Below are 144,179 nucleotides of genomic sequence, written 5' to 3'. Positions count from 1 at the left end.
GAATGAGAGGAGGATAATGATCCTAAGATAAATATCTTTGGATCAAGAGGAGGGAGATGTTGGCCAGAATCTGATCAAGGATTGGATTTGATGAATCAAGGACAGGGGAAGTAGACAAACCTATTGTCTTTGTTTCCCCCCATTTTGTGGACTCTGAACACTTTCTTGATCTGGGATAGTCTAGTCAGAGCATCTGAATGTGGACACAAGGAGCTTCAGGAGCTTCTCCTGCTAAATCTGAGACCATTCTCAGACCGGTAGCTACGTAAAGGGTGTGGACTCTACACTGATTCTTGCTCTGGGACAATATAATCAGAGCAATCACAAACTGCCGGATCTCTGCAAGAGAGACGGGCTGCAAATCGGTGCTGGATTCCAGAAAATTGGCCACTTTGGCCTCAAAAGAGTCTCCCTCTTCCCCCTCACGGGGTGAAATGCACTCATCCCCCTCCAGGCAGTTATCACCTACACCCGATGAGACTACCTCACCCTCACCCTCACTCTAGACCCGACTACGGGCTCTACCCCATCTCTGGGGCCAGTGACAGAGGAAGTCCCCCCACCCCCACACCTCTGGATCCAGAGAACCTGCTACATTCCAGGAACAAGCTTGTTGGGACAAACCCAGCTCTACGCCCTCACCACCTACCCTCCTACCCTGCAAACACTCGGAGAGTCCCCTTCCTCCTGGGCCCTTGGGATGGCGATTCTGGGCTACATCGGCTCCCCTCAAGGTCTGCCTGCTCCTTGGCTGGGCACGGCCTCAATTGAGGCAACAATTTAGGTGACCAATCCCCCTGGTGACCCGGTACCCACGGGCGACCCCTGTCCCACTGGGCTTTGCCCCTCACTAAATGAGATTGTTACAAATCATGTTCCTCATAAACTTAGTAAGGGCCGTATGCGTTCTCCTTGGTTTCAAGCAAAATTAAAACATCTCTGTAGTAAGAAAGAGAAATTTTATATGCATGCCAAAAAGAAATGGTACAAGACTGGACTGGGACAAATTCACCAGCATGCGAAAGCAAGTCGACCATACCATTAGGAGAGCTCATAAGCAATGTGGTTCTTCAATTCTTGAGGGGGGAGAGCATCCTAAGGATTTCTGGAGATATGTGAAATCCAGACGGACAGACAACACTGGTGTCCAGACGCTAAAGGTGAGCAACTGTCTGATCACTGAGGACCAAAAGAAAGCAGAAGCCCTTGCAAACCAATTTCAAAACGTCTTTACTCGGGTAGATATGGAATCTTCATCTTTTCCTGATCTTCCGCCCAGCCGGTATACTGATATGCCTCCTATCGAAATTGAGGTTGAAGGTGTCAAAAAGTTACTGCTCAACATCAATACGACAAAAGCTATTGTGCCAGACCAGATTCAGAATCAAGCCCTTAAGATCGCAGCTGAAGAACTAGATCCTGTCCTGCAATTTATCTTCCAGCAGTCGCTCGGCTCCAGTGATCTTCTCCTGGACTGGAGAAAGGCAAACATCACTCCTCACTTTAAGAAGGGTCCAACCACCAACCCAGCAAAGTACCGTCCTATTTCTTCAACATGTGCTTGCTGTAAACTCTTGGGGCATATAATTGACAGCAATCTGATGAGCTACCTTAGCAGACACAATATTCTTGCTGACAAGCAGTATACTTTTAGGAAGCATAGATTATGCGAGTCTCAGCCTATCCTGACAATAAATGACCTGGCCAAGAATTTTGATAACAATGTCATCAATGATTTAGTAGTGCTCGACTTCTCCAAAGCGTTTGATGTTATTCCCCACCAAAGATTCCTTAGGAAGCTCGATTTCTACGGTGTTCACTCCAATACTAAAAGATGGTATTCCAGTTTCTTGACAAGAGGTTTTCAGCATGTGTGCGTGAATGGAAAAAGTTCTAAATGGCGTCCAGTGTTAAGTGGTACACCCCAGGGTACAGTCCTGGGCCCTCATTTGTTTTTACTTTACATTAATGACATCCATGAAAAAGTCACAAGCACCACCAGACTTTTTGCTGATGATTGTTTGATATATCAGCCAATTAAGTCAGCTGATGATGAAGATGCTCTCCAAAAAGATCTTGATAGTATGGTTGAGTGGTCTCAACAACGGGGCATGCAGTTCAATCCTCCCAAATGTGAAACCATGCGTGTCGCCAGGAAGAGAAAACCAGGTAAAACATCATATGACATCCTGGGTATCACCCTTGAAGAAACCAAACAGATCAAGCATCTTGGTATCAAAATCCAAAATGATCTGCACTGGAAGAGTCAGACGCATCACGCAACAGGAGTCCTAAATTTTTTGAGACGCAATTTCATCATTGTTCAGCTTCAGTTAAGGAGAAGTTGTACCTCACCATTGTTAGGCCACATTTGGAATATTCAGTTGCTGCCTGGGACCCATACACAAACAAAAACACGACTTCCATCGAGTGAATCCAAAGACAGGCAGCCCGATTTGTCACAAATACCTATCAGAGAGAAGCGAGTGTTACTGAACTTTTAAATTCATTAAAGTGGAACTCTCTCCAAGTTAGACGTGAAACACACCGCCCGACCTGTTTTTACAAAATGTTAACTGGTCAGCTGGACAGAGACTACCAATCCCACGTCAAACCCAAACCTATTAGGAGCAGACGGTGGCACTCAACTCAATTTGAAATACTAACTACCAAGTCAGATGTGTACAGCAATTCATTTTCCCCCGCACAATTAAAGCATGGAATAATCTTCATCCTAACAGTCACACAACCAAACCCAATTAAAATTAAGGCAGCTTTTCTTCTTCAAAAATCTCCTTCCTAAGTCCACCCTCCGCCACCTCCAGTTTAAATTCCACACGGAATATTTTGGAGGATCGGGAACCAAGAACCAGGGAGTAGGCACTCCGAGTGCACAATTCCAAAGGTTTCCCTCCCAACACGGTTCCCCCCCCCCCCTCACCGGCCCGGAGGCCCCGCGTTCCGGAGATGTCTCCCCAACAGAGGGCCCCTGCACAACAGGGCTATCCTCCAGCTCTGGGGGTGGGGGGAGCTCTGCACCCACGGTCTGAACCAGGGGTACATCCTCCTCCTCCTGATCCCCAATCCCTCTGCTGTTTCAGGCCGCGGATGTGCTGAGGCACACCGACCTCCATCAACGGCATCCTCAGCCTCCGGCACCACCCCCCACCCCAGGTTCTGGCTGGATTTCGGGAGCCACGAGATCTCCGGGCTCGGTTCAACACCGACTACCTGTTCCTTCTCGCCTTCTCCTGGGGAGAAGACTTCAAATGGCTTTTTCTTCCCTATTCGCCTTCGTGCCCGCCGCCCTGAACCCACCCTTCCCGTCACCTGCCCGTGTCCAACCACGACTTCCAAACACGGGGGTGGGGGTAACAGGGGGAGAAGGGACAGTCGGGGGGGGGGGTCACCGGAGGAAGGCCCAGCGGTATCACCCTGCGCCTCCGAGGCAGAGTTGGCCGCCGGACATTACCGGCAATTCTTCCGAATATGCCCGAACTCCTTAAGGCATGAAACCTCGGGCGGCCCACATCCCACGGGACGGTATTGCCCCTCAAAATAACCCTGAAGCCACCCTCAGCATCCCCACCCCGCTCCAGCTGCTCCAGGGGGCACTGAAATGAGAATAGATGCTCATAACCCTGAGGATGTGCCCTGCACCGTAGCGGGATTATTTCTGAACGCACCGCGCCGACGGAGCCCAGGTAGGGGAAAAGGGGCTTGTCAGGGGGTGGACTGGATATGGGTGCGGATGTCAGAGAGGATTACCACCTGTCCAGGTAGGGGAAAAGGGGTTTGTCAGGGGGTGGACTGGACATGGATCTGGATGTCAGAGAGGATTATCACCTGTCCGGTGCTGCACAAACGCTCCTCGCCTTTAACCCCTGACTCAGGGCCAAACACACACCCCTCGCTGACTTCAAATGGAAAAGTGTTTCCCGTTCAAAACCGCTTCCGCAACGACGCGCTCACGGCCCCCAGCAGTCTCCGCCATGGTCTTTACGGCGGCATTCCTGCCGACTGAAGCAGGCTGTACAGCGTTCTCTAAAGTCAGTCATTTGAACGGGGGGTGGGGGGTTCCTCTTCGTGAACCAGCAGCTTTGCGCAAAGGACTTGTCCGCGCGCTGCCATGACGCCGTTCCATTTCAAAAGTTCCAACGCGGGTCCTGGGAGGGGGCAGAGTCTACACCCAGCGGAACACCAGGAAACGGTCAAAAATACAGTCCAGAGACAAACTGGAGGGAGCAGGGACGGGAGGGCAGGGAACTCTGTGCCGTGTTAAATGAAATTTCAGCGCCGTCGGCGCAGCGATCGCGAAGAGACGAAAACGTTTCCCCGCCCGTTCCGCTGCTCCAAAGTGCAAAGTCCTTTTCACCTCACTGCCCTGGGCTAGATACTCCGAACGAGAGGCATTTTCTGCTGTTACAAACGGAAAACATCCGTCCCCGCTCCCGGCAAAGTCAGACCCTGGCAATCCGCCAGCCGCTTTCACTGCTCAGCACCGAGAGACACGGCCCGGAAAACTTACTGAAACACATCCTTCCAGGCAGTGAGTGCGGTGGCTATCGTCAAAGAGGCGGTGTTTGGACCCGGTAACTCAGCTGGATCAATGGACTACACCCCAGGGTTCTGAAAGGGGCAGCTGAAGAGACTGGCGAGGCGAGGCGAGACGTTCGTTGTGATCTTTCAAGAATACCGGAGCCCCGGAGGGTAAATCACAAATATGAGGAGGGGAGGCTTGACCTCAGTTAGCCTGACTTCAGTTCAAACATCTGCGTCCAGTGTTGAGGACAATCAGTCTCGTTACGGGGAGAGATTGCCTGTTAGAATTCTTTCAGACAAAGGAGATGCAGTGGAGGCCTTCCCACTCATAAGTCCGTGGTCCTGGGGCTGGAGGCGGTTAAAGAAGCGGGGAAGGGTGAAGGTCAGGTTTGGGGCCCGGTACAGGGAGCGGGGCTACACCTCCCCGGATTTGCGCAGAGTGTGTCTCTGCAACGCTAGTCTCAGAACGGCGACGGCGAAGTCCACATCCTCCTGGCAGATGCACATCGGGGGTTTGAGACGGAACGTCTGTGGGAGAGAGCAGACCCCGGTCAGACAGACGGGGGAAAAAGCCCAGAGGATGGGCAAGGTGTATAGTCAGAGGGACAGAGGGAGAAATAGGAGAGAGAGAGAAAGAATGTGTATAAAAATAAGTAACAGATGGGGTACGAGGGGGAGGTGGGGCCTTAGCGGAAGTTAGAGAAGTCGATGTTCATGCCATCAGGTTGGAGGCTACCCAGACGGAATATAAGGTGTTGTTCCTCCAACCTGAGTGTGGCTTCATCTTTACGGTAGAGGAGGCCGAGGATAGACATGTCAGAATGGGAATGGGATGTAGAATTAAAATGTGTGGCCACTGGGAGATCCTGCTTTCTCTGGCGGACGGAGCGTAGGTGTTCAGCAAAGCGGTCTCCCAGTCTGCGTCGGGTCTCGCCAATATATAAAAGGCCACATCGGGAGCACCGGACGCAGTATATCACCCCAGCCGACTCACAGGTGAAGTGTCGCCTCACCTGGAAGGACTGTCTGGGGCCCTGAATGGTGGTAAGGGAGGAAGTGTAAGGGCATGTGTAGCACTTGTTCCGCTTACACGGATAAGTGCCAGGAGTAAGATCAATGGGGAGGAATGGGGGGCACGAATGGACAAAAGAGTTGCGTAGGGAGCGATTCCTGCGGAATGCAGAGAGAGGGGGGGGAGGGAAAGATGTGCTTAGTGGTGGGATCCCGTTGGAGGTGGCGGAAGTTACGGAGAATAATATGTTGGACCCGGAGGTTGGTGGAGTGGTATGTGAGGACAAGGGGAACCCTATTCCTCGTGGGGTGGCGGGAGGATGGAGTGAGAGCAGATGTGCGTGATATGGGGGAGATGCATTTGAGAGCAGAGTTGATGGTGGAGGAAGGGAAGCCCGTTTCTTTAAAAAAGGAGGACATCTCCCTCGCCCTGGAATGAAAAGCCTCTTCCTGAGAGCAGATGCGGCGAAGACAGAGAAATTGCGAGAAGGGGATGGCATTTTTGCAAGAGACAGGGTGAGAAGAGGAATAGTCCAGGTAGCTGTGAGGGTCAGTAGGTTTATAGTACACATCAGTGGATAAGCTGTCTCCAGAGACAGAGACAGAAAGATCAAGAAAGGGGAGGGAGGTGTCAGAAATGGACCAGGTAAACTTGAGGGCAGGGTGAAAGTTGGAGGCAAAGTTAATGAAGTCAACGAGTTCAGCATGCGTGCAGGAAGCAGCGCCAATGCAGTCGTCGATGTAGCGAAGGAAAAGTGGGGGACGGATACCAGAATAGGCACGGAACATAGATTGTTCCACAAAGCCAACAAAAAGGCAGGCATAGCTAGGACCCATACGGGTGCCCATAGCTACACCTTTAGTTTGGAGGAAGTGGGAGGAGCCAAAGGAGAAATTATTAAGAGTAAGGACTAATTCCGCTAGACGGAGCAGAGTGGTGGTAGAGGGGAACTGATTAGGTCTGGAATCCAAAAAGAAGCGGAGAGCTTTGAGACCTTCCTGATGGGGGATGGAAGTATATAGGGACTGGACATCCATGGTGAAAATAAAGCGGTGGGGGCCATGGAACTTAAAATCATCGAAAAGTTTAAGAGCGTGAGAAGTGTCACGAACATAGGTCGGAAGGGATTGAACAAGGGGTGATAAAACAGTGTCGAGGTTTGCAGAAATGAGTTCGGTGGGGCAGGAGCAAGCTGAGACAATAGGTCTGCCAGGACAGGCAGGTTTGTGGATCTTGGGTAGGAGGTAGAAACGGGAAGTGCGAGGTGTGGGAACTATAACGTTGGTAGCAGTGGAATGGGAGATCCTCTGAGCGGATAAAGTCGGTGAAGGTGTGGGAGACAATGGCCTGGTGCTCCTTAGTGAGGTCACGATCGAGGGGTAAATAAGAGGAGGTATCCGCGAGTTGTCGCTGTGCCTCGGCAAGGTAGAGGTCAGTACGCCAGACTACAACAGCACCCCCGTTATCGGCGGGTTTAATAATAAGGTTAGGATTAGTGCGGAGGGAGTGGAGAGCAGAGCGTTCGGAAGGAGTGAGATTGGAATGGGGACAAGGTGCGGTGAAGTCGAGACTGTTGATGTCCCGTCGGCAGTTAGCGATAAAGAGATCCAGAGCAGGCAGAAGACCAGAGCGGGGTGTCCATGAAGAAGAGGAGGGTTGAAGACGGGAGAAGGGGTCATCGGTGGGGGTGGAAGAGTCCTTGCCGAAGAAGTAGGCTCGGAGACGGAGACGGCGGAAGAAGAGTTCCGCATCATGGCGAATACGGAACTCGCTGAGGTGTGGGCGAAGGGGGACAAAGGTGAGGCCCTTACTGAGGACAGAGCGTTCTGCCTCCGACAGTTGAAGGTCGGAGGGGATGGTAAAGACCCGGCACGGATGAGAGCTGGGATCAGAGGGGGGAGGGGAGAGGCTGGGGGTGTCAGTGGAGAGGGGAGGGTTGGGGTGAGAGGAAGATGGAGCCTCTGAGGACCCAGGAGCTGACGATGGGATCTGAAGGAGACGGGATTGCAGAGTATTGGTGGGGGAAGGGGAGACGGGAGTCACAATAGCAGCACATAAAGACCCGGCCTGGAGTTCAAGGCTGGAGTCGCAGTTGGAGGTTGTGCAATCGCTTTGAAGGTGTCCATGGTCGTTGGAGCCGCATTGATGGTGCTGGAGTCCGGGTTTTGAATATGCCCTGGGTTGCTGGAGCCGCCGAGATCAATGACGGGGGCCGCAATCCGAAATTCGTGCCGGCTAGCGTTGGGGCCAGCAGGTTCTGGGGTCCGCAGATGTAAGATCTTGCGATCCTAGCCTAACGTGACAAAGTCAAAGAAACGGCGATTGTAGGCGTGGATCCGTATCTTTTTAAGGAGAGGGATGTTTTCTCTCCCCTGCAATTTACTATGGACTGGCCAGCATCGAATATAAGCAGATACCAGAATAGGTACGGAACATAGATTGTTCCACAAAGCCAACAAAAAGGCAGGCATAGCTAGGACCCATACGGGTGCCCATAGCTACACCTTTAGTTTGGAGGAAGTGGGAGGAGCCAAAGGAGAAATTATTAAGACTAATTCCGCTAGACGGAGCAGAGTGGTGGTAGAGGGGAACTGATTAGGTCTGGAATCCAAAAAGAAGCGGAGAGCTTTGAGACCTTCCTGATGGGGGATGGAAGTATATAGGGACTGGACATCCATGGTGAAAATAAAGCGTTGAGGGCCAGGGAACTTAAAATCATCGAAAAGTTTAAGAGCGTGAGAAGTGTCACGAACATAGGTCGGGAGGGATTGAACAAGGGGTGATAAAACAGTGTCGAGGTATGCAGAAATGAGTTCGGTGGGGCAGGAGCAAGCTGAGACAATAGGTCTGCCAGGACAGACAGGTTTGTGGATCTTGGGTAGGAGGTAGAAACGGGAAGTGCGAGGTGTGGAAACTATAAGGTTGGTAGCAGTGGATGGGAGATCCCCTGAGTGGATAAAGTCGGTGATGGTGTGGGAGACAATGGCCTGGTGCTCCTCAGTGGGGTCACGATCGAGGGGTAAATAAGAGGAGGTATCCGCAGGCTGTCGCTGAGCATTATATCAGTTTGAAAACGTTTGAGAATGAGGTGTTAGATAGGTTTCCAATGAGCAATCTGGAAATGCAGGCACATCTTGAACAAATAAAGTTAAAGCAATTAGAAGCTGATTTGGAAAGAAGTCAGTTAGAAGCTGAAAATAAACAGAAGGAATTCGAGGCTAGAGAGGCCCATAAAATAAGGGAATTTAAAGAAAGAGAAGCTGAAAACCAGAGGAAATTTGAACTAGAGATGGAGAAATTAAGGATGGGAAATCAGTCTTCTGGTGCGTGAGGTTATTTGGGCTCCTCCATTTAATGAAGCTGATGTGGACAAATATTTCCAGCATTTCGAAATTATTGCTCTAAGTTTAGGGTGGCGGAAAGAGGGATGGCCAGTGATGTTACAAGGTGTAATTAAAGGCAAGGCACAACAAGTTTATACAGCTTTAAATACTGAGCAAGCACTAGATTAAGATATTGTTAAGTGGCATCTGTTGAAGGTATATGAGTTGCTTCCGGAAGCGTATAGAGAAAGATTCAGAAATTTGAAGAAATCTGTGGAAAAAACTTATGTGGAATTTGCCTGTGAGAAATCTGTGTGTTTTGATAGATGGGTTTCCTCTAAAAATGTGAATGGGGAGTATAATAAATTAAAAGAGTTGATTTTACTGGAGGAATTTAAAAGGAGCATTCCTGTTGAAGTGAGAACATACTTAAATGAAAGGGACACGGCTACATTGCAGGAGACTGCTCAATTAGCTGATGAGTATGCTTTAATTCATAAGAATAAATTTTCTCCAGGTAGAACTTTTAAAAGGTAAAATAGCACAGAGAGTCAAAGTAAATCAGAAATTAAATCTGAATTTAGTGAGAAAAGTAAGGATGAAGGGAGATGTGAAGGAAAGACATTTTGGTATTATTTGTAATTATTGTTAGAAACCTGGACATGTAATAGCTAACTGTTTTCGATTGAAAAAGAAAGAGAAAGAAGCAGTCCCAAATGCTTGTGTGCAGCATATTGAAAAACCTGTAAAGCCACAGGGTTCAGAAAATACTAATAAAGATTTGTCAGATTCTGACCAAGTTAAGAGGGGTTGGGCACGTGGCCAAGTGGTTACGGCATTCGTCTAGTTATGTCAAGGTCTCTTGTTCGAGCCTCAGCTGTGGCAGCGTGATTGTGTCCTTGAGCAAGGCACTTAATCACACGTTGCTCTAGTCCGTGCGAGGAGTGATGCCCCACATAGACTTCTAATCTGCACCTTGTAAGGCATGAAAATGCCCGACACAGGCCTCTCATGGTCTGAGTTGACGTTCCCTCCCCTCCCCTCCCCTCCCTCCTAAGAGGGGATATGAACATTTTATAACAGAAGGATTTGTATCATTGAAAGAAGGATCCAATTCAGTACCAATGAGAATACTTAGAGATACTGGAGCTTCTCAATCACTAATATTAGACAATGTGCTAAAGTTTAGTGATGAGTCTGACATTGGTGAGGTAAACTATATAAGAGGAGTTGGGAGTGCCCTTATGCCAGTATATTTACATAGAGTAAATTTAAGGTCAGGATTAGTTACAGGGGTTGTTAAAGTAGGACTACAACCCAGTTTACCTGTGAATGATGTTTCTCTTTTGTTAGGGAATGATTTAGCAGGTGGACAAGTTTTTCCTGAAGTGTATTTGACAATAAATCCTAATTCTGATGAACTACAGAGGGATTCTAATACAAATTCTTCCTGTGTTGTAACAAGAACTATGGCTAAAAAGACTGCTGTACAGGATGGGGTTGTTACCCATGACTGTTCAACTCAGGATGCGAATTTTGAGGATGTATCAGAAACTTTCTTACCTTCATTATTTGATCAGGATTTTGGTAGTAAGTCTGACCATGAAGATTTGTCTTTATCTCGGAAGGAGATGATAGCAGAGCAGGGCAGAGATCCTGAGATAGTTAAATTAAAGGAACAAGCTCTTCCAGATAGTGAAATTGAGAAGGTGCCAGTAGGATATTATTTTGAAAAGTGGGTATTAATGAGAAAGTGGAGATCGCCTACAATTCCTGCTAGTGAGGAATGGGGAGTTAATCATCAGGTTGTTGTTCCTAAAATTTACCGAAATGAGATTTTGACTATGGCTCATAGTATTCCTTTGGGTGGCCATTTAGGTGTAAAGAAAACAATGAACAAGGTTTCTAAACATTTTTATTGGCCTAGTGTAAGAAAAGATGTAGCGACATTTTGTAGAACGTGTCATACAAGTCAAATTGTGGGTAAACCTAATCAAGTTACTCTAGTGGCCCCACTGCAACCAACTCCAGCATTTGGTGAGCCGTTCTCAAAAATTATTGTAGATTGTGTAGGTCCTTTGCCAAAAACTAAAACTGGACACCAATATTTATTAACTATTATGTGCACAGCATCTAGGTTTCCAGAGGCAGTACCTCTTAGGAATATAACAGCCAAAACTATGACAAGAGCTCTTAAACAATTTTTTTACTTATTTTGGGTTACCTAAGGAAATACAGTCAGATCAAGGTAGTAATTTTATGTCTGGATTGTTTCAGCAGATAATTTATAAACTGGGAGCAAAAGAGATTATTTCATCAGCCTATCATCCAGAATCACAAGGAGCCTTGGGGAGATTCCATTCTACATTAAAAACTATAATTAGGACATATTGTGTGGAAAGTGAAAAGGACTGGGATGAAGGTGTACATTTACTACTTTTTGCAGTAAGGGCGGCAGTACAGGAATCATTAGTCCAACTTGTGTTTGGGCATAGGGTTCGGGGACCTTTGGCCTTGTTGAAGGAACAGTGGATTAATAAAGAGGTACACACTAATTTGCTAGATTATGTTTTAAAATTTAAAGAAAGATTATATAAAGCTTGTAGCTTGGCAAAGGAAAATTTAAAATTGGCTCAAGAGAAAATGAAGACTTGGTATGATAAAGAAGCTAGAATGACGATATTTAAGCCTGGAGATAAGGTGTTGGTTCTTTTCCCAGTGCAAACGAACCCATTACAATCTAAATTTCATGGTCCTTATAAGATTAAATCTAAGGTAAATGATGTGGATTATGTGATAAAAACCCCAGATCAAAGAAAGCCAACACAGCTGTGTCCTATAAATATGATAAAACCGTATTATGAGAGAGAAGCTGCCACTATGACTGTTGTGGTCAATAATGAGTCTGATATTTCTAAAAACTTAATGGATGATTCATCTGAAACTCATTCTAAATCCAACATTATTTCTGCTAGGTTACCAAATTCAAAAATTCTAGAAAATATTGATGAGAAATTAACTCATTTACAGCCAGAGCAGAGAGAGCAGATGAAACAGTTAATTTTTAAATATAGGGATTTATTTCCAGACGTTCCTTGAAGAACTACTGTAGCTTCACATGTTGTAGATGTTGGAGATGCAAAACCCATAAAACAACATCTGTATCGAATGAACAGGGAAAAATGTGAACTTGCTGAACAAGAAATTAAGTATATGTTACAGAATAATATTATTGGACATTCTAATTTGAATTGGAGTTCACCGTGTGTTATGGTGCCTAAGCCAGACAATAGTATTCAGTTTTGTACAGGTTACAGGAAGGTGAATACTATGACAAAAACTGATGCATATCCAATCCCTAGGGTAGATGATTGTGTGGATAAAGTTGGACAAGCCAAATTCCTTACAAAGATTTGTTTGTTAAAATGTTATTGGTGTGTTCCTTTGACGGATAGAGGTAGAGAGATTTCTGCATTATGGGTTATATGAATATAATGTTCTTCCATTTGGGATGAAGAATGCACCAGGTACTTTTCAGAGTAATGTAATTCATGGATTAAAAGATACAGATGCCTATATTGATGATTTAGTTACAGGAAATAATACGTGGAAAGCACATATTACTGCAGTGGAGAAGCTATTTGAGAGACTTTCAAAAGCTAACTTAAATATTAACAGCTAAAAGTGAATTTGGTAATGCCACAGTGACTTACCTGGGTTATGTTGTGGGTCAGGGGAAATTAGCACCTGTGCAGGGGAAATTAGCACCTGTGCAGGCGAAAGTTCAGGCAATTTTAGAAATACCCACTCCCAATGGTAAGAAAACTCTCAGAAGGTTCTTGGGTATGGTAGGATATTACAGAAAATTTTGTAAGAATTTTGCAAATATTGCTCTTCCATTAACTAATCTCTTGAAGAAAAATGAAAAGTTTATTTGGACAGAGTCTTGTCAGGAAGCATTTGATAAATTGAAAACTATAACATCTAGTCAACCTTACTTAAATCTCCTGAATTTGAAAAACCATTTTCGTTAGCTGTAGATGCTAGTGATGAAGCTGCAGGAGCAGTGTTACTTCAAAGAGATGATGGTGATGAAGTTGATCGTCCATAGTTTATTTTTCTAAGAAATTTAACGCCCACCAAAGAAATTATTCAACAATAGAAAGGGAATTATTATCTCTTGTTTTGGCTTTACAACATTTTGAAGTGTGTGTTAGTACTACTCATAAACCACTCACAGTTTATACCGATCATAATCCATTAGTGTTTTTGAGTAAGATGAAAAACAAAAGTAGAAGATTATTAAATTGGAGTTTAATGTTACAGGAGTACAATATTTTGATCACTCATATTAAGGGTAAAGATAATGTGATCGCTGATTGTCTATCTAGATGTTAAATGTACAATGAAAATTTTTTTCATGGAGTGGTATTTTAACATTTGTAACATTCCTACTGTATATTTGTAAAGTGCTGAAAGATGATACTGTGTATATTGTGTATGTTGTAAATTTTATACCTTTGTATTTTTTTGCGTAAATTGTTAATTGTTAAAATTTTGTTCCTTAAGAGACCAATTTTTTTTTGGAGAGAGGTGTTACATACCTCAAGGAGATCTTGTGACTTTCTTGTGAGAATGATGTAATGGTCTTTTGGAGGTCACCTGATGCAATTTTCCTGCTGATGTGAAGTCACGTGATGAGATGTTTACCACAGGTATAAAAGGGAAGAGCTCTGGTGACGCAGTTAGTTTTCCAGCTAGAGCATTCATCAGTGTCTCCATTCCGTTGCGTATCTGTTATATGACGCAGTTTCATTTTTACAACGGAGTTTTACATTCTATTGTATGGTACAATAGTGCCAGACTGGCAATTTCTGCTAGATTTGTTGATGTACTTTTTCAGTAATATTGGAGAGTGAAGACTTTATCGAAGTACAGGACCTGAAGGATTAAAAGAAGTTGGTATCGTTTGGCAGTTTAACAAAGGATCGACCTTACTGAGTCTTCGTTGGAGAAGTAGCGACCTGCATCGAGATAACTCCTGACAAAAGAGCAAGGTAGTTCATGCAGGATTTGCTCTCTAGAAATTAAGGTCAGTTGGTTTAAGCTGTTTATTTCCTTCATTGTGAATCCTTTGGACAGAACCAGCAGGAAAGTCACGTCTATGAAGAAATCCTTCTCGAGAGAAGTCTCTCCCAATTGAATGTATAAATCTGTTGGACTTTCAAATTTACCATTTTAAGAACTGTATTTGACTTTACTGCTTTAAGAAATGTTCATGCATTTATCGCTTTAAGATCCAGTAGCGAGTGACGATTTGTTGAATGGCCGCATAGCGGTTAACTTCCGGTTAAGATTTTCGTTTGTTTCTTTTATTGTTTATCCGTGTTTAATAAATGTTTGGTTGTTTTTAACCTGTCTCGATTGATATTCATTGTTGTCGGTTACGTAACATCCGCAAACTTAGCCACAAAACCATTTAATCCATAATCAACATCATCGATATACATTGTAAAAAAGAAGCCATTACATTCTCCCCCCACCAAATTTAGTCATGTCCTCATGACGTTGAGATAATTCGCCAACCTTTCCTGCAAAATACAAAGCCCAATCCAGGTGCAAAAGTCAGTGACATAGCTCCCCAGAACAGTGGAGATCACGCCCTGTTCCCCAGGTGCTACATAGGCCAACTTAATTCTCTGAGACCTCCGTACCTCCTCACCTAACTCTTCAGGCTCAGACGCTACTGGGGATACGTTGGGTCGACTTGGCGAATCCTCCCTCGATCTATCACTCATGCCCCCCTGCAACCCGGAGCCTCCTGTACCATGTCCAGGCCCCGGTTCCTCTCCTTCAAGGTCCTGCTGTAACCCAGGCTGCCCACAGATAGCCCTCCCCACTTCACCTGACTCAGTGGGAGAAGGGCCAGGAGTCTCCTCTTCAATCAAAGGGGAGTTAGCGAAAGGCAGCATGTACCACACATCCAGATCATCATCCTCCGAATCAGTATCCCTCTCATGGGTGGGGCCCGGCCCAGACTCTCCCATTGTGGGCCCTGCAGTCGCCCCACAGTTTCGCAGAGTCCTGTTACTAGGTGTAGGCTCCAAGTCAGGCTCTGGGTCTACCTACACCTCTTGTCCCAGGGGCAACAGGTGGTTCTGATGGAGAATCTTGACAGGCCCATTCCCCTCCTCTGGTCTCACCCGGAAAACTGGTAGGTTTGGCATCTGACTCTCCACCACATCGGGTGTGGCCGCCCAGCGGTCAGCCAACTTGTGCTTTCCAGGTAGTCCCAAATTCCTTATGAGGACTCTGTCTCCCGGCAGGAGCTGGGAGCACCTCACCATCTGATCATACCTCCTCTTATTCCCTTGATTCTGCTGGGCAGCCATGACCCCAACTAATTCATAAACCCTTTTCAACTCTCTTCTCATATCAGACACATACTTCAGATAAGTCTTCGGTGGCAAGTCACCCTCGTCAGTCCCAAAACAAAGGTCAATGGGCAACCTCGCCTCGCACCCAAATATCAGATATCAGACCCGGCTTAGCAAACAGAGTGGTGGACACCCCTGCTGAAATCGGAGGAAAACACACAGAGGGGGATCACAAAGCCGAGGAAAGAGGACCGGGTCGAGACAACAGAGACTTTTGGAGAAGAGGAGTTCGGTGGGTAATACTGTTCCGGCTGACCGGAAGTGCACTGAGAGCGGTAAGCGTAAAGGAGTTGGGTGCTTACTGATCTGGTTAACAACAGATGGTGCAATCTGGGGCATATTACGATCGAGGAATGTGTTTGCAGACTGGATATTGAACTTTTTACTGTTGGACTTCGGCCACATTCCACCGAGATACAACACTTGGCGGCACGGGAGGTCGTTCCTGCCTGTGGCCATCGAACGTGCAGCTCCTCCCGTGGAGGGTCAGACACCCTGAGCCAATAGGCTGGTCCTGGACTTATTTTCCATCTGCATAGTTTGCATTTTGCTGTTTGATTGTTTGTGGTTTTTGTATTGCTATATTTACGCTCTATTCTTGGTCGGTGCAGTTGTAACGAAATTTCCCTCGGAATTAATAAAGCATATCTGTCTATCTATCTATCTATCTATCTATCTAACAAGACAAGTACCCAGTAGCTTCATTTCGTGTACTATTATAACTGTGGACCAGATGTCCAATATGTTGACTCCACCTGCTCTTCCTGCCGATCTCCAGGGTCCTGAGCATGTCCAGCAAGGTCGGATTAAACCTCTCAGGCTGGGGATCGCCCTGCGGGTGATAGGGCGTGGTCCTCGACTTCTCAACTCCAAGCATGCCCAGTAACTCACGGATGAGTCTGCTCTCAAAATCCTGTCCCTGGTCACTATGTATCCACCTGGGAAAGCCATAATAAATGAAATACTTCTCCCATAACACTTTTGCCACCATAGTCACCCTCTGGTCCTTGGTAGGAAAAGCCTGAGCATATCTGGTGTAGTGGTCCGTGATGACTAAGACATTCGCCGTGTTGCTGGCATCGGGTTCTATGGACAGGAAATCCATACACACGGGGTCCAGGGGCCCTGCACTCTGCAAGTGGGACAAGGGAGCTGCCCACGTAGGCAGCGTATGAGGGGAATGCACAACTTGCAGTGTTCCTCGACCTCTGCCTACATTCGGGACCAGTAAAACCGGTCTCTGAGCAATCCATAGGTCTTTTCCACCCCCAAATGTCCAGGATCATCATGAAGTGATTTCAACGCCATCCTCCGATACTTCTCTGGCAGAACCAGCTGGCAACACTGGGGTCGTTCCGGATGTGATGTGACCTGGTATAAGATCTGGTCCTTCAGCTCCAACCAGGGCCATTCTCTCTATAATAGAGGCACCGCAGCGTGTTTCGTCCTCTCCGCCTGAGCCATGTCTCCCTTTTCAACCGCTGACCAGCTGGTACCGATGCCCAGATCATCTCGCTGAGCAGCTGCCACTTCCCCAGAACTCAATTCCGGCAGCTGATTTGTCTTCAGAGCAGTCAGGTTACAGTAAACTTGGGGAATGGCGTCATCAGAAGCCCCCAATTGATCCACTGCTTGACCCGACCTCTCCTTTCCCTCTGCCTTCACGGTGATGGCAAACTGACCCATGGCCTTCACCCCAGGGGCAGGATCGCTCTCCCACTCCTCGTCCCTATCCAGTTCCCCATGCACCCGTCGGGACAAAGCATCCACATCAACGTTCCGGCTCCCCGGCCGGTACCTCAGGCTGAAATCATAAGCAGACAACGCTGCCAAACACCGATGGCCTGTGGCATCCAGCTTCGCCGAGGTCAGGATATAAGTTAGAGGGTTGTTGTCCATCCTCACCTCAAACTTGGCCCCGTAGAGATCGCCACTCAGTTTATCCACCACTGCCCATTTCAACTCCAGGAATTCCAGCTTGTGCGTGGGATAGTTTCTCTCGGAGGGCAACAAACTCCAGCTGACAAACGCAATGTGTCTCAACCCGGTGCCCTGATCCTGATACAGGACGCCCCCTAAACCCTCTCGGCTGGCATCCGTGCGCAGCACATACGGTAATCGGGGGTCAGCAAAAGCCAGCACCGGTGCCTGGGTCAGCAGCTCCTTCAGCGACTGAGAGGCCTCCTCACATTTTGCATCCCACCTCGGTCCAAAGGGCTCCGACGGGCTAAGACGGGCTAAGATACTCTCCACTCTCCTTTCCTTTATTCCCCTCCCTGTCTTCCCCAAGGGAGGGTAACCACACAGAAACTGAGTCAGTGGGTAACTCACTTTCACAAACCTTTCACAAGGCGTACGATGTATTGGCCTTCATCAATCGTGGGACTGAATTTAGGAGCCGAGAGGTAATGTTGCAACTATATAGGACCCCGGTCAGACCCCACTTGGAGTACTGTGCTCAGTTCTGGTTGCCTCACTACAGGAAGGACATGGAAACCATAGAAAGGGTGCAGAAGGATGTTGTCTGGATTAGGGAGCATGCCTTATGAAAACAGGTTGAGTGAACTCGGCCTTTTCTCCTTGGAGCGACGAAGCCTTTTAGGACCGAGATTAGGAAAAACTTCTTCACACAGAGAGTGGTGAATCTGTGGAATTCTCTGCCACAGGAAACAGTTGAGGCCAGTTCATTGGCTATATTTAAGAGGGAGTTAGATATGGCCCTTGTGGCTACGGGGATCAGGGGGTATGGAGGGAAGGCTGGGGCGGGGTTCTGAGTTGGATGATCAGCCATGATCATAATAAATGGCGGTGCAGGCTCGAAGGGCTGAATGGCCTACTCCTGCACCTATTTTCTATGTTTCTATATAAGATGATGAGAGGCATTGATCGTGTGGATAGTCAGAGGCTTTTTCCCAGGGCTGAAATGGTTGCTACAAGAGGACACAGGTTTAAGGTGCTGGGGAGTTGCTACAGGGGAGATGTCAGGGGTAAGTTTTTTTTACTCAGAGAGTGGTGAGTGCGTGGAATGGGCTGCCGGCAACAGTGGTGGAGGTGGACACGACAGGGTCTTTTAAGAGACTTTTAGATAGGTACATGGAGCTTAGTAAAATAGAGGGCTATAGATAAGTCTAGTAATTTCTAAGGTTGGGACATGTTCGGCACAACTCTGTGAGCTGAGGGGCCTGTATTGTGCTGTAGGTTTTCTATGTTTCTAAACCTCCGATACTAAACACAGAACCCGAGGAACGAGTGCAGAGCGCTCACAGTCTGGGATCTTGGCCAAGTGGTAACTGCCTCGATCGTAGCTGCGTCATTAACTACCCCAAACCGTGAGACTATGTGCCAAACATAGCTAACAGACATTTGTCAGAACTGGCACTTGTCCAGGGAAAATTTTAACCCAATGCTCTATCCATGTATGTAACTTTCCCGTAATTCCATGGGCTCTTATCTTGTTAAGTAGCCTCATGTCTGGCACCTTGTCAAAGGTCTTCTGAAAATCCAAATATACAACATCCACTGCATCTCCTTTGTCTAGCCTACCTGTAATTTCCTCAAAAAATTGCAATAGGTTTGTCAGGCAGGATTTTCCTTTAAGGAAACAATGCTGAGTTCTGCCTATCTTGTCATATGCCTCCAGGTACTCTGTAACCTCATCCTTGACAATTGACTCCAACAACTTCCCAACCACCGATGTCAAGCTAACAGGTCTATAATTTCCTTTTTGCTTCCTTGCCCCCTTCTTAAATAGCGGAGTGACATTTGCAACCTTCCAGTCCTCCAGAACCATGCCAGAATCTATCGACTTTTGAAAGATCATTGCTAATGCCTCCACAATCTCCACAACTACTTCCTTCAGAACACGAGGGTGCATTCCATCTGGTCCGGGAGATTTATCTACCTTTAGACTATTCAGCTTCCTGAGTACTTCCTCTGTCATAATTGCGACTGCGCACACTTATCTTCCCTGCCACCCTTGAGTGTCCGGTATACTGCTGTCTTCCTCAGTGAAGACTGATGCAAAATACTCGTTCAGTTCCTCCGCCATCTCCTTATCTCCCATTATAATTTCTCCAGCATCATTTTCTATCGGTCCTATATCTACTCTCACCTGTCTTTTACTCTTCATACACTTGAAAAAGCTTTTGGTATCCTCTTTGATATTATTTGCTAGCTTCCTTTCATAGTTCATCTTTTCCCTGTTAATGACCGTCTTAGTTTCCTTTGCAAGCTTTTAAAAACTTCCCAATCCTCTGTCTTCCCACTAATTTTTGCTTCCTTGTATGCCCTCTCCTTTGCTTTGACTTCTCTTGTCAGCCATGGTTGCATCCTTTTTCCATTCGAAAATTTCTTCTTTTTTGGAATATACCTGTCTTGCACCTTCCTCACTTCTCGCATAAACTCCAGCCACTGCTGCTCTGCCGTCTTTCCCGCCAGTGTCCATTTCCAGTCAACTTTGGCCAGTTCCTCTCTCATGCCACTATAATTTCCTTTACTCCACTGAAATACCAACACATCGGATTTCAGCTTCTCTTTCTCAAATTTCACAGTGAACTCAATCATGTTATGATCACTGCTTCCTAAGGGTTCCTTCACCTCAATCTCTCTAATCACCTCCGGTTCATTACACAATACCCAATCCAGTACAGCCGATCCCCTAGTGGGCTCAACAACAAGCTGTTCTAAAAAGCCATCTTGCAGACATTCTACAAATTCTCTCTCTTGAGATCCAGTGCTGACCTGATTTTCCCAATCCACTCGCATGTTAAAATTCCCCAGAATTATCATAACACTGCCCTTCTGACAAGCCTTTTCTATTTCCTGTTGTAATTTGTGGTCCACATCACTGCAGCTGTTTGGAGGCCTGTATATAACTGCCATCAGGGTCCTTTTACCCCTGCTATTTCCTAGCTCAACCCATAAAGATTCTGCACCTTCCAATCCTATATCACCTCTTTCTAATGATTTAATATCATTTCTTACCAATAAAGCCAGACCACCCCTTCTGCCTACCTTCCTATCCTTCTGATACACCATGTATCCTTGGACGTTCAGCTCCCAGAGACATGCATCCTTTAGCCACGTCTCAGTGATGGCCACAATATCATACCTACCAGTCTGTAGCTGTACAACAAGATCATCCACCTTATTCCTTATGCTGTGTGCATTTAAGTGAACCACCTTATTCACTGATTTCACTGCAACTCATCCCAATGGCTACAAATTTGCCCCATCACCTGCCTGTCTTTCCTGATATCTTTACTGCTCACTGTCTTAGATTTATTTCTGTTTTCCCCTTCCTCCATTCCATCATTCCGGTTCCCATCCCCCCTGCCAAATTAGTTTAAACCCTCCCTAACAGCTCTATTAAACTTTCCCGCCAGGATATTGGTCCCCTTCGGGTTCAGTTGTAACCTGTCCTTTTTGAACAGGTCATACTTCCCCCAGAAGAGATCCCAATTATCCAAGAATCTGAAGCCCTGCTCCCTACACCAGTCTCTCAGCCACGCATTCATCTGCCTGATCCTACTATTCTTGCCCTCGCTAGCACGTGGCACAGGTAGCAATCCCGAGATTACTACCCTGGAGGTCCTGCTTCTCAGCTTCCTTCCTAACTCCTGGAAATCTCTCTTCAGGACCTTCTCCCTTATCCTATCTATGTCATTGGTACCAACATGCACCAAGACAACTGGCCCTCTCCCTTCAGAATATTCAGGCCCTCTCCCTTCAGAATATTCAGGACCCGATCCGAGACATCCCGTACCCTGGCACCTGGGAGGCAACACACCATGCGGGTATCTCTGTCAGGCTCACAGAACCTCCTGTCCATTCCCCTGACTATGGAATCCCCTATGACTACCGCATTCCTTTTCTCCCTCCTTCTCTCCTGCACAACAGCGCCAGGCTCAGTGCCAGAGACCCGGTCACCGTGGGCATCCCCCGTCAGGTCATCTCCCTCAACAGCATCCAGAACAAGATATTTGTTGCTGAGGGGGACAGCCACAGGGGTGCTCTCCACTATCCAGGCATTTTCCTTCCCTCTCCTGACAGTCACCCAGTTTTCTGACCCCTGCAGCCTGGGGGTGACTACCTCCCTGTAGCTCCTGTCTATCACCTCTTCACTTTCCCTGATAAACAGTAGGTCATCAAGCTGCAGCTCCAGATCCCTAACACGGTCTCTGAGGAGCTGCATCTCGGTGCACCTGGCGCAGATGTGGCCATCAGGGAGGCTGGAGGTCTCCCAGGATTCCCACATCTGACACCCTGAACAAAGCACTAACCCTGCAGGCATGCTATCTAATTCTACAGGAATGAAACAGAAAAAGTAAGTCTACTCACCCATTTATCTCGACAAATTCGGTATCCGGCCCAATGCTGCCACGCACTTCCTCAAAAGCAGCTCGAAACCCCGGGTGCACGGACAATGTTCCCAGAAAGCTCTCTCCAGCCTCCTCCTTCCGGGCCCCCATGAGACTCCTCACCAGAGGGGTGTTGGTCCCCACCAGAATTGAAACGCTGCCCGTCTCAACAGGGTCCGGACAAACGATCACCAATGTATCAAGGACCTCAGACACTCCCACATCGGCCTCCGAGAACACCAACTTCACTGATCCAACCGTCGTACGGATAATCACCAGCACTGATACCCCAAATCTTCAGTGCACTGAATGGTGTCAATGGTAAATGCTGCAGATACTGGTTGTAAAACGAACGGTACCTAATGTGACCGGCAACCCAGAGTCGAGTATGGTTTTAGCATAGATTCCCTTTATCCGTAGCGACACACTGGAGCGTGGTCCCAGTAAGCCTTCCGGAATTGGGTCTTTAGCTTTCGGGAATTCCTTGGTACATTGCTGGGAATGTGTTTCCCCAAAGACACCAGGCCGTTGCCTCACTGGGTCTCCTCTAACTTTCCCGACACCTCTCCCTGCTTAGGTACCCGGGGTCTCGCTCTCCGAGAGGCTTCCTGCCGCTCACATTCCCGCCAGAAGTGTCCGTCTCCCCACAGTTATAGCAGACGTTACCGGCCGCCCCTTTTCTCGCAGAACCCCAGCCACCTGCAGCCCTCTGCGTAGTCCGTCCCATGAGTGGGGAGCCCTCTCTACCAGTCCTATCATATGAAGAGTCCACACCCGCTGTTAAAACCCGGGACATCTCAGTTCTCAGCTCTGCCACCATCTCCTTGACCATTTCCCGGGTTGGGCTGGCCCCGGTCACTTCACCACAAGGGGCTACTACCGAGGGGACTGTACCCTGCTGACGGGAGTCCTCTCGCGGCCCCAATGCGTTCTCCTCCTCCCGCACCTCTCTGATCAGCTGAACAAATGAGAGTGTGGGCGTGTTTTACGGGACTGTCGGAGACTCCAAGCAATCGTTACCTGGGGCAGGGTGCCCATGGCTACCTGGTCCATCCTTACCTTACCAGTGGAAAGCAGCCAGAGCGTGAGTGGGCCAGTGAAGGAGTGGAGCTTTGAGGCTTCGAAGAGAAGAGGCGGAGGACAAGCTAGCTCGCAGTTAGTCTTTACAATGTCTCCTGAGATGGTGATGTGCCTCTCATGTGAGATGTGGCGGTCTTGGGGGAATGCCCCTCTCCCGCAGAGTCACATCTGCCAGAAGTGCATACGGCTGGGCGATCTGGAAGACCGTGTAAGGAATCTGGAGCAGCAGCTGGACGACCTTTGACTCATAAAGGAGAATGAGGCAGTCATAGATGAGAGCTAAAGGAAGTAGTCACACCTAGGCTGCCGGAAGCAGGTCGTTGGGTGACAGTCAGAGGGGGGAAAGTGAAGGTGAGCAGACAGGTAGTGCAGAGCACCCCTGTAGCCATTCCCCTGAATAATAAGTTTACCGTCCTGGATACTGTTGGCAGGGACGACCGATCAGGTGTGAGCCATGGTGGCAGGGCCTCCGGCACTGAGTCTGACCCAGTGGTGCAGAAGGGTGGGACGGAGAAGAGGAGAACTGTCGTCATTGGAGATTCTATAGTCAGGGGAGCAGACAGGAGATTTTGTGGACGTGAGAAGGACACCCGCATGGTTTGTTGCCTCCCGGGTGCCAGGGTCCAGGATGTCTCTGACTGGGTGCACGATATCCTGGTACGAGAGGGAAAGCAACCAGAAGTCGTGATACATGTTGGGACCAACGACATAGGCAGGAAGAGGGATGAGGTCCTGAAGTATGAGTTTCCGGAATTAGGCAGAAGCCTGAAGAAAAGGACCTCAAGGGTGACATTCTCAGGATTGCTGCCAGTGCTACGTGACAGAGATGGTAAGAATTGGAGGAGATGACAGTTGAATGCGTGGCTGAGGAGTTGGTGCAGGGAGCAGGGTTTTAGGTTTTTGGATCATTGGGATCTCTTCTGGGGAAGGTGGGACCTGTACAGATTGGATGGGTTGCACCTGAACTCGAGAGGGAACAATATCTTTGCAGGTAGGTTTGCTAGCATGGTTCGAGAGAGCTTAAACTAATTGAGGGCGATGGGACCCAGAGCGATAGGGCAGTGAAAGAAGTGCATGGAGTAAAGCCAGATCTAACATACAGAGAGGCTTTGAGGAAAGAGAAGCAGAATAAACAGTGTAAAGACAGTAAGGTAGAAGGGCTGAAATGTGTGTACCTCAATGCAAGAAGCATCAGGAACAAAGATGATGAACTGAGAGCTTGGATACATACATGGAATTATGATGTAGTGGCCATTACAGAGACTTGGCTGGCACCAGGGCAGGAATGGATTCTCAATATTCCTGGATTTCAGTGCTTTAAAAGGGATAGAGAGGGTGGAAAAAGGGGAGGAGGGGTGGCATTACTGGTCAGGGATATATCACAGCTACAGAAAGGGTGGGTAATGTAGCAGGATCCTCTTTTGAGTCAGTATGGGTGGAAGTCAGGAACAGGAAGGGAGCAGTTACTCTATTGGGAGTATTCTATAGGCCCCCTGGTAGCAGCAGAGATACAGAGGAGCAGACTGGGAGGCAGATTTTGGAAAGGTGCAAAAATAACAGGGTTGTTATCATGGGTGACTTTAACTTCCCTAATATTGATTGGCACCTGATTAGTTCCAAGGGTTTAGATGGGGCAGAGTTTGTTAAGTGTGTCCAGGATGGATTCCTGTCGCAGTATGTGGACAGGCCGACCAGGGGGAATGCCATACTAGATCTAGTACTAGGTAATGAACCAGGTCAGGTCACAGATCTCTCAGTGGGTAAGCATCTGGGGGACAGTGACCACCGCTCCCTGGCCTTTAGCATTATCATGGAAAAGGATAGAATCAGAGAGGACAGGAAAATTTTTAATTGGGGAAAGGCAGATTATGAGGCTATAAGGCTAGAACTTGCGGGTGTGAATTGGGATGATGTTTTTGCAAGGAAATGTACTATGGACATGTGGTCGATGTTTAGAGATCTCTTGCGGGATGTAAGGGATAAATTGGTCCCGGTGAGGAAGATAAAGAATGGTAGGGTGAAAGAACCATGGGTGACAAGTGAGGTGGAAAATCTAGTCAGGTGGAAGAAGGCAGCATACATGAGGTTGAGGAAGCAAGGATCAGATGGGTCTATTGAGGAATATAGGGGAGCAAGAAAGGAGCTTAAGAAGGGGCTGAGAAGAGCAAGAAGGGGGCATGAGAAGGCCTTGGTGAGTAGGGTAAAGGAAAACCCCAAGGCATTCTTCAATTATGTGAAGAAAAAAAGGATGACAGGAGTGAAGGTAGGACCGATTAGAGATAAAGGTGGGAAGATGTGCCTGGAGGCTGTGGAAGTGAGCGAGGTCCTCAATGAATACTTCTCTTCGGTATTCACCAAAGAGAGGGAACTTGATGATGGTGAGGACAATATGAGTGAGGATGATGTTCTGGAGCATGTTGATATTAAGGGAGAGGAGCTGTTGGAGTTGTTAAAATACATTAGGATGGATAAGTCCCCGGGGCCTGACGGAATATGCCCTGGGCTGCTCCATGAGGTGAGGGAAGAGATTGCTGAGCCTCAGGCTAGGATCTTTATGTCCTCGTTGTCCACGGGAATGGTACCGGAGGATTGGAGGGAGGCGAATGTTGTCCCTTTGTTCAAAAAAGGTAGTAGGGATAGTCCGGGTAATTATAGACCAGTGAGCCTTATGTCTGTGGTGGGAAAGCTGTTGGAAAAGATTCTTAGAGATAGGATCTATAGACATTTAGAGAATCATGGTCTGATCAGGGACAGTCAGCATGGCTTTGTGAAGGGCAGATCGTTTCTAACAAGCCTGATAGAGTTCTTTGAGGAGGTGACCAGGCATATAGATGAGGGTAGTGCAGTGGATGTGATCTATATGGATTTTAGTAGGGCATTTGACAAGGTTCCCCACGGTAGGCTTATTCAGAAAGTTAGAAGGCATGGGATCCAGGGACGTTTTGCCAGGTGGATACAGAATTGTACATGTCCACAGATCCCTGAAAGTTGCCTCACAGGTGGATAGGGTAGTTAAGAAAGCTTATGAGGTGTTAGCTTTCATAAGTCGAGGGAAACAGTTTAAGAGTCACGATGTAATGATGCAGCTCGATAAAACTCTGGTTTGGCCACATTTGGAGTACTGTGTCCAGTTCTGGTCACCTCACTATAGGAAGGATGTGGAAGCATTGGAAAGGGTACAGAGGAGATTTACCAGGATGCTGCCTGGTTTAGAAAGTATGCATTATGATCAGGGATTAAGGGAGCTAGGGCTTTACTCTTTGGAGAGAAGGAGGATGAGAAGAGACATGATAGAGATGTACAAGATAATAAGAGGAATAGATAGAGTGGATAGACAGCGCCTCTTCCCCAGGGCACCACTGCTCAATACAAGAGGACATGGCTTTAAGGTAAGGGGTGGGAAGTTCAAGGGGGATATTAGAGGAAGGTTTTTTACTCAGAGAGTGGTTGGTGCGTGGAATGCACTGCCTGAGTCAGTGGTGGAGGCAGATACACTAGTGAAGTTTAAGAGACTACTAGACAGGTTTATGGAGGAATTTAAGGTGGGGAGTTATATGGGAGACAGGGTTTGAGGGTTGGCACAACATTGTGGGCCGAAGGGCCTGTACTGTGCTGTACTATTCTATGTTCTATGTTAGCCTTTCTTGTCCAGGTTTCTATTAAAAGTTGTTAATGTGGCTGCCTCGACCACTTTCTCTGGCAGCTCGTTCCATATACTGATCATTCTCTGTGTGAAGAACTTGTCTCTCACATTCCTATTAGATTTGTCTCCTCAAACCTTCAGCCATTGCCCCTCATTTTTAATTCCCATCTCTGGGAAAAAGGCTGTGCACATTAATTTATGCCATTCAGACTTATATATCCAAATCCCACCACTCTTTCCCCTCACTCCTCAGCGATGATAGAACCCTGTCTCTGAAATCTCTGCTCCAGCTGCGGGCAACTCAGCTTGTGACCCGTGACCCAGCCTGCTGGTCTCCCTTCTCCTCCTCCCTGACAGTATGGACGGGCCACGGCCCCACCTCACCTGGGGCACCGATAGCCGGGGGGCAGTCCCACCGCCATTACGTCTGACCTAAGACAAGGTCTGAGCTCGCCATTTTATCAAACCTTCACGCTACGATTTCAACCTTGCCAACAGCTTTAACCATACTCAAACAGCGAATTAACAATTCATCCGGGGTATGAATATCCACCCCACTCGACACGCACGCGTTAATTCCCGGCAATTCCACAGAGGCCGACCACTGCTGTAACCCAAGAACATCCACACCAGCAGAGAGTTACAGATTTAAACAGGGCGATCACACAGCATCCAACAGAATCAATCCCGGATGAGCCCCCACAATTGTAACCCTCAGGCTCGCCCAGCTCCTGTTCGTCTAGGGGAATCAGCCTTCGGACCCACCAAACTGAGTAATCACGTTTGTGTGGAGGCTGCGTTATGTACCCCCAGATACAAACCCACAACGCAAAATATCAGACAGTACACCATATGCAATTAAATGATAGACTTTATGAATCTTAATCTGAATATAGGGTTAGTAATGAAAATAAAGAAAACAAAAGAAGGGCCCAAGTCAAAATCAAAGTGCCAGTTGGAGCTCACTCTGTAGCCATTCTTCCACCATCAATCTCCTCCGAGCGTCGCTGACCTTCGGACCCTCAGGTCCCAGTCCAATCCGTCCGGTGGTCTACCAGCTCTCTCCACTCGCATCTTCCCTCTTCATCTCTCCTCGACAACTGATCACGAAAACACAGCTCCCAGACACACCAGAAAGAACAATATTTCCTCATTGGCCACCCCTGCATACAAAACCCCGTTATCTTCAGCCATAACCCAAACATTGCTGCTACAGAGAACCCATTACCTCAGCAGTGAACATTACAGAGAAGCCATTACATTAGCATTAGCAGTAAAACATTACAAAGAAGCTGTTACACGTGAGTGTTGTGTGACTGGACATTGTCCATATGTATCTTGCGACCGGACGTTGTCCGTGTGTCTCGTGTGACCGGACGTTGTCCGTGTGTCTCATGTGACCGGACGCCGTCCGTGTGTCCCGTGTGACCGGTCGCCGTCCATGTGTCCCGTGTGACCAGTCGCTGTTCGTGTGTGTCGTGTGACCGGACACTGTACGTGTGTATCGTGTGACCTGACACTGTCCGTGTATCGTGTGACCGGACGCCGTCCGTGTGTGTCGTGTGACCGGACACAGTCCGTGTGCCTCGAAGTGACCGGACACGGTCCGTGTGTCTTGTGTGACCGGACGCTGTCCGTGTGCATCGTGTGACCAGACACTGTGTGTCTCGTGTGACTGTACAACACAGTTGGTATGTTGTGGGTGATGAACTCCTTTACTGCACCGAGTTCTGTTCAAAGCTCCAACCTGCTGGTTCGTTCAGACTGAGAGAGGAAGCTGGCGATACCAGTTCTTCAGCAAGGACAGTCAGAATGGTGAGGGATCGAGAGTTGTCAGTGCAGGGAGAGGGGCCGGTCTTAGTGGGGAGAGAGTTTGGGAGATGTATCAGTGTAGGAAGAGGTTGTTTGTCAGATAGAGGGGAGTGATAGGGAGAGTGGTAGTATCAGAGAGGAGTGATGGGGAGAGTGGGAGTATCAGAGGGGAGTGATAGGGAGAGTGGGAGTATCAGAGGGGAGTGATAGGGAGAGTGGTGGTATCAGAGGGGAGTGATGGGGAGAGTGGGAGTATCAGAGGGGAGTGATACGGAGAGTGGGAGTATCAGAGGGGAGTGATGGGGAGAGTGGGAGTATCAGAGGGGAGTGGTAGGGAGAGTGGGAGTATCAGAGGGGAGTGATAGGGAGAGTGGTGGTATCAGAGGGGAGTGATAGGGAGAGTGGGAGTATCAGAGGGGAGTGATAGGGAGGGTGGGAGTATCAGAGGGGAGTGATAGGGAGGGTGGGAGTATCAGAGGGGAGTGATAGGGAGAGTGGGAGTATAAGAAGGGAGTTTTAGGGAGAGTGGGAGTATCAGAGGGGAGTGATAAGGAGACTGGGAGTATCAGAGGGGAGTGATAGGGAGAGTGGGAATATCAGAGGGGAGTGATAGGGAGAGTGGGAGTATCAGAGGGGAGTGATAGGGAGAGTGGGAGTATCAGAAGGGAGTGGTAGAGACAGTGGGAGTATCAGAGGGGAGTGATAGGGAGAGTGGTGGTATCAGAGGGGAGTGATAGGGAGAGTGGGAGTATCAGAGGGGAGTGATAGGGAGAGTGGGAGTATCAGAGGGGAATGATAGGGAGAGTGCTGGTATCAGAGGGGAGTGATAGGGAGAGTGGGAGTATCAGAGGGGAGTGATAGGGAGAGTGGGAGTATCAGAGGGGAGTGATAGGGAGAGTGGCAGTATCAGAGGGGAGTGATAGGGAGAGTGGGAGTATCAGAGGGGAGTGATAGGGAGAGTGGTGGTATCAGAGGGGAGTGATAGGGAGAGTGGGAGTATCAGAGGGGAGTGATAGGGAGAGTGGGAGTATCAGAGGGGAGTGGTAGGGAGAGTGGTGGTATCAGAGGGGAGTGATAGGGAGAGTGGGAGTATCAGAGGGGAGTGATAGGGAGAGTGGGAGTATCAGAGGGGAGTGATAGGGAGAGTGGGAGTATCAGAGGGGAGTGATAGGGAGAGTGGGAGTATCAGAGGGGAGTGATAGGGAGAGTGGGAGTATCAGAGGGGAGTGATAGGGAGAGTGGGAGTATCAGAGGGGAGTGATAGGGAGAGTGGTGGTATCAGAGGGGAGTGAAAGGGAGAGTGGGAGTATCAGAGGGGAGTGATAGGGAGAGTGGGAGTATCAGAGGGGAGTGATAGGGAGAGTGGGAGTATCAGAGGGGAGTGATAGGGAGAGTGGGAGTATCAGAGGGGAGTGATAGGGAGAGTGGGAGTATCAGAGGGGAGTGATAGGGAGAGTGGGAGTATCAGAGGGGAGTGATAGGGAGAGAGGTGGTATGAGAGGGGAGTGATAGGGAGAGTGGTGGTATGAGAGGGGAGTGATGGGGAGAGTGGGAGTATCAGAGGGGAGTGGTAGGGAGCGTGGTGGTATCAGAGGGGAGTGATAGGGAGAGTGGGAGTATCAGAGGGGAGTGATATGGAGAGTGGGAGTATCAGAGGGGAGTGATAGGGAGAGAGGTGGTATCAGAGGGGAGTGATAGGGAGAGTGGGAGTATCAGAGGGGAGTGATAGGGAGAGTGGTGGTATCAGAGGGGAGTGATAGGGAGAGAGGTAGTATCAGAGGGGAGTGATAGGGAGAGTGGGAGTATCAGAGGGGAGTGATAGTGAGAGTGGTGGTATCAGAGGGGAGTGAAAGGGAGAGTGGGAGTATCAGAGAGGAGTGATAGGGAGAGTGGTGATATCAGAGGGGAGTGATAGGGAGAGTGGGAGTATCAGAGGGGAGTGTTAGGGAAAGTGGGATTATCAGAGGGGAGTTATAGGGAGAGTGGTGGTATCAGAGGGGAGTGATAGGGAGAGTGGGATTATCAGAGGGGAGTGATAGGGAGAGTGGGATTATCAGAGGGGAGTGATAGGGAGAGTGGGAGTATCAGAGGGGAGTGATAGGGAGAGTGGGAGTATCAGAGGGGAGTGATAGGGAGAGTGGGATTATCAGAGGGGAGTTCTAGGGAGAGTGGGAGTATCAGAGGGGAGTGATAGGGAGAGTGGGAGTATCAGAGGGGAGTGATCGGGAGAGTGGGATTATCAGAGGGGAGTTATAGGGAGAGTGGGAGTATCAGAGGGGAGTGATAGGGAGAGTGGGATTATCAGAGGGGAGTGATAGGGAGAGTGGGAGTATCAGAGGGGAGTGATAGGGAGAGTGGGAGTATCAGAGGGGAGTGATAGGGAGAGTGGGAGTATCAGAGGGGAGTGGTAGGGAGAGTGGTGGTATCAGAGGGGAGTGATAGGGAGAGTGGGAGTATCAGAGGGGAGTGATAGGGAGAGTGGGAGTATCAGAGGGGAGTGATAGGGAGAGTGGGAGTATCAGAGGGGAGTGATAGGGAGAGTGGGAGTATCAGAGGGGAGTGATAGGGAGAGTGGTGGTATCAGAGGGGAGTGACAGGGAGATGCTGTGTGTCAGGGAGTTGTGGAGTTGCGGAGAGGGAGGTGAGGCAGTGGGGTTGGGGAGAGATGAATGAGAATGGATGATGCTGAACTCTCCACAGGCTCAGTCTTCACCTGAGCTCTTCGTAATGTAACGTCGGATCACTTGCCATTTGGGTTTCCTGGCCTTCCGTCTCCTCCTACACAGGAAGGAGAGATGATGGTTAGGTGGAACACTCTACAAGGTTCTGAGTTGAGGATGTCCCTATCCCACAGGCAGTTATCCCTCCAGGAGCTCTCTGGAAAATACACCTGGAAATGGAAGCTGTGGAGTAATCGGATGTTAACCTGGATCGGTGTAAAATCCTCGGTGGGTGACCCAGGTCCTCTGGTTGCTAACACAGTGTCATCCTGGTGTGACCACCCCCTGAGCCCAGTCACTGATTTTGTTTTAACCCCCTAACGCCCCACCCCAAGAGAGCTTCCTTCACCACCTTCAGTCAGAGCTGGTGGTTCCAGGGACCTGTCCCGCCTGTATAGCCTTGGGGAAAGGCCTAGGGGATGCCTACCTGTAGACCAGGAAGACCACCAGGATCAAAAGCAGACTGATGAAGAGGAGAACTGAAAAGGTTATGGTGACCTTTCCCGTTGATACTGTTGGGAACAGAATCCAAAGCAGTAGTTAGATACACGGAGAAAGAACAGTCTGGCTCCCAGTTCAGGGTGTCCCATAGTAGCCCTGTAAACACTCCCTGAACAGTGGGAGCCCATCGACTGGTGATGTGGACCAGCCCGTTCAGCTGCTCGCTTCCTGGCCCTTCCCCAGCGGCTCTGCTAATGGGGCTGTTGCCATTCGGGTAATCATGTTCAGCACACCTCTCAACTGTCCCATTTAAACTGGGAAATTCTAGGCTTGAATGACCCAGTCCCGTCCTCTATTCCTGCACTTGACCATTTCACAGAGTGTGATGGCTTTGTGTGATTGAAATGGGGTCTGGTCTCACTGATGTGTTTGAGAAATGGGTTTTGTGTGGGTGGCTGCAGTGATCTGTTACAACTTCACAAAACACTGGTTCGGCAGAAACTGCAGCTACTGTGATCTGGAACCCCAATTTACAGCTGGAGGATCTCACTGAGTCAGGCAGCATCTGTGGAAGGAAGCGGGCGGGTCAGGGGCCTTCACCCGGATTGGTTAGGCTGCAGGGAGTCTTGTGAGCAGAATTGTAGTTCTGGTCACCGTGCTGTGGGAAAGACGTCCTTACTCTGGAGAGAGTGCAAGAGGAGATCTTCCCAGACTGGAGGACGTCAGATATGGGGGAAGGTTGGATGGGCTGGGATGTTTTCCCTGGGGTGAAGGAGGCTGACAGGTGACCTGTATAAGTACACCAAGTTCTGAGAGGACAGCTTGTCAGAACTTGTTTTCATGGTGTCCAAAGCAGGTGAACGCAGTCTGACAGTGAGAAACGGAGGTTGAAAGGAGATCGGAGGGGGGAAGCTTTGCTTTACACATTTCTGGAATGCACTGCGGGAGGAAGTTGTGGAATCAGACACTATCACTACGTTTCAGACATTCAGACAAACCGGCAGGGCACAGGGGGCTCCAGACCTAATGCAGGCAGGTAGAATGAGTGTAGATGGGCAACAGATGTCAGCATGGACAGGATGGGCCGAAGGGCCTGTTTCTGTGCTGTACGTCGACACGATCCGAGTCAGAATGAGGTCTATTACCACTGGCAGATATCACGAGGTGTGTTGTCTTGCTGCAATATGACTAAATCTGGAGAAAACGCAATGTGCTGTGGGACATCAGGGAGTCAGACAGTATCTGTAGAGATGTTGGGGGAACTCAGGGTGAGACAGTATCTGTAGAGATGTTGGGGGAACTCAGGGTGAGACAGCATCTGTAAAGATGTTGGGGGAAACTCAGGGTCAGAGAATTTGTAGAGATGTTGGTGGAACTCAGGGTGAGACAGTAACTGTAGAGATGTTGGGGGAACTCAGGGTGAGACAGCATCTGTAAAGATGTTGGGGGAAACTCAGGGTCAGAGAATCTGTAGAGATATTGGGGGAACTCAGGGTGAGACAGTATCTGTAGAGATATTGGGGGAACTCAGGGTGAGACAGAATCTGTAGAGATGTTGGGGAATTCAGGGTCAGAGAATCTGTAGAGGTGTTGGGGAAGTCAGGCTCTGACAGCATCTGTAGAGATGTTGGAGGATTTTAGGGTCAGACAGGATCTGTAGAGATGTTTTGGGGACTGAGAGTCAGAGGATCTGTAGAAATGTTTTGGGTATCTCAGAGTCAGAAATATTCCAGACTAAGGACCTCGATTTTCATTTGCACCGACATCTCGTTCAATTGCTAATTCCACCCGCCCCCCCTGGATATTCGCTATAATTGTGTGGAGGAAGATTCCTCTGATGTGTGAATTTATAGAGTCAGGACCATTAAAAACCCTTCCCCCCAGCCCCCACCCACCTCTGTGGTCTTGATTCCACAACTCCCTGGGACATAGGAGCAGAATTAGGCCGTAGCGTCGAGACTGTTTTGCCATTCCATCATTTCTGATTTAATGATAAAACGATAAGGCCCATCGATTCTGCTCCACCATTCAATCCTGGCTGATTTATTACCCCTCTCAACCCCATTCTCCTGCCTTCTCCCCATAACCGTTGTTGCTGTAATCAAGTTTTTCTCTACCTGCACTGTAAATTTATCCAATCACTTGTCCCTCATGGCGTCCGCGGAAATGAATTTCACGGAATCACCACCCTCTAACTAAAGGAATTCCCCATCTCCGTTCGAAATGTGTGTTCCTCTTTTCCTCCGGATCTAGATTCCTAGACATCGCCTACTACTGGAAACATCCTCTCTGTCAAGCATTTCAATATTTGATAGGTTTCAATGAGAACCTCATTCTTCTAAACTCCAGCCAGTACAGCCTCATGCCTGATTGCACACTGTCAGCATCACTGACCTGCTCTCATCCGTGCCAGCTATCCTGGATATAACAGTGCTTTCTGCTCCCTCTCAGGTTTCATATTGTATTAACCACTGGAAACACCTGCTTTAAACAATCCCGTGCTGGGCTGTCTGCTGGGGTCAGTAACAGTGCGACAGCAGTCAGGGTTTGAACTTACCATAGAACGGTTCATAATACGCACACACAAACTTCACTTCCTGCAAAGAGAATTAACAGCCGCTGTTAGTAATCGAAGCTTTTCCATTCAGATGTATTTGCTCAGACAATGAGGTGCATTACTCTGCCATAAGCCCAGAACCCAGGTCAACGAGCAAGAAACAAGTGTTCAAATCCCACCAACAATTTCAACTCAGTGAGTGAGGTGAATCTTGGACAAAGGTCGATCCCGGTGACAGTGTTTGTGAAACTGCTGGGTTGTAGTAAACCCTCAACTGGCCACTATCGTCCTTCAGTGGCGGAACTCTGACCCCCCGGACACACTCTATCCTGTGTGTGAGTCTGTCCCCTCCAAACTGATCTGCAAACCCACTGTGACCATCACCATTACACCCAAAAGCACACAGGTCACCGTGACATAGAGTCACACATGACAGAGCCCCTCCCAGCCCGGTCTACAGCACCTCCTGGGTCTGCGTTTGAACTGCTGTCATGAGGTTTGGTATCAAGGGGTCCTGAAGAGACTCAAACTGAGTAATTTATCAAATGTCACCTGACAGCACCGCGAACAACGGCTTCCACCCGCTCTGACGATGGTTCACACAGTGATTGTACAATGGGTTTGTCCTTCAGTTTGTGAACGGGACAAGACTGGGCAGTTTGCACACTGTTGGGTCGATTCCTGTGTCGGAACTGTCCCGGAACAGATAGTTCTGGAGCACAGCTCGTCAGTACTGATGTGGGAACGCTCTCCATGGGTTCAGCTGGACCCTGAATCAGCTTTATTATCAGTGATTTGTGCAGCAGCACAGTTACAATTACATCACTGTAAATAACAAATAATCTCATCGTACAAGGAAAGGAATAATGAGACAGAGCGAGTCGGGGACCAGAGGACCCGGCCTCAGAACCGAGGGGCGGCCTTTTACAACGGAGATGAGGAGGAATTTTTTCAGCCAGAGAGTGGTGAATCTGTGGAATTCTTTGCCACAGGCAGCTGTGGAGGCCAAGTCTTTATGTATATTTAAGGCAGAGGTTGGTAGATTCTTGATTAGTCAAGGCATGAAGGATATGGGGAGAAGGCAGGAGGTTGGGGCTGAGAGGGAAATAGTCCGGTAATTCGGATCAGCAGTCGGTGTGAAGTTATTACGGATCGGGACATCGGTGTTCAGTACAATTCCGGTAATTCGGTACGTAGAGTCAGTATGGATAGAACTGAGAAATTCTAAGGATAGAAAGACCCTAATGGGACTTACCTACAGGCCCCCAAACAGTAGTCTGGATGTAGGGTGTAAGTTGAATCAAGAGTTAAAATTGGCATGTCGCAAAGGTAATGCTACAGTTGTTATGGGGGATTTCAACATGCAGGTAGACTGGAGGAATCAGGTTGGTACTGGACCCCAAGAAGGGGAGTTTGTGGAGTCCCTCCGAGATGGATTCTTAGAACAGCTTGGACTGGAGCCTACCGGAGAGAACGCAATTCTAGATTTAGTGTTGTGCAATGAACCGGATTTGATCTGGGACCTCGAGGTAAAGGAGCCATTAGGAGGTAGTGACCATAATATGATAAGTTTTAATCTACAATTTGAGAGGGAGAAGGGAAACTCAGAAGTGTCAGTATTACAGTTGAACAAAGGGAACTATGGTGCTATGAAGGAGGAGCTGGCCAAAGTTCAATGGAACAATACCCTAGCAGGGATGACAGTGGAACAGCAATGGCAAGTGTTTCTGGGAATAATGCGGAAGGTGCAGGATCAGTTCATTCCAAAGAGGAAGAAAGATCCTAAGGGGAGTAAGGGGAGGCAGTGGCTGACAAGGGAAGTAATGGACAGTATAAAAATAAAAGAGAAGACGTATAACATAGCAGACGAGTGGGAAGCTGGAGGATTGGGAAAATTTTAAAGAGCAACAAAGGTAACTAAAAAGGCAATACGTGGAGAAAAAATGAGGTACGAAGGTAAACTAGCCAAGAATATAAAGGAGGATAGTAAAAGCTTCTTTAAGTATGTGAAAAGGAAAAAAATAGTTAAGACTAAAATTGGGCCCTTGAAGACAGAAACTGGTGAATTTATTATGGGGAACAAGGAAATGGCAGATGAGTTGAACAGGTACTTTGGATCTGTCTTCACTAGGGAAGACACAAACAACCTCCCAGATGTAATAGTGGCCAAAGGACCTAGGGTAATGGATGAATTGAAGGAAATTTATATTAGGCAGGAAATGGTGTTGGATAGACCGTTGGGTCTGAAGGCTGATAAGTCCCCGGGACCTGATGGTCTGCATCCCAGGATACTTAAGGAGGTGGCTTTAGAAATCATGGATGCATTGGTAATCATTTTCCAATGTTCTATAGATTCAGGATCAGTTCCTGTGGATTGGAGGGTGGCTAGTGTTGTCCCTCTCTTCAAGAAGGGAGGAAGAGAGAAAACAGGGAATTATAGACCGGTTAGCCTGACATTGGTGGTGGGAAAGATGCTGGAGTCAATTGTAAAAGATGAAATTACGACACATCTGGCTAGCAGTAACAGGATTGGTCCGAGTCAGCATGGATTTACAAAGGGGAAATCGTGCTTGACTAATCTACTGGAATTTTTTGAGGATGTGATTATGAAAATGGACAAGGGAGAGCCAGTGGATGTAGTGTACCTGGACTTTCAGGAAAGCCTTGATAAAGTCCCACATAGGAGATTAGTGGGCAAAATTAGGGCACATGGTATTGGGGGCAGAGTACTGACATGGGTTGAAAATTGGCTGGCTGACAGAAAACAAAGAACAGTGATTAACAGGTCCCTTTCAGAATGGCAGGTGGTGACCAGTGGGGTACCGCAGGGTTCAGTGCTGGGACCGCAGCTGTTTACAATATACATTAATGATTTAGCTGAGGGAATTAAAAGTAACATTGGCAAATTCACCGATGACACAAAGCTGGGTGGCAGTGTGAAATGTGAGGAGGATGTTATGAGAATGCAGGGTGACTTGGACAGGCTGGGTGAGTGGGCAGATGCATGGCAGATGCAGTTTAATGTGGATAAATGTGAGGTTATCCACCTTGCTGGTAAGAACTGAAAGGCAGAATATTACGTAAATGGAGTCAAGTTTGGAAAAGGGGAAGTACAATGAGATCTAGGTGTTCTTGTACATCAGTCACTGAAAGGCAGTGAATGGCAGTGTTGGCTCGAAGGGCCGAATGGCCTACTCCTGCACCTATTGTCTATTGTTATTATGGATCGGGACACTGGTGTTCAGTCCAATTCCAACAAATGCTGTAAGTAAGTCTATACATTCTCCCGGTGACTGTGTGGGTTTCGTCCGGAAGATCCAGTTTCCTCCCATGGGCTGAAGACATACCGGTTAGGGTTGGTTGGTCAGTGTAAATTGTCCTGTGATTTGGAGAGGGTTAATTGGTGGGTTGCTGGGCAGCGCGTTTTGAAGGGCTGGAAGGGGCTGTTCAACGTTGCATCTCTAAATATATAAACAATCGAATAAACAAATAAACATAGTGAAAGAGAAATAACGTTCAGAAATGTGATGGCAGACAGGAAGAAGCTGTTCCAGAAACATTGACTGAGCTTCTTCAGGCCCCTGTACCTTCTTCCCCACTGGTTGAGACGTTCAAATATCAAATCTCGAGCTTAGAACGTGGAATACATGGAGCTTAGAAAAGTGTACGACTCTGGGTAACCCTCGGTTATTTCTAAGGTCAGGACATGTTCAGCACAGCTTTGTGGGCCGAAGGGCCTGTATTGTGCTGTCGGTTTTCTATGTTTCTATGTGTAAGGGGTTTCTTCTTTCATGTTACTGCGTAGGCTAATCAAAATGGCTGCTTTGTTATGTTAACTGTTGAGAAAGTTCTCTCGCTAGCAGCTTGTTTGGGTTATAGAGAGAGTTGTATTCAGTTGCTAACCAATTGGGATAGATATTATTCTTTCTTGTGTGTCTGTAAGCTATTGTGATGTGCGGGCTTTGGCGCAGAAGGCGCGATGGGGACAAAGACAGTGGACTCGATGCTGTAAACCAGCCGAATCTCGTGCGGGAGTCCGAGGTCCAGGGTCTTTGGCGAGGAGAGGGGACGAAGACAGACTCGTGTGGAGCGTCTGGTCGACCACTGTGGTTGGTCCCAGGTGGTGGGCCGAGGTGGTCAGAGGGGATCAGATGGTGAAAAGAGGACCATTACTAGATCTCCAACTGTTGTGCACAAAGAGGTTGAACTTTGATAAGTTTGGCGCCTTTTACTTTCCTTTTATATTTTATCTCTATTAATTATATAGTTCCAGTAATATCTATAAATTGTAATCATTTAATCGTATCTGGTGTATTGTCTGTTATTTGCCGGGGTGGGGTACATCACACAGCATCCACACAAACTTGATTACCCAGTTTGGCGGGGCCGAAGGCTGCTTCCCCTCGACGACAGCCAGTTGAGTGAGCCTGAGGCTTACCAGGGGGCTACATATATAAAATGGCCCATATTGTCAGGAATCATAAAGAAGCAGGTGATCTAAACGGTGAGAGATTGTAGATCTCTGAGACGCAGACAGACCTGGAGCCCCTGTGTGTGATTTACAGAAGCCGGAATCAGGTATACAGATAAGTCACCGATGGACTCTGAGCCTTTGGCCCAAAGTGCAGCTGAAGCAGTGACCTTGACATCTTTGAAGCAGAAGTGGTTAAATGAGGGGTGAGGGTTGCTGCCATAGAACAGACAACATTACACCACAGTACAGGCCCTTCGGCCCACAATGTTGTGCTGACCTTTTCAGCTGCTGTAAGATCAATGTAACCTTTTCCTCCTACACAGCCTCCATTTTCCCATCATCCACCGTGGACAGGACTGTGGAGTTGAGGCTACATTCACATCAGCCAAATAGACAGCGTGGTTTGAGAGACTGAGTGTCCCACAGCCACTCCTCACTCCGATTCTGACATTACTACTCCTATTTATAACCCCGCCAAGGACAGTCCCAAGCCTGGCTGTGAAAAGAGGAGGGTTGGGCAACTTCATCCTGTAAAGACCCAGAGCTACAAAGACCTCACCCCTGGGCTTAAACAAACAATCAAATACTCCTGCTTTCTCCTGGATGCTGCTGAGTGCTTTGAGGGTTGTTGGGGCTGCAGTAATCCGGCACGGGGTGGCAGTCTGTGATGCCGTGTCATTTCCTACAGGACACCTGTCTCCAGTATTTATGAGGCAGATTCTTGGACGTTCTGCCCAACTGTGGATGCTGATCTGTGGAGCTGGTAACGCTGTTCGCTGTCCAGGGAAGGTGGTTGGACACGGTCCTGTTGGAGATGGTCTTCAGGGAACACACCTGTCACGGACCTGCTCATGCCTGTGTTGTCGGCAGTCACAGGGACCACCTGCTGAGGGGTTCTGATGGAAGTGGAGACGGTGCCAACATCAGTCACCATCCCAGTACTGGGGGAGGGAAGGTCATTGATGTAGCGGCTGGGGACGGTCGGACACAGGACACTGTCATGTCGGACCCACGTCCACCTTCCTTTCCAAGCTGTGACTCCAGGCACTGATGCCCACTGACCTGATTACCAGGACTCCTGGATACAAGAGCGAACAGCGCACAAGATGGCGGCAGGTGACGCACACTCACCGGACTCCAGTCACTGACGACTCGCAACGTGACTGTGTATTGCTGGTCAGGCTCCAGACGTCTGTTCCAGAAGTTGCCAATGGTCTGATTATCTCCGATGGTCAACGTCATTGTTCCAGAGACGTTGGCAGTGGGAATGCGCAGACTGATGTAGTCCTCGAATGGATGCTTCACTTGGAATGCAAGCAGATGCCTATTCTGACACAAACTTTCCCGTTCTGAACGTGAATAACTTGTCGGCGAAACAATCACCTCGTAAAATCTGCACCGGTGACAACAGAGGCAGAGTGAGGTGGGGGGGGGCGGAGAGAGTGGGGGGAGACGGAGGGAGTGGGGGGGACAGAGGGAGTGGGGAAAGGTTGAGAGTCGAGGGATGTGGAAAGAGTAGGGAGGGGGAGGAGACTCAAGGGTAGATGAGCACGGATGAAGAGAAGGGAAGGTAGGAGGGACTGCAGATGGAAAGGAAGAGGGATTGTGGGGGGAGATGGAGGGACTGTGGGAGAGGGGGAAGGACCGTGGGGGAGGGGGAGGGACTGAGGAGGAATGTGAGGGACCGTGGGGGAGGAGGGGACCATGGGGGGAGGGGCAGGGACTGTGGGGGAGGAGGGAAGGGACTGTGGGGAAGGGGGAGGGACTGTAGGGGGAGGAGGGGGAGGAACTGTAGGGGGAGGAGGGGGAGGAACTGTAGGGGGAGGAGCGGGAAGGGATCGTGGAGGAGGAGGGGGAGGGACCGTGGGGGGAGGAGGGGGAGGGACTGTAGGGGGAGGAGGGGGAAGGGACTGTGGGGAGGAGGGGGAGGGACCGTGGGGGAAGGGGGAGGGACTGAGGAGGAAAAGTGGGAGGGTCCGTGTGGGGGGAGGGGGAGGGACCGTGGGGGGAAGGGGGAGGGGCCGTGGGGGAGGAGGGGGAGGGACTGTGGGGGAGGAGGGGGAGGGACTGTGGGGGAGGGGGAGGGACCGTGGGGGAGGGGGAGGGAATGAGGAGGAAAAGTGGGAGGGTCCATGTGGGGGGAGGGAGAGGGACCGTGGGGAGGGGGAGGGACTGTGGGGGGAGGGGGAGGGACTGTGGGGGAGGAGGAGGGACGGTGGGGGGAAGGGGGAGGGGCCGTGGGGAGGTGCGGAGGGACTGTGGGGAGGGGATGAGGGACTGTAGGGAGAGGAGGGGGAGGGACTGTGGGGGGAGGGGGAGGGACGGTGGGGGAGGGGGAGGGACGGTGGGGGGAAAGGGGAGGGGCCGTGGGGAGGTGGGGAGGGACTGTGGGGAGGTGGTGAGGGACTGTAGGGAGAGGAGGGGGAGGGACGGTGGGGGGAAAGGGGAGGGGCCGTGGGGAGGTGGGGAGGGACTGTGGGGAGGTGGTGAGGGACTGTAGGGAGAGGAGGGGGAGGGACTGTGGGGGAGGGGGAGGGACCGTGGGGAGGGGGAGGGACTGTAGGGGAGGGGGAGGGACTGTAGGGAGAGGAGGGGGAGGGACTGTAGGGAGAGGAGGGGGAGGGACTGTGGGGGGAGGGGGAGGGACTGTGGAGGAGGGGGAGGGACGGTGGGGGGAAGGGTGAGGGACTGTAGGGAGGTGGGGAGGGACTGTGGGGGGAGGGGGAGGGACTGTAGGGAGAGGAGGGGGAGGGTCCGTGGGGGAGGAGGGGGAGGGACTGTGGGGGGAAGGGGGAGGGACTGTGGGGAGAGGAGGGGGAGGGACTGTGGGGGAGGGGGGAGGGACTGTGGGGGAGGGGGAGGGACCGTGGGGAGGGGGAGGGACTGTAGGGAGGTGGGGAGGGACTGTGGGGGGAGGGGGAGGGACTGTAGGGAGAGGAGGGGGAGGGACTGTGGGGAGGTGGGGCGGGACTGTGGGGGAGGGGGAGGGACTGTGGGGGAGGGGGAGGGACCGTGGGGGAGGGGGAGGGAGCGCGGAGGAAAGGCGGAGGGGTGGATGATGAAGGAGAGAAGCAATACTCACGACACTGCAGTGCATTCTCTGTGTGAGTGTGTGAACCGGATACGAGCCGTCGAGCCAGTGATTTCTGAAACACGACTCTGAATTTCGGGAGCAAACGGTTCTGCAGGAAAAGATTGTGGTAAACGTGCCGGGCAGTGAACAAAGACAAACAAACTGCCTGAACCAGCTCGTCACTAACCACCATTTCACATTGCCTGTTGGTTTTCAACACAAGACCTTCTGGTCACTAAAAGGAGGAGACATTAGGCCTCTCACAGGGCGTAAACTGGATAAATCCCCAGGGCCTGACGTGCCCCAGGCTGCCGTGAGTTGAAAAGGGAAGGGTTTGCTCAGACAGAGACACAAGTTTCAAATCGCAGCCGAGGTGCCAGATGATGGCAGAAAAGCAATTGCGGTAGAAATTATGGGGTCACAGAAAAGTACAGCACAGAAACAGGCCCTTTGGCCCATCTAGTCCATGCCAAACCATTTAAACTGCCTACTCCCATCACCATTTAAAACTCTTTAAATGTGAGACAATTTTGCTGAATTACCTTCAGAGGCCCCACAAAAATGCACACCAATGTCAAGGGGACTTGCAACTTTTGCAGCGTTTAGGAAAGAGGATTACAATTATCTAAGAAAAAAAAGCAAAGTGCTTTACTGTCGAAGGATTCCTGTTAAAGTTTGATTTAATGCTTGGTCTTTTCAGAAAGCTGAACAGATATAAATATATAAAATCATATGAAATCTGTGCAAGACGTGTTCTTTAATGCAAAAGAATGTGCTTATTTCCAAAGACAGACACAGGGTGCGAGTTTGGGATTCCCTGACTAGCCGGTACCTTAGCTCAAGATGGATAAACGTGACGGGAACATAACGATCAGCAGAACGCTACGAGATCTCGGCTGTCAGAGGCTGGAGCTCAGTTCCATCTCTATCTGTGACAAAGTTTCTATATTCTTCCTTGTGCACATGATTTTCCTCGATGGGCTCTGGTTTCCTCCCACAGTCCAAAGACCCAACACCATCAGATATAGGAACAGAATTAGGCCATTCGGCCCATTGAATCTCCTCCACCATTTGATCATGGCTGACCCACTTCCCTCTCAACCCCAATCTCCTGCTTTCTTCCCGTAATCTTTCACATCTTGACATGAAGAATCTATTGACCTCTGTCTTAAATGCATCCAGTGACCTGTCCTCCACAGCCACTTGTGGCAGTAAATTACACAGATTCACCACCCTTGGGTTTATGAAATTTTCCTCATCTCTATTCCACTATTCTGATATTGTGCTCTCTGTTCCCAGACTCCTCCGCTACTGGAAACATCCTCTCCTGTTCCACTCAATCCGGTCCTTTCCACATTCGACAGGTTCCAATGAGATCCCCACTCACTCTTTGAAATTCCAGTGAGTACAGGCCCAGATCTGTCAAACATACCTCATGGGATAAGCCTTTCAATCCCAGGATCCATTTTGCTAACCTCCTTTGAACCCTCTCCAATGTCAGCACATAATTTTTTAGCGCAAACAACAGGAATTCTGCAGATGCTGGAAATTCAAGCAACACACATCAAAGTTGCTGGTGAACGCAGCAGGCCAGGCAGCATCTCTAGGAAGAGGTACAGTCAACATTTCAGGCCGAGACCCTTCGTCAGGACTAACTGAAGGAAGAGTGAGTAAGAGATTTGAAAGTGGGAGGTGGAGGGGGAGATCCAAAATGATAGGAGAAGACAGGGGGGGGAGGGATGGAGCCAAGAGCTGGACAGGTGATTGGCAAAAGGGATACGAGAGGATCATGGGACAGGAGGCCCAGGGAGAAAGAAAAGGGGGAGGGACCCAGAGGATGGGCAAGGGGTATAGTCAGAGGGACACACATTTTATACACACATTCTTTCTCTTACTCTCCTTTTACTCCCTCTGTCCCTCTGAATATACCCCTTGCCCATCCTCTGGTTTCCGCCCCACCGTCTTTCTCCCTGGACCTCCTGTCCCATGATCCTCTCGTATCCCTTTTGCCTATCACCTGTCCAGCTCTTGGCTCCATCCCTCCCCCTCCTGTCTTCTCCTATCATTTTGGATCTCCCCCTCCCCCTCCAACTTTCAAATCCCTTACTCACTCTTCCTTCAGTTAGTCCTGACGAAGGGTCTTGGCCTGAAACGTCGACTGTACCTCTTCCTAGAGATGCTGCCTGGCCTGCTGCGTTCACCAGCAACTTTGACGTGTGTTACATAATTTTTCAGATTAGGAGCCCGAAGCAGCTCACAATACTTCAAGTGAGCCTCCCCGATAACTTATAAAGCCTCAGCACCACACCCTTGCTTTTACATTCTCGTCCTCTCGAAATGAATGCCAACATCACTGACTTAACTTGCAAGTTAACCTTTAGGGAATCGTCACAACGACTCCCAAATCCATTTGCACCTTCTCCCTGTTTAGAAAATAGTCTATGCTTTTATTCTCTTTACCAAAGTGCATGACATACACTTCCCAATACAATTCCATTTCCCATTTCCTTGCCCATCCTCCTAATCTGTTTAAATCCTCTGCAGCCTCCCTGTTTCCTCACCACTACCTGCCCCTCCACCTATCTTCATATCATCCGCAAACTTGGCCACAAAGCCATCAATTCCGTCATCCAAATCATTGACATATAATGTAAAAAGAATCGGTCCCAACACAGACCCCTGTGGAACACCACTCGTCACCAGCAGTCAATCAGAAAGGTTCCCTTTATTGCCACTCTTCACCTTCTGCCAATCAGCTACTGCTTTATCTATGCTGGAATCTTTCCTGTAATACCATGGGCTCGTAGATTGTAAAGCAGCCTCATGCGTGACGTCTTGTCAAAGGCCTTCTGAAAATCCAAATATTCTGCATGATTCTGCTTTGTCTATCCTGTTTGTTATTTCCTCAAGGATTTCCAACAGATTTGTCAGCAATATTTTCCCTTGAGAAAACCACACTGACTTTGGCCCATTTCACGTCGTGCTTCCAAGTACCCTGAAACCACGTCCCTAACGATTGATTCCAACATCTTCCCAACCACCTGAGGTCAGAGTAACTGGCCTGTAATTTCCTTTCTTCGACTCTCTCCTTTCTTCAAGAGTGGAGTGACGTTTGCAGTTTTCCAGTCCTCCTGAACCATTCCAGATTCTAGTGATTCATGAAAGATGATTACAAATGCCTCCACAATCTCTTCAAGTACATCTTACAGAATCCTGGGGTGTCTACTATCTGGTCCAGGTGACTTCAGACCTTTCAGTTTCTCTAGAACCTTCTCCCTAGTTATAGTAACCGCACTCGCTTCAGCCCCCTGACACTCTTGAACTTCCACCATACTGCTGGTGTCCTCCATAGTGAAGATTAATGCAAAATACTTACTCAGTTCCCCCACTATTTCCTTGTCCCCCATTTCTACCTCTCCAGCATCATTATCCAGTAGTCTGATATCTACTCTCGCCTCTCCTTTACTGGGATCAGTAATCATGGGCACGTTGAGTGTTCTGGGGTAGGTAACCATGGGACCATGAATGATCTGGGATAGGTAACCACGGGCAACATGAGTTTTCTGGGGTAGGTAACCACGGGCAACATGAGTGTTCTGGGATAGATAACCATGCGCACCATAAATGTCTGGGTGGGTGTTATGTACCCCCGGGGTTCCTTCTTGCTGTGAACTGTAACTTTAAGGCACAAGAAAGAACTGAGACTAACTTTTGGATTCTGCTGAGAGAGAGAGGGGTAGGGTCTGTCTTTCAGCTCATGTTTACACTTTTACAAGGACACTGACTACTGCTGTCAGCTTCTGGGTTGCCATGGAAAGAGAAAGAAAGAGAGAGAGAGAGAGAGAGAGAGAGAGAGAGAGAGAGGGGGGGGAGAGGTGGAGCTATTTGATGGACTATCGATGTTATGGTTTCTCTGCAGCTGTTTTGAACATACAAGGACACACAGACACCTTGTTATTAAGAGAGAGAGAGGTGAAGACTGCTTGGAGATGTTGTACTGGTTTCTCTGCAGCGTGTTTACACTTTGCAAGGACACTGCCAGCTACTGTGCTCCGGCAGAGCGAGAAGGGAGGAGCTACTTGATGGACAGCTGGTGAGATAAATAGAAGGTCAGCTGATAGACTCACAGACACATGGTTTTGGACACTGGATGAGCTTTGTTGTGCCACAGAAAGGTGGATGTTTGGAGGATTGGTCAGGTGAATCGATCAGTGGCTCTCACAGTGTGGAAAAGGTGTGACTGGTGGGGAGTTTTTCATGTGTTCAACCGTCGCCTGGGTTGATAACTCCAGCACAGAAGATGTTCTCCTTTTTGTGGTCACACTCGGTGACCTTAAAGGAAGAGAAGGGGGAGAGGAAGGTTTGAAACAGAAGAAACCTAGTGACAAAAAGGTCACTGTTTGGACTCTCTCTCTCTAAGTAGCCCGTAATGGTGAGTTTGATTCCACTCGAATACAAAGATGTGACTGTCACATAGTTAATCCACAAGAGCGGGTTCTCTGGTGAGGGGAGTACCTTTGTGAATATCACTTATGTGTTACCCTTGTTTGGGTGTGGTAGTTCACTGAAGAAAGGCACCCCTATGGCAAATCACTGTTGGAGTTATTTTGTATGTCGTGGAACTGGATAAGTGGCTATCACGTTGTGTGTTTGGGGTTGGTTCCCTTGAAGAGGGTCCCCTTAGTGATAAGCTACTGTTGGTGGATTCTGTTGGAGTATCCTGTGGCCACCACTTTGGAATGACCCGGAGCTGAATTCGGGTGTGGTACCACTGGTGTTGAAAGGATATTCGTTGAAAATCGCTGTTGGTGATATTTCGTGTGTGGAGTGGAACAACTTCGGAGATAAAAACCTACTACTATTGTTATTTTGTATTGCTGTCATGGAATCTGTGGAATATCGATGTATTTGCCTTTTCTCGACATTTACCCTGGATTACAAATATCTCTCTCTCTCTCCCCATCACTGCTCGACTCGATACCTCGAACTGAACTGAACTTTACCCATCACCGTAAGACTGTATCTATTTACCCCTTGGCTTGAAGAAGCTTGTTTTCTATATTTCCACACTTATAATCTTTGCTAACCTGTTTGATATATCTGAATTCATATTATTGTATTGCGTAGTTACTAATAAATAGTATTAGTTAATTAGCAATACCAGACTCCGAAGTGTTTTCTATTTCTGCTGGTTCATTAATCCGTCATGTGGTACGTGATGGTGGGTAACCATGGGCAACATGAGTGGTCTGGGATAGGTAACCACGGGTAACATGACGGTTTTGGGATCGGTAACCATGGGCACCATGAGTGTCTGGGTGGGTAACTATGGGCACAGTGAGTGTTCTGGGATAGGTAACCATGGGCACATGAGTGTTCTGGGATAGGCAACCATGGGCAACACGAGTATTCTGGGACAGGTAACCATGGGTACCATGTGGGTTCTGGATAAGTAACCATTGGCACCGTGAATGTTCTGGGATAGGTAACCATGGGCACCATGAGTGTTCTGGAATAGGTAACCACAGACACCATGAGTGTTCTGGGATAGGCAACCATGGGCAACACAAGTATTCTGGGACAGGTAACCATAGGTACCATGTGGGTTCTGGGATAGGTAACCATCGACATCATGAGTGTTCTGGGATAGGTAACCATGGGCACTGTGAGTGTTCTGGGATAGGTAACCATGGCAACATGAGTGTTTTGGGATCGGTAACCATGGGCACTGTGAGTATTCTGGGATAGGTAACCTTGGGCACCGTGAGTGTTCTGGGATAGGTAACCATGGCAACATGAGTGTTTTGGGATCGGTAACCATGGGCACTGTGAGTATTCTGGGATAGGTAACCTTGGGCACAGTGAGTGTTCTGGGATAGGTAACCATGGCAACATGAGTGTTTTGGGATCGGTAACCATGGGCACTGTGAGTGTTCTGGGATAGGTAACCATGGGCACCATGAGTGTTCTGGGATAGGTAACCATGGGCACCGTGAGTGTTCTGGGATAGGGAACCATGGGCACCGTGAGTGTTCTGGGATAGGGAACCATGGGCACCGTGAGTGTTCTGGGATAGGGAGCCATGGCAACATTAGTGTTTTGGGATAGGGAACCATGGGCACCGTGAGTGCTCTGGGATAGGGAACCATGAATACAGTCTGACCTTTTGCTGCAGTTGTCCTTATCACTTCTTCTTTATTCCCCAAGCCCACCGAGCTGTCAGCTTGCAGAGTAATGGTGTATTTCGTTGCACATATGAAGGTGTAATTTTTTAGCTGTGTTGTACTGGTATCGAAAGTGAACACATGTTCAGAAGGGAATGAGGCGTCGTGGGCTCTCGATCCAACAATGGTTATCTGCAGGCAGAAAAGGAGAACATGAGGTCTGTTAGCACTCGACTGGACTGAGTGGGGAGAGTAAGCAGGGAGACAACGGGGAGATGGAGACAGAAGGGGTTCGGGAAGGGAGAGAGAGGGGACAAGAGGTTTAGAGGGAGGGTAATGGAGGGACAGGGGTACAGATAGGGTTGATGAGGAGATTAGATTGGGTAAGCTTTACGTGTCACATGTATTTAAAGCAGGCATCATTTGCATCAAATCCAATCAGCAAGGATGTGCTGGGGCAGCCCGCAAGTGGCACCATCTTTCCAGCGCCAACATGGCATGTTCACAGCTGACTAACTCTAACCTCGTGTCTTGGAAAGCGGGAGGAAACGGGAGCACCCTATGGAACCCATGTGGTGACAGGGGAACGTACAAATCCCACACAGGCAGTGGCCGGAATTGAACCCGGATCTCACAGTCGGCACTGTGAAGAATGGTACTGACCGTACCGAGAGAGCAACAGGGCACAGAGGGGCTGAGACCAGGGTGGGTGGGGAGCAGAGAGAGGATGCAGGAACAACATGGGGACATGTGTTGGAGAGACCAGGAGAGTGCTGGAAGCAGACAGAGAGGGAGGGAGGGAGATGGACAAGGAGGGGAGACAGAGGGTCTCAACGTACCTGAGAACCAAGGACTTGAGCACGGCATGAATTCGGTAGATCCCAGCTAATCCTCCCCTCGACCACGTCCACTTCCAGCAACCAGGGTTTGTCAGGCACTGGGATATGAGAGAGTGGGAGAGAATGTGAAAGAGAGTGTGTGTGTGTGTGTGTGTGTGTGTGTGCGTGTGTGAGAGAGAGAGAGAGAGAGAGAGAATATGAATGAATGAGAATGAGAATGAGTGAGTAGGGGGAGAGAGCGATATCAGTGAGGTCGGTTCACACAGCAGACAATGCCGACAGAGGTCTTTTACATATCATAACTGTACTCACTTTCTCTGGCAGCTCATTCTTACACTCACGACCCTCGGCCCTTCTTAAATATGTCCTTTCTCACTTTAAAGCTGTGCCCTCATTTTAGACTCCCTACCCTGGGCAGGCTTTCACCTGTTTTATGCCCCTCATAATTTATCCCTTTCTATAAGCTCACCCCTCAGCCTCTGACACTCCAGGGAAAAGAGTTCGAACCCGCCCAGTCTCTCCTTACAACCCAAACTCAAAATCCCAGTAACCTGCCCATAAATCTTCTCTGCACTCCCGCTAGTTTAATGACACCTTCCTATAGCAGGGTGAGCACAGCCGTGTGCAGTATTAAATGTGGCCATAACACTATCTGTACACTCCATCACTCAGTATTCAGATCCAAAACCACCCAGTCTATCTGTCACCGCTCCATGTTAGCTGTGTCCTACTGCCTTGTCTTCATCACTTTTCTCAGTTACCTCTCAAAAAATTCAATCTGACAGCATCTCCTTGCTCAAAACCGTGTTGACCATCCCAATCAGTCTCTGCCTTTCCAAATGAACATAAATCCTGTCTCTTGGAATAGTTTTCAATTATTTCCCTCTACAAGACAGCCTCGCTCTCTTGTAGTTTCCTGGCTTATTCCTACCGCCGTGTTTGAACAAGGGAGCAGTGCTAACTATTCTCCAATCTTCACATTCCTCACCTGTGGTTAACTAAGATGCAAAGATCTGCATCAGAGACACAGCAATCTCCTCCCTACCGTCCCATAGCATCCCGTCAAGCCGTGGGGATGTATCCACCCTGTCTCTAATACTTCCTTCGTCAAAACACAGACGTGTTCCGCAATAAACCCACACCATCATTCAAAGTTCAAAGTACAGTTATTATCAAACTATGCATCCATTATGCAGCCTTGAAATTCATCTCTTTACGGAAAGCCACAAAGCACAGAAACCTCAAAAGACCCATTTTGAAAAATGAAGACTGTCAAACACTGTGTAGGAATTCTTCTTAATCCCGCTAGGCACCTCTTCCTTATCCCGCTAGCCACCTCTTCCTTATCCCTCAACTGCTTTCTCAAGTTCTCTTCTCCGACCCCTACAGGGTCTCACTGCAAACCAAATGCTGAGAGTTGACACTTTTGTTTTTCCCTCTTACCCGAGTGGACCCTCACAATCTCGGCTGCGAACATCTCTCTCCTCTCTGATGATGTCTCCTCCCAATCTACACTGCCACGTCCAGCCTTACACTGGCGAAATCAGCCCTCCCCAGTTTAAGACGTGAACTCTAGAACCAACGTTCTCTTTTTCCGTGACTACCTTCGATCTGACTGAACTGAGGAAGAGTCAAATCAAAGTGTTGACTGTTCATTTCCCTCTGCAAATGCTGCCTACACGTTGAGTTCTTGCAGCATTTAGTTTTAAGCTCCAGACTGCAAACTCTGCAGTTTCTTGTCTCTGCATCTTACTGAACAATGTTCACTGTTCCCAAAGGGTCACTTCCACACTTGGCCATTCTCATACCCCAGGATAAGGTTGCGTACAACCTCTTTCCGAGTAGGACTCCCTACATACTGCTTTAAATACCCTCTTGAAGATAATCCACCTTCTCAGGGGCAGCTAAATATGGGCAATGAATGCTGGCCTTGCTAACAGGGCCTGGATTTCAATATTGAATTGGACGGCCACCTCTGCATTTCTATCAGCCTCCTCCCCGGTTCCAGCAATAGCCACTTCCAGCTCCTGTCCTGTCCCGTCCCACAGCCCACGTCCTCTGTGACCTTCCCCAGCACTGGGCGCAAACACACAGTAGCTGGAGAACCGTTACCCCTCCCCACACGGAGCAACCCCAGTGCCTGAGCAGCCTGGCTCATGAATGGTGACACCTTGATGTCGTTTCAATCCCCTTCCTCACCTGCTTGGCTGGTGTTTACCCTCGATGTGTGAAGTGGTTTCTCAAAAGTTTGCATCTGTCTTTGGCCCCTGGTGTCCATAGGGCTGAATCCAAATCCAGGGCTGCCAGAGCTGGGAAGAGAGTAACTCACAAAGAGCTGGATGTCGTACCGGGAGAACGGCCTGAGATTTTGGCAGGTCCAGTTATGCAGAGCCGAGCTACAGTAGGGATGACTTTGGCTGATGACCTCCGGGCCTGATTTACAGCGTGAATTGTGACTCTCATACCATTTACAGCGAAGCCAGACATTCAGTTTGGCAGCACTGCTGTTGGGACAGTATTCAAAGCGACCCGACAGGGTGATGCTGTCCGCTGGGGTAGAAACATTTACCACGTTGAATGGTGGCAGTTCTGTAAAAGGCAAAATTCACTCAATGAGCTTGGGACACGTCTGACCCCAGAAACACCGACAGGCGCGGTAAGATCCCAGAAACACCGAGAGGAGCGGTCCGATCCCAGAAACACCGTGAGGTGCGTTCCGATCCCAGAAACACCGAGAAGAGTGATTCGATCCCAGAAACACCGAGAGGCGCGGTCCAATCCCAGAAACACCGTGAGCTGCAGTCCGATCCCAAAATGATCGAGAGACGCAGTCCGATCCCAGAAACACTGTGAATCACGGTCCGATCCCATAAATACCAAGAGGCGCGGTCCGATCTCACAAACACTGAGAGGTATCAGAAGGTGTTGAAATATTCTAGATAGATCTAAGGAGTTGCAAGGGTAAGAAGACCCCGATGGGAGTTGTATACGGACCCCAAAAAGTAGCAAGGATGTGGTCTGCAAATTACAATGGAGGATAGAAATACATGGCAACAAGGCAATGTTCCAATACTCACAGGCCATTACAATATGCAGGAAGATTAGGACATTCAAGTTGGTGCCAGATTCCAGGAAGGGGGAAATCAAGAGTGCCAATGAGATGGCTTTATAGAGCAGCTTGTTGTTCAGCCCTGCAGAACAGCTATTCTGGATTGGATGTTGTGCAATGAACCAGAATTCATAAGAGGCCCTCAGGGTAAAAGAACCCTGGGTCAATATGATTGAACTCGCACTGAAATTTGAGAAGGAGAAGCTAAGGTCAGATGTATCAGTATTACGGTGGAGTAAAGGGAATTACAGTGACACAAGAGAGGAGACGGCCAGAATTGATTGGAAAAGAACACTGGCAGGGATGACGGAAGAGCGACAATGGATGGGGTGGAGTTGGTTAGGTGTGTTCAGGAAGGTTTCCTGACACAATATGTAGATAAACCTACAAGAGGAGAAGCTGTACTTGATCTGGTGTTGGGAAATGAACCTGGTCAGTGTCAGGTCTCTCAGTGGGAGAGCATTTTGGAGATTGTGATCACAATTCTATCTCCTTTACTGTAGCATTGGAAAGGGATAGGAACAGACGAGTTAGGAAAACGTTTAATTGGAGTAAGGGGAAATGTGACGCTATCAGGCAGGGACTTGGAAGCATAAATTGGGAACAGATGTTCTCAGGGAAATGTACAGCAGAAATGTGGCAAATGTTTGGGGAATATTTGCATGGAGTTCTGCATAGGTACATTCCAATGAGACAGGGAAAGATGGTAGGGTACAGGAACCGTGGTGTACAAAGGCTGTTGTAAATCTAGTCAAGAAGAAAAGACACGCTTACAAAAGACTCAAAAAACTAGGTAATGGTAGAGATCTAGAATATTATAAGGCGAACAGGAAGGAGCTTAAGGATGAAATTAGGAGAGCCAGAAGGGGCCGTGAGAAGGCCTTGGCGAGCAGGATTAAGGAAAACTGCAAGGCATTCTACAAGTATGTGAAGAGCAAGAGGATAAGATGTGAGAGAACAGGACCAATCAAGTGTGACAGTGGAAAAGTGTGCATGGAACCGGAGCAGATAGCAGAGGTACTTAATGAATACTTTGCTTCAGTATTCACTACGGAAAAGGATCTTGACGATTGTAGGGATGACTTACAGTGGACTGAAAAGCTTGAGCATGTAGATATTAAGAAAGATGATGTGCTGGAGCTTTTGGAAAGCATCAAGTTGGATAAGTCATTGGGACCGGACGAGACGTACCCCAGATTATAATGGCAGGTGAGGGAGGAGATTGCTGAGCCTCTGGCAATGATCTTTGCATCATCAATGGGGATGGGAGAGGTTCCAGAGGATTGGAGGGTTGCGGATGTTGTTCCTTATTCAAGAAAGAGAGTAGGGATAGCCCAGGAAATTATAGACCAGTGAGCCTTACTTCAGTGGTTGGTAAATTGATGGAAAAGATCCTGAGAGGCAGGATTTATGAGCATTTGGAGAGGCATAATATGATTAGGAATAGTCAGCATGTCTTTGTGGAAGGCAGGTCGTGCCTTACGAGCCTGATTGAATTTTTTGCGAATGTGACTAAACACATTGATGAAGGTAGAGCAGTAGATGTAGTGTATATGGATTTCAGCAAGACATTTGATAAGGTACCCCATGCCAGGCTTATTGAGAAAGTACGGAGGCATGGAATCCAAGGGGACATTGCTTTGTGGATCCAGAACTGGCTTGCCCACAGAAGGCAAAGTGTGGTTGTAGATGGGTCATATTCTGCATGGAGGTCAGTGACCAGTGGTGTGCCTCAGGGATCTGTTCTGGGACCCCTTCTCTTCGTGATTTTTATAAATGACCTGGATGAGGAAGTGGAGGGATGAGTTAATAAATTTGCTGATGACACAAAGGTTGGGGGTGTTGTGGATAGTGTGGAGGGCTGTCAGAGGTTACAGCGGGACATTGATACAATACAAAACTGGGCTGAGAAGTGGCAGATGGAGTTCAACCCAGATATAGTATGTTCAAGGTTCAGCCCAGATAGGGTAGGTCAAGTACGATGGCAGAATATAGTATTAATGGTAAGACTCTAAGCAGTGTGGAGGATCAGAGTGATCTTGGGGTCTGAGTCCATAGGACACTCAAAGCAGCTATGCAGGTTGACTCTGTGGTTAAGAAGGGATACGGTGCATTGGCTTTCATCAATCGTGGAATTGAGTTTAGGAACCGAGAGTTAATGTTGCAGTTGTATAAGACCCTGGTCAGACCCCACTTGGAGTACTGTGCTCAGTTCTGGTCACCTCACTACAGGAAGGATGTGGAAACCATAGAAAGGGTGCAGAGGAGATTTACAAGGATGTTGCCTGGATTGGGGAGCATGACTTATGAGAATAGGTTGAGTGAACTCGGTCTTTTCCCCTGGAGCGATGGAGGATGAGAGGTGACCTGATAGAGGTGTATAAGATGATGAGAGGCATTAATCGTGTGGCTAGTCAGAGGCTTTTTCCCAGGGCTGAATTGGCTAATGTAACATGCTGTAGGATATGACTGCTGTGTAACATGCTGTCAGGCTTTGTGTCTTTTGCCGGGGAGAGATGAGGAGAGAAGACGGAAATGGAGAGAGCTGGTTGACCGCCGTATGTGGTGCAATTGGAGTGAGGGTCCGAAGGTCAGCGACAATCGGAGGAGGTCAATGGTGGGCAATCAGCTTGTCAGTGAGCTCCAGCATTGTGTAATAGACTGTTTCATAAGATTGAGCCCTTTTTCATTTTTTATCCTCGTTTTCTTCAACAGCCATACAGTCAAAGTAAGAATTATAAATCTTAATCCTTTAATCACATATTATGTACTGTTTGTTATTTCAGGACACTGATTTGTAACAGGGGACACATCGCACAGCACCCACCCAAACGAGATTTCTTAAGTTTGGCTGGGCCGAAGCGAGAGTTACAATTTTGGGGGCTCAAACGGGATTAATTCCGTTGGATTCTGTCTGGTTACCCTGAGCAAAGAACCAATGGGGCAGATATTTGTACTCTGGATGAATTGTTAATTCCACTGTTAAGTATTGTTGAAGTTGCGATTGTGGGTGGAGGTTTGATAAAATGGCTGGTGCAGCTCTCGTTTTAATGCAGACCAGCGCCGAGGTAGCGGTAGCTGGGGCGAAGATTTCAAAGACAGGGTTCTCTCATTTCTGAAGAGTGAGGAGAAAGAGTGGTTGGATTTGGAATGTCTAATTAGTCCACGTCCCCCGGTGAAGAGTGACAATTCTGGGTTAGTATCGGCCCTTCTCTGGTGAATAAATTGAAAACTCAGATTCAAAGTCCCAGCTGTGGCAGGCTCCGCCTATTCTCTGGAATTATGCCCACCCCTAAGGGGGGGGGAGGAGGATGAGACTTGGGTGGAGAGGACCTCTCAGTTGTTAGATGAGTGGCAGAACTCTGATGATGAAAAGTGACCGAGATTGGTTGAAAGTTTGAATGGGCAGGCCGCTGACGTTGTGAGAGCTGTCAGGTTGAAATATCTGACAGCTGTAAATTATCTGCAAGCACTGGACAATGCTTTAGGCCTGTCTGGAAGCCCAGTGGATCTCCTAGTGGGGTTTCAGAACATGCGTCAGGCAAAGGGGGAGAAGGGGGCTTTCTGCTTTTATTTTTTGGCTAGAGAGGCAGCTCAATGGCTCACAGCACAGAGGGGTCATTCAGGTGGCTGAGGTGGATCAGTTAAGAATGGATCAGGTAGCCAGGGGTGCCCAGTTCCATGACCTGATTGCTTGGGGTCTCTAACAGTCTCATAAGATGCATCACCCCGCCTCCCCATCTTTTGTTGAGCTGATCAGAGAGGTACGGGAAGAGGAGAATGCGTCGGAGGTGTGGGAGGCCTCCGTCAGCAGGGTACAGTCCTCGGTAGTGTCCCACATGGTGAAGTGACCACAGATAGCCTACCCTGGGGAGCGGTAGAGGAGATTGTAGCAGAGTTGAGGATGGAGGTATGTTGGCTGTTATCAGCAGGTGTGACCCCCCATACGACAGAGCTGATGGGAGGGAGGATTCCCTCAGGGGGTGAACAATGCGGAGGGCTGCTGGCAGCAGGTGTCATGCCAGAAGGGGAGTGAGCCCTTGGGTACCGAAGCAGAGAGAGTCGTGAAAACCTAGAGGAGACCCAGTGAGGGAATGGCCTGGTGTCTCTGGGGGAACACGTTCCCAGCAATGTACCAAGGAGCCATCGAAAGCAAAAGGCCCAATTCCGGAAGGCTTACTGGGACCACGCTCCAGTGTTTCACTAGGAATAGAGGGAAGCTATGCTAAAGCCATACTCGACACCAGGTCGCAGGTCACATCAGGCACCGATCATTTTACAACCAGTATCTGCAGCATTTACCATTGACACCATTCAGGGCACTGGAGATCTGGGGTATCAGTGCTGGTGATTATCTGTACGACGGTTGGATCAGTGAAGTTGGAGTTCCCGGAGGTCGATGTGGGAGTGTCTGAGGTTCTTGATACATTGGTGCTGGTTTGTCCGGACCCCGTTGAGACGGGCGGCATTTCGATTCTTGTGGGAACCAACACCCCTCTGGTGAGGAGGCTCATGGGGGCCTGCAAGGAGAAGGCTGGGGAGAGCTTTCTGGGAACGTTGTCCGTGCACCCGGTGTTTCGAGCTGCTTTTGAGGAAGTGCGAGGTCGCATTGGGCCGGATACCGAATTTAGACGAGGGACTGTGTGGTTCACCCAGTTGAAGCCAATGGTGGTATGGCCCGGGGGAAGTAGAGAGAGTGATGGGGACCCCCAAATTTCCCAGAGTGCCTGAGAGCGAGGCCCTCTTAGTGGACACTCCGGAAGACCATGAGGGGGAGTTAGGATTTCCTGCTGGGGTGCTGGTGAGGCCTGAATTGCAGAAGTCCTCGGTTGTACAGGCGAGCAGGATGGCGGTGATCGTCAGGAACACTACGAAGAGGGAGGTCACCTTCAAGAGAGGGGTGCCCCTGGCGCATTTGTTCCCGGTGACGGTAATGTCTAGTGTCCCCGTGAGATACGCTGGGGAGAAACTATTGGAAAAGTGGGGGGACGTTATGCTGAGTTAACATAGAACATAGAATAGTACAGCACAGTACAGGCCCTTCGGCCCACAATGTTGTGCCGACCCTCAAACCCTGCCTCCCATATAAGCCCCCACCTTAGATTCCTCCATATACCTGTCAAGAAGTCTCTTAAACTTCACTAGTGTATCTACCTCCACCACTGACTCAGGCAGTGCATTCCACGCACCAACCACTCTCTGAGTAAAAAACCTTCCTCTAATATCCTCCTTGAACTTCCCACCCCTTACCTTAAAGCCATGTCCTCTTGTATTGAGCAGTGGTGCCCTGGGGAAGAGGCGCTGGCTATCCACTCTATCTATTCCTCTTATTATCTTGTACACCTCTATCATGTCTCCTCTCATCCTCCTTCTCTCCAAAGAGTAAAGCCCTTGCTCCCTTAATCTCTGATCATAACGCATACTTTCTAGACCAGGCAGCATCCTGGTAAATCTCCTCTGTACCCTTTCCAATGCTTCTACATCCTTCCTATAGTGAGGTGACCAGAACTGGACACAATACTCCAAGTGTGGCCTAACCAGAGTTTTATAGAGCTGCATCATTACATAGCGACTCTGAAACTCTATCCCTCGACTTATGAAAGCTAACACCCCATAAGCTTTCTTAACTACCCTATCCACCTGTGAGGCAACTTTCAGGGACCTGTGGACATGTACCCCGAGATCCCTCTGCTCCTCCACACTACCAAGTATCCTGCCATTTACTTTGTACTCTGTCTTGGAGTTTGTCCTTCCAAAGTGTACCACCTCACACTTCTCCGGGTTGAACTCCATCTGCCACTTCTCAGCCCACTTCTGCATCCTATCAATGTCTCTCTGCAATCCTCGACAATCTTCTACACTATCCATAACACCACCAACCTTTGTGTCGTCTGCAAACTTGCCAACCCACCCTTCTACCTGCACATTCAGGTCGTTAATAAAAATGACGAAAAGTAGAGGTCCCAGAACAGATCCTTGTGGAACACCACTAGTCACAATCCTCCAATCTGAATGTACTCCCTCCACCACCACCCTCTGCCTTCTGCAGGCAAGCCAATTCTGAATCCACCTGGCCAAACTTCCCTGGATCCCATGCCTTCTAACTTTCTGAATAAGCCTACCGTGTGGAACCTTGTCAAATGCCCAACTAAAATCCATGTAGATCACATCCCCTGCACTACCCTCATCTATATGCCTGGTCACCTCCTCAAAGAACTCTATCAGGCTTGTTAGACACGATCAGCCCTTCACAAAGCCATGCTGACTGTCCCTGATCAGACCATGATTCTCTAAATGCCTATAGATCCTATCTCTAAGAATCTTTTCCAACAGCTTTCCCACCACAGACGTAAGGCTCACTGGTCTATAATTACCTGGACTATCCCTACTACCTTTTTTGAACAAGGGAACAACAGTCGCCTCCCTCCGATCCTCCGGTACCATTCCCATGGACAACAAAGACCTGACCGGTAATGCCACCCCTCCTCCCCTTTTTCCACCCTCTCTATCCCTTTTAAAGCAATGAAATCCAGGAATATTGAGAATCCATTCCTGCCCTGGTGCCAGCCAAGTCTCTGTAATGGCCGCTACATCATAATTCCATGTATGTATCCAAGCTCTCAGTTCATCACCTTTGTTCCTGATGCTTCTTGCATTGAGGTACACACATTTCAGCCCTTCTACCTTACTGTCTTTACACCGTTTATTCTGCTTCTCTTTCCTCAAAGCCTCTCTGTATGTTAGATCTGGCTTTACTCCATGCACTTCTTTCACTGCTCTATCGCTCTGGGTCCCATCCCCCTCGCAAATTAGTTTAAACCCTCCCGAACCATGCTAGCAAACCTACCTGCAAGGATATTGCTCCCCCTCGAGTTCAGGTGCAACCCATCCAATCTGTACAGGTCCCACTTTCCCCAGAAGAGATCCCAATGATCTAAAAATCTAAAACCCTGCTCCCTGCACCAACTCCTCAGCCACGCATTCAACTGCCATCTCCTCCAATTCTTACCATCAACGTCACGTAGCACTGGCAGCAATCCTGAGAACGCCACCCTTGAGGTCCCGTTCTTCAGCCTTCTGCCTAATTCCCGAAACTCACACTTCAGGACCTCATCCCTCTTCCTGCCTATGTCGTTGGTCCCAACATGTATCACGACTTCTGGTTGCTTTCCCTCTCGTACCAGGATGTCGTGCACCCGGTCAGAGACATCCTGGAACCTGGCACCCGGGAGGCAACAAACCATGCGGGTGTCCTTCTCACGTCCACAAAATCTCCTGTCTGCTCCCCTGACTATAGAGTCTCCAATGACGACAGCTCTCCTTTTCTCCATCCCACCCTTCTGCACCACAGGGTCAGACTCAGTGCCGGAGGCCCTGCCACCGTGGCTCACACCTGGTCGGTCGTCCCCGCCAACAGTATCCAGGACGGTAAACTTATTATTCAGGGGAATGGCTACAGGGGTGCTCTGCACTACCTGTCTGCTCACCTTCACTTTCCCCCCTCTGACTGTCACCCAACAACCTGCTTCCAACAGCCTAGGTGTGACTCCCTCCCTGTAGCTCTCATCTATGATTGCCTCATTCTCCCTTATGAGGCGAAGGTCATCCAGCTGCTGCTCCAGATTCCTTACACAGTCTTCCAGATCGCCCAGCCGTATGCACTTCTGGCAGATGTGACTCTGCAGGAGAGGGGACTTCCCCCAAGACTGCCACATCTCACATGAGAGGCACATCACCATCTCAGGAGACATTGTAAAAACTAACTGCGAGCTAGCTTGTCCTCCGCCTCTTCTCGTCGAAGCCTCTCGAGTCAAAGCCTCAAAGCTCCACTCCTTCACTGGCCCACTCACGCACTGGCCGCTTCGCTTGAGCTATCCCTCTATTTATCTGTTTGAGCTTTTCAAAGTGTTTGGTCACCTGACCTTGACTGCCCAATCAGCTGCTTTCTGCTGAGTCTGAGCTATTCAAATCTTGATTGTCTAATCAACGGTTTTCTGCTGATCTATTCAAATCTTGATTGACTTGATTGCACAGACCAACTGCCAAAACTGCCAGAATCTCTTGAGTCAAAGCCTCAAAGCTCCACTCCTTCACTGGCCCACTCACGCTCTGGCCGCTTTCCACTGGCCACTTCGCTTGAGCTATCCCTCTATTTATCTGTTTGAGCCTTTCAAATTGTTTATTCAACTTCAGGGACTCCCAGGTTCCGGTGGGTTGGAAGAGGAGGCTGGTAGAGAAGATGTTGAAGCTGGAAGGTGATTTTTCCACTGACGAGTTTGATGTGGGTTGTTCCAAGAGCACGCGTCACACTAGCCGGGTGACTGAGGATACCCCGTTCAGAGAAAGGCTGCGGCAACTGGCCCCTGCAGAGGTGGAGGATGTTCGGCAGCGTTTGTATAAGATGAAGGAAGCTGGGATCATCACTGAGTCCCAAAGCCCCTGTGCGTTCCCAATAGTAGTGGCCCAAAAGAAGAACGGGAAGGTACGGATGTGTGTGGACTACAGGACTCTGAACAGGTGCACTGTCCCTGACCAGTTTACTGTCCCGGGGGTCGAAGACACGCTGGCCTGTCTGAGTGGTGCGAAGTGTTTCAGTGTGCTGAACTTGAGGAGTGCATATTACCAGATCCCTATGATTGGGGCCAACAAACAGAAAATGGCATTTATATGTCCCCTGGGACTTTTCCAGTTTGAAAGGATGCCCCAGAGCATATCAGGAACCCCTGCAATCTTCCAGCGGGTCATGGAGAAGATAGTGCGGGATATGAACTTGCTTGAGGTGTTGGTGTATTTGGATGATCTCATAGTGTTTGGATCCACCTTGGAAGAACATGATTCGAGGCTGCTGAAGGTGGTGGGCCGACTGAAAGCTGAAGGGTTAAAATTTTCCCTGGACAAGTGCCAGTTCTGCCAAACGTCTGTTAGCTATGTTGGGCACATAGTCTCACGGTTTGGGGTAGTTAATGACCCAGCTACAATCGAGGCGGTTACCACTTGGCCAAGACCCCAGACTGTGAGCGCTCTGCATTTGTTCCTCTGGTTCTGTGTTTAGTATTGGAGGTTTAGAAACATAGAAAACCTACAGCACAATACAGGCCCTTCGGCCCAGAGAGTTGTGCCGAACATGTCCCTACTTGAGAAATTACTAGGCTTATCTGTAGCCCTCTATTTTACGAAGCTCCATGTACCTATCTAAAAGTCTCTTAAAAGACCCTATTGTATCCGCCTCCACCACCATTGCCGGCAGCCCATTCCTCGCACTCACCACTCTCTGAGTAAAAAACTTACCCCTGACATCTCCTCTGTACGTACTCTCTAGCACCTTAAACCTATGTCCTCTTGTGGCAACCATTTCAGCCCTGGGAAAAAGCCTCTGACTATCCACACAATCAATGCCTCTCATCATCTTATACACCTCTATCAGGTCACCCTCATCCTCAGTTCACTCAACCTGTTTTCATAAGGCATGCTCCCCAATCCAGACAACATCCTTCTACACCCTTTCTATGGTTTCCATGTCCTTCCCGTAGTGAGATGACCAGAACTGAGCACAGTACTCCAAGTGGGGTCTGACCAGGGTCCTATATAGCTGCAACATTACCTCTTGGCTCCTAAATTCAATTCCACGATTGATGAAGGTCAATACACCATACGCCTTGTGAAAGGTTTGTGAAAGGCTACGTGAAAGTGAGTCACCCACTGACTCAGTTTCTGTGTGGTTACCCTCCCTTGGGGAAGAAAGGGAGGGGGGAATAAAGGAAAGGAGAGTGGAGAGTATCTTAGCCCGTCGGAGCCCTTTGGACCGAGGTGGGATGCAAAATGTGAGGAGGCCTCTCAGTTGCTGAAGGATCTGTTGACACAGCCACCGGTGCTGGCTTTTGCTGACCGCCGATTACCGTATGTCCTGCGCACGGATGCCAGCCGAGAGGGTTTAGGGGGCGTCCTGTATCAGGATCAAGGCACCGGGTTGAGACACATTGCGTTTGTCAGCCGGAGTCTGTTGCCTTCCAAGAAAAACTATCCCACGCACAAGTTGGAATTTCTGGTGTTGAAATGGGCGGTGGTGGATGAGCTGAGTGACTATCTCTACGGGGTCAAGTTTGAGGTGAGGATGGAAACAACCCCCTGACTTATATGCTGACCTCGGCGAAGCTGGATGCCACAGGCCATCGGTGTTTGGCAGCGTTGTCTGCTTATGATTTCAGCCTGAGGTACCGGCCGGGGAGCCGGAACACTGATGCAGATGCTTTGTCCCGACGGGTGCATGGGGAACTGGATAGGGACGAGGAGTGGGAGAGCGATCCTGCCCCTGGGGTGAAGGCCTTGTGTCAGTTTGCCATCACCGTGAAGGCAGAGGGAAAGGAGAGGTCGGGTCAAGCAGTGGATCAATTGGGGGCTTCTGATGACGCCATTCCCCAAGTTTACTGTGACCTGACTGTTCTGAAGACAAATCAGCTGCCGGAATTGAGTTGATCAGCGAGATGATCTGGGCATTAGTACCATTTGGGCGGTGGTCGAAAGGGGAGACATGGCTCAGGCGGAGAGGACGAAACATGTGTCGGTGCCTCCATTACTACAAGAATGGCCTCGGCTGGAGTTGAAGAGCCAGATCTTATACCGGGTCACGTCACCCCCAGACCGATCCCAGTGTTGCCAGCTGGTTCTGCCAGAGAAGTATCGGAGGATTGCGTTGAAGTCACTTCATGATGATTCTGGACATTTGGAGGTGGAAAAGACCTATGGATTGCTCAGAGACCGGTTTTACTGGTCCCGAATGTAGGCAGAGGTCGAGGAACACTGCAAGTTGTGCATTCCCCTCATACGCTGCCTACGTGGGCAGCTCCCTTGTCCCACTTGCAGAGTGCAGGGCCCCTGGACTCCGTGTGTATGGATTTCCTGTCCATAGAACCCGATGCCAGCAACACAGCGAATGTCTTCGTCATCACGGATCACTACACCAGATATGCTCAGGCTTTTCCTACCAAGGACCAGAGGGTGACTATGGTGGCAAAAGTGTTATGGGAGAAGTATTTCATTTATTATGGCCTTCCCAGGTGAATAGATAGTGACCAGGGACAGGATTTTGAGAGCAGACTCATCTGTGAGTTACTGGGCATGCTTGGAGTTGAGAAGTCGAGGACCACGCCCTATCACCCGCAGGGCGATCCCCAGCCTGAGAGGTTTAATCCGACCTTGCTAGACATGCTCAGGACCCTGGAGATCGGCAGGAAGAGCAGGTGGAGTCAACATATTGGGCATCCGGTTCACAGTTATAATTGTACACGAAATGAAGCTACTGGGTACTCGTCATGTTTTCTGATGTTTGGGCACGAGGCAAGGTTGCACATTGACCTTTGTTTTGGGACTGACGAGGGTGACTTGCCACCGAAGACTTATCTGAAATATGTGTCTGACATGGGAAGAGAGTTGAAAAGGGCTTATGAATTAACTGGGGTTGTGGCTGCCCAGCAGAATCAAGGGAATAAGAGGAGGTATGATCAGATGGTGAGGTTCTCCCAGTTCCTGCCGGGAGACGGAGTCCTCATAAGGAATTTGGGACTACCTGGAAAGCACAAGTTGGCTGACTGTTGGGCGGCCACACCCTATGTGGTGGAGAGTCAGATGCCAAACCTACCAGTTTTCTGGGTGAGACCAGAGGAGGGGAATGGGCCTGTCCAGATTCTCCATCAGAACCACCTGTTGTCCCTGGGACAAGAGGTGCAGGTAGACCTAGGGCCCGACTTGGAGCCTACACCTAGTAAGGGGACTCTGCACAAACGCGGGGTGACTACTGGGCCCCCAACAGGCAAGGTTAGGCTGGCCCCCACCCCTGAGAGGGATACTGATTCGGAGGATGAGGACCTGGATGTGTGATATTTGCTGCTTTTCGCTAAGTCCCCAGTGATTGAGGAAGAGACTCCTGGCCCTTCTCCCACTGAGACAGGTGAAGTGGGGGGGGGGGTGGAATATCTCTGGCAGCCTGGGTTGCAGCGGGACCCTGCGCAGAGGAAGCGGGGTTTGGCCACGGGACAGAGGGCTCCGTGTTGCAGGTGAGCACGAGCGATAGATCGGGAGAGGCCTCGCCAGGTAGACCGGAAGTATCCCCAGTACTGTCGGAAGCTGAAGAGTTGGATGATAGCGTGCAGAGGTCTCAGAGAATTAGGAGGCCACCGGATAGGCTGGCCTACGTAGAGTGTGACCCTCACTCTGTCACTGCCGTTTACACCTGGATTGGACCCTGTTTTGCAGGAAGGGTTGGCGAATTATCTCGATGTCATGAGGACATGACTGAATTTGGTGGGGGTGGGGGGAGAGTGCAACATGCTGTAGGATTTCACTGACAATGTCATGGTTTCTCTGAAGCAGCAATGTTTGGGTTATGACTAGTGATAACGGGGTTTGGAATGCTGTTGTTCTTTCTTGTGAGTCTGGAAGAGAGGTCGTTGTGGTCTTTTGCCGGGGAGAGATGGGGATGGAAGACGCGAATGGAGAGACCTGATACACCGCCGGACGGGGTGGATTTGGAGCGAGGGTCTGAAGGGCAGTGACAATCGGAGGAGGTCGATGGTGGACAATCGGCTTGTCAGTGAGCTCCAACATTGCACAATAGACTGTTTCATAAGATTGGGCCCTTTTTTGTTTTTTAGTTTTCTTTACTAACCATATGGTCAAAGTACGAATTATAAAGCTCGATTGTTGAATTACGTACCGTGTACTGTTTGTTATTTCGGGGTAATGATTTGTAACGGGGACACATCGCGTAGCACACACCCAAACGAGATTTCTTAAGTCTGGCCGGGCGGGGGCTATCACCCCCTATATTTGGCCGCTAGACGAAGCGAGATTTACACGAACACAAGAGGGCAGAGTTTTAAGGTGCTTGGAAGTAGGTACTGAGGAGATGTCACAGTGCACAGTCCGATCACACCCTCACCCACACGGTGCACAGTCCGATCCCACACCCACCCTCACGGTGCACAGTCCGATCCCACACCCACCCTCACAGTGCACAGTCCGATCCCAGACTCCCCCACACGGCGCAGTCCGATCCCAGACCCACCCACACAGCGCACAGTCCGATCCCAGACCCACCCACATGGTGCACAGTCCGATCCCACACCCACCCTCACGGTGCACAGTCCGATCCCACACCCACCCACACGGTGCACAGTCCGATCCCAGACCCACCCACATGGCGCACAGTCCGATCCCGTACCCACCCTCGCGGTGCACAGTCTGATCCCACACCCACCCTCGCGGTGCACAGTCTGATCCCAGACCCACCCATCAAGCTAATTTCACAATCAACAATCAGCCTGTGTTTGAAATGTGGGAGGAAACTGGATCACCGTTGGAAACGCAAACGGTCACAGGGAGAACATGAAAACTCCACATGGACAGTACCTGAGGTCAGAATCGAACCCGGATCCCAACCTGTGAGTCCGTGGTAGAGCCACGATCACCACCGTGACACTCACCTTGACACTCGATGTCCTGGGTCGCATGCTTGAACCAGCGTCCACGGCTACAAGAGAGACCGGAGATGTCCACTGGCACGAAGCCTGGTTTGCAGATGTCCTTGCACCCTCTCTGCCCATAGTGCCCACCGTAGTCCAAACCTGTGTCATCGTCAGCCCCAAAACCTGAAATGGGGGGGACGAGGGGAGGGAGCGGGAGTGGAGGGATGGATGAGAGGGATGTGGAGGGGAGTAGGGATGGGTTAGAGTGGGGTGGGGGAGAGAGGGGTAAGAGGAGAGTGAAAGAGAGGGAGAGAGTGGAGGAGAGGGGGTGGCGTAGGGGGGATGGAGCAGAAGGGAGTGGAGGAGGGGGGAGAGAGGGGTGAGAATGGAAGATGGGTGAAGTGGGGGGAGAGAGGGTAGGGGGGGGAAGTGAGGGAGGAGAGGGGGGAGAAGAGGAAGATGGGGAGAGGAGATAGAGAGGAGGCGAGGAGGGGAGGAGGGAAAGGGAGAGGGGGCGTGGGGGAATAGGGGGAGGGGGAGGGGGAGGGGGAGGGGGAGGGGGAGGGGGAGGGGGAGGGGGAGGGGGAGGGGGAGGGGGAGGGGGAGGGGGAGGGGGAGGGGGAGGGGGGGTGAGAGAGCAGAGGTGGGGGAGGAGGAGGGGATGGGGAGGGGGCAGAGATGGGGGAGGGGTACAGGGGGAGTGGGAGAGAAGGCGACAGGGGGAGTGGGGGTGAGAGGGCGGAGATGGGGGAAGGGGAGAGAGGAGGAGGGGATGGGGAGGGGTACAGGGGGAGTGGGAGAGGGGTGAGATGGTGGAGAGGGGGTGGGGGTGAGAGGGCAGAGTTGGGGGAAGGGGACAGAGGAGGAGGGGATGGGGAGGGGTAGAAGAGGAGTGGGGGTGAGAGGGCGGAGGGAGAGGGTGCAGGATGGGGGAGAAGGGAAGAGGGTGCAGGATGGGGAAGAGGGGGAGGGGGAGGGGTAGCGGGGAGAGGGGGAGAGAAGGGGAGTAGGAGGAGGGGAGGGGAGTGGGACAAAACCGAACAAGAAGAAAATAACAAAACTGAGGATGTGGAGGAGTGCCATATCAGATTGTTTGTGAAGGAATCACATAAATGCAGTGATTTTGATGATGAAGTCTCTAGGATCTGTTGTTATTGATACAGTTATTGTGGGGAGAACGCTCTGTAAGTGAACAAAACCAGAATGAAGTGCAGAACCTGGTGAACACAGACACACCGACTGACAAAGCATTCAAATCTGGGGATGGGAAGATTGTACATTTCACCAAAAGAGTGAAAATTCCTGCAGAAATAGGGCAGACAAAACGTTACATTGAAATGGAGCAGGTACCAGTGAACATTCCGTTACTCTTGAGTAAATCTTCCCTGAAGAAAGTAGGAGCAGGACTGGATATGGAGGATGACCGGGCAATGATGTTTGAATGGCCAGTGTCTCACCAGCTCACCAGCACTGGACATTACTGTGTGAGCATTGTCGATAAAGACGTTACGGAGAGCCCCTGTGGGAATGAAGTACTAGGTCCAGGCTCAGTTGACTGAGTCAAAGAAGTGCCAAGATGGTGTCTTTGCATGGCTGGAATATGCAGGGGAGGCTAAGAGGAAGCACAGGAAGACACGGAGGTCTTAACTCAGTGCTTTGAATAGAAAGCATCTGCCTGTGGAAAAGACCAAGAACTTTGGAGTTGGATGATGTCGTTGTGGGCTGGACCACCTACGGCAGATTGCTTCCCAACTTGAAAAGAAACAGAAGAAATGTGGAGCGTTACTGGCTGAAGAACATTTCCTTAAAGAACGCAGAGGAACGGGGCTAAGGCAGGCGAGAAGGAGACAAAGACCCTGTCACGGACTGCGTCCTCAAGGTGGCAATGGAACAGAAGGAGAGAAGGAGAAAGTGAACAAGCTGCTGTGGCAGAGACGGAAAGCTGTCAGCTGAAGGGTGGACACGAGTCACACGCGTGCTCTGGAGCAGCAGCTGGAAGAGATGACGACTCTGCTGAAAGAGTTGGAGGATGAGCTCCAGGCTACTGACGACGTTAAGCCACGCCTGCAAGTAAATCTTAAGCCATGAGCGCTGAGTTTGACAGGGACCTGCCGGGCGAGCACGAACAAAGTGAGAGACTGACTGAGCCGGTTTGTGAAATGGAGGCAGTGCTGGAAGATGGGTGAAAGCAGCAGTCCCTGGTGTTGCTGCCAAGGAGAAGTCGGAGATGACTCTCAAGGATTTGGAGTGACAAACTGAAGCTTCAAACAAAGGCCACGATGAAGCAGAAAGTAGCTGCACGAACTGCAGACTCAAGTGAAAGACTACCTGCGAGAAGCGGATGAAGCTCGCAGCTCTGGAGAGGAAATCCTGACCCTGTCCAAAGAGACTGAAGCAACGGGAGGCAGAAGGGTCTCAGTTACAGGAGGAGCTTGCTGACCATTGCCGCAAACTGTCAGACACAACAGGAAAGAGATGAACGGGCTGAAGAGATTGCAAGCGGCAGTTCCGGAAAATCATTGGCTCTGGATGAGAAAAGACACCTTGAGGCCAGGATTGCTCAGCTGGAAGAGGAGATAGAAGAGTGAACAGATGCTGAAATGGTTAATGATAGACCCAAGAAAACCAGCCTGCAGGTAGGTCAATTCAGTGCAGATCTTTCTGCTGAACACAGCAATGCCCAGAAGGCAGAAGAAGCACGTCAACAACACGATTGTCAGAACAAGGAGCTGAAAGCCAAGTTGCAGGGGATGGAAAATGCTGTCAGATGCAAGTACAAGGAAATCCTTGCAGCACTGGAGGCAAAGGTCACGAGTTAGAGGAACAACTTGATGCAGAAACAAGGGTTAGAACTAATTCCCATATCCTGATAGACATTTGAAGTTTCTTTAAATTTTGTTTCAATTTAATTTTTTAATATATATATATATATATATATATATAGGAAGTATGGGAGACTGTTGAGTTCTGTTCATTGGGACTGTGTAAGTATCTAGTACACGCACAGTCTCCATCGTGCGTGAGTGTGCGGGGGAGAAAGGGGGAATTGTGGGATGGAAAGGTGCCGGCCAGCCGTCAGCTGTTCAATGGAGACGTAGAGAGGGGGAGAGAGAGGGGCAGCGGGGGGGGGGGGGGGGGGAGGAGAGAGTGAAGGGGGAGCGGGGTTGTGGTAAACCATATATATGTTGTAACTGGGTTACCTGTCTGGACACGCCCCTCTGCTGACTGCCCCTGTGGCTCCTCCCACAGAGTCCTGTATAAAGGTGTTTCGCCTTGCCCCTCCACCTCAGTCTGGCGTCCTGTCGCACTCACCTCAATAATCAGCAAATGCTTCTGAGAGGCTGATCAAGGACTACATCTGCAGCTTGCTACCACCCACACTGGACCCCTACAATTCACCTACCGACACAACCGATCGACAGACGACACAATAGCCGCTGCTCTACACACCATGTTTACACATCTGGAGAAGGATGCTTGTGTGAGAATGCTGGTCTTGGACAACAGTTCAGCATCCAGGCTCGATAATAAGCTCAGAGACCTCGGCCTTAACCCTGCCTTGTGCGGCTGGATCCTGGACTTCCTGTCAGATCACCGGCAGGTGGTAAGAGTGGGCTCCCTCACCTCTGCCCCTCTGACCCTCAACACAGGAGCCCCTCAGGGCTGTGTACTAAACCCCCTCCTTTACTCTCTGTATACTCACCAGGATGTCATGAACAGAGCAAACACAAAGAGAAATAATGTATGAGATCATGAAAAGGCAACGTAACTTCATTGGACATGTGATTAGGAAAGAGGAGTTAGAATGCATGGTAATTATGGGAAAGATTGAAGGGAAGAAAGCAAGAGGAAGACAAAGACAAATGGTGATGAAGACAGCAGCCAGAGAACTGGAAATGAATACCAATGAATTGATCCACTTGACCCGAAACAGGAGTGTGTGGGCCATGGCAGTCAAAGCTGAAACTGGGCATGGAACCTGAAGATGATGATGATGATAATACCCATGACTGCGTCGCCACCCACAGCTCCAATCTGCTAATTAAATTTACTGACCACACTACACTGATTGGCCTTACAAAGATCTCACGTGGTCTGTGCACGCCAGCTGTGTGGTGAAGAAAGCACAATTGTGCCTCTTTCACCTCAGACAGTTGAGGAAGTTTGCTTTGGGCCCCCAAATCCTAAGAATTTTCCACAGAGGCAGAATTGAGAGCATCCTGACTGGCTGCATCACTGCCTGGTATGGGAACTGTACTTCCCTTAATCGCAGGTCTCTGCAGAGAGTGGTGTGGACAGCCCAGCGCATCTGAAGTTGTGAACTTCCCATAACTGGAATGGGAAAACTAGGTCAGTACTGGACCTCAAGAAAGAGAATGTCTAAGGGGTGGCTTTTTAGAACAGCTTGTTGTTGAGCCCGCTAAGGAATCAGCTGTACTAGACTGGGCGTTGTGCATTGACCCACAAGTGATAAGAGAGCTTAAGGTTAAGGATCCCTGAGGGAACAGTGATCACAATATGAGCGAGTTCACATTGAAATTTGAGAGGGAAAAATTAAAATCCAATGTCGTTATTTCAGTGGAATAAAGGAGATTACAATGGCATGAGAGGGGAACTGGCCGAAGTTGACTGGAAAGGGACATTTGCAGGAAGGACAGCAGAGCAGCAATGGCTGGAGTTTCTGCGAAAAATGAGGGAAGTGCAAGACAGATAGATTCCAAATAGGAAGAAATTTTTCAAAAGGAAGGAGGACACTACTGTGGCTGACAAGTGAAGTCAGAGCCAAAGTAAAAGCAAAAGAGAGGGCATCCAAGAAAGCCAGAGCTAGTGGGAAGACAGAGGATTGGGAAGCTTTTAAAATCTTGCAGAAGGGAACTAAGAAGGCCATTCAGAAGGAAAAGATGAATTATGAAAGGAAGCTGGTGACTAATATCAAAGAACATACTAAAAGCTCTATTAAGTATATAAAGGATAAAAGAGAGCCAAGGGTAGATATAGGACCAATACAAAATGACACTGGAGATATTGTAATGAGAGATGCAGAGATGGCAGAGGAACTGAATGCGTATTTTGCATCAGTCTTCACAGTGAAAGACATTCAAGAGCATCAGAGAAGTGAAGTTTGTGCAGTGAAAATTACGACTGAGAAGGTGCTCAGGAAGCTTAATGCTCTGAGGGTGGATAAATCTCCTGGACCTGATGGAATGCACCCTTGGGTTCTGAGGGAAGTAACTGGAGAGATTACGGAGGCATAAACGATGATCTTCCAAGAATCGATACATTCTGGCATTGTACCGAATGACTGGAAATTGCAAATGTTACTCCATTATTTAAAAAGGGTGGGGGCAGCAGAAAGGAAACGATAGACCTGATAGCCTGACATCAGTGGTTGGGAAGTTGCTGTAATCGATTGTTAGGGATGAGATTACAGAATACACCTCTATCAAGTCACCTCTCATCCTCCGTCGCTCCAAGGAGAAAAGGCCGAGTTCACTCAACCTATTCTCATAAGGCATGCTCCCCAATCCAGGCAACATCCTTGTAAATCTCCTCTGCACCCTTTCTATGGTTTCCACATCCTTCCTATAGTGAGGCGACCAGAATTGAGCACAGTACTCCAAGTGGGGTCTGACCATAGGAACATAGAAAATAGGTGCAGGAGTAGGCCATTCGGCCCTTCGAGCCTGCACCACCATTCAGTGTGATCATGGCTGATCATCCAACTCAGAACCCTGTACCATACCCTATCCCTCCATACCCCCTGATCCCCGTAGCCACAAGGGCCATATCTAACTCCCTCTTAAATATAGCCAATGAACTGGCCTCAACTGTTTCCTGTGGCAGAGAATTCCACAGATTCACCACTCTCTGTGTGAAGAAGTTTTTCCTCATCTTGATCCTAAAAGGCTTCCCCTCTATCCTCAAACTGTGACCCCTCATTCTGGACTTCCCCAACATTGGGAACAATCTTCCTGCCTCTAGCCTGTCCAATCCCTTAGGATTTTATACGTTTCAATAAGATCCCCCCTCAATCTTCTAAATTCCAACAAGTATAAGCCTAGTTGATCCAGTCTTTCATCATATGAAAGTCCTGCCATCCCAGGAATCTGGTGAACCTTCTTTGTACTCCCTCTATGACAAGAATGTCTTTCCTCAGATTGGGGGACCAAAACTGCAATATAGGACCAGGGTCCTATATAGCTGCAACATTACCTCTCAGCTCTTAAACTCAATCTCACGGTTGATGAAGGCCAATGCACCGTATGCCTTCTTAACAACAGAGTCAACCTGCGTGGCTGCTTTGAGTGTCCTATGGACTCAGACCCCAAGATCCCTCTGATCCTCCACACTGCCAAGAGTCTTACCATTAATACTATATTCTGCCATCATATTTGACCTACCACAATGAACCACCTCACACTTATCTGGGTTGAACTCCATGTGCCACTTCTCAGCCCAGTTTTGCATCCTATCAATGTCCCATTGTAATCTCTGACAGCCATCCACACTATCCACAACACCCCCAACCTTTGTGTCATCACCAAATTTACTAACCCAACCCTCCACTTCCTCACCCAGGTCATTTATAAAAATCACAAAGGGTACGGGTCCCAGAACAGATCCCCGAGGCACTCCACTGGTGACCAAACTCCATGCAGAATATGACCCATCTACAACCACACTTTGCCTTCTGTGGACAAGCCAGTTCTAGATCCACAAAGCAATGTCCCCTTGGATCCCATGCCTCCTTACTTTCTAAATAAGCCTTGCATGGGGTACCTTATCAAATGCCTTGCTGAAATCCATATACCCTCCATCTACAGCTCTACCTTCATCAATGTGTTTAGTCACATCCTCAAAAAATTCAATCAGGCTCGTAAGGCACGACCTGCCTTTAACAAAGCCATTCTGATTATTCCTAATCATTTTATGACTCTCCAAATGTTCATAAATCCTGCCTCTCAGGATCTTCTCCATCAACTTACCAACCACTGAAGTAAGACTCACTGGCCTATAATTTCCTGGGCTATCTCTACTCCCTTTCTTGAATAATGGAATAACATCCGCAACCCTCCAATCCTCCGGAACCTCTCCCATCCCCATTGATGATTCATAGATCATCAACAGAGGCTCAGCAATCTCCTCCCTCACCACCCACAGTAGCCTGGGGTACATCTCATCTGGTCCCAGTGACTTATCCAACTTGATGCTTTCCAAAAGCTCCAGCACATCTTCTGTACTAATATTAACATTCTCAAGCTTTTCAGTCCCCTGCAGGTCATCCCTACAATTGCCAAGATCCTTTTCTGTTGTGAATACTGAAGCAAAGTTTTCATTAAGTACCTCCGCTATTTCTTCCGATTCCATACACACTTTTCCATTGTCACACTTGATTGGTCCTATTCTCTCACGTCTTATCCTCTTGCTCTTCACATACTTGTAGAATGCCTTGGGGTTTTCCTTAAACCTGTTCACCATGGCCTTCTCATGGCCCCTTCTGGCTCTCCTAATTTCATTCTTAAGCTCCTTCCTGCAAGCTTTATAATCTTCTAAATTCATATCATTACCTAGTTTTTTGAACCTTTTGTAAGCTCTTGACTAGATTTACAACAGCCTTTATACACCACGGTTCCTGTACCCTACCATCCTTTCCATCTCATTGGAAATTACCTACTCAGAACCCCACGCAAATATCCCCTGAACATTTCCCACATTTCTTCGGTACGTTCCCCTGAGAACATCTCTTTCCAACTTATGCTTCCGAGTTCCTGCCTGATAGCCTCATAGTTTCCGTTACTCCAATTAAACATTTCCCTAATTTGTCTGTTCCTATCTCTCTCCAATGCTATGGTGAAGGAGATAGAATTGTGATCACTGTATCCAAAATGCTCTCCCACTGAGAGACCTGGTACCTGACCAGGCTCATTTCCCAATACCAGATGAAGTACAGCCTCTCCTCTTGTTGGCTTATCTACATATTGTGTCAAGAAACCTTCTTGAACACACCTAACAAACTCCACCCCATCTAAACCCCTTGCTCTAGGGAGATGCCAATCAATGTTTGGGAAATTAAAATCTCCCACCACAACAACCCTGTTATTATTACTCCTTTCCAGAATCTGTCTCCCTATCTGCTCCTCAATGTCCCTGTTACTATTGGGTGGTCTATAAAAAACACCCAGTAGAGTTATTGATCCCTTCCTATTCCTAACTTCCACCCACAGAGACTCTGTAGACAATCCCTCCATGACTTCCTCCTTTTCTACAGTGGTGACACTGTCTCTGATCAACAGTGCCACGCCCCCACCTCTTTTGCCTCCCTCCCTGTCCTTTCTGAAAGTCAGAGGGTGGTAAATAGTAAATCTGTGGAATTTGTTGCCACGAGTGGCTGTGGAGGCCAAGTCATTGGGTGTATTTAAGGCTGAGATAGATAGGTCCTTGATTAGCCAGGGCATCAAAGGGTATGGGGAGAAGGCAGGGGAATGGGGATGACTGGAAGAATTGGATCAGCCCATGATTGAATGGTGGAGCAGACTTGATGGGCCAAATGGCCTACTTCTGTTCCTATATCTTATGGTCTTATGATGATTCAGGACATTTATAAAGATAGGTGTGAAAAAAGGGCCCGAGGTATCATTGGGGACCCCAGTCACCCAACCACAATCTCTTCCAGCTGCTACCCTCAGGAAACAGTACCGCAGCATAAAGGCCAGGACCAACAGGCTCCGGGACAGCTTCTTCCACCAGGCCGTCAGACTGATGAACTCACGCTAATTTGAGTGTATTCTATGTTACATTGACTGTTCTATTTATTATAAATGTGATTGCACTTTGCACACTCAGACGGATAGGTAACATAACGATTTTTACTTCTCATGTATGTGAAGGATGTAAGAAATAAAGTCAATTCAATTCGAATATTTCCTGTAATACCACAGACACTTGTTAAACAGCCTCATGTGTGGCACCCTGTCAAAGTCCTTCTGAAAATCCAAGTACACAACATCCACCAATTCTCCTCTGTCTATCCTGTTTGTTATTTCTTCAAAGAATTTCAACAGATTTGTCAGGCAAGATTTTCCGTTGAGGAAACCATGCCGACTACGGCCTGTTTTATCATATGTCTCCAAATACCTCGAAACCACATCCTTGACAATCAACTCAAACAGCTTCCCAACCACTGACATCAGACTAACTGGTCTATGATTTCCTTTCTTCTGCCTCTCTCCTTTCTTAAAGAGTGGAATGACATCTGCAATTTTTCAGTCTTGATTCTTGGAAGATTATTACTAACTCCATATAACAAACCATATAACCATGTAACAATTACAGCATGGAAACAGGCCATCTCGGCCCTTCTAGTCCGTGCCGAACTCTTACTCTCACCTAGTCCCACCGACCTGCACTCAGCCCATAACCCTCCATTCCTTTCCTTTCCATACAGCTCCACAATTCCTCCACAATCTGACGCCTGGCACAGACAGTGATCCAGAGATTACCTCCCTGGTGATTCTGTTTCTCAAGTTTCTACCTAGCTCCCTGAAGTCTCTCATCAGGACCTCCTCAACTTTCCTACATACGTCATTGGTGCCAATATGTACCAAGGCTTCTGGCTGCTCATCCTCCCTGTTTAGAATGCTGTGGACCCGATCCATGACATCCCTGATCCTAGTACCTGAGAGGCATCATACCACCTGGGTATCACAAACACTGGAAATCCAAAGCAACACACACACAAAGCAGGAAGAGCTCAGCAGGTCAGGCAGTATCTATGGAGAAGAGTAAACTGTCGATGTATCAGACTGAAACCCTTCATCAGGGCTTGAAACATCGACTGTACTGTTTGTCATTGATGCTGCCTGACCTGTTCAGTTCCTCCAGCATTTTGTGTGTGTCATCATCTAGGCATGTCTGAAGACATCAAGTCTCATTCACTGGCTAATTGGGGGGCACTTCAGCCAAGAAAATGAAGGTAAGGGTAAGTGGAGAGAGTGTCGGGGCAGTAGTGAGAGTTGTTGCTATTACTAAAGAGAAGGTGCTTCGGAAGGTAAATGAGGCACCTGGACCAGATGAAATGCGCCCCAGGGTAGATTTACAATGGAGGAGAATAGGTTCTTGAAGAGTCGATGATTATGGGGAGAAGACAGAAGACTGGGTTGAGAGGGATAAGATCATTTGCAGATGTGGGTGGAGAAGTGGCAGATGCAGTTTAATCTGGTCAAGTGTGAGGCTTTGCTCTTCCGGAGCTCAACATAAAAGGAGAGTAGATGTCATAGGTCACGAAGAGTCGGACTGGACTTAACGACTGAATAACAACATGTCACAGGAGCACAATCAGGCCAGTGGGAGTCTGCTCCACCATTCCATCAGGGCTGATTTATTTTTCCTCTCAATCCTACTCAATGGGCTGTACAGTGAAATGTCTTTTGGTCTTCTAGACTGACAGGTGGAATAGCCACTGTGGAGGCCAAGTCATTGAGTGTATTTAAAGTGGAGGTTGATAGTTGTTGATTAGCAAACAGAGTTCAGTTAGCAGGAGGAGGCAGGAAAATTTTTACTCGGTTGTGAGTGCGTGGAATGGGCTGCCAGCAATGGTGGTGGAGGCGGATACAATAGGGTCTTTTAAGAGACTTTTGGACAGGTACACGGAGCTTAGGGAAATAGAGGGCTATGGTTAAGCCTAGTAATTTCTAAGGTAGGGACATGTTCAGCACAACTTTGAGGTCCGAAGGGCCTGTATTGTGCTGTAGGTTTTCTATGTTTCTATACCATTGGACCTTGAAATATAGGAACTAAATTAGGTCATTTAGCCCATCGAGTCTCCTCTGCCATTTCTTCATGTCTGTCCATCTAGGTACCATATCCGATGTGGACTTCAGTGACCATGGTTTTCCATATAGATCTAGCCTTCGTTTTTTGGATGACTTCAATTTCCTCGATATGCAGCCACCTGGCTATGCTTTTGATGTACATAAGCCGAGGTCTTCCTCTACGTTTACTCCCCTCAATCTTTCCAGGGAGTATGAGTTTTTCTAGTTCATCTTTCCGCATGATGTGTCCTAGGAATCTGAGTTGTCTTTCTCTTATTGTTGGTCTGAGTGATCGAACTGCTTGGGCTCTTCTGAGAACTTCTTCATTTGATGTGTGTGTGGTCCATGATATTTTTAACATTCTCCTGTAGAACCATAATTCAGCTGCTTCTAGTCTCTCTTCCATTGCTGAGGAAATGGTCCAGCATTCACTTTCATAAGTCAGGATAGAATAAGTGTAGCACTGCATTATTCTGTTTTTAGTGTACGTGCTCATCTTTCTGTCTGTTAATATGGTCTTCATTTTTTGGAAAGCTTCTTTCGCCATTGCTATTCTGTATTTGATATCTGTGTCGCACCTGCCATCACTTGTTATTAGGCTGCCAAGATATCTGAATTTGTTGACTTGTTTGATGTTTGTATTTCCAATCTTGATCACACATTGTGGGATGTTTGCCTTTCTGGAGATGACCATGCTTCCTGTCTTCTTGGTGTTGATTGAGAGGCCTCTGTGATTACTTTCTGCTGCTACTATAGTGAGTAGTTCCTGAAGTTTTGTTTCTGAGTCAGCTATCAGTACGATGTCATCAGCATATCCGACGTTATTTATATTATGGCCTCCAATTGTGAATCCTTTGTCTTTGATACTTCAAGATATTTTCACTATACAGGTTGAGTAAGTCTGGCGAAAAGACACAACCTTGCCTGACTCCTCTCATGATATTCACATACTCACTCACTTCTCCTTCTATTCTGATGGATGCTGTCTGGTCCCAGTATAAGTTTCTTCAGAAACAAACATCTTTCCTCTATGTCAAGATCTTGAAGCATTTCCAGGAGATCTTGCTGTCTGACAGTGTCAAAAGCTTTTGTATAGTTGATGAAACATAGGTAGATGTCTTTTTGTACATGGATGGTTGGTTCAGGTCATCCGCAGCATGAAAATTGCATTTCTGGTTCCAGTGTTTTCCCCAAAGCTGTATTGTTCTTTACTGATTTCTGGTTTTATACAGCGTCTTGCTCTCATCATGATTACTCTGAGAATAATTTTTGCCACGTGGCTCATCAGGGTTATTGTTCGATGTAACTCACATTCTGTTGCTCCCTCTTTCTTTGGAAGTGTGATGAACACTGATTTACTTAAATCATCAGGTATCTCCCCACGATCATAGATTTCATTTGCTGTTTCTGATATTTTCCCTATTCCAAAATCTTCTAAGGCCAGTATGATTTCAACAGCAATGTTGTCTGGACCAGTTGCTGTGTTATATTTTGTTTTATTTATGGCTGCGCGAATTTCTGATTTTAGAATGTTAGGTCCTTCAAGATTCTTCTTTATGTTTGGCTTTTCTCCTGTTTGGTCTTCAGAAAGTTCTTTTATATATTCTGTCCATCTGTTTAGGATTTCCTCTTTGTTCATAATCAAGCTGCCATCTTTTGCCTTGATGCATCCACTTGCTGAGCAAGGTCATTTCCCCGTTAGTTCTTTAATCTTACTGTGCGTCATCTTTATTCCAGAGTTATGGGTTTGTAGCATTTCTATCTCTGAGCATTTCTCATTTAGCCATCTGTCTTTAGCTTCTCTGCATTTTCTTTTTATTGTCTTATCAAGTTGTTTGTATTCTTCCCTGTCTCTTGGTTGGATGGTCTGTTTTTGTTGCATCAATTGTATTATACCTTCAGTTATCCATTTCTTCTTACTTTTCCGTTCTTTTTGTGGGATGGTTTCTTTCACAGCTTCAACCATGGATTCCTTCAGTATGTCCCAGGAAGATTTGCCTCCTTCATCCTGCAGCAATTGAAAACAGTTTTTCACCTTGATTGTGTATTCTGTTTTCAAATGAGGGTTGTTTTGTAGTTGTTGATAATCCAGTGGTTCTGATCTTTTTGGTTTCTTTAATTTTCTCATCTTTATTTTCATTTTGCAAATGACTGGTGTGTGATCGCTTCCACAGTCTGCTCCAGGGTAGCTTTTAGATTGAGTTATTGAATTTTTGAATCAGTTATTAATTGTTCTGCAGTCGATTTGATTTTTGTTGTTCCCATCTGGGCTTCTCTCCATGTCCATTTCCTTCTTGGATGTTGTTTAAACCAAGTGCTTGTGATTATCTGATTGTTTGTTTTACACCATGATATAAGCTTTTCTTCTCTTTCATTTCTTTCTCCCAATCCCTGGTCTCCAACAATATGGTCTTCTCTTCCCTCACCAACTTTTGCATTGAAGTTGCCCATGACTATGATGGCTTCTTGTGATTTGCATTTTTCTAGTGCTTTGTCTAGAGAGTGTAGAAGGCATCAATTTCTTCCTCTGAGCTTTCCATTGTGGGTGCATATACTTGGATGATAGAGATGTTGTTTTGTTGTCCTTTTAGTTTGATGAGCGTCATTCTGTCTGAGATATACCAGTATCCTAGCAGGCTCTTCGATGTTTCTTTGTCTAAGGTGATTGCAACACCCTTTTCATGTTTATCTGCACCAGAGTATATCATCCTGCAGTCGTCTGATTGGAATTCTCCAGTGCCTTCCCACCTTATTTCACTCAGGCCGAGGGTGCTGACTTCTAGTCTCTTCATTTCTAATTTTACGTTTCCTCGCTTACCAGCTTGGTGCAGGGTTCGAACGTTCCAAGCAGCAATTCGCAGTCTCTTGTTCTTGCAGACAGTAGCGGTATGACGATCTGGGTCATACTATTTGGAAGTGGGCTCCCATTTACGCTGTTGTCTTTTACTTTTGCGTATGTGTTAACCATGGTTGTACTAGGGATGAAACACAAGAAGTAGCTCCTGGGTATGAGGATAAACTACATCTGGCTGTGGAGTATGTGCTTTGGGTAATGAGGTTACCATTAACCACAGCTCCCTCCAGGTCACCCTCAGGCAAGGTGTAGAACCTGTTAGCCTCCCTACTGGGTTACAGTGAAGCCACGGAATGCAGGTGGTGGATGAAGCAGAAGGCAAGTTGTGAGTAACACAATCGATGGTTCCTGCTTCTCAGACGCTGAGCAGTAGATCCTTTTAATAGGACAACGGTCAGGGTCACCTATCTTGTAAAGACACTGCATCGGAAGCAAGGGGAAGCTACTTCTTGTATTTCATCCCTAGTACAACCATTTCATCATGGCTGATCCAGTTTTCCTCTCAGCCCCAATTTCCTGCCTTCTCCCTGTACCACTTCATGCTCTGACCAATCAAGAATCTATCAACCTCGGCCTTAAACATACATAAAGACTTGGCCTCCAGAGCTGCCAGTGGCAACGAATTCTACAGATTCGCCACTCCTCGGCTACAGAAATTCCTCCTCATCTCCATTCATAAAGAATGCCCCTTTCTTCTGATGCTGTGTCCTCTGGTCTTAGACTCTCCCTCCATAGGAAACATCCTCTCCACATTCACTCCATCAAAGCCTTTCACAATTCGAGAGGTTTCAATGAGGTCATCCCTCATTCTTCTGAATTCCAGTGAATACAGGCCCAGAGCCATCAAACACTCTTCATGTATGTGGAATACTTTGGGATTCTCTTTAATCTTACTTGCCAAAGACTTTTCATGACTCCTTCTAGCTCTCCTCTGTCCCTTATTAGTTCCATTCTGACTCTTTTACAGCTTCTTAAGTGTCTTGTTTGATTCCATATTACATGTGCTTTCTGAACACAAGACATCGTACAGATGCTGAAAATCCAGAGCAACACACACTAAATGCTCGAGGAACTCAGCAGGTCAGGCAGCAGCTACATGGTGGAATAAACAGTTGGCGTTCTGATGAGGAGGTCTCAGCCTGAAACGTTGACTGTTTATTCTTCTCTTTGTCGTGTGGTTGAAGGGAAGTACCTGGTGGTGAGGCACTTCAGGTCTCTGTGCCCACTGCCAAAAGGGCGTGTGGCATCAACTGGCAGATTCTCTTACTTGGGCAGCAGCATTCTGCAGGATGCTGGGACAAAGGACGACATTCAGTTCAGACTCAGCAAAGCTAGAAACATCTTCGGATCAATGAGAGACATGTGGGGATCACCCACACCAAGGTGAAGCTGTAGCGTGGCTGTGTTCCGTCCTCACTCTTGTGTGGGTCAGAATGCTGGCACGTGACAGAGAACGACTGTGCCAAGCTGTCGCTATTCCACACCACGAGAATCCAGAAGATCCTCCATATTTTATGCGAAAAAAGCTGTTTACAATATATATTAATGATTTCGATGAGGGAATTAAAAGTAACATTAGCAAATTTGCCGATGACACAAAGCTGGGTGGCAGTGTGAAATGCGAGGAGGATGTTATGAGAATGCAGGGTGACTTGGACAGGCTGGGTGAGTGGGCAGATGCATGGCAGATGCAGATGCAGTGGATAAATGTGACGTTAAGAACGGGAAGGCAGATTATTATCTAAATGGAGTCAAGTTAGGAAAAGGGGAAGTACAACGAGATCTAGGCAGTCTTGTACATCAGTCACTGAAAGCAAGCATGCAATTACAGCAGGCAGTGAAGAAAGCTAATGGCATGCTGGCCTTCATAACAAGGGGAATTGAGTATAAGAGCAAAGAGGTCCTTCTGCAGCTGTACAGGGTCCTGGTGAGACCACACCTGGAATTCTGTGTGCAGTTTTGGTCTCCAAATTTGAGGAAGGACATTCTTGCTATTGAGGGAGTGCAGCGTAGGTTCACAAGGTTAATTCCCGGGACGGCGGGACTGTCATCTGTCGAAAGATTGGAGCGACTGGGCTGTATACTCTGTAATATAGAAGGCTGAGAGGGGATCTTATTGAAGCATATAAGATTATTAAGGGATTGGACACGCTGGAGGCAGGAAGCATGTTCCCGCTGATGGGTGAGTCCAGAACCAGAGACCACAGTTTAAGAATAAGGGGTAGGACATTTAGAACGGAGTTGAGGAAAAAGTTTTTCACCCAGAGTGGTGGATATATGGAATGCTCTTCCCCAGAAGGCTGTGGAGGCCAAGTCTCTGGATGCTTTCAAGAAAGAGATGGATAGAGCTCTTGAAGATAACGGAATCAAAGGTTATAGGGATAAGGCAGGAACTGGATACTGATTGTGGATGATCAGCCATGATCACAGTGAATGTCGGTGCTGGCTCGAAGGGCTGAATGGCCTACTCCTGCACCTATTGTCTATTGTCTTGTCCAACCATGCCATTCTCCTTCAGAGTTACCAAGAGGACGTGGCTACAATCATCATGAGGAAATGATGGAGATGGATTGGGCACGTGATGAACGGAGAGGCCAAATCCATCATTAAGACAGCACCTCAATGGAACCCGAAAGGTTGGAGAAAACATGAGAGACCAAACACAACTTGGTGCCATACTGTAGAGACAGAGAGGGAGACCCTGAACCCCACCTGTGGCACAATGGAGAAGATGGCCAAGGACAGACGGAGATGGAGAACCTTCATTGCTGCCCTAATGAATTCCACCGAGCTACAACACTGGGCAGCACGGGAGGTCATTCCTGCCCGTGGCCATCGAACGTGCAGCTCCTCCCGTGGAGTGTCAGGCACCCTGAGCCAATAGGCTGGTCCTGGACTTAATTCCATCTGGCATAGTTTGCATTTTGTTGTTTGATTGTTTGTGGTTTTTGTATTGCTATATTTACGCTCTATTCTTGGTTGGTGCGGCTGTAACGAAACCCAACTTCCCTCGGGATCAATAAAGTATATCTATCTATCTAAATGCCAGTGGATAAATGGGCAGTAACTAACTCACTAACCTGCTGCCAAATGGTAGCTGTAAGAAGGCATGGCTTGGATGGTGGGGCTGCTTTGACAACGAATGCTACTTTCCTGAGGCAGTATCTCCTGTATACATTATCAGTGGTGGGGAGTGATACCTGTGATGTATTAGGCCGAGTCCACTACCGTTCACGAGACCCACAGCTCTTCATGAGACTTGGCTTATTGAGAGTGGGAGGAATGTGGAGTGAGGTCTCCAGACTCAGCCCTCAGAGCAGGAGTGGGGTCAATCACAAGTAGGGTGTCTGGAACTAGCACTGAGCTCCTGGGCGAAGGCGAGGAAGGTGGGGGAGAGCTGAAATCGCGCGCACATCAGAGAGACCATGAGATGGTATCAGAGCTGACAAAAACAGCACGGTGGGGGAGGGAACAGTTTCCGCTGCATTCGTCAGAGACGCAGACCAAGCCGCAAGCTCACTCAGCACCTGTTGTTGGACCCAGCGAGAGGCTGAGCTGGGCATTGACACCATAGTACAGGCCATTCAGCCCAACAGTTCCCTGCCGGCCCCTTCCGACCCTTTTCATCACCCCACCAAGCCACGGGAGGAGATCAAAGAGGGGGTGGAGTGATGTAATGGAGGAGCAGGAGAGAAAGAGTGGTGTAGGAGGGGAAGGGAGCAGATGTCCTGGTGTTGGGGAAGGGAGAGAAGCTGGTGACTCAGGGCCTGGTACTCCAGGGCAGAGAGGGAAGGGGTTGAAGGGAAGAAAGGGGAGGGGAGCTGGTGTCTCAGGACTGGTGCATGACCATGCATTTTCCAACATTGTATTTTATTTGCCGTTCTCTTGTCCATTCTCCTAATCTGTCTCATTCCTTCTGCAGCCCACCTGGTTCCTCAACACTACCTGCCCCTTCACCAATCTTCATATCATCTGCAAACTTGGCAACAAAGCCATTTATTCCATCATCTAAATCATTGATATACAGCACAAAAAGAAACAGTCCCAACACTGACCTCTGTGGAACAGCACGAGTCACTGGCAGCCAACCAGAAAAGGCTCCTTCTATTCCCATTCACTGCCTCCTGCCTGTCAGCCATTCCTCTATCCATGCCAGTATCTTCCCTGTAATGCCATAGGATTTGATCTTGTTAAGCAGCCTGATGAGGATAAGTCACCTGGATCAGATGGACTACATCCCAGAGTCCTGAGAGGGGTTCCTGAAGAGATAACAGATGCATTGGTCATGATCGTTGAAGAATCACTTGATTCTGGCATGGTCCTGGGGGACTGGAAGATTGAAAATGTCACTCCACTCTTCAAGAAGGGAGAAAGGTGAAAGGAAATTATAGGCCAGTTAGCCTAACTTTAGAGGAAAGTGTTGGAGTCCTTTATTAGGGATGAGTTTTCAGGGTACTTGGAGACTAATGATAAAATAAGTCAAAGTCAGCATGGTTTCTGTGAAGGGAAATCTTGCCTGACAAATCTGTTGGAGTTCTTTGAGGAAGTAACAAGCAGGGTGGACAAAGGAGAGGCAGTGGATGTCATTTACTTGGATTTTCAGAAGGTGTTTGACAAGATGCTGCATGTGAGGCTGCTTAACAAGACAAAATCCCATGGCGTAATGGAAAGATACTGGCATGGATAGAGGAATGGCTGACAGACAGGAGGCAGCGAGTGGGGATAAAAGGGGCCTTTTCTGGTTGGCTGCCAGTGACTAGTGGTGTTCCTCAGGGGTCAGTATTGGGACCACAACTTTTCACATTGCTTGTCAGCTACTTAAATAATGGAACTGATGGCTTTGTGGCAAAGTTTGCAGATGATATGAAGATTGGTGGAGGGGTAGGTAGTACTGAGGAAGCAACACGATTGCAGCAGGACTTAGACAGATTGGAAGAATGGGCAAAAAGTAGCAAATGGATACAGAGCTGGGAAAAGTATGATAATGCTTTTGATAAAAAGAACAATCGTATGGACTATTATGTAAATCGGGAGAAGGTTCAAACATCAGAGGTGCAGAGGGACTTGGGAGTCCTCATGCAAGACTCCCAGAAGGTTAATTCACAGGTTGAGTCTGTGGTAAAGAAGGCAAATGCAATGTTGGCATTTATTACAAGGGGAATCGAATATAAAAGCAAGGAGATAATGCTGAGGCTTTATAAGACAGTAGTCAGGCCGCACTTGGAGTATTGTGAACAGTTTTGGGCCCCGTATCTTTGAAAAGATGTGCTGTCATTGGAGAGTCCAGAGGAACTTCACGAGGATGATTCCGGGAATGAAGGGGTTAACATGAGGAGCATTTTAGCAGCTTTGGGTCTGTACTCACTGGAATTTAGCAGATTGCAGGGGGCTCTCTTTGAGATCTACCGAATGTTGAAAGGACTAGAGAGGGTGGATGTTTCCTATGGTGGAGGTACCCAGAACTATAGAGTACAGTGTCAGATTGAGGGGATGACCATTTAGAATGGAGGTAACAAGGAATTATTTTTAACCAGAGAGTGGTGAATCTGTGGAATGCTCTGCCACAGACTGTGGTGGGGTCCAAGTCCGTGGTTATATTTAAGGTGGAAGCTGATCAGTCAGGGCATCAGAGCATATGGCAAGACGACAGGTGTATGGGGTTGACTGGGATCCTGGTTCAACCATGATGGAATGACGGATCAGGCTCGATGGGCTGAATGGCCTAATTCTGTTCCTGTGTCTTATGGTCTAAAGGTCTCAGCTGAAACGTTGACTGTTTATTCATTTTCATCGATGCTACCTGACCTCCTGAGTTGCTCCAGCATTTTGTGTGTTGCTCTGGATTTCCAGCATCTGAAGAATTTCCTGTGTTAGTGATTCTGCATTCTGCTTTCTTTTGACAACTCTGATGCACATGAGCTCTCTTGACTGAACATAGAACATTAAACAGTACAATGCTGGAACAATCCTTCGCCCACAGTGCTGTGTCAAACTAAATTAAGGATTAAATGACCAATTGAACTAATCCCTCTGCCTTCACAATGTGTATATCCTCCCATTTCCACATATTCCCATGCCTATTTAAAATCTCTTCAATGCCCCTATCCTGTTGCCTCCACCACCAGAACACTCCAGGCACCCAACACTCCATGAAAATAAAACTTGCCCTGCACATCTCCTTTGAACTTAAACACAAGAAATTCTGCAGAGCTGGAAGTCCAAGTTACACACACAGAATAATGGAAGAACTCAGCAGATCAGACAGCATCTATGGAAATGAATAAACAGCTGATGTTTTGGGCCAAGATTCTTCTATCCACTTCCACCTGAAATGTGAGTCCTCTGGTATTAGACATTTCAACCCTGGGAGAAGATACTGGCTCTCCACTCTATGCCTCCCATAATCTTACGAATGTGTATTAGTTCTGTCCTCAAATCAGAGCAATTGAACATGGATGCAAGGAATTTTTGTTACTGACTTGCTAAACCTGAGATATTCTACTGTGTATTGTTTAAAATGGCAGGTTTGCAGAAGTAATCTTGTTATCTCGGCCCAGTGTCTGAGTGACTTGGTTGGGCTGGTTTGAACCAGAGTTGAAGAGAACAAAAAAAGTTACCTAAGGCACGAAGATGTGTAGCTCTTGGACTACGTCCAATGAGAATGTGTCAGATGACCCATAGCCACTAGCACTGATATGCAACATTTCAACTGTTAAGGAATGAATATAAAAGCAGAGGCTTCAAAAGCAAAGTAGTGACAACTCCGGAGACTAACCATTGTGACGAAGAACGCTCATGTCAGGAGCTTGGAGAAGAAAGGATTATTCATTTGCCCAATGGGAGATCCCCTATTTCAGTGCTATAAATTGGAAAAGTGGTCTGGGTAAGGATTGGTACAGAGGGATCAGCAGAATTCATGGCCTAAATTGTTGACATAGTTACATTGTTGTTTGTGCAGAGACAATAAAGTGAGTTTTGTTTAATTAAGAGTTCCATCGTGAACTTCCTAACCTAGTTCTGTTGATGAATGGTGAAGACTACCCTCTGTCCTGTATAGAAAAGGCCATTCTGAATCTTTTTATGATGGGGTTACATCTGCCACGACATGGCACATGATGATGAAGATGATATTTGCTACATTCCAATTTTCAGGAAGTCAGATTTAGAGAAAAGTACAATACAGAAACAGCCCTTTGGCCCATCTAGTCCATGCCAAGCCATTTATACTGCCTACCCCCATTGACCTGCACTGGGACCATAGTCCTCCATATCCCTAGTATCCATGTACCAATCCAAACTTCTCTTAAATGTTGAAATCGAGCTTGCATGCACCACTTGTGCTGGCAGCTCATTCCTCACTCTCACTACCCTCTGAGGGAAGGTATTTCCCCTCATGTTCTGCTTAAACATTTCACCTTTCACCCTTAACCAATGACCTCCGGTTGTAGTCCCACTCAACATCAGTGGGGAAAGCCTGCTTGCATTTACCCCTCATAATTTTGTATACTTCTATCAAATCTCCTCTCAATCTTCTATGTTCCAAGATATAAAGTCCTAAACTATTCAAGCTCTTATAACTCAGATCCTCCAAACCTGGCAATGTCCTTGTAAATTTCAACAGAACATCCCACCTCCTCTACTCAATACTTCGACTTATGAAGGCCAATGTACCAAAAGCTTTCCTTAAGACCCCATCTACCTGCGATGACACTTTCAATGAATTATGGATCTGTATTCCCAGATTCCTTGTTCTATCATGCTCCTTAGGGCTCTACCGCTCACTGTGTAAAACCTACCCTGGCTGATCCTGCCAAAGTGTAAAATCTCACACTTGTCTGCATTAAATTCCATCTGCTATTTTTCAGCCCATTTTTCCAGCTGGTCCAGATCCCACTACAAGGTATGATAGTCTTCCTCACTGTCCACTACACCCCCACTCTTGGTGTCATCCACAAATTTGCTGGTCTGGTTAACCACATTATCATACAGATGACAAACAACAAAGGACCCAGCACTGATCCCTGTGGCACAGCACTAGTCACAGGTGTCCAGTCAGAGTACCACTCTCTGGTTTCTCCCGCAATGCCAATATCTAACCCAATTTACTACCTCATGTTGAATGCCAAGCAACTAAACCTTCTTGACCAACCTCTCATGTGGGACCTTATCGAATGCTTTGCTAACATCTTGTAGACAACATTGACTACCTTGCCTTAATTAACTTTCCTGGTAACTTCCTCAAAAACTCTGTAAGACCATAAGATATAGGAGCAGGAGTAGGCCATTCGGCCCATCATGTCTGCTCCACCATTCAATCATGAAGAAGAAGAAAGCCCTTAACTCCGAGTGGAGTCATCGGGACGCCGTCATGCCAACGATTTTTTTAGCAGGCTTTCTTATTTTTATGAGGCCGAGTTGCTAGTTCGATGCTCAACCCAGCAAGGATGGAAAGCGTGCAAGGGGGCCAGCTGGATTCAAACTCAGGAGCCTTCACTCCGAAGTCCAGCGTTGATGCCATTACGCCACCAGCTGGCTTCATTCAATCATGGGCTGATCCAATTCTTCCAGTCATCCCGACTCCCCAGATTTCACCCCATACCCTTTGAAGCCCTGGCTAATCAAGAACCTATCTATCTCTGCCTTAAATACACCCAATGACTTGGCCTCCACAGCCGTTCGTGGCAACAAATTCCACAGATTTACCACCCTCGGACTAAAGTAATTTCTCCACATTTCTGTTCTAAATGGACATCCTTCAATCCTGAAGTCGTACCCTCTTGTCCCAGAATCCCCTACTATGGGAAATAACTTTGCCATATCTAATTTGTTCAGGCCTTTTAACATTTGGAATGTTTCTATGAGATCCCCTCACTCTCCTGAACTCCAGGGAATACAGCCCAAGAGCTGCCAGACATTCCGCATATGGTAACCCTTTCATTCCTGGAATCATTCTCGTGAATCTTCTCTGAACCTCTCTAAATGTCAGTATATTCTTTCTAAAATAAGGAGCCCAAAACTGCACACAATACTTCAAGTGTGGTCTCACGAGTGCCTTATAGACCCTCAACATCACATCCCTGCTCTTATATTCTATACCTCTAGAAATGAATGCCAACATTGCATTTGCCTTCTTCACCCTCAACTCAACCTGGAGGTTAACCTTCATGGTATCTTGCACAAGGACTCCCAAGTCTCTTTGCATCTCTGCATTTTGAATTCTCTCTCCATCTAAGTGCATGACTATACACTTTCCAACAATGTATTTCATTTGCCACTTCTTTGCCCATTCCCCTAAACTATCTAAGTCTCTCTGTAGGTTCTCTGTTTCCTCAACACTACCTGCTCCTCCAAGTACCTTTGGTGAGATTGGATATACACAACCTACCACAGGCAAAACCATGCTGACTATCCTTAATCATCCATGTCTATCCAAATACGAATATATCCGATCCCGCAGAATACCTTACAATAACTCTCCCACTACTGATGTCAGGCTCACCAGGCTATAATTGCCTGGTTTATTTTTAGAGCCTTTCTCAAGCAGCGTAACAACATTGGCTATCCTCCAATCCTCAGCCACCTCACCTGTAGCACAGCGTGATTGAAACATCTCTGCTAGGGCGCCAACAATTTCTGCACTTGCCTCCCGCAGGGTCCGAGGAAACACCTTGTCAGGCCCTGGTGATTTAACCATCCTAATTTGCCTTAAGATAGCAAACACTTCTTCCTCTGTAATCTGTACAGGGCCTCCCTTCTATAGACTCTGTGTCAGTCTCCTGAGTAAACACAGATGCAAAAAAGATGCATTTAAGATCTCTCTCGTCTCTTTTGGTTCTACACATGGATTACCATTCTGATCTTCCCAAGGACCAATGTTGTACCTTGCAATCCTTTTGCTCTTAACATATCACTAGAATCCCTTAGGATTCCCCTTCGCCTTGTCTGCTAAGGCAACCTCACGCCTTCTTTTAGCCCTCCTGATTTCTTTCCTGCATCTCTTATATGCCATAAGTACCTCACTGGTTTATACTCGTCTATATCTGCAATCCACCTCCTTTTTTTTCTTAACCAGGGACTCAATATCTCTTGAAAACCAAGGTTCCCTGCACCTGTATTGCCACCTTCAATTCTGACAGGCATATACAAGTTGTCTGGGGTCAGAAGAATTTTGGGATTTGTAACCTCCCACACCTTTTCCTTACTGATTCTGCATTCTTTCAGATCTTGCCTTGAAATAGACCCAGGCTCCTCAAAAACACCCGGGGAGGGGGCATTTTTGTAACCTTATGTTTAATTATTCAGTCATTCTTCAGTTCGAATCATAATTTCCCATTTCTGTCTGTGTCTGATCTACATTTATCTTCACGTATTTATGGAAATTTTGACAAGGCCTCATATTCCCTGCAAGTTCACTCTCATTTTCCATCCTCCCCCCCTTTGTCAATCTTTTTGTCCCTCTTTTCTGAAAACCAAATTGCTCTCATTACCCAGGTCTGCTACTATTTTTCCAGCAATTTTATACATCCCCACTTTGGTTCTGTTAAACTCTGCAGTTTCCATTGCCGATCACGGTTCAGATCCCCTCCCTGACGGGGATGAATGGTTGTTATTATTTACAAATGCGTCTTTAAGTATTTCTCATCGTCAATCCACCATCATTCCCTTATTGATAAATAATTCTTTATTTCAGAATCAGGTTTAAAGTCACTGGCATGCGTTGTGAAATATATTTTTATAATTGTTAAACATTATTGTTTTTCATTGCATGTTGCACCCCGACCACAGCATTTTCCTAATACGAATAAACGTATATAATGTGATTCAACCAGCAAACATCTCAAATCAGTCTCAGCCGACGTACGCCACTGACTCCACAGTTAACTTTGTTCAGATTAGACCATCAGAATGTGGCCATTTGGCCCATCAAATCAATCACAGCTGATCCTTTCTCAGCCCCACACCCTGGCCTTCTCCCCGTAACCTTTGTTGTCATGTCCAATCAAGAACCTATCAATTTCCACTTTGAAATTTCCCAATGACCTGGCCTCCACAGCTGCCTGTGGTAACAAATTCCACAAACTCACCACGCTCTGGCTGAAGAAATGTCTCTGTATCTCTGATTTAAATAGATGCCCCTCTAACCTGAGGCTGTGCCCTCTTGTCCTGGACTCCCCACCATGGGAAACATCCTTTCCACATCTACTCTGTCTAGGCCTTTCAACATTAGAAAGGTTTCAATGAGATCCCCCTCATCCTTCTGAATTCCAGCAAGTACAGGCCCAGAGCCATCAAACATTCCTTGTGTGATAACCCTTTAATTTCTGGAATCATCTTTGTGAATCTCGTCTGAACCCTCTCCAATGTCAGCACATCTTTTTGAAGATGAGGAGCCCAAAACTGTTCACAATACTCAAGATGAGGCCTCACCAGTGCCTTATAGAGCTTCAGCATCACATCCCTGCTCTTGTATTCCAGTCCACTTGAAATGAATGCTAACACTTCATTTGCCTTCCTCACCATCAACTGAACCTGCAAGTCAACCTTTACAGTGTTCTGCACAAGGACTCCCAAGTCCCTTCACATCACAGATTTTTGGATTTTCTCCACGTTTAGAAAATAGTACACATTAATTTCTACTACCAAAAGAGAATGGTGAAGTGTCTTGGTTGTGGAGAGAACAGTGAAGCATCTGGTATTATGGGGAGAATGGTGAACGGACTGGGGTTATGGAGAGAATGGTGAAGGGTCTGGGGTTATGGAGAGAATGGTGAAGGGTCTGGGGTTATGGAGACAACGGTGAAGGGTCTGGGGTTACGGAGAGAATGGTGAAGGGACTGGGGTTACGGAGAGAATGGTGAAGGGACTGGGGTTACGGAGAGAATGGTGAAGGGATTGGGGTAATAGAGAGAATGGTGAAGAGTCCGGGGTTATGGAGAGAATGCTGAAGGGTCTGGGGTTATGGAGAGAATGGTGAAGGGTCTGGGGTGATGGAGAGAATGGTGAAGAATCTGGGGTTATGGAGAGAATGGTGAAGGGTCTGGGGTTATGGAGAGGATGGTGAAGGGTCTGGGGTTATGGAGAGGATGGTGAAGGGTCTGGGGTTATGGAGAGAATGGTGAAGTGTCTGGGGTTATGGAGAGAATGCTGAAGAGTCTGGGGTTATGGAGAGAATAGTGAAGATTCTGAGGTTATGGAGAGATCGGTGAAGTGTCTGGGCTGTTGGGAGAACGGTGAGGGACTGAAGTTATGGAGCGAACAATGAGGGGTCTGGGTTGCCGAGGTCAAGGAGCCTGCATATACTGGGGAGGTGAAGGCCCTGGAACTGAGCTGGACCCCATGGTGGGCTTTGACCTGTGAGTCAGTTTCCCCACGTTATCTCCATGGGACAGGGGCTCACGACAGTCCAGTATCCGGCTGGCCACGCTGGTTGCTGGCTGCTCAATATGTTTCCAGACGTGCTGTGTAGGGGCTGAGCTGTCCCACTCTGCTGACACTCTGCATCGTGCTTGCAGAACTCGCAATTTGCTGACATCCTGATCTGTACATTGTGGGAGAGATACTGCCTGCACAACATGAGATGCAGAGCATGCCCCAGGGGAGATGTCTGTGGCTCCTGCTCCCTCCATCCCAGCGCTCCGGTCCTGAGACACCAGTTCCCCTCCCTTCCCTCCCTACAATGCCCTTCCTTCTCTGGCCCGGGGTACCAGGCTCTGAGTCACCATCTTCTCTCCCTTCCCCAGCACCAGGACATCTGCTCCCTTCCCCTCCCACACCCCACTTTCTCTCCCGCTCGCCCATTACATCACTCCACTCCCTCTTTGATCTCCTCCCTGTGTCTCGGTGGGGTGATGAAAAGGGTCGGAAGAGGCCAGCAGGGAGCTGTTGGGCTGAATGGCCTGTACTATGGTGTCAAGGCCCAGCTCAACCTCTCGCTGGGTCCAACAACAGGTGCTGAGTGAGCTTGCGGCTTGGTCTGCGTCTCTGACGAATGCAGCGGAAACTGTTCCCTCCCCCACCGTGCTGTTTTCGTCAGCTCTGATACCATCTCATGGTCTCTCTGATGTGCGCGCGATTTCCGCTCTCCCCCACCTTCCTCGCCTTCGCCCAGGAGCTCGGTGCTAGTTACAGGCACCCCACTTGTGATTGACCCCACTCCTGCTCTGAGAGCTGAGCCAGCCTCTGCTCCTCAGGCCTGAGGCTGTGGACCTCACCCACCAAACTGTAACATGGTAGAATCTGATACTAAGATGGAGACTGAACTAGCAGAATCAGATTCTAAGTTGCTGGAGGTGGAAGCTGGGCGATTGTCAGGAGAAAGAATGGAGATGTGAATGGGCAGTTACCGCAGGGCACCCCTGTGCCAGTACCTTCAATGATGCATCTCACCCTAACCATGGACTTTTCACTCTCCTTCCATTCGGTAGACTCTACAGGAGCCTCCGCTCCCGCACCAGCAGGCACAGGAAGAGCTTCTTCCCTGAGGCTGTGACACTGCTGAACCTCACATCACAGCGCCAAGCAGTATTGCATCTGTATTGTACTGTCTCAGTGCTTTTACATTTGTGTGCTGTAGCACTTACTTCTTATTGCAGTTATTCTGTAAATAACACTATTCTTTACATTTCTGGTTCGATGCTAACTGCGTTTCGTTGGCTTTGTATCTGTACTTGGCACACTGACAATAAAGTTGAATCTATTAAGAAGTATAACGGTTTGGAGATGGTTGTGGGGGATGACCTCCCATGGGAATGCTGTGGAGACCAGGTTACTGGCAGTGAGTGTGGGTCCGAGGTGCAGACAGGAAAGAGGGAGATGAGGGGAGCTGTAGTGATAGGGGATTCAGTAGTTTAGAGGAACAGACAGAAGATTCTGTGGATGTCAGTGGACACTCGGATGGTGTGTTGCCTCCCAGGTGCCAGGGTCAAGGATGTCTTGGATCATGTTCACAGCATTTTGGAGGGGGAGGGAGAGCAGCCAGATATCTTGGTACATATCGGTGCTGTGGTACCATTTCCGGTTTGGTCACTGGCCACTCCACCATGGTTTTCGGCCAGGCGCCGGTCGCTCGGAGAGATTCGGTGGGGGGGGCGGGTGCCCGGCGCTTAGCCGGGGGCCATGGTCGAGTGGTCAACGACTTGGGCCGGCTCCCCCACTGGACTTAGTCTGGTGAGGAGGGTGTGAGGACACCCAGCAGGACTGAAAAAACAAGACCTGACAAAGGGCGGATGAGCTCCTTGTGAGCCAACGGCCATCTTCCGTGGAAGAGATTAAAGCCTCACCACGTATCTACGAATCGTACGCTATGCACCCAGTTACAAGAGACATGATGAACTTGGGCCTGGACCTGCCCAAGGCCTCCGCCTAAGGAAGGGCCGAGCTCGAAGAAGCGGCCGCGGCTGGAGGCCGACACGGCCTTGGGCTCGAGTTCGGCGGGGGCAGCAGCAGGCGGTGCCAAGGCAGCCAGCGAGAACAAACTGGAGGAGAGGCTGCACTCGGTGCTGTCGCAAGATCGAAGAGGATGGAGGTGCATAGCTGCCAATCCCGGATTCGGGACAGCACCCACTGACTGACTGATCGGTACCAGTGACAAAGGAAGGAAAAGCAATGAGGTCCTGAGCAGAGAATTTAAGGAGCAAGGCAGAGAGTTGAGACGCGGGACCACCAGGATAATCATCTCTGGATCGCTGCCAGTGAGGGTGGGAACAGGATGATCTGAGGAGCTGGTGCAGGCAGCAGGACTTCAGCTTCTGGGATCATTGTGATCTCTTCTAGGGAGATGAAAACTCGATGGCGGGTTTGTTAGAACTGTTGGGGAGGGTTTAAACTAATTTTGCAGGGGATGGGAACTGGAGTGTATATATAAATTAAATAATAGATGAGAGTGGATATAGGACCACTAAAAAATGAAGCTAGAGAAATCAAATCAGGGTACAGAAGATGGCAGATAAACTAAATGTGTATTTCCCTTCAGTCTTCACTGTGGAAGACACAGCAGTGTGTCAGATGTTCCAGAACACAAAATAATCTGCAGATGCTGGGATCAAAGCAACACTCAACACGCTGGAGGAACTCAGCAGGTCGGGTAGCATTCGTGGAAACGATCAGTCAACGTTTTGGGCTGGAACCCTTCGTCAGTACTGTAGGGGGAAGGGGCAGAGGCCCTATGAAGAAGGTGGGGGGAGGGTGGGAAGGAGAAGGCTGGTAGGTTCCAGGTGAAGAACCAGGAAGGGAAAAGATAAAGGGGTGGGGAGGGGGGAGGGGAAGCAGGGAGGTGATAGGCAGGAAAGGTGAAGAAAGAATAGGGGAAAACACAATGGGTAGTAGAAGGAGGTGGAACCATGAGGGAGGTGATAGACAGCTGAGGGAGGGGGCAGAGTGAAATAGGGATAGGGGAGGGAGGGGGAGGGAATTACCAGAAATTGGAGAATTCTATGTTCATACCAAGGGGCTGGAGACTACCTAGACGGTGTATGAGGTGTTGCTCCTCCAACCTGAGTTTAGCCTCATCATGGCAGTAGAGGAGGCCATGTATGGACATATCCGAACGGGAATGTGAAGCAGAGTTGAAGTGGGTGGCAACCGGGAGATCCTGTCTGTTGTGGCGGACGGAGCGGAGGTGCTCGACGAAGTGGTCCCCCAATCTGCGTCGGGTTTCACCGATGTAGAGGAGGCCGCACCGGGAGCATCGGATGCAATAGGTGACCCCAACAGACTCACAGGTGAAGTGTTGCCTCACCTGGAAGGACTGTTTGGGGCCCTGAATGGAGGCAAGAGAGGAGATGTAAGGACAGGTGTAGCACTTGTGCTTACAGGGATAAGTGCCGGGTGGGAGATCCGTGGGGAGGGACGTGTGGACCAGGGAGTCGCAGAGAGACCGATCCATGTGGAAAGCGGAGAGGGATGGAGAGGGAAAGATGTGTTTGTGGTGGGGTCCTGTTGAACATGGTGGAAGTTGCGGAGGATAATGTGCTGGATCCGGAGGCTAACAGGGTGGTAGGTGAGGACAAGGGGAACTCTGTCCCTGTTGTGGTGGTGGGAGGATGGGGTGAGAGCCCAAGTGCAGGAAATGGAGGAGATGCGAGTGAGGGCATCATTGATGACAGATGTTCCAGTGTGTGAGGAAAGAGAGGTGAGTGTAGTTACTATTACAAGGGAGAAGGTGCCCAGAAATTTGGAAGACCTAAGGGTACACAAGTCACCTGGATCTGATGAACGGTACCCTGGGGTTCTGAAAGAGATAGTGTTAGAGATTGTGGAAGCATTAGCATGTCACACGGTGGGGAGCAAGGGTGGACCCAATCATGTCTTGTGAGGTTAACTAAATTGAGCTTATTGCTCTTGTAAGGCTCTCAGTAATACTAGACGGACTGACAACTGTTAACCACTTATTACCGGAATGGCTTCAGTTGGGGCACAGGCCGTTACACTCATTACAAGGAGAGCAAAGCGGAAGCGGGAATAGCATAAGGGACAAGGACTAGGGCCCTGGGCTAGGCTGGGACTTGGAATCACAGAACTCGGAGCCAGGACTCGATGCTTGAAACCTCCGGAGTCAGGACTCTTCTTATTCACGGGACAGACTTAGACCCAGGACATAAAACACTGAGCCAGGAATCCTCATTAGACACAGGACGGAGTCAGGACTCTACTTGACACAGGGTCAGGACCCTTCCAGGGTACAGGGCTGGGACCCCTTTTAGACGCAGGACAAGGATACGGAGACCACACAACGATGGACAGAACTATAACTGGGCACAAATACGCTCCAAGCCGCGGCGAGCTCTCGACTCACCCTGGTGGGTGAACTTTGACTGATCCGCTCTGGCAAGGGAAGGCAGCTTTCTGGCACTTGCTCCAGGAGGAGACCGGGCTTGCTCCGGCCAGATGATATTGGCTCGCACGCAGAACGGCTGAACCCGGAGACTTACAAACTGCCGGTCCAGCCGAGAGTAAATTGCCTCTAATGACCAATCCCGAGGAACACGGGAAAACAGGGAACCAAAGGGAAACAGGGAGTCAACAGTCCGGATTGTAACAAACAAAGTAAATATAAAGGAAACCTGATCCGGACCATGACAGAGCACTGATCTTTCAAGAATCATTGTCATGGTTCTGGAGAACTGGAAAATTGCAAATGTCACTCCACTCTTTAAGAAAGGAGGAAGGCAGCAGAAAGAAAATTATAGACCAGTTCGTCTGACCTCAGTGGTTGGGAAGATGTTGGAGTCAGTTGTTAAGGATGAGGTCATGAAGTATTTGCTGACACAGGACAAGATAGGATAAAGTCAACATGGTTTCCTTAATGGAAAATCCTGCCTGACGAACCTGCTGGAATTCCTTGAGGAGATTACAAGTAGGCTAGACAAGGGAGATGTAGTGGATGTTGTATATTCGGACTTTCAGAAGGCCTTTGACAAGGTGCCACACACGAGACTGCTTACCAAGTTAAGAGCCCATGGTATTACAGGGAAGTTACTAGCACAGTTAGAGCATCGACTGATTGGTAGCAGGCAGTAAGTGGGAATAAAAGGATCCTTTTCTGGTTGGTTGCCAGTGACTAGTGGTGTTCCACAGGGGTCAATGTTGGGGCTGCTTTTTATGCTGTGTATCAGTAATTTAGATGATGGAATAGATGGCTTTGTTGTCAAGTTTGCAGATGATACTGTCACAATGGGGTTGTTGGGAATGCACCCAAATGCAAGACACAGGCACTGAAGTACTAGGAACAGGACAAGGATGCCAGACCTGTACTAAGACATGGACAAGAAGCAGGGAAACCGGACTAAGAACTATGAATTAGGAGCCTGGGTTTGGGCTCCGAGCCAGAGACTGGACAAGGACTCAGAACCTGGGTCTTGCCTCAGGCTCGGGCCCCAGAACCATGCATGGACATGACATGACTACAGGACAGGACGTGGCTGGGGTCTTGGCTCCTGAGGCTTGGAGACAGGCTTGGGGTCTTGGCTCCTGAGGCTTGGAGACAGGCTTGGGGTCTTGGCTCTTGAAATGCAGAAGCTGATAACTCAGAGGCTGGAGCTCAGACAGACTGGGAAATGTGCATCAACATGGACCTGGGACTATCCTTTGAAAAGTCAGGACTCATCTTCAACACAACACCAACATGAGACAGTTCAGTACATAGACTCAGAGCCGGGACTTATACTGAGACAAGCCGGGACTCAACTTCATCTCCACACCAAGGTGGGACAGGACCATCCGTCGGGTAACGGCAGAACGGCCAGACTTACCCCACAGAGGCAAGGACAAGACAAGAAGGTCCCCCCACAGGGCAACAGCAGAATGGCCTGACTTACCCTATGGAGGCGAGGACAAGAAGTGACGAACACTGAAGAACGACAGACAGTTCCATCTCTGCATTGGCGATTGAACTAGACAGTGGTGCAGGCGAGGTATCCAGCCAGAGAGCCAGGCGAGGGGGAAAAGACAGGGAGGGGAACTGGACAGTCCAGCAGGGAATCCCTGGTTTGCAGAGGTATTTATGTCTCAGCCCCAAAATGAGAATCATTTGCCTACATGATCCTGGGGAAAACCAGAAACCCAGGAATAAGGAACTATGGACCGGACCGTGAACTGGAATACAGACTTCATGGACCGGAACATGACAGATACAAAGATTGGTGGAGGGGCACGTAGTGTTGAGGAAACAAGTAAGGACTTAGACAGGTAAGGAGAATGGGCAAGAAAGTGGCAAATGAAATACAACGTTGGAAAATACGTGGTCATGCACTTTGGTAGTAGAAATAAATGTGAGGACCATTTTCTAAACGGGGAGAAAATCCCCTGAAGTTTAACTTGCAGGTTGAGTCAGCGGTGAGGAAGGCAAATTCAATGTTAGCTTTCATTTCATGAGGTCTAGAATACAAGAGCAGGGACATGATGTATAAGGCACTGGTGAGGCCTCACCTTGAGGATTGTGAACAGGTTTGGGCTCCGTGTCTTAGAAAAGATGTGCTGGTATTGGAGAGGGTCCAGAGGAGGTTCACAAGGATGATTCCAGGAACGAAAGGGTTATCATATGAGGAACGTTTGATGGCTCTGGGTCTGTACTCACTGGAATTTAGAAGGATGAGTGGGGAACTCATGGAAGTCTTTCGGGAGACTGCCCCATCTGCAAATGGAGTAGCAGTAATTTTGTGCTGCTCTTAGTTTTCTTTCTCTTCCCCAGTTTAAACTCCGAATTAAAAATTTTTATTTGCTGATTCTTGAGGGGGAACAATATGTCTATGTCTACGAGAAGTGGGAAGAATTTACCTGAACCTAGTGATAAAGGTAATGGGAAAGGAAAGGTGCTAAAGGAAAGATCTGATGAAATGCCATCGAGGGCTGAAGATATCGTTCGGACACTGCATTCAATTAAGGATCAGAATGGATCAATTAAAGACCAACTGGAAATGAATAGTAATGAAATGAAGTCTTTTCTGGGAAAACTTAAAGACCAGGAAACTCAAGTTACTACACATGAAGAGGAATTGAAGATAACTAAGTAAAAGTTCTCTGAAGCTACAACTTGTTTGGAAAGATATCAAAATCAGATTATAGACCTGGAAAGTAGGTCTCGCCGAAAGAATATACAAATTGTTGGGCTGCAAGAAGGAGCTGAAGATGGAAATTTAACTGCTTACTTTGGTAAACTTTTCCACACTTTATTTCCTACCATTTTATTAAAGCTGCCTGCTATAGAAAGGGCACACAGGGCGTTTACTTCGAAATTGAAGGATTCTAGTAAACCAAGATCTGTTCTGGTTTGTTTTCCTCACTTTAAAATTAAAGATCAAATAATGTGACAGGCAAGAAAACAGAGAGTTTTTAGATTTATGGAGTCTGAGCTCCGTTTTTATGAAGATTACCCAAGAGAGGTAATGGAACAAAGATCAGAATTTGCCCTGGTAACAAAACAAGCATATGATAAGAAACCGTTTCCCTCTCTGAGGTATCCGACAAGAATTAAAGTTTTTCCTGCTAATTCTCCTCCTCGTACTTTTTTTGATCCAAAAGCTGCAGTGGACTTTGCTCAGGCTATACCCGCCGCTGTTACTGACACCGCTGCTGAACGAACTATCTGAAAGGCTGTTTGGCTACCTGTATATTATTCGCATTTTGGAAAGAAAATTTATGAAGGTCATTTGTATATTTCATTGAGAGGCTAATAAAAGAAGATAAGGAGATTTGTTCATTTTTGTATATTATTGGTTTTCCTTTGGAAAGAAGATTTATGGCTCAAGTATGACTGTCTAAATGATTATCTGAAGATTCGACTGAGAAAAGAAGATAAGGGGATTTGTTCTTTTATTCTAATACCTGGTTTGATGTTTTTTTGTTTAATCAACTAATTGGTAGTTTCTTCCTACTAACAGGGCTTTATATATATATATTGGGAGGGTTTAATTACTTATGATATTATTAATTAGTATTTTTGAAAATTCAGCTGGGTCAAATATACTATTAATTTTTTTCTGTTTTATTATAACATTTTATAATTGAATTTAAAGTTTTTTTAAGGAGTTAATGTTAAACTTAAAGATGGCGCTGGATTTTCTCTCTAAGAGATAACATTATTTTGGTTTTTCTTGTTCATTAGATGATGGAATGTAAGTGCTTTTCTTTACTGAGACTTTATTGTCTTTTTTACAAGGTCACTCTACTCTTTCTACTAACTGGGGAGGGAAAGAAAATACAGATGGAGCTCTGTCATAGGTTGCTTGCCTTTTTCTTGGGCTTTCGGGTAGGGGGGTGGGATTAGAGTTAGGGGCTTTTTCCCATGGGTGGTTCCGGAGCATGCGTGTCTTTTATGTGGTTGTATTCTTCATCGCCGCCATTTTTGGTCATCCTGTATTGGTATGTGCTATGTGCGTATATAAAGTAGAATAAAATTATAGTATGGTATTTAAACGGATTAATATAACACGTTGGAATGTATGTGGCTGGAATCATCCTATTAAATGAAAAAAGACTTAAAATTATTAACTGATTCCAACCTGATATAATCTTTGCTCAAGAGACACATATCAAGGTGGGACATAGAACATAGAACATAGAACATAGAACAGTACAGGCCCACAATGTTGTGCCGACCCTCAAACCCTGCCTCCCATATAAGCCCCCACCTTAAATTCCTCCATATACCCGTCTAGTAGTCTCTTAAACTTCACTAGTATATCTGTCTCCACCACTGACTCAGGCAGTGCATTCCACGCACCAACCACTCTCTGAGTAAAAAACCTTCCTCTAATATCCCCCTTGAACTTCCCACCCCTTACCTTAGAGCCATGTCCTCTTGTATTGCATAGTGGTGCCCTGGGGAAGAGGCGCTGGCTATCCACTCTATCTATTCCTCTTATTATCTTGTACACCTCTATCATGTCTCCTCTTATCCTCCTTCTCTCCAAAGAGTAAAGCCCTAGCTCAAAATAGATTTTTTGGATGGTGGAATGGTTTGCAATTCCACTCTACTTCTCAGAGTGAAACAAAAGGCGTGTCTATTTTTATTAAATTTAATATATTTATTCAAGAGGATATTGAATCAGATTCTAATGGTAGATTTTTAATTGTTAAAGGAAAAATCTGTAACAGAAAAGTTGTTTTGGTCAATTTGTATGGTCCTAACTTAGATGATCCTTCTTTTTTTAAAAAGGTATTTACTTTACTGCCTGATTTAAATGAATATATGCTGCTTTTGGGCGGGGATTTTAACTCCTGCTTAAATCCTATGATTGTCAAGAGCTCAACCAATCAGCGACTTCCAAATCGACCCGCGTCATTTATTAACTCCTTTTTGATTGATTTTGGGTTGATTGATTTGTGGAGTTATCTCCATCCCGATAACAGAGAATATTCTTTCTTCTCACATGTTTATAAAAATATTCGAGGATCGATTATGTTATAATCGATCCCCGCTTCTTGCCTAGTGTTAAAACTTGCGAATATGACACTATTGCTATATCTGATCATGCGCCTCTGAGTTTGTCTTTCAAGTTTGATGATGTCATTCTTGCCCGCCCACCTTGGCGCCTGTCTCAGACATTATTGCAAAACCCTGACTTTGTCAGTTTCATTGAAACCCAGATAAAAGATTTTTTTCTTTTTAATGATATAGGGGGTATGTCCAAATTAATTATATGTGATACATTTAAAACATTTTTACGTGGTCAGATCATTTCTTATTCAGCAAAGCTTAAAAAACAGACTAAAGCAGAATTAGATAGAATTTCAAAACAAATTAAGGATTTAGATAATATCTATGCAATTCCCCCAATATTGATTAACTTAAACAAAGGGTGGAACTTCAATCACAATATAACCTGTTATTAACTCATCCCATTGAAGGATATTTGCTTAAGTTAAAGAGCCAATTTTATATGTTTGGAGATAAAAATAATAAACTGCTCACATCTCAATTAAAAATGACTACAGCCAAAAGGCAAATCATGAAAATTCAGAGGAAAGGTGGTACCTTGGCTCAGGAATATGAAGAAATTAATAAGATTTTTCAAGATTTTTATACTGAACTTTATAAATTTCAATGTTCGTTAGATTCCTCTGAAATGAAGGCTTTTTTTTAACGAAAGATTGCTTTTCTTAAAATCTCGGCTGAAGATGAAAAAAACTCTCGATGCTCAAATCACTGAAGCCGAAATTCATAAAATTATTTTTTTCAATGCAATCTGGTAAATCCCCAGGACTTGATGGTTATCCTGGAGAACTTTATAAAAAATTGGAAAGTTGCTTTCTCCGTATATGTTGGAAATGTTTAAGGATTCTTTTGTGAAAGAATCTACTTTTTATGAGGCTTCTATTTCTTTAATTCTTAAAAGAGATAAAGATCCCACTGCCTGTGCTTCATATAGACCGATTTCATTACTGAACGTCAACGCTAAGATTCTGTCAAAGATAATGGCCAATCGGTTGGAGAATATTTTGGGTAAAATTATTTTTAAAGATCAAACAGGCTTTATAAAGGGTCGCTCTTCTTTTTCAAATGTTTGGAGACTATTTAACATTATATATTCGTCCTCTTCGAAAACTCCACAATGTGCTGTATCTTTGGATGCTGAAAAATCGTTTGACTGAGTCGAATGGAAATACTTATTCAATGCTTTAGAGAAACTTGGCTTTGGTGCTAATTTTAATACTTGGATTAAAATGATATATAAAGCCCCTATTGCTACTGTTGTCACTAACAATTGTAAGTCTCCTTTTTTTCAGCTTTCACGGGGGACAAGGCAAGGCCGTCCATTAAGTCCTTTCTTATTTAATTTAATATTAGAACCCCTTGCTATTGCTCTTTGTGAGGCTAAAAATATCCATGGGATTTTTGTGAACGAGACCATGCATAAAATCTCTCTTTATGCTAACAATTTATTGGTTTATATATCTAATCCTGACGAATCTATTCCTGCCTTGCTAAAATTATTCAATGAATTTCGAGATTTTTCAGGATATAAAATAAATTTCAGTAAAAGTGAATTGTTTCCTTTAAATGATTCTGTATCTATATATGATAGTACTCCTTTTAAAGTCACGGATTCTTTTAGATATTTAGGTATCATAATTACTAAAAAATATAAGGATCTTTATAAAGCCAATTTTGTTCCTTTAGTAGACTCTATGAAGTATTTACTTAGTAGATGGAGTCCACTTACATTTTCACTTGTTGGTCATATTCATATAGTTAAAATGATGATTTTACCAAAATTTTTATATTTATTTCAGAATATCCCTTTTTTTGACTAGGAGGTTTTTAGATCGGATTGATTCTATTATTTTATCTTTTATTTGGAATAATAAAAAACCAGGAATTAGTAAATGTCACTTACAAAAATTGAAAAAGGATGGAGGTCTTGCTTTGCCTAATTTAAGAATGTACTATAGGGCTGTTAATGTGCGATACATGTCTTTTTGGGTTGATAAGAGTGATCGGCCAATATGGGTAGACCTGGAACTGAAAGTTGTAAAACAGTTTTATTTAACCTCGTTATTGGGAGCTGCTTTGCCTATACAATTAGCTAAAGTTGCTAATTTAAACCTATATCCTGTGATTAAGTATTCTTTACAAATTTGGTTCCAGTTCCGCAATTTTTTTAATCTTAAAAAATTTAAACTTTGTAGTTTAATTTATCAAAATTACTTTTTTAAGCCTTCTTTGAGTGATCCAATTTTTTTACTTTGGAAAAATAAAGGTATTAATTCTTTTTTTGGATTTATTTAAAGAAGATAGATTGATGTCTTTTGAACAATTAATTGATAAATATTCTCTTTCATACTCACACTTTCTGCAATACCTTCAAGTTAGACATTTTTTACAAAAATATTTAAGTAATTTTCCTTGCGTATTGGAGGCTAACCTGTTAGATACTATTATGAATATGAACCCTTCGATCAAGGGTTCTATTGGAAGAATTTATAATTTATTATTACATGAGATAAGCGTCCTTTATCTAAGATTAAACAGGATTGGGGAAAGGAACTCAATTTGATTTTTATGACAGAGGATTGGATGCGGATTTTGAAGTTGGTTAACTCTTCTTCAATTTGTGCTAGCCATTCACTGATTCAATTTAAAATTATACATCGTTATCATTTGATGAAGGAGAGACTTTCTAAAATATTTTCTAACGTTAATAGTTATTGTGATAGATGTAAAACTGAGATAGCTACACTGACACATATGCTTTGGTCTAGTTCTATTGGAATAGTTCTGGAAGTCAGTTTTTTCAACAATTTCTAAAGCACTTAAAATTAATGTACAACCTAATAAATTAACTGTGCTTTTTGGAATAATTCCTCAAAATATTCATGGTATTTCTGTGTCTGGCCAACATGTTATTGCATTTGTTACATTGATAGCTAGGAGGGCCGTTTTGTTGAAGTGGAAGGATACATCAGCTCCCACTTTGTCACAATGGTTCTCTCAAGTGATGCTATGTCTTAGTTTGGAGAAAATTAGAAGTCAAACCTTTGAACCTTTATTTGATTTTGAGAAAAGTTGGGGCTCATTTGCTTGTTATTATCATTTGAGCTAATTGATAGATTATTTCCAAATTGTAAATTTTTTGGTATATTTTCTTTTCTTGCTGGCGGTTTGGTTTATCTTTAGAAGCTTTTTGAATGACGCATGGCTCCAGGGTTGTACGCCTAATGGGGTTCTTTCCCCACTTTTTCTGCTTAGTAGGTTTTTTTTTGTTATCACAAATTTTTTTTCAATCTTTAAGATAATGCCTTTTTTGAGACATTGTAAGTGTTGTTACTTCAATGTACTCGAGTTATTTCTTTTGTATAATAGAACAATAAAAAGATTTGAAAAGAAAGAAAGAAAATCTTCGGAATGTTGAAAGGCCTAGAGAGAGTAGATGTGGAAAGGATGTTTCCCATGGTGGGGGAGTCTAGGACAAGAGGGACAGCCTCAGGATAAAAGGGCGTCCATTCAAAACAGAGATGCGGAGACACTTCTTCAGGCAGAGGGGGTGAATTTGTGGAATTTGTTGCCAGGTGCAGCTGTGGAGGCCAAGTCGCTGGGTGTATTTAAGGCAGAAATTGGTAAATTCTTGATTGGATATTGAATTAAAGGTTAAGGGGAGAAGACCAGGAAATAGGGTTGAGGAGGAGAATGAAAAGAATCAGCCATGAATGGCAGAACAGACACGATGGGCCAGATAGCCTAATTTCTGCTCCTATGTCTTATGGTCTCGCCATATCCCCAGTCCTTTCCCCATTCTCTCCATAACCCCAGTCCCTTCAATGTTCTCTCCATAACTCCAGACTCTTCCCCATTCTCTCCATAACCCCAGACTCTTCACCATTCTCTCTGTAACCCCAGACTCTTCACCATTCTCTCCATAATTCCAAACTCTTCACCATTCTCTGCATAACCCCAGACTCTTCACCATTCTCTCCATCACCCCAGATCCTTCACCATTCTCTCCACAACCCCCGTCCCTTCACCATTCTCTCCATAACCCCAGACTCTTCACCATTCTCTCCATAACCCCAGTCCCTTCAATGTTCTTTCCATAACTCCAGGCCCAGTTCTTACTGTCTATTTTCATGTTTTCATCGGGGTGCTGTCACTCATTTTTATCTTGCATCTTTTAATCAATTTCAAGATTCTCCTTTGGTGAGTTCTACAACGCTCCCGACACTCGAGTCTACTGCTATTTTGGGCAACTTCACAAGTCTTTTCCTGTAATTTAAGATTATCTTTTATTTCTCTAGACAGCCACAGATTAGTAGTTGTTTCTGTTGGGTTTGAAAGGAATATATATCTTTTGAAGCATCTGTATTATACTTTAAAATGCTAAATGCTATCAGTGAATGCTCAAAGTTCCTTCAATTCAGTTGACTGCGTCCCTTTCAATGTGTTCTCCCAAACTACGGCAATCAAATATCCTCTCCTACTTCAGTATTAGTCTCTGTTTAGGGTTAAGATACTGACCACACATGGAGCTTTGAATAACACATTCCATCACATTGTGCTCTCCCTTGTTCACTCCTGGACGTACGGATCAGTAGATCATTGTGTATACCACGATTGACCCTCCATCTTTGCTCACGTTTCTCTCGTCTTTGTGGAGCGAAGAATCCCTGACGACCTCATCAGCCCAGTCACACACCTATCGAGTTCCCTGCTTTATGCCATGCTAAATATCACAACAACTATTTGAAGACCATGAAGAACGGCAACCAAGATTTTCTGCCCTTTTCTATTTCTTTGCTCGACACAAATACAGACGATTTGAATTCTACATCATGATCTGTCAAGCCAAGATCCTTTCTCACCCAGATTATAATTCCATCTTGCCCTAATTATTATTCCATCACACCCCGATTATAATTCCCTCTCACCACGATTATAATTCCGTCTCACCCTAATTATTATTCCATCACACCCCAATTATAATTCCTTCTCACCCCAATTATAATTCCCTCTCACCCCGATTATAATTCCCTCTCACCCCGATTATAATTCCCTCTCACCCCGATTATAATTCCGTCTCACCCCGATTATAATTCCGTCTCACCCTCTTTTGGCCGCTCCTTTCTAAATGCCTAACAGCTGGAACATTCAGATTGCAGCTTTGCGCACCCTGTAGCCACGTTTCGCCAGTAGCAACTACATTGTACTCATTCACCCCTATTGTGAAATTAGTGAGTTACCTTAAATGCAAACACAACACATCTAATCTATTATTTTTATATTTTTCAGTTCTTTAATTCCTTTATTTCTCTTTTAATTTCTTTCACCTATTTTTCTAGCTTCTCCTTCCCGCTTTGCCTGACAGGTTTCATCCATTGTGGAGCGACTTCAAACCCTCTGCAATTACGCCAGCAAACCTACCCACCCCTGTAAAGGAATTGATCCCAGCACAGCTACACACCCTGTAAAGATACCGATCCCAGTCCTGCTGAGGTGACCCCATTCAAGTCGTACAGGTCTCCCGGCTCCTGATGTTCCAGTTCTCAGATATCTAAAGCTCTCCCTGCCAAACGCCATCCCTCCTGCTGCACACTCATTTCATCTCAGCACATTATGTGGCACGAGGAGTTATCATTAACATCTAGATTGGATTCATTGTCAGGAGAAGGGGCCGGGGAGACTGGTGAAAGGGCTGAACAGCCTCCTATTCTGAGAATACTCTGGGCCTCAGTAAAAACGGCTGAATTCGCAAACTGGGACCTGCCACCTCATCCTGGGCCCTGTCCACTAGCCATGGGATTACACAGAGGAACTTACCCCGCCTTGGGGAGCCCAACTGTAGGATTGTGCTCGTCACCAACAATGTCAGGATGGTGCTGCTGACAGACTCCATGTGAAGAGGCCCCGGCACTGAATCAGTCCGATCACCGTGGCTACACGAAACTTCACACGTACCAGCACTGAATCAGTCCGATCACCGTGGCTACACGAAACCTCACACAGACCAGCACTGAATCAGTCCGATCACCGTGGCTATACGAAACTTCACACGTACCAGCACTGAACAGGCAGGAAGTGAGAAAGAACAGCCCTCCAAGGAAAATTTAACTCTTTCAAGACAATCACACCAGCAGCAATGCCATACCCAGCGATATCATGTGAAGACTGGGGGCAGCTCCCTGAGCTGGAGAGACAGGCCCTTTCGCTCAACATCCAGGCTGATGGTCAAATACTCAACTGTACAAATCCTATTTGCCAGCAACTGAACCAGAGTTTATCTAGGTACGGTACTCAGGTTGTCATTTTAGTAAGTCTGTCCTCCTCTGCCACCCCTTCAGCCTGTGAGTTCCAGGTTCCACACAGCGTCTGGGTGAGATCTCAGGAAAGTAGTAGAGGAGACTGTTCCTCCATTCAATGTTGTTCCAACTTCTTTCCTCATTCCTTCATCCGTCCAGCTTCAACTTCTGTTTGTGATGAAGAGTTCTACAAGTTCACCACTTTCCTTGGGGAAGCAATCTTCCCTCATCTCAATCCCACGTGTTTTACCCCCTATCCTTACAGTGGGATCTCTCCTCTGAATTCCTCAGCCCACAAGAACATCTTCTTGCATCCAGACTGCCCGTTCCTATAGAATTTTGTAAGTTTCCATGAGATCTCTTCGCATTCCTATTGGGGAAATTTTATTTCCACACCAGACTTGGAGCCAGTTTGATGAAGGGTCTTGATTTGAAACGTCACCTGTCAAAAGATGCTTCACGAATTCCTGCAGCTCTTTATTCCAGATCTCCAATCTCTTATAGAACATAGAACATAGAATAGTACAGCACAGTACAGGCCCTTTGGCCCACAATGTTGTGCCGACCCTCAAACCCTGCCTCCCATATAAGCCCCCACCTTAAATTCCTCCATATACCTGTCTAGTAGTCTCTTAAACTTCACTAGTGTATCTGCCTCCACCACTGACTCAGGCAGTGTATTCCACGCACCAACCACTCTCTGAGTAAAAAACCCTCCTCTAATATCCCCCTTGAACTTCCCACCCCTGACCATAAAGCCATGTCCTCTTGTATTGAGCAGTGGTGCCCTGGGGAAGAGGCGCTGGCTACCCACTCTATCTATTCCTCTTATTATCTTGTACACCACTATCATGTCTCCTCTCATCCTCCTTCTCTCCAAAGAGTAAAGCCCTATCTCCCTTAATCTCTGATCATAATGCATACTCTCTAAACCAGGCAGCATCCTGGTAAATCTCCTCTGAACCTTTTCCAATGCTTCCACATCTTTCCTATAGTGAGGCGACCAGAACTGAACACAGTACTCCAAGTGTGGCCTAACCAGAGTTTTATAGAGCTGTATCATTACATCACGACTCTTAAACTCTATCCCTCGACTTATGAAAACTAAAACCCCATAAGCTTTCTTAACTACCCTATCTACCTGTGAGGCAACTTTCAGGGATCTGTGGAAATGTTCCCCCAGATCCCTCTGCTCCTCCACACTACCAAGTATCCTGCCATTTACTTTGTACTCTGCCTTGAAGTTTGTCCTTCCAAAGTGTACCACCTCACACTTCTCCAGGTTGAACTCCATCTGCCACTTCTCAGCCCACTTCTGCATCCTGTCAATGTCTCTCTGCAATCTTTGACAATCCTCTACACTATCTACAACACCACCAACCTTTGTGTCGTCTGCAAACTTGCCAACCCACCCTTCTACCCCCACATCCAGGTCGTTAATAAAAATCACGAAAAGTAGAGGTCCCAGAACAGATCCTTGTGGGATACCACTAGTCACAATCCTCCAATCTGAATGTACTCCCTCCACCACCACCCTCTGCCTTCTGCAGGCAAGCCAATTCTGAATCCGCCTGGCCAAACTTCCCTGGATCCCATGCCTTCTGACTTTCTGAATAAGCCTACCGTGGGGAACCTTGTCAAATGCCTTACTAAAATCCATATAGATCACATCCACTGCACTACCCTCATCTATATGCCTGGTCACCTCCTCAAAGAACTCTATCAGGCTTGCTGGACACGATCAGCCCTTCACAAAGCCATGCTGACTGTCCCTGGTCAGACCATAATTCTCTAAATGTCTATAGATCCTATCTCTAAGAATCTTTTCCAACAGCTTTCCCACCGCAGACGTAAGGCTCACTGGTCTATAATTACCCGGACTATCCCTACTACCTTTTTTGAACAAGGGGACAACATTCGCCTCCCTCCAATCCTCCGGTACCATTCCCGTGGACAACGAGGACATAAAGATCCTAGCCAGAGGCTCAGCAATCTCTTCTCTCACCTCGTGGAACAGCCTGGGGAATATTCTGTCAGGCCCCGGGGACTTATCCATCCTAATGTATTTTAACAACTCCAATACCTCCTCTCCCTTAATATCAACATGCTCCAGAACATCAACCTCACTCACATTGTCCTCACCATCATCAAGTTCCCTCTCACTGGTGAATACCGAAGAGAAATATTCATTGAGGACCTCGCTCACTTCCACAGCCTCCAGGCACATCTTCCCACCTTTATCTCTAATCGGTCCTACCTTCACTCCTGTCATCCTTTTTTTCTTCACATAATTGAAGAATGCCTTGGGGTTTTCCTTTACCCTACTCGCCAAGGCCTTCTCATGCCCCCTTCTTGCTCTTCTCAGCCCCTTCTTAAGCTCCTTTCTTGCTTCTCTATATTCCTCAATAGACCCATCTGATCCTTGCTTCCTCAACCTCATGTATGCTGCCTTCTTCCACCTGACTAGATTTTCCACCTCACTTGTCACCCATGGTTCCTTCACCCTACCATTCTTTATCTTCCTCACCAGGACAAATTTATCCCTAACATCCCGCAAGAGATCTCTAAACATCGACCACATGTTCATAGTACATTTCCCTGCAAAAACATCATCCCAGTTCACACCCGCACGTTCTAGCCTTATAGCCTCATAATTTGCCTTTCCCCAATTAAAAATTTTCCTGTCCTCTCTGATTCTATCCTTTTCCATGATAATTATAAAGGCCAGGGAGCGGTGGTCACTGTCCCCAAGATGCTCACCCACTGAGAGATCTGTGACCTGACCCGGTTCATTACCTGGTACTAGATCTAGTATGGCATTCCCCCTAGTCGGCCTGTCAACATACTGTGACAGGAATCCATCCTGGACACACTTAACAAACTCTGCCCCATCTAAACCCTTGGAACTAATCAGGTGCCAATCAATATTAGGGAAGTTAAAGTCACCCATGATAACAACCCTGTTATTTTTGCACCTTTCCAAAATCTGCCTCCCAATCTGCTGCTCTGTATCTCTGCTGCTACCAGGGGGCCTATAGAATACCCCCAGTAGAGTAACTGTTCACTTCCTGTTCCTGACTTCCACCCATACTGACTCAAAAGAGGATCCTGCTACATTACCCATCCTTTCTGTAGCTGTAATAGTATCCCTGACCAGTAATGCCACCCCTCCTCCCCTTTTCCCCCCTCTCTATCCCTTTTAAAGCACTGAAATCCAGGAATATTGAGAATCCATTCCTGCCCTGGTGCCAGCCAAGTCTCTGTAATGGCCACTACATCATAATTCCATGTATGTATCCAAGCTCTCAGTTCATCACCTTTGTTCCTGATGCTTCTTGCATTGAGGTACACACATTTCAGCCCTTCTACCTTACTGTCTTTACACCGTTTATTCTGCTTCTCTTTCCTCAAAGCCTCTCTATATGTTAGATCTGGCTTTACTCCATGCACTTCTTTCACTGCTCTATCACTCTGGGTCCCATCCCCCTCGCAAATTAGTTTAAACCCTCCCGAACCATGCTAGCAAACCTACCTGCAAGGATATTGCTCCCCCTCAATATGTTGACACTTAATTCCACAATTCCAAATCACAGAAATCAGTCTGATTGTGACTCTCTAAGACAGAATGCCTCTGAGTTTGCTCCTTTAATATTCTGTCAGTTTAGCATTATTATAAAGTTTGCCTCTCGCCCATGATCTCACTTGCCCTCCAACCTTCTTGATTTTAGTTCCGTCATTGTCTCTATCTTTGTTTCCTCCTCGGAATTCTTGCTCTGTCCCCATCCCGCTGCCATTCCCCTTTAAATTTTCCCAACCAGCATCGGGGAATGGCTCTGGTCTTGAGCAGGTGCAACCCATCCTGCTTGTACAGGTCTCACCATCCCCGGAACAGGTACTCAAGAAACTAAATCCCTCCCTGCTGTAGCACGGCAAGTAATCCTAATATACAACCTTCTGGGCCCTGCTTTTAGTTTAGCTTCCAACTCCTTAAGTTCACATCTACCTCATCCCATTTTCTACCCACGTCTTCGTACTAACATAGTCACCAGCTGATCCGGGCCCCTCTAGACTGTCCTGCAGCCGGCCAACATATCCCTGACCCTGGCTCCTTGCAAGGCCATGTGTTATTTGTAAATCTGGTGAACAGCCACCGAAGAGCATGATTACAATTCAATACCAAAACCCTATCACTCTGCCTGTCTTCCCTTTTCTTCCTTCAGGGGGAAAGCTGTGATGTGTCTGTCTGAGGGCCATTCTCCCACCCCAACGTGACCCAAAGCGGTATGTTGAGGGGACAGTCACGGGGGCTCCCCCACATCCTTTCCACCCCTTCTGCCCCTCCGGGTGGTAACCACAGTTGTTCAAAGAGTGCAGTCACTGCCGGCAGTGTGACCAGCTTCCTAAAGTTGCTGTTCACCAGCCGTCGGAAATGCCCCGTACGGAGGCCAATCGCCATTCCTGCGGTTCAGGAGCAGCAGCTGGACAAACGTCCTGCCAACACGGGATTTACAGGGCAGCATACCATGAGGCCAAGCTCCTATCTGGGGCTGACCCTTCAGCTCCTCTCCGGAAAATAAAATAACAAGAATGCAAGGGATGTCATTTTTGTCTGTACAACAATGGGTCAGTGAGAGTGGGACTGTACCACAGTGACCAGTGACCCTCATTGACGGGTGGTGCCACAAAAACACAGCTTCACTGGAGCACGTGGTGAGTTCTTTCCCCTTGCATACTTTTTTTCTTATTTTTTAAACTGTAAAAGAGAGACAGGGTCTAGCGGAGCTGCCATTATTGTAGTGGGGGCTAGAGTCAGAGTGGGAACTTAGAGGCTTTGACTCAAGAGGCTTCGACTGAGGCCAAAGAAACAGGAAAGAAGGGTAGGTTTTACCTTTCCTGATTGCTGATTTGGTCTTGGTTTCCCGTGGTACAGTGCAGACGTGCACAAGTAGAGACAGTTTGTGTGGAGTTTGTGAGGAAGGATAGACAGATGATAGAACAAAGATGCACTCAGCCAGATGGTTTGAGATGTGTCTATTTTAATGCAAGGAGTGTCATAAATAAGGCCGATGAACTTAGAGTGTGGAGCAATACGTGGAACTGCGACGTTGTCCCCATTACAGAGATTTAGTGTCACCCAGTCCGGATATGACCCAAGTACGGAGTGAGAGAGACTGAAGAGGGTCGATAGTTCACAGACTTTCATGCGAAAAGTGTTAAAGGGAAAAGAAAACAATAAGCACTGGGCCAAACAGGGCTGCTAACTAAAACTCTCAAATGGAAAACAAAGCCTACACTGGGGCTGAAAAGAACAACTAAACATTAGACCAGTACTTCCAGTCTTCAGAGTCAGTTGACTCGACAGTCCAGTTTCTCAAGCAAGGCTGAATGCAAACAGGCAGTGAAGCGTTGCTGTGCTGTGTCCAAGTCTCAACAAGCACTACGAAAGAATGAATGGAGTCAAATACGATCACAATGAAATAATTAGCTGACACGTGCATATTCACGATCGCAATTGCTGTATCTGCTGTGCTGCCGAATCCGGGATGCCTCGGGCAGGAATGGCTGCTGAGTGTGCCGGGCTTTAGATGTTTCAAAAAGAGCAGAGAGGGAGGCTAAAGAGGTGGGGCGTGGCATTGCTAATCAGGGGTAGTGGAATGGAGCAATAATAATAAGGCTGTTGTAATGGGAGATTTTAATGTTCCTAATGTTGATAGGCATCTGCTTAGGTTTTGATGGGATGGAGTTTGTTAGGTGTGTTCAGGAAGGTTTCCAGATACAATATGTAGATAAGCCAGCTAGAGGAGAGGCTGTACTTGATCTGCTATTGGGAAATGAACCTGTACAGGAAGGATGTGGATACTATAGAGAGGGTGTAGAGATTTACAAGGATGTTGCCTGGATTGGAGGGCGTACCTCATGAGAACATAAAAATCTACAGCATGTTACAGGCCATTTGGCCCACAGTGTTGCACCGACCATGTAACCTACTCTGGAGACTGCCTTGAATTTCCCTAGTGCATAGCCCTCTATTTTTCAAGCTTCATGTACCTATCTAAGAGGCTCTTAAAAGACCCTATCGTTTCCGCCTCCACCACTGTCACAGGCAACCCATTCCACGCACTCACCACTCTGTGTGAAAAAACTTACCTCTGACATCTCCTCTGTACCTGCTCCCCAGCACCTTAAAACTGTGCCCCCTCCTTTAAGCCATTTCAGCCCTGGGAAAAAGCCTCTGACTATCCACACGATCAATGCCTCTCATCATCTTATACACCTCTATCAGGTCACTTCTCATCCTCTGTCACTCCAAGGAGTAAAGGCCAAGTTCACTCAACCTATTCTCATAAGGCAGTGGTCCCTAACCACCGGGCATGTGCCACTGGGTGACGAGGAAATGATATGATTTGTTGATATGAAACGATATGAGTCAGCTGCACCTTTCCTCATTCCCTGTCACGCCCTGTTGAACTTGAACACCCACCCTCCCCATCGGCCGGTCCGCAAGAATATTGTCAATATTAAACCGGTCTGCGGTGCGCAAAAGTTTGAGGTCCCCTGTCATAAGGTACGCCCTCCAATCCAGGCAACGGCCTTGAAAACCTGTGAACTCTCTCTATAGTATCCACATCCTTCCTAGTGGGGTCTGACCAAAGTCCTCCCTCATGACTCTTAAACTCAGTCCCGTGGTTGATGAATGCCAACACACCATACGCCTTCTTAACAACAGTTTAGACCTGCGCAGCAGCTTTGAATGTCCAATGGACACGGACCCCAAGACCTCTAAGATCCTCCACACTGGAAAGAGTCTTACAATTCGTATTATATTCTGTCTTCAAATTTAACCTACCAAAATGAACCACTTCACACTTATCTGGGTTGAAGTCCATCTGCCATTTCTCAGCTCAGTTCTGCATCCCATCAATGTCCCACTGTAAACTCTGACATCCGTCCACACTATCCACACCTCCAAAATGCTTTCCCACCAAGAGATCTGACACCTGACCCAATAGGAAATGAACGCCCTTTTACTCTTGCAGTTTCTTAACTCAACCCACAAGGATTCAACATCTTCCGATCCAGTGTGACATCTTTCTACAAACTTGAGGCCATTCTACACCAGTAGAGCCACACCATCCCTCAGCCTACTTTCCTATCCCTCAGCCTACCTTCCCAGCCCTCCGCCTACCTTCCTATCCCTCCGATATAATGTGTAACTTGGGACATTCAGCCCCCAACTACAATCATCCTTCAACCACCATTCTGTGATGGCCACAACATCATACCTGAGAGTCTTACTTCAGCAGTGAGCAAGTTGTTGGAGAAGGTCCTGAGAGGCAGGGCTTATGAGCACTTGGAGAGACCGAATCTGATTAGGGATAGTCAGCTTGGCTTTGTCAAGGGCAGGTTGTGCCTTACGAGCCTGATTGAATTCTTTGAGGATGTAACAAAACAAATTGATGAAGGTAGAGCAGTGGATGTAGTGTATATGGATTTCAGTGAGGCATTTGATAAGGTTCCCCATGCAAGTCTCCTTCAGAAAGTAAAAGACGTGGGATCAAGTTTATTTACAACAAATATACACAAGGGTACACACAATCAATATTTACAAAAACAGTAAGTACACTCAAATTAAAATATGTTTACTACCGTCTATAAAGCAGTCAATACCTCGGGGGGCACTGCTCACGATGTCCCCCAATGTGACCGCGACCGTGTGCTCCCTCTCCAAGGACAGCCGGGCACGGATGTATCCTCGGAAAAGAGGCAGTCAGTCGGCCCCGGCAGTACCCTCCAACTTCCGCCACCCAGAGCTGTGAATGGCCATCTTGGCCAGGCCCAGGACCAAGCTCACCAGGAGATCCTCCTCTTGCCTACCCCCTTCCGTACCGGGTGCCTGTAGACGAGGAGCGCGGGGCCAAAGTGCAGCCAGAACCCCAGGAGCAGCCCCTTGAGAAACTCAAAGAGCGGCTGCAACCTCTCGCACTCCGTGTACGAGTGGTACACTGACTCCTCGCGGCCACAGAATGGACAGCTGGACGGGGTGTCAGTGAACCCGCTCAGGAATCCGTTATTCAGAACTGTCCGAAGCAACCCCCTCACCCCAGGTCCCCAAAGATGTGGTATTGGGAAATGAACCTGGTCAGGAATCTGTTATACGGGACTGCCCGATGCAACTTCTTCACCCCAGGTCCCCAATGTACAGGGGAAACACACCTGCGTAGAGAGATTTGTCACACTGCCTGCTGATGCAAATTACCGGAATTGTACTGAACACCAGCGTCCCGATCCGTAATAACGTCACACTGACTGCTGATCCAAGTTTCCGGAAAGGTACTGAACACTGGTGTCCCGATCCGTAATAACGTCACACTGTCTGCTGTGCCGAATTACCGGAATTGTACTGAACACCAGTGTCCTGATCATAAGACCATAAGATATAGGAGCAGAAGTAGGCCATTTGGCCCATCATGTCTGCTCTGCCATTCGGTTATGAGCTGATCCAATTCTTCCAGTCATCCCCACTTCTTCCCATACCCTCTGATGCCCTGGCTAATCAAGAACCTATCTATCTCTGCCTTAAATACACCCAATGACTTGGCCTCCACAGCTGCTCTTGGCAACAAATTCCACAGATTTACCATCCTCTGACTAAAGTAATTTCTCTGCATCTCCATTCTAAATGGACATCCTTCAATCCTGAATTCGTGCCCTCTTGTCCTAGAATCCCTTACCATGGGAAATAACTTTGCCGTATCTAATCTGTTCAGGCCTTTTAACATTTGGAATGTTTCTATGAGATCCCCCCACCCCCTCATTCTCCTGAACTCCAGGGAATACAGCCCAAGAGCTGCCAGACGTTCCTCATACGGTAACCCTTTCATTCCTGGAATCATTCTCGTGAATCTTCTCTGAACTCTCTCCAATGTCAGTATATCCTTTCTAAAATAAGGAGCCCAAAATTGCACACAATACTCCGTGTGGTCTCACGAGTGCCTTATAGAGCCTCAACATCATATCCCTGCTCTTATATTCGATACCTCAGGAAACCATGCTGGCTTTGGCCTATCTTGTCATGTGCCTCCAGGTACTCCATAATCTCATCCCTAACAATTGATTCCAACAACTTCCCAACTACTGATGTCAGGCTCACTGTTCTATAGTTTGCCTTCTACTGCCTTCCACCCTTCTTAAATAGCGGAGTAACATTTGCAATTTTCTGGTCATCTGGTACAATGCCAGAATCTATCGATTCTTGGAAGATCATCGTTTATGCCTCCGCAATCTCTCCAGTTACTTTCTTCAGAACCTGAGGGTGCATTCCATCAGGTCCAGGAGATTTATCCACCCTCAGACCATTAGGCTTCCTGATCACCTTCTCAGTCATAATTTTCACTGCACAAACTTCACTTCCCTGACACTCTTGAATGTCTGGTATATTGCAGATGTCTTCTACTGTGAAGACTGATGCAAAATACACATTCAGTTCTTCTGCCATCTCTGGGTCTCTCATTACAATATCTCCAGCGTCATTTTCTATTGGTCCTATATTGGTTCTACCCTCAACTCTCCTTCACCCTTTATATACTTCAAAAAAACTTCTAGTATCTTGTTTGATATTAGTCGCCAGCTTCCTTTCATAATTCATCTTTTCCTTCCTAATGACCTGCTTAGTTTCCTTCTGCAAGATTTTAGAAGCTTCCCAATCCTCTGTCTTCCTGCTATTTCAGTGGAATGAAGTAGCTTCCTTGTATGCCCTCTCTTTTGCTTTTATTTTGGCTCTGACTTCACTCGTCAGCCACAGTAGTGTCCTTCTTCCCTTTGAAAATTTCTTCTTATTTGGAATATATCCGTCTTGCACTCCCCTCATTTTTTGCAGAAACTCCAGCCATTGCTGCTCTGCTGTCCTTCTTGCTAATGTCCCTTTCCAGTCAACCGGCCAGTTCCCCTCTCATGCCATTGTAATTTCCTTTATTCCACTGAAATACCAACACATTGGAATTTAGTCTCTCCTTCTCAAATTTCAAAGTGAACTCAATCATATTCTGATCACTGTTCCCTAAGGGTTCCTTAACCTTAAGCTCTCTTACCACCTCTCGGCTGCTGTTTGGAGGCCTGTATACAATTGTCATTAGGGTCCTTTTTTATCTGCTGCTGTGATTTGTAATCCATATCCCGGCTGCTGTTTGGAGGCCTGTATACAACCTCAGCTGCCCTCCCTTTCTTTTGGAGGATCATGCAGATCGACCCCTCCCGGACCTGACCATCGATCAGGGGCCAACTGGGCCTTGAAAGGTTTCCTCTAATAATCCCGCACGATCTGCAGGATCTCCTCCAGAGAGCCGGGCTGAGACTCGGTGCAGGGTTCGAGGAAGTCGGCCATCTTGTCTTCAAAAGAATTCCCCTTTTTCCCCGTCATGGGGTAAAATGCTCTCATCCCCCTCCAGGCAGTCGTCATCTGCACCCGATGTGACTACCTCACTCCTCACCCTCACTGTAGACCTGACTACGGGCTCTACTCCATCCCTGGGGCCAGTGACAGAGGAAGCCCCCCACCCCCACCTCTGGATCCAGAGAACCTGCTACACCCCAGGCACAAGCTTGTTGGGACAAACCCAGCTCTACGCCCTCACCACCTACCCTCCTACCCTGCAAACACTCAGAGAGCCCCCTTCCTCCTGGGCCCTTGGGACACGTACCCCTCTGCCTGGCTGCTTGGGATGGCGATGCTGGGTGTTGCGGATAAATCACAGGAGCATCGGACAGGGCGGCTCAGAGAGTTGTTTCAGACTAAAGGATTTGATTTACATGATATCATGGAGAGCCCAAGCAGCTAAATGCGGGATCTTGGGCCTCTGCTTAAAAATAGAGTACACTCTTATTTATACCCCAAACGTACGTGACAAGAAGCACTGGAAGCTGTAAGGAGGAACCTGAACTACAATTGTAGAGAATAGCGAAGCTGCACAATAGAGAAGTTATTCAGTTACTTGAGCGTTGGTTCACAGGGAACTATACCAGGCTTGCTCAACCACAGACACGTGATAATTTTTAGAACAAAGAAGAACAGATATAGTTATTTCTACATCCTGTCTACAGCGCACATTTTAGTTACGCAATGTACATTAGTCAGATAAATGAATATAGCTTTTGAATTCACAGTATTAACCCCTTAACATCTCTCACGAGGTCTTAGTATTTTCCTTCCACACTGGCCTACATCGGCTCCCCTCGAGGTCTGCATGCTCCTTGGCTGGGCATGGCCTCAATTGAGGCAACAATTTGGGAGAGCAATCCCCCTGGTGACCTGGTACCCACAGGCGACCCCTGTCCCACCGGGCTTCGCCCCTCCCCAGGGAGTGGGCACACTGAGTGCACAATTCCAAAGGTTCAGCTCCCCCCCACTGGCACCACTCACCGGCCTGGAGGCCCCGCGTTCCGCAGATGTCTCCCCAGCAGAGGGCCCCCGCACAACAGGGCTATCCTCCAGCTCTGGGGGTGGGGGGAGCTCTGCACACAGAGTCTTAGCTGGAGATCCATCCTCCTCCTCCTCCTCCTCCTAACGTTCCTGAATATTCTTCCCAATATGCCCGAACTCCTGAAGTCATGGCACCTTGGGTGACCTGTAGACCAGGGCATGGTACAGTATTGCCCCTCAAAATAACCCTGAAGCCACCCTCAGCATCTCCAGCTGCTCCAGATGGCACTGAAATGAGAATAGATGCTCATAACCCTGAGGATGTGCCCTGCACCGTATCGGGATTATTTCTGAACGCACCGCACCGACGGAGCCCAGGTAGGGGAAGAGGGTCTTGTCAGGGGGTGGATTGGATATGGGTCTGGATGTCAGAGAGGATTACCACCTGCCCAGGTAGGGGAAAAGGGGCTTGTCAGGGGGTGGACTGGATATGGGTGCGGATGTCAGAGAGGATTACCACCTGTCCGGTGCTGCACAAACCCTCCTCACCTTTAACCCCTGATTCAGGGCCAAACACACACCCCCTCGCTGACTTCAAATAGAAGAGTGTTTTAAATCCTGTCCATTCCCCTAACTAACAAATTCTCCATCACCACAGAGTGTCTCTTCTCCCCCCTTTGCCTTCAGAGTCGTCTAGTCAGACTCAGTGACCGAAAGCTGACTGTTGTGACTTTCCTCTGTTAGGTCACACATTTTCCCTTTCAGGGTTCTTTTGAAGACTCTGCCCTGGAATTACATACTGACTATGGTTCTTTGCGGGAATGGGAGCTGTTCTCAGGGTTTCACAACCAGCCGTTGTTCGGCACGCCAATGGCTCGGCCAAAGAGCTCTGCTCGCCTTCGGAGGACTGAGTTTTCGTGGCTCTGGAGATGGGTGGATCAAAGGACAGTGTCCGGGCAGATTGGTGTGTTGTTGGAGATGAAGGATCCAAGCCTGTGTGCCCAGAGACCCGAGATCTTTGGACACAGAGCTCAGGAAAAGCCATGCAATGGACTTTTAACATCATAAACCAGTGAGTTGTTTGTTATGTCTCCCCTCTCACTGTGAAATGGAGATATCTCTTTCACCCTTACTGGGGGAGAGAGAGCCTGTGGTATGTCGAAGACCGGGTGAACAAGTAGTCTTTGGGGTTCTGCAAGTCTGTGTCTTTGCCGTTGCTTTGCTCACGCTTGAGTGCTCGGTGACAGTGCGGATGCTTTTTTATGCTGGTGGGGGGAGGCGGGATCGTTGCTTGTGGCCGCTTATGCACGGGAGGGAGGAGCTGGGGGGGACTTTGGGGTTCCAACATTTAACTGTCATTCAATCTTTGGGGCACTCCTCTGTTTTCGTGGATGGTTGTGAAGAAAAAGCATTTCAGGATGTATATTGTATTCCACGCTATGCCTCTCGAGTGGTGTATTCCCAGAACAATGGAAAACAGCATCAGTAACACCAGTACACGAGCCGGAATCCAGAGCTGATCCTACAAATTACAGCCCTTATCCTTACTCAGTGTCATCAGCAAGGTAATGGAAGCAGCAGTCCACAAACAAGCTCAGAACTACCTACTCTGTAACAACTGAGTTTCAAGTAGGCAGTATGGACTTAGAGCTGATCACAGTACAGCCGATCTCCTCACCACCTTATCTCAAACGTGGAACACCTTCTTAGACAAAGGTGGAGAAGTGTGTGTCATAGCCCTGGATATCAAAGGAGCATGTGACAGGGTCTGGTATAATGGACTCTGTGTTAAGCTGAGATCCAAAGGAATATCTGGAAAGCTGCTGAGATGGCTGCAGAGCTACCTTTACGGACGGACCATCAAAGTTGTTATCTCTGGTCAGGCTCCTGATTCTTCAACCATCAACGCATCTGTACCACAGGGTTCAATACTTGGGCCACTTCTGTTTTCCATCTTTATTGACGACTTGGTTGATGTATGCAGTAACGAGCTATACCTGTACGCTGACGACTCCACACTATTAGAGCAGGAGAGAGTAATACAGCGGCAGCAGGCCTGAATGGGGATCTCGACAGGATGAAAGCCTGGGCAGACGACCGGAATGTCACCTTTGAGTGCAAGACGATGGTGATATCTAAGAAGAGGAATCCATCTAACCCCGACCTGTATTTTGGGAACTGCAAGCTGGATTTAAAGAAGGAGCTAGTAATCCTCGGTGTTAATAGTGACAGCAAGTTGGTGTGGGATAAACACCTTTCCACTATTTCAAACAATGCTGGACGAAGGCTTGGAGCTCTGCGGAAAGCAGCATCCAAACTAGACAAAGAGGGCAGAGCCACGGTTTACAAAGCCCAGGTTCGAAGTATCATGGAGTATGCCTGCTTATCATGGATGAAAGCCTCACAGAGTGTCCTCAGCCAGCTTGATTCCATTCAAAGAAAGGCTCTCAGGATTATAGGTGTAGATGAAGCCACAGCTCATGAGAAGTCGCCATCAGTAGCTTGCACCACAGATGACAGGTTGTGCAGCTACAAAATGCACACCAGCCACAGCCCTGCAGACATTTGCGCCATGCTGCCTTCATGTTATGAGAGACAGCACACCACACGATCAAGTTTATCTATGCCTGCTCATGCTGTTTCTATGCCTGATGCGAGAACCCACACACTGGATAGAAGCAACCTTCACTGTGCTATCAGAATTTGGAACAGCCTTCCAGATGCTGTGGTTGGAAACATCTGTGACGATGGGGTCCAAGCCTTCAAGAGTCGAGTGCACAAACACCTATCATCTCTGGGAGGGAAGTCACATGCTTCTTCATAAGCTATCACGAAGGGGACCAGGATGGCAATGCTTGGTTGTTGGTAGGTAGGGTTAATACTCAACTTTCAAGAGCACTTGTGAGTTATGTTCCGGCTGGACTTCATCCTTAAACTGCTGGAGAACAGTGCGGAAAGAACAGGTGCTGTTTTCTCCCAGTAGGGATTAGTTTTTAGTTCCAAGTGTTCCTGCCACGTTTTGTCACCCTGCAACCTTATCCTTCAATCTCTTTGAAATATGGAGGACAGCACGTGTATAAATGTCTCTCTCCAGCAGACCTCATCATGATCATCATGACTCCAGTATTTCTACTATTTTTTGAATGTTTCTTAATTGTACATATGATTATTTTGTGTTCTATTGCTGAGCAGCAGTGAACCATCTGATTGGCCTATCAGAGTCTCTTTGGAAACTAGTTGACTTGATCAGCAGTTCTGATCTGGCTATTGTTCACGATTGCACTTAATAAAAAAATACATTTCCCTGACATTAAATGTACCTTTAAAACCTTTGAAACCGTTGTCCCTGTAGCTATAAAAGACCAAGGTAAACTGTCTGAATGACTGGTGTCCTGTCGCACTCACCTCAATAATCAGCAAATGCTTTGAGAGGCTGGTCGAGGACTACATCTGCAGCTTGTTACCACCCAAACTGGACGCCCTACAATTCACCTACCGACGCAACTGATCGACAGACGATGCAATAGCCACAGCTCTACATACCATCCTTACACATCTGGAGAAGGATGCTTGTGTGAGAATGCTGTTCTTGGACTACAGTTCAACTCATAATTCCATCCAGACTCGACAGGAAGCTCAGAGACCTCAGCCTTCACCCTGCCTTGTGCGGCTGGAGCCTGGACTTCCTGTCAGATCGCCAGCAGGTGGTAAGAGTGGGCTCCCTCACCTCTGCCCCTCTGAAGCTCAACACAGGAGCCCCTCAGGGCTGTGTACTAAACCCCCCCCCCTTTACTTTCTCTCTGTATACCCATGTCTGTGTCACCACCCACAGCTCCAATTTGCTAATTAAATTTGCTGATGATACTACACTGATTGACTTAATCTCAAATAATAATGAGGCAGCCTACAGAGAAGAAGTCATCACCCTGACACAGTGGTGTCAAGAAAACAACCTCTCCCTCAATGATAGGTTACCTGTGAGGAATAGAAACAGGAAGTATGTCAGTGAGGCCGGTGTTCTGTACTGGGTGTCAGATGTGGGAAGTCCGGGAGACTCCCAGCCTCCCGGACGGCCACATCTGTATCAGGTGCGTCGAGCTGCAGCTCCTTTCAGACTGCGTTAGGGAACTGGAGATGCAGCTCGATGACTTTCATCTGGTCAGGGAGAATGAGGAGGTGATAGAAAGGAGCTATAGGCAGGTAGTCACGCCGGGGCCTCGGGAGACGTAAGTGGGTTATAGTCCGAGGAGGGAAGGGCAGGAGTCATATACTAGAGAGTATCCCTGTGGCTGTCCCCCTTTAACAATAAGTACTCCTGCTTGAGTACTGTTGGGGGGGGATGGCCTACCTGGGGGAAGCAACAGTGGCCGCGCCTCTGGCACAGAGTCCGGACCTGTGGCTCAGAAGTGTAGGGAAAGGAAGAGGATGGCAGCAGTGATAGGGGACTCTATAGTTAGGGGGTCAGACAGGCAATTCTGTGGATGCAGGAAAGAAACTCGGATGGTAGTTTGCTTCCCAGGTGCCAGGATCCAGGATGTTTCTGATCGTGTCCACGATATCCTGAAGTGGGAAGGGGAACAGCCAGAGGTCGTGGTACATATTGGTACCAATGACATAGGTAGGGAAAGGGAGGAGGCCCTGAAAACAGACAACAGGGAGTTAGGAAGGAAATTGAGAAGCAGGACCTCAAAGGTAGTAATCTAGGGATTACTGCCAGTGCCACACGACAGTGAGAGTAGGAGTGGAATGAGGTGGTGGATAAATGTGTGGCTGAGAGATTGGAGCAGGGGGCAGGGATTCAGATTTCTGGATCATTGGGACCTCTTTTGGGGCAGGTGTGACCTGTACAAAAATGACGGGTTGCACTTGAATCCCAGGGGCACTAATATCCTGGCGGGGAGGCTTGCTAAGGCAATTGGGGAGAGTTTAAACTAGAATTGCTGAGGGGTGGGAGCTGAACTGAAGAGACAGAGGAAGGGGAGGTTGGCTCACAAATAGAGAAAGCTTGGAGACAGTGCGAAGGGGAGGATAGGCCGGTGATAGAGAAGGTATAAGCTCATATCGATGGTTTGTGATGTGTCTATTTTAGTACAAGAAGCATCATGAACAAAGCGGATGAGCTTAGAGCGTGGATCAGTACTTGGAGCTATGACGTTGTGACCATTACAGAGACTTGGATGGTCAGGGGCAGGAATGGTTACTTCGAGTGCCAGGCTTTAGATGTTTCAGAAAGGACAGGGAGGGGGGCAAAAGAGGTGGGGGCATGGTACTGCTGATCAGAGATAGTGTCACGGCTGCAGAAAAGGAGGAAGTCATGGAGGGATTGTCTACGGAGTCTCTGTGGGTGGAAGTTAGAAACAGGAAGAGGTCAATAACTCTACTGGGTGTTTTTTATAGACTGCCCTATAGTAACAGATAGGGAGATAGATTCTGCAAAGTTGTAATAATAACAGGGTTGTTGTGGTGAGAGATTTTAATTTCCAAAATATCGATGTGTCTAGAGCGAGGGGTTTAGATGGGGTGAAGTTTGTTAGGTGTGTTCAAGAAGGTTTCTTGACACAATATGTAGATAAGCCTACAAGAGGAGAGGCTGTACTTGATCTGGTTTTGGGAAATGAACCTGGTCAGGTGTCAGATCTCTCAGTGGGAGAGCATTTTGGAGATAGTGATCACAATTCTATCTTTACCATAGCATTGGAGAGGGATAGGATCAGACAAGTTAGGGAAACATTTAATTGGAGTAAGGGGAAATATGAAGGTTATCAGGCAAGAACTTGAAAACAAAAATTGGGAACAGATGTTCTCAGGGAAACATACGGCAGAAATATGGCAAATGATCAGGGGATATTTGCATGGAGTTCTGACTAGGTACGTTCCAATGAGACAGGGAAAGGATGGTAGGGTACAGGAACCATGGTGTACAAAGGTTGTTGAAAATCTAGTCAAGAAGAAAAGAAAAGCTTACGAAAGGTTCAAAAAACTAGGTAATGATAGAAATCTGGAAGATTGTAAGGCTAGCAGGAAGAGGCCTAAGAATGAAAATAGGAGAGCCAGAAGGGGCCATGAGAAGGCCTTGACAAACAGGATTAAAGAAAACCCCACAGCATTCTACAAGTATGTGAAGAGCAAGAGGATAAGATGTGAGAGAATAGGGCCAATCAAGTGTGACAGTGGAAAAGTGTGCATGGAACCGGAGCAGATAACAGAGGTACTTAATGAATACTTTGCTTCAGTATTCACTACGGAAAAGGATCTTGACGATTGTAGGGATGAATTACAGTGCACTGAAAAGCTTGAGCATGTAGTCATTAAGAAAGAGGATGTGCTGGAGCTTTTGGAAAACAGCTTGTTGGATAAGTCTCCGGGACCAGACAAGACGTACCCCAGGCTACTGTGCTGAGCCTCTGTCAATGATCTTTGCATCATCAATGGGGATGGGAGAGGTTCCGGAGGATCGGAGGGTTGCAGATGTTGTTCCCTTATTCAAGAAAGGGAGTAGAGATAGCCCAGGAAATTATAGACCAGTGAGTCTTACTTCAGTGGTTGGTAAGTTGACGGAGAAGATCCTGAGCGGCAGGATTTGTGAACATTTGGAGAGGTATAATATGATTAGGAATAGTCAGCATGGCTTTGTCAAAGGCAGGTCGTGCCTTATCAGCCTGATTGAATTTTTGGAGGTAGAGCAGTAGATGTAGATGTAGTGTATGTGTATTTCAGCAAGATTTTTGATAAGGTACCCCATGCAAGACTTATTGAGAAAGTAAAAAGGTATGGGATCCAAGGGACCCTTGCTTTGTGGATCCAGAATTGAATTGCCCACTGAAAGTTGTAGACGGGTCATATTCTGCATGAAGGTCAATGACCAGTGGTGTGCCTCAGGGATCTGTTCTGGGACCCCAACTCTTTGTGATTTTTATAAATGAACTGGATGGGGAAGTGGAGGGATGGTTTAGTAAGTTTGCTGATGACACAAAGGTTGGAGGTGTTGTGGATAGTGTGGAGGGCTGTCAGACATTACAGCGGGACAAGAATACAATGCAAAACTGGGCTGAGAATGGCAGATGGAGTTCAACCCAGATAAGTGTGAGGTGGTTCATTCTGGTAGGTCAAATAGGATGGCGGAATATAGCATTAATGGTAAGACTCTTGGCAGTGTGGAGGATCAGAGGGATCTTGGGGTCTGAGTCCATAGGACACTCAAATCGCTACGCAGGTTGACTCTGTGGTTAAGAAGGCGTACGGTTCACTGGCCTTCATCAACTGTGGGATGGCATTTAGGAGCTGAGAGGTAATGTTACAGCTATATAGGACCCTGGTCAGACCCCACTTGGAGTACTGTGCTCAGTTCTGGTCACCTGTATTATGCTGTAGTTTTTATTTGTTTCTGGGACTCTGCCCCTGCCTTCCTTTAATTTGCTCTTGCTAATCAATTCCATATGCCAATTGTCCACTGGTCAAAGCTCTTCTTCATAAACTGTCACGAAACTCTGCCTTTAAAATCTTGATTGTCATCCTGATTAACAGGTTGCTGTCGAACACATGGATTGCCCAACTCCACTGATAACGAAACTGGTGTTCCCACAACCCGTGGTTCCACTTTCAGCACTCTTTAGCTTCCTATTTCAGATTTGTTATTTATTGCTATTTATTCATAGTTAAATTTGCACAGTTTGTTGTCCAATTGATCCTGTTTACAGTTACTGTTCTATAAACTTGATCATTATGCCCACAGGAAAAAGGATCTCAGGGTTGTGTGTGGTGACCCGTATGTACTCTGATAATCAATCTCACTTTGAACTTTTCGATGTTGAAAACACGGTGAATCCCTCAGTCAGCCCAATAGAGTTCAAGTGGTCACAAAGAACACAAGATGGAGCGATTCAGCAGGGCAGCAGGAGCCTGGTCACCAGTGGGTTCGGAGAGGAAGGGGCTGAGGGCTGGAGGGAGAGCTGGGGAAAACCGGGAGTGGATTTGGGACAATGCAGACGATGCCGATCTGTCGTGGGCACCAGCCTCCCCACCATCGAGGACAACTTCAAAAGGCCATGCCTCAAAAGTGGCAGCATCTGTCACTAGGGACCCCCATCACCCAGGACATGCCCTCTTCTCGTTGTTAGCATCAGGGAGGAGGGATGGAAGCCTGAAGGCTCACACTCAGTGTTAAGGAACAGTTTCTTCCCCACCATCGGATTTCTGATTGGTCCATGAATCCATGAACAGTATCTCACTTTTTTCACTCTTTTTTGCATTACTTATTTATTGCAATGTACAGGTGCTGTGAAACTAGGTCGGTGGTATGAAACCTGACCCTAACTCCATTGAAGGCTACGGGCTGTGGTGGGAGAGGATTAACCGGATGGGTACTTGGCAGAGGAGTACAGAGTCCAGACGGAGTTTACAGAGATAGAAAGAAGTCCAAGCATCGGAAGAGTTTACAGAAATAGGGCAGGATGTAAAGGGCAAAGCGGGTTACACAGAAGAGGGGTGTAGGTGCCAGGGTGGGTTGCAGAGATGAGAAGGTCTATAGGGGGCTGGGGGACTTACTGGGATTGAGGGGCTTAGGGAATGGGGCAATTACAGACATAGGAAATCTCATTGGCTCTGCAGGGTGGGTGTCGTGTGTTGTATGGGCTTGCAGAGATGGGGAAGAGTACAGAGATGGGGCGGAGTAGACTGACGAGGCTTATCGAGACATCTTTGTATTGAAGGGGTTGCAGGGATATGGATGAGTGCATTGGGGGGGAGAGTTCACAAAAGGGCTTTGCTGGCTTGAGGAGACATAAAAATCAAGATGAAGAACGAGGCTCTGAAGGTTTACATTTACAGTGGTACAGGGTGGTGGAGTCAGAGAAACAGGATTTGATGAGCTGGAGGGCATAATGGTTATTGAGAGGTTGTTAACCGGAAAATATTTTGTTTTGATATAGCAAAAAAATTTGAACTTGCTGAACTTGTAATTGGGGAAGTGTTGTTCCTCAGGCTCATAGAGGCAGTGCAGGGGTCAACAGGGGTGGGGGTGGGCAGAAGGCAGAGAGTTAAAATGACAGGGAACAGGAAGCTCAGGGTCACCTCTGGAGACTGAGCACAGGGCCTTCGCAAAGTGAGCACCAATCGGTGTGTGGTTTCTCCACCACAGAGGAGACCACTCTGGTGAGCATTAAATCCACTGCACTCCATTGAAAGGAGTAGAAGGGAATTATTGTTTCACCCATAACATCTGATTGAGCACACCCCCCACCCCCGTATGGTGCGAAGTAAGAGGACAGGGATGGTTGCATGAAAAGGCCAAGTGAGATGGGGAGTGGGGAGTGGTATCTGGGGATGGACCATCAGTTGTACTTGCTGGGGCTTACAGGGGTAGGAACAGCGTAGGGGTACGAAAGGTACAGCGGCTTGGAAAGATAATTGCAGGCTTGAGTACTTTATAATTTGTACCTTTGTGAAGGGGTGGATGTTGAAGTGACTAGAGGTTACATGGAGGCAGATCTTGTGTTACTTATTAATGCAAATGACCAAATGATGCATTTTACTGTATGTTTCAATGTATATGTGATAAAATAACTTGAGTGTCAGAGACCCTCGGCCAGCCATCGGTACTGCTCTATAATAATCCCATGTGCCAGCACTTGGTCCATTGTCTTCAATGCCTTGGAGATTTAAATGTTCACCTTCTTCAAAGTGTGATTCTCTCGCTCCATCACCACCTCAGCCAGTGTATTCCAGGCTGCACACAGCCTCTGGTAAAGTAGGAGCTTTCCACAAGCGACGTAGTCCCAGGGAGACCAAAGACGTTAGGGAGTGGGTTGCCACTTGCCGCGACGCTGAGCTCCTCTCCCGCCGCCTCCATCTCCGAGCCCACTTCTTTGGCAAGGACTCTCCACTCCGCACCGATGACCCCTTCTCCCGTCCTCAACCCTCCTCCTCTTCCTGGACACCTCACCCTGGTCTTCTGCCTGCTCTGGAGCTTTTCATTGCCAACCGCTGACAGAACATCAACCGTCTCGACTTCAATACTCCTCTCTCCAAGTCCAATCTCTCTCCTTCCAAACGTGCTCCTCCGCATTAATCCTAACCTTACCATCAAACCCGCAGATGTGGGGGTGGGGGGGTGGTGGGTGCTGTAGTAGTCTGGCAGACTGACCCCTATCTTGCTGAGGCCTGGCGATAACTGTCAGACACCTCCTCTTGCTTACCTCTTGAACAGGACTACATGAAGGAACACCAGGCCATTGTCTCCCAAACCTTCATAGACCTTTTTAACTCTGGGGATCTCCTATCCACCGCCACCACCCTCATAGTTCCTCCACCCCCACCTCCCATTTCTACTTCCTACCCAAGATGCAAAAACCCGTTTGTCCAGGTAGACCCATTATTTCAGCTTGTTCCCACCCCACTGAACTCATATCTTCATACCTCGATCAGTTTTATCCCCCCTGGTCCAGTCCCTTCCTACCTACAAATGTGGCACTTCACAAGCTCTGGACCTTCTCAATCATTTCAGGTCCCCTGGCCCCCTTCGCCTTATTTTCACTATGGATGACCAGTCCCTACACACCTCCATCCCCCACCAGGAAGGCCTGAAAGCTCTCCGTTTCTTTCTGGACACCAGACCTAACCAGTTCTCATCTGTCACCACTCTCCTCCTGTGAGGCCTCACTCTCAATAATTTCTTCTTTGGCTCCTCCCATTTCCTTCAAACAAAAGGTGTAGCCATGGGCGCCCGTATGGGTCTCAGCCCTGCCTGCCTTTTTGCTGGCTACGTTGAACAGTCTATGTTTCAAGCCTACACTGGTATCACTCACCAACTTTTCCTACGCTGCATCAACGACTGCATTGGTGCTGCTTCCTGCACCCATGCGGGGCTCCATCTTCCACCCTGCCCTCAAATTTACCTGGTCAATTCCCAACACTTCCCTTTCCTTTCTCGATCTCCCTGTAACCCTGTCACATACATGGATTTGGCAGCGCAGTAGATACGGCAATTGCGCTTGTGAATATGCACGTGTCAGCTAATTATTATTTCATTGTGATAGTGTTTAACCCCATACTTGTCGTCGTAGTGCTTGTCGAGACTTGGACACAGCACAGCAACACCTTGCTGCCTGTTTGCATTCGGCCTTGCCTGAGGAATTGGACTGTCGAGTCAACTGACTCTGAAGACTAGCGGTATTCGCTTAATGTTTAGCTATTCTTTTCAGCTGCAGAGTAGGCTTCATTTTCCTTTTGAGAGTTTTAGTTAACGGCCCTGTTTGGCCGGACATTTATTGTTTTATTTTCCCTTTAACACTGTTCGTCTTAAAATCTGTGAACCATCAACCTGCTTCAGTGTCTCTCACTCTGCACTTGGCCATATCCGAACCTAATGACAGCAAGTCTCAACCACACAAAGACGGACCCAGCAGAGAGAGAGCAGCTGACCAGGTAGGACAGCGGTCCCCAACCGTTTTTGCACCGCGGGCCGGTTTATTATTGACAATATTCTTGCGGACCGGCTGACTGGGTTGGGGGGTGGGGTGGGGTGGAGTTGCCAATGGACAAGAGTAGCTGTCAAATACGTTGGGTTTACCCAAAGTAAGACTACAATGACCATGAAGCCTTGCGTGGGCACCAGTGCGCATGCGTGACTTGCGCATGTGTGTACATGCCCATTTTTTCCTACAAATCGTCTTTTGCGATTCTGGTCGGGGGTCGGGGTTCAGGGGTTGGGGGTCAGGGGTGGGTAGTGGGGTCAGTGTTAATCACGACCGGAATACAGTACTGTGTAGGTGATCAGTGGCTAATACACACAATTTCATTTCTAAAAGTGTTCATCTAATGAATTTAATATTAAACACACAGCGCATATTTTCCTCGCATGAATATAGTGATAAGTCAATTATCAGGGGAGGACAGGGGAGCTTGAAGCAAGTGTGGAATAAACTTCCAGTAGAAGTGGTAGAGGCAGGTTCGATATTATCATTTAAAGAAAAATTGGATAGGTATATGGACAGGAAAGGAATGGAGGGTTACAGGCTGAGTGCAGGTCGGTGGGACTAGGTGAGAGTAGTGTTCGGCACGGACTAGAAGGGCAGAGATCGTCTGTTTCCGTGCTGTAATTGTTATATGGTTATATAAGTCACTTATAAGTCAATAGCATCGTAACATTTTAAGTAACGTTTGGATATTAAACACACAGCACATATTTTCCCCGTACGAATATATAAAATCATTGCAACACACCGGTATCGCTGAATCAGTGCGAGCCCTGGGCTTGTTTCCCTGCAACAAGATGGTCCTATCGAGGGGTGATGGCAGACAGCGATACTCGAATGGGGTTCCTTATGTCCAGTCTATTCCGCAATATAGTTTTCATTTCATTCATTGCAGAGATATGTTGGAAATGGAAGCAAAGTTTTCAGTGCTTCCGTGGCTATCTCAGGATATTCAGCCTTGACTTTGATCCAGAATGCTGGCAGAGATGTTATGTCAAACATACTTTTCAGCCCACCGTCATTTGCAAGCTCGAGGAGTTGATCTTCTTCCCGCAGTTACATGGATGATGCGCGGGTAATGCCCTCGCATGCGAAATGGATCAACAGTGGGCGTGACGGGAATGAGGAAAGGTGCAGCTGACTCATACCGCCAAATCATATCGTTTCCTCGAGGCCCAGCAGCACATGTTTGCGGCCCAGTGGTTGGGGACCGCTGAAGTAGGAGACAAGCTACAGGCAATGGAATCTATTCTCAGTGAAGTTACAGAGGCAATGAGGCAGATAATCTCGTGCTGACAAGCCCAGTCTCACTTGGAGGAACAGATGGATGCCCTAGAACAAATGTCTGTGATTTCCACACTCACGGCTGCCGTCCACAAACTTACTGTGAATAGCCAGCATCAGCTGACAGCTATTAACTTTCTTGCAAACGCAATTCGGCAGTCTCAGGCCACCTCAGTCCCACTCCCAGCATCTCACATGTCCTCCTTTTCTGCTCCCCAACAATCTCTGCTACTAATGCTCCCGCTCCCACACCCGGACCAGAGCCGACTCCCACATTCGGAACCCCACAGACACCTGCGTCCATACAGGAACCGAGAATTCCATGTCCAGGCAGATATTCTGGTGATCCCGATGGCTGCAGGAATTTTATTACCCAAAGCGAGCTGACATTCCAAGCCCAGCCTGAACGCTTTGGTGATGATGCGCGAAAACTGGCGTACATGGTCAATCTTCTTGACGGACCTCCACTCGGCCTGTTCAACGCTTTACGGGAGCAAGGATACCCCGCAGCCCAGTCGTTTCGACATTTCATGGGGGAGTTAAGGAGGGTTTTTGATCTTCCTGTCCGGGGTCAGGAGGCTGCCCACCGACTCTTGGACCTGCGTCAAGGCAGAGGAACGGTGAGAGCCTGTGCAGTCAAATTCCGTACCCTTGCAGTAGAGATGGGATGGAATGAGAGATCTCATCACTGCCTTCCAGTGTGGACTGAACACAGGCGTCCGGCATGAGATCGCTGTGCGGGACGACCAGGAGAGTCTGGATGACCTGATTAATCTGGCTATTCGAGTTGACGACCAGGTAACTGAGGGGCTCAGAGAAAGAATGTTTCAAACTTCCTACACGTCGTCAGATCACCGTCTTTCCTTGTCCTCTCCCCGTCCCTCACCTGATCATCGTCGTTTCTCACCCTCTCCCCTCCTTCATCTGATCATCGTCGTTCCTCACCCTCTCCCCTCCTTCATCTGATCATCGTCGTTCCTCACCCTACCCCTCCCTCACCTGATCATTGTCATTCCTCACTCTCTCCCCTCCCTCACCTGATCATCATCGTTCCTCACCCTCTCCCCTCCCTCACCTGATCATCATCGTTCCTCACCCTCTCCCCTCCCTCACCCTCTCCCTCCCTCACCTGATCATTATCATTCCTCACCCTCTCCCCTCCCTCACCTGATCATTGTCATTCCTCACCCTCTCCCCTCCTCACCTGATCATTGTCGTTCCTCACCCTCTCCCCTCCCTCACCTGATCATCATCGTTCCTCACCCTCTCCCCCTCCCTCACCTGATCATCGTTGTTCCTCACCCTCTCCCCTCCCTCACCTGATCATCGTCATTCTTCACCCTCACCCCCTCCCTCATCACCCAGCACCCAGCCCATGGACACGGAGGAGCCTATGCTAGTGGGGCCCATGCGCCTGTCTCAGGAGGAACGAGTGTGGCGCCGGAGAACAGGTTCCTGCCTCTGTTGTGGTGATCCAGGACACTTCCGGGCGGCATGTTCCATCGTCCAGTAAAAGAGGATACCGGTCAGCAGGGAGGAGAGTCCTGACGGGTCGGTTCTCTCTTCAGTCAGCTTCCCCTCATTCTGTAATGCCTGCAGCTTCCTTGTCGTGGAGGTCTCAGACCCATGAACTGAAGGCGTTTATTGACTCTGGTGCAGCTGGGCATCTCATCGCTCAAAGATGGGGAGTTCCAACTCAGGAATGAAGAGAAAAGATCAATGTCAAGGTGCTGGACCATCGACCTCTGGGAACCGGCCAGATCCACCTTTCCACCCAACCCCTCCAACTGCTGCTGGAAGGCAACCATCATGAAGAAATGTCTTTCTGTCTGGTTAATTCACCTGAACTGCCACTGGTACTTGGTCTCCCCGGTTATCCTGACATAACCCACGGATCGATTGGTCTCTGAAGGTGCTCCAAGAGTGGGGACCCACATGCCTGTCTACCTGTCTGGGTCCAGCTCAACCTCCATCCCATGAATCCCCTCCTGTGCCAGCTCAGGATGTGGACCTGTCTGGAATTCCGGCTGAATATGCGGATCTCCTTGAGGTTTTCAGTGACAGAAAGACCACCGCCCTGTCCCACACCGGCCATACGACTGTGCCATAGACCTCCTACTGGGCACTAGTCCTCCCCGGGGCCGGCTCTTTTCCCCCTCTCGTCCTGAAACCGTGGGCATGGAGGAATACATTAAGGAGGCATTGAGCATGGGGTTTATCAGTCTGTCAACCTCGCCGGCAGGAGCGGGCTTCTTTTTTGTGAGCAAGAAAGACGGCAAGCTCCGTCCCTGCATCGATTATTGGTCCTGAACAACATCACTGTGAAGAACCGCTACTCCCTTCCCTTTGAACATCTTCAGGGAGTAACAATACTTTCCAAAATTGATCTGCGTAATGCTTGCAATCTGATTTGCATAAGAGAAGGAGGTGAGTGGAAAACAGCTTTCAGAACCTCTAATGGCCTGGTGCTACCTTTTGGACTGGCCAACGCCCCCACTGTATTCCAGCCTTGGCTGACGACGTGCTCAGGGACATGTTGAACCAGTTTGTGTTTCTGTGTTTAGATGACATCCTTATCTACAAACTTTCATCGCCGCTTCATCCGGAATTTCGGTTCTATTGCGGCTCCAATTATTGCACTCACCAAGAAGACCTGGGCAGGATTCCATTGGACGGACGATGCCGGCCGAACATCTTCGGAACTAAAGCGACGTTTCACCACTGCCCCGCTGCCACAGCACCCAGACCCATCTCAGCCATTCATTGTCGAGGTGGATGCATCCGATGTCGGCATTGGAGCTGTCCTCTCTCAGCGCTTGTCTGCGGACAGCCAGCTGCACCCTTGTGCCTTTCTATCCCGTCGCTTGACTGCGGCCGAGAGAAATTACGATGTTGAGAACCGGGATTTACCGGCTGTCAAGGAGGCCCTGGAGAAATGGCGACACTGGCTGGAGAGGACAGAGCATCCATTCTTGGTCTACACAGATCTCAAGAACCTCTCCTATATTCAGGATGCTAAGACACTCAACTCTCGTCAAGCCCGGTGGGCTCTCTTCTTCACACGGTTCAATTTCGTACTCATTTACCGTCTCGGCAGCAAGAATACGCAGGCCGGCGCTCTCTCCCCGCTGTTCAACGCATCCGAGGACAATGGCGATCTGGACCCATTCTTCCTTGCTCGCGTATCGCTGCTCCGGTGATCTGGGGAATCGAGGCAGAGGTGAGGGCCGCCCAACAATTAGACCCAGGCCCGGATGGGGGACCTCCCAACCGGCTGTTTGTCCTTGCTGCAGTGCAGCCAAAGTGTTGGAATGAGATCACTCCTCGCGTCTGGCTGGACATCTGGAAATTCAACGGACTCAGGAGTTTAGAAAGAAATCAGTTTGGTGGTCATCTATGTCCCAGGATGTCCACGACTTTGTATCTGCCTGTCCCACCTGCGCTCGGAACAAGACATTAAGCCAGCGTCCTGCAGGTCTGTTATGTCTGTTACGTACCCCGTAACTGGGTTGCCAAACCAGCAGAAATGGACCACTCAGTTGGAGTCTGGATTACTGGAACTAAGAGAATTTTATTAAAGAAATAAGCAACACAGTACTCTAATAGTAGGGATATAAATGCAACAGGTTAGCAATGAATAAACACACATGTACACAGAACTAGGATAATAGGGTCAATCAGCTCTATCGCAGTCTAGGGGTAAGATGTTCAATCACAAGTGACAGAGTTCAGTCTAGTTCAGTTCGCAGTAATCGCCGTCGTGCCGTTGGAGAGAGAGAGAGAGAGAGAGAACGAATGAATATGCAAATCGGATTCCAAACAGACCTTCGATATTCCTCGCAGTTAGCTTTCGGGCGAGCCCTTTGTAATGTCTTCTGAGGTCGCCGACTGTGACCCCTCCGTTTCAGACACGATCGTTCTTCAGCAGTGAACCCGGCACCCAGGCAAGGGCGGACACGCACCAGGTTCCCGCCGACCGTACCTTTCCATCCTGTGCGTCTATGGCTGGTCCCGTGAGCAGACCTCCAAAACTCCCACCGATTTGTGGGGGCGCACCGCTTCCAGGGTCTCGTTACCTCGTGGTGTCATGTGTGGTGTCTTAGCGAACCTGCCCCTTTTTTATCCCCCTGCTGGGGTATTGCCTGTCCATCACTTCAAACAGTTCAGGGTTCAAAAGAAGTCGGTCTTGACAATATTCAGACCAGTGTCTCCTTCCGTTAAACTCTCTCGTCTCTTCATTAACATTTCCAAATGCTGCTCCATTGTCTTCCTTGTCTCTCTCTCCTGAAGACAGGTGGCAGATCAACTGTTGATCCCACTGGTGCCAGCACAGGACAGTTAACATCTTAGTCTATGTGTACTTTTGTAACCCTCTTTCATCACATGTCCACTGCCTGTGCCCCACTGCCTCTGGTCCCACCTCTCACCAGATTTCATCACTGGTCTGCCCTGTATAATGGAAGCACCACCGTTTTGGTCATTGTGGATCGATTTTCCAAGGCTGCCCACTTCATTGCCCTCCCCAAGCTCCCATCGGCTGGTGAGACTGCCACACTCATGGTTCAACGTGTCCCGGCTCCATGGCTTCCCTCAAGTCACAGTGTCTGTTCATGGACCACAGTTCACTTCCACCCCCAATCTAATGGCCAGACTGAGAGAGCGAACCAGGAGTTGGAGACAACCCTGTGCTGTCTTGCTTCTCCCAAACCCACGTCCTGGAGCTCCCATTTGGTTTGGGCAGAGATCACCCACAATAACCTCCAGTTGTCCTCCATCGGTATGTCTGCCTTTGGCTGCCAGAAGGGATTCCAGCCTCTGCTCTTCCCTGATCAGGAGATCGATGTAGGAATTCCTGCTGCTGAACAGCTGATCCAGCACCACAAGCGCAGCTGGAGACGAGCCAGGGCTTCTCTGCTGCAGGCCCAGAAACAGCATTCCCGGCAGGCTGATCGGCTCATCGACAGGTAAGGCCATTCCAGCCAGGAGAGGAGGTCTGGCTTGCATCAAGGGATCTTACCCTGAAAATCGAGAACCGGAAATTGGCACCGTAGCTTTGGACCGTTTGTAGTGGAAAAGGCTGTCAACAAGGTGTGTTTCCCAGCTCAGGCCGGTTACTACTTCTCCCCCGGCCCCAGTCACCTCACCTGCCCCTCCTCCCCGCCTGGTAGACGGTTCCCTTGTCTATACCGTGTGGCGCTTCCTGGCATCTTGCCGGGTACGTGGTAAGGTCCAGTACCTTGTGGACTGGGAAGGGTATGGTCCAGAAGAACTGACTTGGATCCCGGCGAAGGACATCTTAAAGTATTAAAGTAATCTTGGACAAGTCGCTGATCCGGGACTTCCAGTGGACATGGGTCTGTGGCGCCTCAGGGGCTGAGCCTAGAGAGGAGAGCCCTGTCACAACCACGGATTCTGCAACACAGTAGATGCGGCAATTGCGATTGTGAATTTGCACGTGTCAGGTAATTATTATTTAATTGTGATGGTATTTAACTCCATACTTGTTGTCATAGTGCTTGTCGAGACTTGGACAGAGCACAGCAACGCTTCACTGCTGTTTTGCATTTGGCCTTCCCTGAGATATAGTTAGTCGAGTCAACTAACTCCAGCCGATCAGACTAGCGGTATTTGTTTAATGTTTACATGTTCTTTTCAGCTGCAGTGTCGGCTTCATTTTCCTTCTGAGAGTTTTAGTTAATGGCCCTGTTTGGCCTTGCTTTTATTGTTTTATTTTCCCTTTAACACTGTTTTTATTAATGTCTGTGAACTATCCACCTGCTTCAGTGTCTCTCACTCCGCACTGGGGCCATATCCGAACATGGTAACACTACCAAAATTAACCACCTCACACTTATCTGGGTTGAACTCCATCTGCCACTTCTCAGCCCAGTTTTGCATCCTATCAATGTCCCGTTGTAACCTCTTACAGCCCTCCACACTATCCACAACACACCCAACCTTTGCGTCATCAGCAAACTTACTAACCCATTCCTCCACTTCCTCATCCAGGTCATTTATAAAAATCACGAAGAGTAAGGGTCCCAGAACAGATCCCTGAGGCACTCCACTGGTCACTGACTTCCATGCAGAATATGACCCATCTACAACCACTCTTTGCCTTCTGTGGGCAACCAGTTCTGGATCCACAACGCAATGTCTCCTTGGATCCCATGCCTCCTTACTTTCTCAATAAGCCTTGCATGGGGTACCTTGTCAAGTGCCTTGCTGAAATCCATATACACTACATCCACTGCTCTACCCTCATCAGTGTGTTTAGTCACATCCTCAAAAAATTCAATCAGGCTCGTAAGGCATGACTTGCTGTTCACAAAGCCATGCTGACTATTCCTAATCATATGATTCCTCTCCAAATCTTCGTAAATCCTGCCTCTAGGATCTCCTCCATAAACTTACCAACTACTGAAGTAAGACTCACTGGTCTATAATTTCCTGGGCTATCTCTACTCCATTTCTTCGATAAGGGAACAACATCTGCAACCCTCCAATCCTCCAGAACCTCCCTCGTCCCCATTGATGATGCAAAGATCATCGCCAGAGGCTCAGCAATCTCCTCCCTCACCTCCCACAGTAGCCTGGGGTACATCTCATCCGGTCCCGGTGACTTATCCAACTTGATGCTTTCCAAAAGCTCCAGCACATCATCTTTCTTAATATCTACATGCTCAAGCTTTTCAGTCCGCTGTAAGTTTTTCAGGGTTTACCTTTGGTCCCAATGCAAGTAATAACCGCAACAGTTCTGTCAATAGCTGATAATGTTCCTTCTTGGTTTCAGTCTGCAGGAGTAGATCATCTACATATTGTACCAAGCTCTTGAGTTTTGAAAACCGTTTTAACCCTTCACCTAAGCATTGTGAAATATAGACGGGGAACTATGGAACCCCCTGTGGTAGGGCAGTCCATGTATACTGCTGTCCCTGAAAGGTAAATGCAAACTTGTATTGACACCCTCTTTCTAGTGCGATAGACCAAATTCCATTATTTATGTCCAAACCTGTGAACCATTGTGCTCTTTCATTCTGTTTCACAACTGTCTCCGGGTTAGTTGCTACAGTTGAAGCTGTTAAACACAGAAACATAGAAAACCTACAGCACAATACAGGCCCTTCGGCCCACAAGCTGTGCGAACCTGTCCTTACCTTAGAACTACCTAGGCCTTACCCATAGCCCTCTATTTTTCTAAGCTCCATGTAGCCATCCAGGAGTCTCTTAAAAGACCCTATCGTTCCCGCCTCCACCACCGTCGCCGGCAGCCCATTCCACGAGCACAGTACTCCAAGTGGGGTCTGACCAGGGTCCTATATAGCTGTAACATTACCTCTCGGCTGTTGAACTCAATCCCACGATTGATGAAGGCCAATGCACCGTATGCCTTCTTAACCACAGAGTCAACCTGCGCAGCAGCTTTGAGTGCCCTATGGCAGCGGTCCCCAACCACCAGGCCGCGGACCGGTGTCGGGCCACAAAGCATGCGCTACCGGGCCGTGAGGAAACGATATGATGTGGTGATATGAGTCAGCGGCACCTTTCCTCATTCCCTGTCACGCCCACTGTTGAGCTTGAACGCACACGAGGTCATTACCCGCGCGTCATCCATATCAGCGCGGGAAGGAGATCAACTCCTCGAGCTTGCAAATGACGGTGGACTGAAAAGTATGTTTGACATAACATCTCTGCCGGCATTCTGGATCAAAGTCAAGGCTAAATATCCCGAGATAGCCACGAAAGCACTGAAAACGTTGCTTCCATTTCCAACATATCTCTGCAATGAAAGCAACAAAAACTAAACTGCGGAATAGACTGGACATAAGGAACCCCCTTCAAGTATCGCTGTCTCCCATCACCCCTCGATGGGACCGTCTTGTTGCAGGGAAACAAGCCCAGGGCTCCCACTGATTCAGCAATATTGGTGTGTTGCAATGATTTTATATGTTCGTACGGGGAAAATATGTGCTGTGTGTTTAATATCCAAACGTTACTTAAAATGTTACGATGCTATTGACTTATAAGTGACTTATATAACCATACAACAATTACAGCACGGAAACAGACGATCTCTGCCCTTCTAGTCCGTGCCGAACACTACTCTCACCTAGTCCCACCGACCTGCACTCAGCCTGTAACCCTCCATTCCTTTCCTGTCCATATACCTATCCAATTTTTCTTTAAATGATAATATCGAACCTGCCTCTACCACTTCTACTGGAAGTTTATTCCACACTTGCTTCAAGCTCCCCTGTCCTCCCCTGATAATTGACTTATCACTATATTCATGCGAGGAAAATATGCGCTGTGTGTTTAATATTAAATTCATTAGATGAACACTTTTAGAAATGAAATTGTGTGTATTAGCCACTGATCACCTACACAGTACTGTATTCCGGTCGTGATTAACACTGACCCCACTACCCACCCCTGACCCCCAACCCCTGAACCCCGACCCCCGACCAGAATCGCAAAAGACGATTTGTAGGAAAAAATGGGCATGTACACACATGCGCAAGTCACGCATGCGCACTGGTGCCCACGCAAGGCTTCATGGTCATTGTAGTCTTACTTTGGGTAAACCCAACGTATTTGACAGCTACTCTTGTCCATTGGCAACTCCACCCCACCCCACCCCCCAACCCAGTCAGCCGGTCCGCAAGAATATTGTCAATAATAAACCGGCCCGCGGTGCAAAAACGGTTGGGGACCGCTGTCCTACCTGGTCAGCTGCTCTCTCTCTGCTGGGTCCGTCTTTGTGTGGTTGAGACTTGCTGTCATTAGGTTCGGATATGGCCAAGTGCAGAGTGAGAGACACTGAAGCAGGTTGATGGTTCACAGATTTTAAGACGAACAGTGTTAAAGGGAAAATAAAACAATAAATGTCCGGCCAAACAGGGCCGTTAACTAAAACTCTCAAAAGGAAAATGAAGCCTACTCTGCAGCTGAAAAGAATAGCTAAACATTAAGCGAATACCGCTAGTCTTCAGAGTCAGTTGACTCGACAGTCCAATTCCTCAGGCAAGGCCGAATGCAAACAGGCAGCAAGGTGTTGCTGTGCTGTGTCCAAGTCTCGACAAGCACTACGACGACAAGTATGGGGTTAAACACTATCACAATGAAATAATAATTAGCTGACACGTGCATATTCACAAGCGCAATTGCCGTATCTACTGCGCTGCCAAATCCATGTATGTGACAGGGTTACAGGGAGATCGAGAAAGGAAAGGGAAGTGTTGGGAATTGACCAGGTAAATTTGAGGGCAGGGTGGAAGATGGAGCCCCGCATGGGTGCAGGAAGCAGCACCAATGCAGTCGTTGATGCAGCGTAGGAAAAGTTGGTGAGTGATACCAGTGTAGGCTTGAAACATAGACTGTTCAACGTAGCCAGCAAAAAGGCAGGCAGGGCTGAGACCCATACGGGCGCCCATGGCTACACCTTTTGTTTGAAGGAAATGGGAGGAGCCAAAGAAGAAATTATTGAGAGTGAGGCCTCACAGGAGGAGAGTGGTGACAGATGAGAACTGGTTAGGTCTGGTGTCCAGAAAGAAACGGAGAGCTTTCAGGCCTTCCTGGTGGGGGATGGAGGTGTGTAGGGACTGGTCATCCATAGTGAAAATAAGGCGAAGGGGGCCAGGGGACCTGAAATGATTGAGAAGGTCCAGAGCCTGTGAAGTGCCACATTTGTAGGTAGGAAGGGACTGGACCAGGGGGGATAAAACTGATCGAGGTATGAAGATATGAGTTCAGTGGGGTGGGAACAAGCTGAAATAATGGGTCTACCTGGACAAACGGGTTTTTGCATCTTGGGTAGGAAGTAGAAATGGGAGGTGGGGGTGGAGGAACTATGAGGGTGGTGGCGGTGGATAGGAGATCCCCAGAGTTAAAAAGGTCTATGAAGGTTTGGGAGACAATGGCCTGGTGTTCCTTCATGTAGTCCTGTTCAAGAGGTAAGCAAGAGGAGGTGTCTGACAGTTATCGCCAGGCCTCAGCAAGATAGGGGTCAGTCTGCCAGACTACTACAGCACCCACCACCCCCCCACCCCCACATCTGCGGGTTTGATGGTAAGGTTAGGATTAATGCGGAGGAGCACGTTTGGAAGGAGAGAGATTGGACTTGGAGAGAGGAGTATTGAAGTCGAGACGGTTGATGTTCTGTCAGCGGTTGGCAATGAAAAGCTCCAGAGCAGGCAGAAGACCAGGGTGAGGTGTCCAGGAAGAGGAGGAGGGTTGAGGACGGGAGAAGGGGTCATCGGTGCGGAGTGGAGAGTCCTTGCCAAAGAAGTGGGCTCGGAGATGGAGGCGGCGGGAGAGGAGCTCAGCGTCGCGGCAAGTGGCAACCCACTCCCTAACGTCTTTGGTCTCCCTGGGACTACGTCGCTTGTGGAAAGCTCCTACTTTACCAGAGGCTGTGTGCAGCCTGGAATACACTGGCTGAGGTGGTGATGGAGCGAGAGAATCACACTTTGAAGAAGGTGAACATTTAAATCTCCAAGGCATTGAAGACAATGGACCAAGTGCTGGCACATGGGATTATTATAGAGCAGTACCGATGGCTGGCCGAGGGTCTCTGACACTCAAGTTATTTTATCACATATACATTGAAACATACAGTAAAATGCATCATTTGGTCATTTGCATTAATAAGTAACACAAGATCTGCCTCCATGTAACCTCTAGTCACTTCAACATCCACCCCTTCACAAAGGTACAAATTATAAAGTACTCAAGCCTGCAATTATCTTTCCAAGCCGCTGTACCTTTCGTACCCCTACGCTGTTCCTACCCCTGTAAGCCCCAGCAAGTACAACTGATGGTCCATCCCCAGATACCACTCCCCACTCCCCATCTCACTTGGCCTTTTCATGCAACCATCCCTGTCCTCTTACTTCGCACCATACGGGGGTGGGGGGTGTGCTCAATCAGATGTTATGGGTGAAACAATAATTCCCTTCTACTCCTTTCAATGGAGTGCAGTGGATTTAATGCTCACCAGAGTGGTCTCCTCTGTGGTGGAGAAACCACACACCGATTGGTGCTCACTTTGCGAAGGCCCTGTGCTCAGTCTCCAGAGGTGACCCTGAGCTTCCTGTTCCCTGTCATTTTAACTCTCTGCCTTCTGCCCACCCCCACCCCTGTTGACCCCTGCACTGCCTCTATGAGCCTGAGGAACAACACTTCCCCAATTACAAGTTCAGCAAGTTCAAATTTTTTTGCTATATCAAAACAAAATATTTTCCGGTTAACAACCTCTCAATAACCATTATGCCCTCCAGCTCATCAAATCCTGTTTCTCTGACTCCACCACCCTGTACCACTGTAAATGTAAACCTTCAGAGCCTCGTTCTTCATCTTGATTTTTATGTCTCCTCAAGCCAGCAAAGCCCTTTTGTGAACTCTCCCCCCCAATGCACTCATCCATATCCCTGCAACCCCTTCAATACAAAGATGTCTCGATAAGCCTCGTCAGTCTACTCCGCCCCATCTCTGTACTCTTCCCCATCTCTGCAAGCCCATACAACACACGACACCCACCCTGCAGAGCCAATGAGATTTCCTATGTCTGTAATTGCCCCATTCCCTAAGCCCCTCAATCCCAGTAAGTCCCCCAGCCCCCTATAGACCTTCTCATCTCTGCAACCCACCCTGGCACCTACACCCCTCTTCTGTGTAACCCGCTTTGCCCTTTACATCCTGCCCTATTTCTGTAAACTCTTCCGATGCTTGGACTTCTTTCTATCTCTGTAAACTCCGTCTGGACTCTGTACTCCTCTGCCAAGTACCCATCCGGTTAATCCTCTCCCACCACAGCCCGTAGCCTTCAATGGAGTTAGGGTCAGGTTTCATACCACCGACCTAGTTTCACAGCACCTGTACATTGCAATAAATAAGTAATGCAAAAAAGAGTGAAAAAAGTGAGATACTGTTCATGGATTCATGGACCAATCAGAAATCCGATGGTGGGGAAGAAACTGTTCCTTAACACTGAGTGTGAGCCTTCAGGCTTCCATCCCTCCTCCCTGATGCTAACAACGAGAAGAGGGCATGTCCTGGGTGATGGGGGTCCCTAGTGACAGATGCTGCCACTTTTGAGGCATGGCCTTTTGAAGTTGTCCTCGATGGTGGGGAGGCTGGTGCCCACGACAGATCGGCATCGTCTGCATTGTCCCAAATCCACTCCCGGTTTTCCCCAGCTCTCCCTCCAGCCCTCAGCCCCTTCCTCTCCGAACCCACTGGTGACCAGGCTCCTGCTGCCCTGCTGAATCGCTCCATCTTGTGTTCTTTGTGACCACTTGAACTCTATTGGGCTGACTGAGGGATTCACCGTGTTTTCAACATCGAAAAGTTCAAAGTGAGATTGATTATCAGAGTACATACGGGTCACCACACACAACCCTGAGATCCTTTTTCCTGTGGGCATAATGATCAAGTTTATAGAACAGTAACTGTAAACAGGATCAATTGGACAACAAACTGTGCAAATTTAACTATGAATAAATAGCAATAAATAACAAATCTGAAATAGGAAGCTAAAGAGTGCTGAAAGTGGAACCACGGGTTGTGGGAACACCAGTTTCGTTATCAGTGGAGTTGGGCAATCCATGTGTTCGACAGCAACCTGTTAATCAGGATGACAATCAAGATTTTAAAGGCAGAGTTTCGTGACAGTTTATGAAGAAGAGCTTTGACCAGTGGACAATTGGCATATGGAATTGATTAGCAAGAGCAAATTAAAGGAAGGCAGGGGCAGAGTCCCAGAAACAAATAAAAACTACAGCATAATACAGGTGACCAGAACTGAGCACAGTACTCCAAGTGGGGTCTGACCAGGGTCCTATATAGCTGTAACATTACCTCTCAGCTCCTAAATGCCATCCCACAGTTGATGAAGGCCAGTGAACCGTACGCCTTCTTAACCACAGAGTCAACCTGCGTAGCGATTTGAGTGTCCTATGGACTCAGACCCCAAGATCCCTCTGATCCTCCACACTGCCAAGAGTCTTACCATTAATGCTATATTCCGCCATCCTATTTGACCTACCAGAATGAACCACCTCACACTTATCT

General features: G+C 47.7%; 1 protein-coding gene and 1 pseudogene across 1 annotated transcript; one reads left to right on the top strand and one right to left on the bottom strand.

The window, feature by feature from the left end:
• Positions 1–27,249: 27,249 nt before the first annotated feature.
• On the bottom strand, positions 27,250–106,689 carry LOC140197493 (receptor-type tyrosine-protein phosphatase T-like). Its single transcript, XM_072257474.1, has 9 exons — positions 106,459–106,689; positions 65,064–65,228; positions 50,676–51,065; positions 48,477–48,574; positions 47,637–47,829; positions 41,483–41,582; positions 39,532–39,793; positions 33,927–33,966; positions 27,250–30,986 (listed from the first exon to the last, which is right to left on the bottom strand). The coding sequence occupies exons 1-9, from the start codon at positions 106,532–106,534 to the stop codon at positions 30,949–30,951; spliced, it is 1,362 nt and encodes a 453-aa protein (XP_072113575.1). The 5' UTR covers positions 106,535–106,689; the 3' UTR covers positions 27,250–30,948.
• On the top strand, positions 66,755–81,720 carry LOC140197458 (myosin-9-like; annotated as a pseudogene).
• Positions 106,690–144,179: the final 37,490 nt, after the last annotated feature.

The sequence above is a fragment of the Mobula birostris genome, chromosome 5, assembly GCF_030028105.1.
Source record: "Mobula birostris isolate sMobBir1 chromosome 5, sMobBir1.hap1, whole genome shotgun sequence".
NCBI classification, from domain to species: domain Eukaryota; kingdom Metazoa; phylum Chordata; class Chondrichthyes; order Myliobatiformes; family Myliobatidae; genus Mobula; species Mobula birostris.
Note: the sequence above shows the minus strand (reverse complement) of the source record. Positions and strands in the feature narration are given on the sequence as shown.

What these genes read in the sequence shown, in the direction of transcription:
- LOC140197493 (XM_072257474.1), bottom strand. Translation starts at nt 106,534, where the DNA reads ATGGAGTCTGTCAGCAGCACCATCCTGACATTGTTGGTGACGAGCACA. An exon ending in GTTGGGCTCCCCAAGGCGGG is followed by an intron (nt 65,229 to 106,458) that starts GTAAGTTCCTCT and finishes CCCCCATTTCAG; the next exon opens with GTTTTGGGGCTGACGATGAC. An exon ending in GTATTATGAACCGTTCTATG is followed by an intron (nt 30,987 to 33,926) that starts GTAAGTTCAAAC and finishes CTTCCTGTGTAG; the next exon opens with GAGGAGACGGAAGGCCAGGA.